This window comes from Manis pentadactyla, chromosome 16 (assembly GCF_030020395.1).
Source record: "Manis pentadactyla isolate mManPen7 chromosome 16, mManPen7.hap1, whole genome shotgun sequence".
In the NCBI taxonomy this organism is placed as follows: domain Eukaryota; kingdom Metazoa; phylum Chordata; class Mammalia; order Pholidota; family Manidae; genus Manis; species Manis pentadactyla.
Window position 1 is genome coordinate 18,221,496 of NC_080034.1, and position 144,179 is coordinate 18,365,674.

Sequence of the window (144,179 nt, forward strand, 5' to 3'; positions counted from 1 at the left end):
AAAATGATTTGCGGTTGTTTTCAAACCTGAGAGATAATTAGGAACACAGACGCTGTTTATATTGGGTATATCTCTTTCACTCCAGTCATACCTTTCTCAGAGGAATTTTTATTTTAAGGAGAAAACAATCACAACAGCAAACAACACAACAAAACCAGAGGTAAAACAGAAAGACCCTTCCAGAACAACACAAATTTACAGATGCTTCAATTTTTCTTTGAGCATGTTTGTTCTGAAAGACTGACTCTTGGACCTAGTCGATTTTCAAATTCCCTGGGTCACATTTTAGTGAGGGGAAGAGAAAAATGGACAGAAAGAAAGACAGAGGAGAAATACTTCTTACTTGGATTCAGTTGTCTCCATTCCCCACCAGAAGGTCACTTACATTAGTTCATACCCCAGGCAAACACTGTATTATGAGTGGTGGGTCTTCTTTCTGAAGGCTTCTCTTTAGGAACAATTTTTGAGATGTCCTGAATGTTTTTATTGTCTCAATGTCTTCCTTCTCAGCATATATTTTGTTCAGTATGTTCAGTGACTTCTACAACTTTTAAATACATTCTCAGAAGTTTGGAATGATTATACCATGCAGTTGCAAAATACTTTATCTTTCAAATTGCTCTCACATATTTAAATACAAATCTACCTGGGAATCTAAATGCTGTAGTGAAGGGCATTTACTTTTAATTGAAAATGAATCTGACTTTTCGTTCAGTGGTTAGCATTTCCCCTTTATTTTTGGCAGGTTTTTTTCTTCTCCTTCTTCTTTATTTTCTTTCTCTCATTGCACATGTTGATCCTTTTGAAAAATGAGTGTTTGCCAAACACTGTGAGTTGGAAGGGAAGGTGGGGGGAGGGTAGATACTAAAAATTCTAACTAAGAATACTGGCAACTGATTTCCAAATCAGAGGTAGGCTATATTCCTGGTTAAATAATTAAATTACAATTACACTGATTGATATTATACATCATGCTTTGGGAAAATGAGTTTTTTGAGGTTTGTGACACCTAGATCATTTTTGTTTTTCACTTGTATTTAGAAAAAACATTCAGAACATGTGGAAGATAATAGGAGTTATTTCTTCCTCTAATGTGGCCAATTTTTACTTGCCACTCTATGTTGTGCTCTGGAGACATGAAACAAATTCATAACCTTGATAATTTATTTTAATATGTAAAGACACTTTATCTGGCATATGTCTTCTAAATGCAGAGGCTTTTGGTCTCAAAGTACTTGATTTGAATCTGCACCAATGCCCCCAAAATTCTCCGTTTGGTTTGAATATGAAGTAGACAATTTCAAGAATTTTAGTGCTTTAAACCATTTCTTATTGAAGTCATATTCCTTCACTTCTGACCTAATGCTACTGCTATCCACGTGATATCTGTTTTTTAGAGGTTTTCCATGCCTGTTGTAATTGGGTCTCCTACTGTGGCATCCCACATGGCTGTTAATAAAGAATTTTCAGTGGAGCAAATATTTAACAGTGTCTTCCAGTTGTAGTACAGCGAGTTAATATAAGAAAAGTGATGCATACAGTCTAAGATTCTGCAAGCTCTTTCACTGTCTTGCCCTCACTAATAAACTGAAGACTTGTGAGAAATGGCTTTGCTTTAGACACTCAGAGAAAATATTTAAAAAAGAATTACACAAGAAACCAGGTGCCTCTAGGTAAAGGAAAAGCATTAAAATTTCATAATAGTTCTAGAATTTGCTCGATAAATCTATGCTGGTATCAGAATAGTATCCCAGACAATGAAAGTACTGTGAGCCCTAAGGTTAAGTGAGAGCTTGTAAGGAAAATTATAGCTGCACCAAAACATTGTAGACTTCCAAATTTTAAAGGCATTAAACATTAAGGATAAACACGTACTTTGCTCATTTCCGCAGATTTAGTATGGTATTTTGGAAAGGTGTGCACTTTCCCCATTATACCCATCAAATTTTAAAATCACAAATTTCAATCTGTATGTAGTCATGAATATTTGACTTGTGTTTATTTGCATGGGTTAAAACAAATCAAAGTACTGAGTACAACTTATGGGAAATACCTAATTTGTAAGTCTGTTTATATTTTAACTGAAATGACTTAAAAGTTAAGAATCATGACGCTACATCTTAGGATATTTGTATTTCAAGTGTACTGACTGACCTAAGAGAAGTATGCATGTACTTTTCTGCTTAAAATTTTGGTATTTAAAGACCATTAAAGCTGGGCTATCTAATTACCATTATTGAATTATTATAACTGCTGTTTTGGGATCTAGAATGTACTTACTGGTGATTAATTTTCTACTGTATTTTATTCTAAAAAGATCTGGCTGTCATTAAGAAACAACAAATTAACTGCAATTTATGACTCTTACTTTTATTTCTTAAGAAATAAACTTTAATAACTTACAAAAACTAGAAAAAAGCCTCAGATACAGAACTGAGACGTATCCTGTTAATTTAGCCACAAACCTGAGACTTAATATAGAAGTGTATTAAATGTGTACTACTAAAAGAAAGATCTAAAGGAGTACTATATAAAACTGGTGGCAAAATTTTCAATCTGCTGCTTGAAAACTGGCTTTTTTTGCCCCCTAGAACTTACATGCCCCACGCATCACTGTGCTCTGTTAGATACATGGCTATAAAATCGCGAAAATGGAGGCTTTTCTGGTAGCAAAAGGGTTAAGTGCTTTTTGCTTTACCAGTTTCAAATTACAATGAGAAGCCTCTTCTTTCCCAGCAGGGTTGTGCTTACATTACTCTTTAGATCTCCCTTGAAGAGGGCTGGTATATTTGTGCCTGCTGGAGGTGGAATTAACAGTAAGAAGGAGAAAGGGATTGAATGGACTTACAGGAAGGTTTTCAAGGAAATTCAGGGAAACACATTTACTTGAATAGTACAACCTTGAGTCTTATTTTACACCAAGACGACACAAAAGATGTTAAAGTTATCACCAAGCTGCCGGACAAATATATATCCCAACACCAAGGTGCAGATCAGCATAGATCTGTGATTCAGAAGTCAGCATTTGTCTTGGAAAGAACTCAAGGGTTGAGAAGAACTCAAGAACAAGTGAAGATAACTTTGGAAATACAGTTTATCAGAAGATCAACTCTCCTTAATTCAAATACCAAAGGCCTGATTATCATAAATTCTTATAGGAATGCATAGGTCATCTGATCAAATCATACTAGCCATCTTCTACACCAATGCAGCAAAAACTCTTAACAACTGTGGCTAATTGGAAATCTGAGTTTCAGCTTTCTTAGGAATAACTACTCTTCATATATTCTAAAATATTTAAAATAAGGCAGGAAAGTCAGTGAAGATGTTGTGTCCAGAGATGTCACTGTCATGAAGAATAGGTAAATTTGTTTTTTCAGCTACTGGGAAACTGTATCTCCTAGGAACTTTTTTTTTTTTAAGGAGAACAAGAAGGACTAAAAATACCAACTTTTGCTTTTGGACAAAAATGCATCTGACTGTATTTTTACTTAGGGGTATTGTGGGTTTCCTCTGGAGCTGCTGGGTTCTAATGGGTTGTGCAAAAGGAGGTCTGGGAGACAATCATGTTCACTCCAGTTTTATTTATAGAAGACTACGGAACCATGAAAGACGGGAAATACAGAGGGAAATTCTCTCTATCTTAGGTTTGCCTCACAGACCCAGACCATTTTCACCTGGAAAACAAGCTTCCTCTGCACCTCTCTTTATGCTGGACCTGTACAATGCTATGGCCAACGAAGAAAATCCTGAGGAGCTGGAATACTCAGTGAGGGCTTCCCTGTCAGGGGAGACCAGAACAGCAAGGAAGGGGTACCCAGCCTCTCCCAATGGCTATCCCCGTCGCATCCAGTTATCTCGAGCAGCTCCCCTGACCACGCAGAGCCCCCCTCTAGCCAGCCTACACGATACCAACTTTCTGAATGATGCTGACATGGTCATGAGCTTTGTCAATTTAGGTATGTTGTTCGTTTATTTGTTAATCTATGTTATTACAAAGTGGAAGTTTTCCTAATAGTAAAGTAGTTGCCTGGTAGGTGGTCATGTTTACATAAAGTCATTTTCTATAACTCTCCTCTCCAGCTTCTGTTTTTCTCCTTTCACTGATGCAGTGTTAAGATTTTGTCTTAGCAACAAAGTTATACACACACACACACACACACACACACATGCATGTATATATACATAAAATATTTTTAATATAAAAAGCTAAGATTAAACACAGTTTGGGTAGATTTTTTATTTTTTAGATCTTGTTGAAATTTCAAACTTGCTTAAATGTATGGATAAACAGGCAGTCTGAAAAAAAGAGAATTTATGAGGATAGCTAAGCTATGTGTAATAATAATAATTAATAATAATAATACAGAAATAAGCCTTTACAGATGGGAAAGTAGAAGTGACATTCTGAACCATATTTTTGTTAAGTATATGTTTATGTGCCACTTAAAACCACTTAAAAACCCTCATTTAAGGGAGACAACTACTGTGAAAATATTGATGTGAAATTAACAAAGATCAAATAATATTGTAAAAGATTAGTAGCAAAGATGGTCAGGGAGAGATTTTGAAATTCTGTGAAAAATATTTTGGAGCAGAAGTTTCAATCTAACATTTCTTAACTGTAATGATGAAGATATATCATACCTATTCGATTTTTTTCAGAAGCTAAGTAAATGTAAAACATGTTATTGCAGTCTTTACCTATACAAAATTTTCCTTTTTATATTTAAAGCAACAATTACTTGAAAAGTTCTCTATTTAGCATTAAGTAACTTTAAAAGTATGCTTTGCTCAATGCTGGTATTTTCATCATAGTTTTTAAATACTGATAATATCCAGTGGAAAATTTGTACCTAATAGTTCATCTCACAATAATATTAAAGAGTTACCAATTTAAAATATTTCAAGGGCTTTAATTTTCCTTAAACACTTAATAGAGACTGAAAAAAAAATTTACTACCTTCAGACATTCAAAAAATAACACAATATATTTATTTTAAGACAAACTTGTGTCAACAAATTTAATCACTTTGAAGGATGGAGAACATTTTAATATAGGTATTTTTAAAACTTTAAAAAATGCAATCTGCTTTGACTTAAAATTGACATGTTTTATTACATACTTAATTAAAACTTCCTCATATACTAACTCAAAATATCATTGAAAAGTCAAAAAGCAAAAAGTCCTAAAAACACATGGATGCTTCTATAACATGTGTTGCTTAATATGCTCTACTCGTTTGCTCTTAAGCAATCTTAGCATGAAGGATAAGGTGCTTAATAAATCATGTGTCATGTTACTAGAGACAAAGCTTTCATTATTAAATTTTAGGACGTCATCATTGGTTGCCCTAATCAGGTGTCATGGATGCCTTTTTATCTGCACATAATTAACAGGTTTCAGCTGGAACTTTCAAGCCATTAAAATACAGCATAATTCTCAATTACTTTAATACCTTTTTCCTACTATAAGTGGCATGCAAATGTGATGCATGGTGTATTTTTTTTTGTAGCAATTTCTAAGGCGTTATTCAAAAATTTAAAGTAGTTTCAATATTTTAATAGAAAAATTCCAATCTAGCATGATTACATGTTCATAAAATAAATCACTGAAAAAATTCAGTTCAGGTCACCTAAAAACAGACAGGGAAGAATGTGTTATGTACTTTAAAAAAACAACAGCTCAATATGAATGTGTCCTAATAATGCATTTATTATAATTGAATATTTTGATCATTCACAGAAGTGTATTTGTTTTTTTAGAAAGGAATTAAGTATGATTTTTGAACCTGTGTGACATTACTATTTATAAATCTACATAGAATAAGAAAGTGAAAAGCAATAATAAACCATTTTATTCAGTGATTTCTAGGACCATTTTTATCATTAAAGAATACTTATATTTTTAAACCAAAGTTTTGGTTATATTGTTTGGATTATAACAACAAAGCAGTTTATTAACTATAACATAATATATAATTATTCATTTTACCCTGGAAAAACAATATTGTATATAAGCTGAAGAATATATTTTTTATCATGCCTAAACTGCTGAGTAGCAATTTATCCTCTATAATAAACCATATTCTTTTCTTTATTTAATGATTCCAAACTAAATGTCTCACATGATGTTACTGACAAGTTGATTCTAGCAATAAGTGCATTTTTTCTCATAGTCTATGAGGAAAACTGAGCCACAGTTTTTATTATTATCCTTAAACCATGTATTCTAATATATCCAAAGCTTACAACCAATCACTGCTTAGTAAAAGGCTTTAACTTCCATAGTTCTTCCATAATGAAATAGGTCAAAGCATACTTAGAAAAGGTAAAAGTGTTATGTCATTATTAACTGTGCTAAGTCAGTGATTCTTAATATAACATTCATTAATAAATATTATCTGCAACTTCTTTCATGTTCTTATATGACTCAAGAGGATTTTTATTTATTTATTTTTTTAGTCTCTTAAAATATATGTATATAATGAGGACTAAGCAAATGCTCAAATTAACAATAGGCAAGGGATTTGTATTGAGGAAGTCACCTGGATATTTAAATATGTGATAAGAATCTGTAGACATTTCCCATAGTAAGTTGAATTATATAAAAAGGATCTAGTAGCATCCTTTTTATTAATGTTTGCATGTGTCATTTTCAAGTCAAATATTATAGTTTCTACAATTATCTTGTCATTTAGAAAGACATTTTTTTCCAACATAAGTTTGGTTCAAGAACAGTTAAACCTGATTCAGAATCTGAATCAGGTTTAACAAAATATTTTTAAAATTTCAAGTGATGTTTATGTTCAGAAGTGAAAAACAGATTAGACTTTAGTAAAAGGAAAAATAAAATGTGAATAAATTGCCTTAAGGCCAATGTAAACAACTAAATATGAAACCAAACACATTATTTTGACCTTTAAATTATCTTTAGTTATCTGTTCACTTTTAAGAAACAAATATTGATTTGTTCTTAGAGAAAAGTTCCACTCTATTGTATTCCTTATGCTTAGGCCAAATCTGTCAGCCTTAGAGTATCTAATTTTAAATGTTGACTTCTCTGCTTTGTCCCTAAACTGTTGAATATCAGTGAAATTTTTGCTTAGTCTGTAGCATTTTTTTTGTAACATAAGTATCTTTCTAGTAAACTTTTTTTTCTTTAACCATCCCTTGTTAAAAAATGCTAAAGGTTAGTTTATATATCAGATACCTATGCAAAAGAAAAGAATAATTAGGTAATTGATTTTAATATTTAAGTATATCTCCTGTTTACATAAAGAAAAACATGTAGTGCATTTCTAAGATCTTTTAGTCAGAAACTAATTGTTTTTGGTTATTTGGTGATAATCAAAATGACATAACATTGTACAAGTTTTAGAAGAAATTACAAAAACCAGTGAATACAGGGAATTTACTTTTATCTTCTTTGTCTACATGTATTTCTCTGATAAAGAAGAACTTTGGGTTTATAATGACTTTTGGTAAGTTGGCTTAGAATCAATTACTTCTTAGATATAATTCAAACATATATTTATTCTCAATCATGAAAGTATATAACGGTGCTTAAATTTTTTCCTGTTTTTTAAGAACATACACACCATGTTGAGACATGAAACAGAAAAAAATGCTTTCAAAACTTTAAATTAAACCCTGTATCCTTGTTTCCCCAAAACATTAAACTCTGAGTACTGGAAGAAAAAAAATGCTTATGTCTTCAGCTGACAGATTTGAAAGACATCATTGATATTTATTGCTGTTTTTGGCTGACTCAAGTGCCCTGTGGAGAGGAATTTATATACAGATCTACCTAAAGATGCCTACCCATATAGCCTCTCCAACAGGGTTATGAACACTTGTATAACATAAACACACCCATAAACACATGGAAGATAATTTTTTTTTTGAGGATGTGTGTGATGGGATGATGGGAGGAAAGATGATCTGAAATCATTATAGTACGTGTTCACAGGCCATGCTCGGAATAACAACTGCTAATATTGGGTAAAACAATCATTCTTTAAAACCTTAACTATCTAAGAGATAAGACACTGCTGTGGGGGGAGATCTTTTTCTCTTTTCTTCAATAACCCTTGGCTTGCATGAATGCGATCCAAGACTTTCTGCTTCTCCTTTCAAGCTGTTATCACTGACTGATGAGCATAGCTGCAGAGATGGTTACAGGCGTAATTGAATTGAAAGTTTTCTTGCATGTTTTAATGGTCATTCACAAATAGCCAGTTTTAAAAGTTGGAGAAGATGGTACAGCTGGAAATAGGAATGTCGGATAACATGCCCTCACCCATCATCTGCGGTTCCCACCCCTTCAATCTGCCGTTTTTCCAGCATCGCCTCCCCCTCCCCTCACCCACGCTCCCCTCACATTGTTTTGGCCTTTCCTCTTTTGGCTTGCGTTCTCTGCAGCCCCAGGCTTCCTTGGCACCCCTCTCCTAACTGCCCCCTGCCCTTCCCGGGGTCCGCCTTTGGTCCTGGTTTCTTCACAGCTGGAAGCTTAGATTAGCTGAAAATCAATTAGTTACAGCTTGATCATTCAGGTATAGACTCCTGGTTATATGTGCCCATCGCGGCCCCCGCCCAGGAGGAGAAAAGCTCCCCAGGGCACTGGAGCTGGGGGCTGCTGCCCTCCCCTCTAGTTGTTCCTGCGCCGTCCCATTCATCTTTGCCTCTTCGCCTCTCCCTGAGGATCCCACTGACAGGATTTAATTGTTTTTGCCTTTGCTATTTTATAACATAGTTAAAATTTAAAAGGGGACATTTAAGGGAAAGTAAAAAAAAAAAAAAAAGGAACAACCCACTGTTGAACAAAAATGACACTAACCAAAAATGCATGCTCTGTTTCTAAAACGCTTTTGCTTGTATTATTTTTATTTAATACTCATGCCGCGTCTATGAGGAGATTATTGCCTTTTTTAAAATCGAGGTGACATGAAGAGAGAGGATAAAGAGATCGTGAGTAACAGTTGGAGGCAGAGAACAATGAGGATGAGACAGAGAAAGACATAAAGTATTTTTTTAAAGCCCTTGAAAGAAAGAAAATGAATGAACTGAGTCATTAGAGGCTCATCTCCGGCCGGTGCAGGTGGGGCTGTACTGGGAAATCCTCAGGCCACCTCACACTGACTGACACAGCAGCTAATTCAACATCCCAACCACATCAGCTCCCGGGGAAAACCCTTTCATCCTTCCCCCCTAAAATACCGAGTGGGGAGAAAGGAGGGGGACTCTGTGTGTACAAGGAGCACACAGATGGGTTACTCACATTTACAGTCATAAATAATGTAGTAGCTCAGCTTGAACAAACCACAGGTTGAAGGAAGAGGCTTCCTTGACGCACAGAGAGGGGCTAAGATCAGAGGAGCCACTGAACGGGGTTGGAGCAAAACAATGAATCCTTGTTCTAAGTAATATTTATGAGCGCGGCTTTGCACCTTAGGTTCATATTTTATTGGCTGGGCTGTGGGGTTTCCCCATTTGCTCATCTCTTAAAATAATACCTTGGGCTAAGGTATCCTTTAAAATACTCCAGTCAGTCCTGACAACTGGCTCATTTATTTGGGGCAGGGAGGGATCTGTTGTGATTTTGATGTTAGATTGGGGTGGTTAAGATCCAGTTGTGGAAATTAAAGTTATGACAGTTGGATTCAAAATAATAGTGGGAGTATTCACCTGCTCGTTTGGGAGGCGTTTATAAGAATCCACATATCCAAGTAGTGACACCTAACTTGTATGAATTTTGTCTAAACAGTTGTGGCAAACTGTAATCTAAAAGAGGTAGAAACAAAATCTATTATAGTATATGGTGTTTAAAATAAGGGGAAAAATCATTTCTAGATTAATAAGAAGCATCTTCAGTAGTTTTGGAAGAAAGGAAAACAAAAACACGCCCCCTTAACCAAAAAGGGTGCATGTCCTCTACTTGGAAGGCAGTGAATTACATAGTCATCACATAAGACATAGAAACTGAGACCTTGTATAATTTTAAATAGTTTGACCAGTATAGAAATAGAACTAGAATATGTGCTAGTTTATAATTTCTGAAATGATGAAGATGCCTGTCTTCATAACAATGTATCCTTTCATTTTCTTTTCATAAACCATAGAGTATCAGTGCAAATAAACTATTTCAGAAATAAATTAATTAAATTATCTCTTGGATCTTGTGTTTATTTAACTTCTTTCTGGAAGTAAGTAGCAACTTTTTTTGTTCTTGTTGTGTAACAGTTTCCTGGAATTTTTAGGAATAAAGAAAGTAATTTTAAAAAGTACAGACTAACAGATGTAAATCTCATTTAGATTTTTATTTAGGATGATGAGACATGTCAAAATGAAAAGATTTATTGACATTTACAAACCCTTACAGCTATTCTTGCTGTTGTGACCTAAGAAATTCAATATTATTTATTATGCACTGATTTTTCTGCCCCTTATGTAACTTTGTGATTAGCCTTCCTATAGAGGTGACAGTCATTTCCAGAGTCTTAATTTCATGGCATATTACTGCTTAGATGGATTTAAGGCTTAATTACGGATTAAACCTAGTTGCTTTCTTTTCTGTGCTTCCATCACAGAAGCAGAGTAGCATAGAAGAAGCCAGAAAGCCTGAATCGGAATCCCATATTCTACACTTTCTAGCAGTGTGACCTTGGGCAAGTTACTTAAATTCTCTCTGAGCCTCTGCTTCCTTATATAAAAAGTGCTGATAAAATAACATCTTCACTGAATGTGGAGGGGATTAAGTGAGTTACTATGCATACAATTTTAAGAACAGTATTTGGAACCTCAGTAAATCTTCCTTGTTATTGGAGTTACATTTGTATCTAACATCTGTACCAGTTTGCAGTTGTGGCTAAATAATTTGTGGAGCCCAATGCAAAATGAAAATATGGGGCCCCTTGTTCAAAAATTATCAAGAATTCCAAGATGGTGGCAGCAGAATGTTAGACCCAGCTTTGGGCCCTAGTGAGTGCAGGGCCCTTTGCAACAGCACACACCCGTGAAACCCGTGAAACCAGCCCTGCGCATTTGAGTGCGTGTTGTGATGGCAGGAACCACATCCTATTCATCCTTTTTTATCCTCAGTGGTGTATCAGGGTTCCCGAAGGCAAGAGACCGCATTCACAAATGGAATCATTTGAGGAGAGTTTAAATGATGTTAAAAGGCCTATAATGTGAGCAGGCATTTTAGCAAACAGGATAATATGGCATAGAACCCGGGGCCTCTGGGGAGCCTTTCCTCCCTATTCCTGGGCAGAGAGCAGAAACGGTTACCATAAAACTCAGAGGAAGGTGTCCTGATAAGAAAGGTGGCCTGTGTGAGCCAGGTGCCAAGCAGCCAACCCCTAGATTCTCAGCAGGGAGGAAGACCGAGAATAAGTACCCTGACTATACGTTTCTGTCATGTTTCCATCAGCTGATCCTCATGGGAAGCCAAAGGGCCATGGAGCCCTCTGGTGCCACTCATGAAGGTTGGAGAGCGGAGGAGACCGGAGTGGAGGGCCGGCCTTGAGGCGCGATGGAGGGCATCTGGTGCAAGCAGATAAACGATTATTAGGGTCAGGATAAACGATTATTGGGGTCAACATGAGTTCTCGAATCACTTCGGTTTCACTGCAAGTTACCAATGCATACATTAACCTTTGTCCTGGTTAATTTATTTAAAAAGTCAAGATAGAATCAGAATTTAGTGTGAGAGTCAATTACTTCATGCCCTGGTGAAGTGACAAAAATAGGCTTGGCATGATGAAGAAAAATCTCAAATTGTATGTCGATCAGTCATTTCATGTGATATATTGAAACGATTTTAGATCAAACTGCGTTTGGAAACTAAAAACAAAAACCCAGAGAGAAGTAGCACTTTCAGATCACAACACAAACAGTAGACTGCAACTGCCAGTATGAAAAGTCAGTATGGAAAGCACGGAGCATACCCTAATATAAAGAGCAATATATGTTTTCAATCTTTAGGCCTATTTATTCTCAATCCTATGTCATTCCTCCTGAAATGACCCATGGCTGTGTGTTAAAGGTTTTTCAGCTCTAAGTGGAAACATATGATATTCTCCACAGTTAATGTTGCAGGCAGGAATAATGTTAGGAGGTAAATCGGGATTATTGTTTTTCTTCTTTGCCACCTTTACTGTCCTCTGGCAGAGTTCCTGTGACTCGCAGAGCAGAATTTAGTGGAGGAGCAGGTATGTCTGCTATTTAGCTCTCATAAATAACCAACTGCAAAGCCTCCAGGCCAGAGCTGGCCCCCCTGCCCTTTAATCACAGACAAGCATTGAATAGAACAGCTCCTTTCCAGAATAGTCTGTGTTCGCCTTCGAAGCCACTAAAGGTGGTAATTTAACCTGATTTTACTTCTATAATTATCAAAAGCAGAGGAAGAGAGGGTTCAGCTGAGCCTATGGGTAGGCTCCTCTCCAAATAACTTTGATGCAGGCATTGAAGACTTACTTAGTGGGGAAGCAGTAAAGGCCATCAGTTAAGTAGGCTTTGTGCTTAGTTTTTGCTTCGAGGGAGGAGGGACTACTTGGTTCCCTCACTGTGCCAGTAGGGTGAAGTGTAAGGGCTTTTGGGGTCAGACTGGTCTGATGCCAGCTTTGCATGAACAGCTGCATATCCTCAAGCAAACTATTTCACTTCACTGGAACCGTTTCCTTATCTCTCAAGTGACAATCATAATGCAGAATTGTACTTAAGACTTGAGAAGGTAAGGTTGTAGGCCTTGAGTCCACATGAGAAAAGAACTCAGTGAGTGGTCCCTACTGCCACCACAATTGCTACTCCTACTCGGGTGGAGTCTGTGGCATTCTAACGTTGGGGGGGCTACACCCAGTCCACCGGACTGTGGGACATCATGCATACGGCTTTTCCTTTATTCCCCCGTCCCCGAAAATAATGAACCCTTGAATTTCATTGGCTACCGCCTTCCAGTTGCACTGTCGATGGATTGTATTCCCTCACGAGGATGTCCTGGAAGAGGTCAGGCCAAGGCAGACCCATGACTGTAGGGCTTCCCTTTAGCACCCAAAGGCAACATTTTCTGTGACGTGCTGTGGAAAGCTGCTTTTCATATTACCTTTGGTCAGATTCCTAGAATGAACCCATGGTTTTCTTTAGTTCCAGATATTACCTGTTCCATTTCCTTGCTTGTTATGGAGAAGGGGAAACTGATTGCTGGCCAAAGTAATAATATACAATTAGAAAATATTTGGTTGTGAAGACATGGGCACTTTCTAAAAGGCCTTTTGAAAGAAGGGGAAAAAAAAACCTTGAAGAGTTTTAGTGCTTATTTTCATAGGCCACCTTATTTTTTTAGTTTTAATTTTTTTAAAAGTTGATTCATGATGAAAATCTCTGTGAATAAGGTCCTGAAGTCTAAATAGGAAAGTCACCCTGTTCAAATACTCATGCAACCTTGGAGCTTTTTGTATTGCATGCCTCAAATTATGTTTGAGGATATGATGATCTTCTGATTTGCAGCCATTCTCATGACTATGAGCATCATTATTTTAATTTTAGTTCTATTTGATACCATTCAGTTTTAAGTATTTTGACTTTCCTAGGCTGTTTGGGCAGGCACATTGTTTAGATGATAGATCTTTTTACTAATTTTCTTGAATTGCTTCCTGTTATAATATTTTGAAGCAGGGTGGGAATTTATGGGTTTGATTCAAAAATTTACACAAAGACCATACATGAACTGTGGACATCTGCTTAGAGTATCCACACTGTCAAGTCCTCACACTGACTTTTGGTATTTCCTAATATATTGAGTTGGAAAATATGGGTTTATTGGTTTGCATTATCTGATAAAATGCTGAAAGATGTCATTAGGATGATCTTTGCTAAATTTTTAATCGTGGTGAGTCAAGTTATAAATGTGGATTCCAACTACATATATTGACATATTCAAATCAATATTTAAGATTTTTCTTTTCTATACTACCATGTCAAAACATTTATCAGTTTACAGCTATTCATTTCAAGAAAGAGTTTACCAGAATTAAGTGAACTCTTTATCTTTTTTGTGTGTATATGGATGCATTTAAAGTATATGACATTGTCAGATATATATATGTAATTTTAAATCATAGCATAATTGTAGTAGTAATTAAAGCAACAATAACAGCAATAAATATAATTCCTGTGCCAATAACTGGAACTAAGAGATTTGCAGGCATTATTTCAATTCATCTGCACCTCAATTGTATGGCTAAAATATCTTTCTATTCTCATTTTATTGATCTGAAAACTGAGGTTTATCAGAGGCTAAATAACTGGTCCATCTGGCTGCAGGATTTTTTGTTCTTTACCACTACTCTGTAGCTTGGTAACCCACTTAAACACTATGAAAAACAGTTCAACTTTTAACAGCAGTAGCAACAACAGTTTATACTTTTTCAAAGCATATTTATGTTCATTATATAGTTTCATCTCCATTACTACAGTGTATAGCACTCAAAGCAGTCGGATACCATCCTACAGCATGCATCCGTGGAAACCTGAGTTCTGAAAGGTCATTCATTCAGTCATTTGACAAATGTAAGCTGATTACCTGCTGTTGGGCCAGGCACTGTGCAAACACCTCTTTTACTGCGCCAGGATCACCGGGCAAGAAGAGCCAGGTCTAGGCTCTGAATCCTTAATTTTTGTGCCAGGAGTGTTTGGCTCAGTGTCACATTCTTTAAAGAAATCACACAAAAATCCTAGCAGCAACTGAAATTAAAAGCCCTACAAAACATCATCTAAGATAATTAAACTGCTGCACATATAGAAAATATTTCTCAGACCTTAATCCCCTTAAAGTTAAAAAAAAAGCCTGTTACCAGCAAACCTTTGAGTGCAGGAGGCATAGAGCAAAGGTAGAACTAAGATGCAGGAAACTGAAGGGGCTCTTGTCAGAAACCTGCTTATGTAGCTGAAGGGCCTTATTAACAGGGGGGCTCCAGTGGTTGTAAAGGGAATACATTTAAAAAAAGGTTTACATTTTACACTGGATGCTTACTGTACATCCAGAGCAGATGTTTGCCTCAAACACTTGTTACTTCTTTGTGTTGTATTCAGGAAATAAGGGTAAGAGGTCATACAATTTTTCAAATTCAGTGTTTGATCTATCAAAACAAACCTTACTTTACTCCCCCAGTTGTGTGCTAACAAGGTTGTGTTCAGTGTTTACTTTGTTACTATGCACACCAAACATGATGTGGGTTCAGGTTATAATCAATCAATGGAGACACATTATATACTGTGGGAAATAATAAAAAAATTCCAACAATTAGTATGAAGAGCTCTTTGAAATATTGCTTTCAGTCTACTCTGGATGGGACATTAGGCAATTATGACGTCAAGTTGATTCTTGAGAAAAATTTACCAATGTTTTGTGACTGTTTTACTCCTTAACAACAATGACTGTGATTCTGAAACAAATATTGCAACAAAATGCTGATCTAAGTCTAGTGGTACATAATCAGTTACTGTTATTTGCCTATCAATTCATAACAACAGAACGCCAGATTGTTAAAATGAAACAAAGTAGAATTTAAGACTTACAATGATTTCTGCTCTACTGGAAATTCACTGTCTTCCACAGCTGGTATGTATGAAGTCTAAGACAGGGTGCTAATAGCAATTCAGGTGCTATCTTTTAATTCTCACAAAGTGACCCTATTTTACAGATGAGAAAAGTGAGATCCAGAGATGTTAAGTCATTTGTCCGAAGTCCTACATCTTGTAAAAGGAGGAACTGGATTCAAAGTCCAAGCCATTCACTGCTATACAGGGTTGTAAATGTTATTGGGAAGGCTGTCATTGGGACATGGTTTGAACTCTTTGTAAAGTTCTATATATTTTCCAACATTTTGTGTACTGGATTTTGAATATTTCACTGCATTAGTAATGCTTTATATAACAGAGTTTCCCAAGAGACTCATCCCGGAGTTGGGCCTTCTGAACCAGGGTGCTGTGGCCTTTTAAAGGAGGCAAATACTCATACTCCTAAGGCAGAGGGAAAGAAGCACTTTGCAGACACCAATGGTACTACTGGCCTTTATGTCATGCAACCTAACTGGTCAGTAATGAGGGATGGAAAGGGTATCTGGGTCGATTCTCACCTTTAGAAGGACAGACTTGGAGTGAACAGGAGCAACACTTGGCAAAATAGAAGAGGCCGGATTATTCAAGTTGCAAATGGTAAAAGGCCTGTAAAGCAGTGGTTGGAGATTGGAACAAACTAATAGTTCATTTGGATGCTGAAAAACCCAACCTGCTGCCTGGTGTAGAAGGCCACACAGCAGGGATGTGCTGTAACTAAGTATAAACCTTTGCCTCGGCTTCTCTGACCCAAACCTGGATTGGCCAGTGAATCTCAGGAAAACCGACTCTCGTAGAAACTTGGACTGCAGGCCATCTACAACCTATAATTTAGGAAATGCCTGCTTCTGTAGATTGAAACTCTGCAAGATAGCCTCTGCTTTATCCAGTTGAAGTCTCCTCCGTGTTCTAACAATGAGCACTGCACATCTAATACACATCTCTTGACTTATAGCAGCTACAGTGCTAATCTTTTGCATATGTAAAGTGAGTTCCTTTCACAGAGCTCATTCTTTGACCTTATATAACAGAAGCTAGATGTATTATTTCTGTACCTAGCTTATGAATTAAAGAATAAGGTTTATTACTTTTTGTTCAAAAGAAAATGTCTGGGGGATGACAACATTTCTCAAAGCAAATTACTAAAGTACTTGAGGACAATTTGGTGTTCGCTCACCTCAGCTCTTAGTACCAAGCAAGAGAAATCAAATGAGGAATTGTAAAGAGCAGGTATCATCGTTAATATGTCAACTTTTAGCTGAACTCCTGAGGACTAACCTGCTTTGAAAAGCAAGCCAAACGGTAGCTGTGGGGTAAAGATGAACATTTAGAATATCACCTGCTGCTTTTTAAAAATTCTGCCTTCTTTTTCTATCTTCTTCCCTTTATCCAACCACTCCTACCCAATCTTCCCACAGTCCAGTTGTAATATATGGAAAAATGTAAACAAACTCAATATCTGACTTCTAATTATTTAGGCTGAGATGTACTAAGGAAGTGAGATGATACAGTTACTGTTTATGAATAGGCCAAAAATCTTATTTAATTTTAATTCAACTTCATTGTCATATAATAACTAAAACACATGCTGCATCATAATCATTTAAATCTCTGGGGCACTTTCAATGATTTACTCTTTTTAATCAGATTTCTTTGTCTGTGTTTCCTGAAGTGTATTTTGAAAGCATTTCTGTGTCCTTTTAAGAGGTGTTATCTGAAATTTTGCAGTCACATAAATTTGAACATGCTGAGAAACAGTAATTAAATAGCCTTTGATATTTTCAAGATGAGATTTCTCAGTGTCTTTATTATACTGATGAGCATCGTGAATCTCTGCAAGTAGGATATAGGTTATATGGCTTCTTATACACATTGGATTCTGGAATTCTCCCAACAGAGCACCATGGATGCCTAGTGTTATGTGAAATCCACTCTGAGCATTCTTCCTTGTAGAAATACTCTTTTATGGGAGTCTTTTTTGAAATATGGCAGGCAGAGCATTATGATAATCTAATCTGTTGACACTGTGGTCACTTTACATCCAGAATTAAAAAGATGCAGGGAAAAGGTTTTAATTCCATTATCTCTAACCAACCATTGCTGATATTTTTATATATGTCCTCCCATAATTTTCAAACATATCCTTTTCTAGAGGTAAGCAATGTTTATGCAGTGTTATACCTTAGTTTATTCTTGAATTTTAGTATATGAGTTTTCTCATTTGTCCATTTGCTCCGTAGGATCACTTTCTCTTTGTATTGAAATACAGTTGAAATATAATATTATTTCAGTATGCAACATAGTGATTTTACAGTTATCTAGATTATTAAATGCTCACCCTAACTAGTGTCAACATAGAAAGATATTACAGTATTATTGACAATATTCTCTGTGCTGTACTTTCATCTCCATGACCAATTTATATTACATTTGAGATTTTGTGCATCTTTATTCCCTTCACCTACTTTACTCACTCATCCCACCCCCATCCCCATGGAAATCAGCAGTCTCTTCTCTGTGTCTGTGAGTTTATTTCTGTTTTCTTCATTTTTTCCTTTTTTTAGATTCCATATATTAGTAAAATCATATAGTATTTGTCTTTCTCTGCCTGGCTTATTTCACGGAGCATAATACTCTCTAGGTTCATCTATGTTGTTGCAAATGGCAAGATTTCTTTCATTTTTATGGCTAAATAATATTCCATCGTATATATGTGCCATGTCATCTTTATCAATTCATCTATTGATGGGCACTCTGGTTGCTTCCACACCTTGGCTATTGTAAATAATGTGGCAGTAAACATAGGAATGCATATATCTTTTCTAAGCAGGTTTTTGTTTTCTTCATGTATATTCCCATAAGAGGAATTGCTGGGTTGTATGGTATTTCTATTTTTAGTTTTTTGAGAAGCCTGCATGCTGCTCTCCACAATGGCTGCACCAATTTATATTCCCGCCAACAGTACAAGAGGGTTCCCTTTTTTCCACATCCTTACCAACACTTGTTATTTCTTGTCTTTTGGATAGTGGCCATTCTGACTGGTGTGAGGTAATATTTAATTGTGGCTTTGATTTGCTTTTCTCTGATGATTAGTGATGCACATTTTTAATGACAACATTTGAGCTGGATAATTCATCACTTACATAAACATTCTTCATTGTTGGCCATGCAATTTTTCCAGTTTTTACTATCATAAAAACTCTAGATATCTTTATACATAAGTGTTTGTAAACATATCTGACAATTTCTGGTCATTTCCTTAGAATATGTCCTTAGAAAATGAATTATTAAATGAAATACATGATTATTTTTTTTAATCTCCTGAAAAATATTACTAAATTGCTTTGCAGTAAATTTGTTTCAATTTCTATTTACACCAACAGTAAATGCTAGCACTATTGTATCAGACTGTATCCTAAATTAAATGATATATTTACATTCTTAATAATCTGAACCACATCTTTTTTTAAATTTGTACTTTTTCCTGAGATTGATTTTTTTATACCTGTATTGGCCATTTAATTTCTTTTTGGGAACTTTTCTTCATTTTTCTATTAGCCTTACTTCATTATTGTTTATGCTTAGAAATTTCTCCTGTGTAATTATTCACTTTTATTTTTTTTCATGTTTATGCTTTGATTTCTTTCCATCCATCTAACTTACCATTTCTACTTAAGAGTCACCTGAAAACAGTTCCAGATATTTTGGAGTTTGGAAAATATATCACCCACATTCCATTTTACAAATAACTGCTCAGAGGCATACTGTGGCTGATTGCGCAAATAAAAAATTAATAAGAGTGGGAAATTCATAGTCATCAAGGAGCCACAGTTTGATAGGTAAAATCAGCTGAACAAATGGATTTGGTCTAAATAAGCTTATCTCCAAATGACCTGTAATTTAATTATAAAGCATGCAGATACATAGGATCTAAGAACAAGTGAGCGGCAGAGGTGCAATAAGTCTCCCATTGATTATACTACTTAAAGGTGGCATTTTGGGATTGAAGGGCAGTAAAACTAAGTAAATGCACACATTATTTTTTAATTGATTAGCAGTTTCCAACATTTACCCACAAATTACATGCTTTCTAGTTTATATCAAGTTTGATTTTTGAGTCAGCCTTTTTCACAGAATTCCAAGATGTTTTGGAATCACTTTTTGCCATCAGCACTTATTTTAATGATCACGGTGATGTGGAATATTCACAACCCACTTTCATCACCTTGACCTCTTTAGCACCTTCTAGACTGATAGTTACATCTGAGGCTATGGGAAGAGTGCCAGGGTATGACTGTATTTTTGTTTTGGCTAAATCTGGTCTCTCAATCTTGTTTTTTTATTACACATGTTCATCATCTTGTCAACCTCTCTTAGGATTGAAAAGTTTTCATTTGTTTATAATAACTTTTTGAGTTTCAAAACTATATCATAGCATAGATTAGCAAAAGACATTTAAGCAACAGAAATCCAAATTTAAGTATGCTTAATTTGCAAAAATGCTAATATGATAGTATGCTAACTGCAAAAATGGCTCCACTAATATGCCAATCAAATAATTAGAAAAATTCTGAATCAAGGAAGAAGGTATATCAGGACTATACAAGCAGAGAAAATGGGATGAAATTTTTATTAGCAAGTCCAAGTTTTAAAGAAAATGAATGATAAGTCAGTATGATCATGAACTATATAAAACTCAACAAAGCTTCAGCACTGCCAAACCTTTATATAGAAAGTAGTAAGTCAGAATGTATAAAAGGAAAATAGGCAGAAGTGTTAAGTAAAAATTGGTAGAAATAAAATTGTAGTATGAAGTCTTACCATCCAGTTAAAACCACATGATAGCACACATACACACACAGACACAATGTACTTGAGTAATATATTAATAAAGCTAGGTTACTTGACAAATATCAAGGACTGTACCTTGAAATACATTGACATGTATCTAATAGTGTAGAGAATATACTTTTTTTTTGAGAATCTATGAAATGTTTAAATCACTTATCAGATGGCCCATAAATTTAAAAGTATAAAAATTTTGAATAGCCAATTGGCACAAAAACCCTGTTCCAACATCATCAGTCTTTAGGGAAATGCTAATTAAAACCACAATAAGATACCAACTACACATTATAAAATGGCTAAAATGGAAAAAGAAAAAAAACAAAAAACTCATAATACCAGTGCTGGCAAGGATATGAATCTGTCATAAATTGCTGGTAGGAATGCAAAATGATACAGCCACTTTGAAAAAATCTTGACAGTTTCTTATAATATTATACATTCACTTACATAACCCAGAAATCTTACCACTAGGTATTATCCCTAGAGAAATGAAGTCTTAGGTTTGCATAAAAACCTGTATATGAATGTTTGTAAACTTTTACTCATAATTGCCCCCAAATGGAAAGACCTTAAATGTCTTTTGGTGGCTAAATGGCTAAACAAACTGGTATGTCCATTCAATGGAATTCTCAGTGTAAAAAGGAGACAACTATTGATACATGCTAAAACATGGATAAATCTAAAGTATATTGTTCTAACTGAAAAATAACAGACCCCAAAGAATACATACTTTATGATTTCATTTATATGAAATCCTAGGAAAAGCTGAAATATAAAGATGGGGAACAGATGAATATTTGCTAGGGATTAAAGGTAGGCAAGGGATTAAGTACAAAGGAGCCTATTAGTGGCAATGGAACTATTTTGTATCATGATTGTGCTGGTGGTCACAGAACTCTTTATGTACCAGAAGCCATAGAACAGGTATTATTTGTGAAAGTAATTAACAGAGAAGCAGACATTTTATATGCCATATTGACAATTAAATATTCATAAAATATAGAATAACTCCATCTTAAAAAAAATCTCTTGACTAAATGAAGAGAAATTAAATGTTTAAGAAATAAGATTTAGAAAATACCATATGTGGAAACTCATCAAAACATCAGTGTTGTCAAGCTATACTCCACGATAAATTCATGCCTTTAGAACTTTCTTACTAAAAAAAACAATAGAAATAAATGTTGATAAATAAGTTAAGCATTCTATTAAACATGTCCTATTAAATCCGGAAAGGATGACATATAGAAATAAAAACAAAATTTACTGAATTAGAAATGAAATTGTAGACTTAATACATCTAAGAGCTACTGATTTGGAAGACCAAATAATCAATAAGCTTCAGGGAAATATTATCAAAATAGAAAAAAAAACAAAAGATAAATGATATGTAATTATAAATTATACATTTAACACTTTATAAATTACTAGAGTAACTCTATGCTAATAAGTTGAAAATTTTAATGAGATGGGTTAGATATCAGAAACATGAATAGGTAGTTGAAATTTTGATCAAAAGGCATTGTCCTTTGGGAGGGGGAAATAAAAAATAAACAGACAACCAAATGCTACATAAACTGGTCCAGAATACTAAAAAAAAAAAATGGCTACATAGTAGTTTTTCATAATTAGCAAGCTTGGATAGGAAAATATGAAAAAGCTTGCATGGCAGAAATCTTAGTTAAAATTACTTGCAAAGCAAAATGAAGATTCCTGTGGCGAAATCTTAATTAAAATACTTGCAGATTGAAATTAAGAGTAATTTTTTATAGTCAATATCTTTACCAATTGATTTGACCCTAGAAATAAAAGGATGATTTAGTATCAGGAAATCTGTCAATACAACAAATTACATAATCCTAATTAGTGGCATACTTAGAATATTAGACACCCAGATTATTTTAATACCTTGCTCTTCTTGTGACAAATTATTCTTAATAATAATCATGAAATGAATCAAGTAAAATAGGATAAAAAATAGTACAGTGAAATATATTGAATAGTTCAACATATACATATTACACATAATATGTATGTATGTATATCAATAAAATAATAAGTAAAAAATTACAGTAAAATAAGAAAAGAGATACTGGATTAACACATTTAAATTACATTAATGCATTTCTGAAATACAGGAAAATAAAGAAAAATAGTGACCAAAATCAACCTATTGGTCAAATTTATAAGAAATAACATTAGAGTTTCTGTTTCCAAGGTTTCTGTAAATTTGTCAATGATTTTGTTAAAATTATCTTTGTGTATTTATGTTCAGTAGCAGCATCGCTATCTTTGTCAATCTTTCACTCCTTGATCAAATAATAATTTATATCAATTTTAATTTTGAGAATTCCTTCTGTATACAGCAATGGATATACAAATAGTTAAGGAAACTCTTAAACATATAGATAAATATGAGATTCATAAAAATCCCATTTCAGTACTGAGATTGCAGGAATTACAATACTGTCTGTGTTTCTTTAGATGACTTCTAGTGGCTTTCAAATGTTTTCATGTTATTGAAAAAAATCTCTGCTGAAATATTTTTACTAGAAAATTCATAATAAAAATATGTTATGTTTGATAAAAACTTGGAGGTTCATAATGGTTCAGACTTGTTCAAGCTTTCTCTGGGTGTTAATAATGTGTTTTCAAGTCATGTGTTACTATATATTCCTGCATTTAAATAGTAGATTTGGTATAAATAATGATAGTACAGTGATTATAAAGAAAAAATGTAACTTAAATTCTTCTTCACCCATGTGTGTTGTGGTCAAGTGTATAATCAGCAGTTCTCCATGTTAACTTCCACAGAATACAATGTTTATTAAAAGATAAATAATAAAAATGTGTTAATATGAAGCTTACATAAATATTATGAAAATATAACAGTAACAATAGCAATTTTTTTTGAACTTCCATCAAAACAAAATGTTTTCTGGAAGAAGTATTTTTATCACGGACACCATTTAGAATTGCTGAGGCATGGTGATAATAAAATGCAGAATGACTTATAGCTGGTTTTATTATTGTCTTCAATGAATCTCTTTCCTAGACCCAGCATGGATTGCTCTAACCGCCTACTCTTGATACAACAACAATGATCTTAATGGAGAATTAATAGCATATAATAAAATTCAATTCCTGATCCTGCTGAGAGAGAGAGAGAGAGAGAGAATGAGCTAGGAATAAAAAGATACTTTACTCATACGGTAAAATCTATCATAAATCAACAGCAACCAATGTAACACTAAAAGCCTGTCTATTTAAAGATAAGACAACAGAATCAGAACAGCAAAAACAAACAGGTGTGTATCACCATCAGTAATTAACATAGGTCTGGAAGTTCTGAAAAAGGCAACAGTTAGTCTAATGACACACAACATTGTCGCTTACTTTAGGAATCAACCGAAAAGGTACTAAAACAAATTGGTTTGGCTAAATGAGCAGAAATGAAACTAAAAATAAAAACACAATAGACTTATTAGATATAAACACCAGTTAGAAACTGAAATGAAAAAATTACATCCCAATGACAATAGAAGTAAAACCAAACACTAGTATGATGGTGTACAAAGTTTAACTTAACAAGAATGTGTACAATCTTTATGACTAAAACTTTACCCAAATAAAAAAGATATAAATTCAGAAACAAGCCATGTCCTGAATGAGAGAAAAAATGTAAAATATTTTTTCTAAAAGCACATCAATTTGCTATTTTTTTCATTAATAGTGATTCAACAATTATATACATCATTAAATCCTCACCCCAACTAGTGTAGTTAGTATCTGTCAACATAGAAAGATGTTACAGATCTATTGACTGTGTTCTCTATGCTGTACTTTCATCCCCGTGACTAATTTGTATTATGATTGAGATTTTGTGCCTCTTTATCCCCCTGACCCTTCCCATCCACTCACCCTAACCCTTCCCCCATGGTAACTACCAGTCACTTCTCAGTGTCTATGAGTCTACTGCTGTTCATTCTGTTTTGCTCTGCTTTTATATTCCACAAATAAGTGAAATCATATGGTATTTGTCTTTCTCTGCCTGGCTTATTTCACTCAGCATAATACCTTCTAAGTCCATCCATGTTGCAGATGGCAGGATTGCTTTATTTTTTATGACTCTGAATAATAATCCATTGTATGTACCACATCTTTATCCATTCATCTACTGATGGACACTTTGGTTGCTTCCATATCTTGGCTAATGTAAATAATGTGGCAATAGATTTACTATTATTGCAATTAAAACTCTTAACTGAATCTTTCCTGGATCTTGACAAAATATACTAAAATTCATCTTAAAAGGAAAAATTTGCTAAGATCTAGTTAAACAGAAGTTTATGAATATTTCTTCCAAATCTGAATATACATTGTAAAGCCCTACCAAGTCTTACAATATAATGCTATAATAGTAGAAGCCATATGTATTTTTATCATCATAAATAAATCTTTAAGAAATACCTACACCAAAAATACTTTCTATATTTTATACAAGTTCCAGAGTTTTCTTCATACCTCCCTTCCTTTGTTTTCTTTGTACTGAGCACCTCTTATTTACAAAGCAAGATTTTATTTAGCATGCTACCTTAAGTGGGTCAATTTCAATATAGTGAGGGTAGATAGAAATATTAGCAAAGCAGTCTTCTAAGCTTACTACTGAGAAATGCTTGGCACATAGGAAATACTTATCTTTAAAAAAATTATTGGTAATGGGAGTCATGAAAATTTGGGTCAATGACATTTTTTTCTGAATTTACTGGAAAATTAATAGAATCTTCAAGGCTTTTGTAGACTCAGATACACAAGATAAATTTGCAGTGCAACATGCTTTTTAAAATCTGACATAGACCAAACTTAGATGAAAGAAGGCTTTCTATGCTTTGTGAGGAGTATTCCCCATGATTTACTGGAAGAAACTGAATTCTTATCAGATGCCTTCTGTGTCATCTGATCAGAATAATAACACTGTAGCCATGACTAACTAGCCTTTAAAATTGACAAGTACTTTTTAAATAATACTTAATACTTTTAGGTTGATTTTTATTTTTATCAAAATTATTCCTGACCATGTTTGAAATTGAATTCATGATGTGAAGTCTTGTTAAGAGAAATAATTGGTACTCTTTTTCAAGCACACAGATTCCTTTAAAATACAGTCACTACGCTGCCCACAGCTCTGTCCAGAAATATTCCTATCATATTCCCTAGGTTAGAAGCCTTTCCATACCGCTTCCAGCGTTACCACCACCTTTACCTCCAAGAAAGATCTGGTTATGGATCCCTTCATTAATCTTGGGAAATATTGCTGCTCCCACCTATTTCCCTTCAAAAGCATTAGCCTTTCTGTCTCCATCTCTGACATGCCTGGCATAATCCTGTCAGTGACATTAAGTTATAGGCTTAAAAAATGCCAGGAAGGGAGGTTGCCTACAGGCAACCTCTGTTTTCTGTCATAAAACACAATCAACCCCTGTAAGAAAAGGTACCATCAAGACTTAGTCTAGCTACTTGGGAACGGGGAGGGAAAATTAAGAGAAGAAAAATTTAAACAACTTTTCTTTTCCTTATTCTATTCAAATAATCAGACACAAAATACACTAAGAATCCAGGCCACTATGCGTTGTGCTCTCAGGAATATAAAGAAATATGGGATATATGACCTCTTTAAATAAGTTTATAGTCTGCTGGATAGATCAAAACAACTTTGGTAATAACCAGCGGCTACCATGCACCTGCTTTGCAATCCACAAAATGCTGGATGCTATACATACATTTTCTTGTTTAAACCATTCTACACCTTGTAAGGTAAGTCCGGTTTATTCCCCATTTGCTGATGAGGAAGTGAGGCTTGGAGAGGCTAAAAAAAACACACAAAGTTACACATCTAGTAAGTTAGAAAGATGAGATTGGAATTCATGTTACTAACCACCATTCTGGACAGCCTCCAGATATGTGTTCAGTAGATACGAAATAGATACTCAATGAAAGAATTTATGATAAATACATAGCTTCTAATATGTGACATTGCTGCTGTCAAAAAAGCATTGTTGTGAGGCTTTTGTTGGAAATGAGCATGTCCACCATGGGTAGAGAGAAGGGAGGGGGGAAACGAGAACAAAATAAGGCTCATGGAAGATGGAGGTTTGCTGTGGAGAGAATTTGGAAGAGCCGAGCTCTGTGCGACAGAGCAATGGCCTGAGTAGTGTGGAGATAAGAGAGCAAACAAGTCTAGTTGGGGTCCAGAACCCCTGGGTAGGGGTTTATGAGGAAGAATGTTGGGTATGCATGTACAAAAGCAGTAATGCACAAATGTATGTACTTCATGTTAGGTGAAAATAATGAACTTTTATATACTGCTTGCTACTCACCAGACATATGTTGAACATTTGTATCTATTATCTCATTTAACCCTCAACCAAAAATACTTATGCTATGAATACTATTATTCATCCCCACTTCACAAATAAATAAAATGAAATATTAAAAAGTGAAGTAATGGGTTAAGGTTATACAATGAGTAAATGGCAGCTGGGATTTGAATCCAGGTCATCCAAGAAAAGGTGATTTACTGGAGATAAACTTGAAGTTTTGCTCTAGATCAAAACCAAGAAGAAAAATGCAGCATTGACAGATCTTGACAATCATTATATGTGCTGCAAAAGATTCCAAAATGTTCTTTGACTCTAAGTTTAGGAGGAAATATATTAACAGGCCCACCAGGAAATGTAATGCAACTTCAGACTTTATTAATCAAGTAGATTATGAAGAGTAGGATGGAAATAGTCCTCTTTGAATGATTGATCAGACAACTCTAGCAATGTTTTCATTATTTTCTGGTCTCTATGATTTAACAGATGTAGAGAAAATTCAGTAAGTTTAGGGGAGGTGTGAATATAGGTTATGAAGGTATTGTCAGCCATTTAATTAGTTCAGGCACACTTGAAGGAAATCTACAATTTTTCCATCACACAGAATAAGATCCAAACTTCTTATTCCGTCCTAGAAGGACCTCAGTAATCTAGTTTCTGGCTAGCTCTCCTACACTTATTTCTTAAGTTTTGTGCAGCTCACTTGACTCTAGTCTTCTCATCTTGCTTGTTAAGCCAAACACCACCTTGCCTCAGGGCCTTTGCACTCGCCATCCTCACTGTGTAAGTGTTCTTCCCCAATATATGTATGTGGCATGTTCTTCCTCCACCATCTTCTGTAAAACAGCACCCAAATTACTCTGTATGTTCTTATCCTGACATGAATGGGTGCATGTATATATATATGTATGTATATTTGGAAGATGACCCTTACCACCCCCTGGCATTATTTATCTATTGATCAATTGTTAATTATTTTTATTAGCTTCCACCAGTAGAATATGAACTCTATAAGGACAGGGACTGTCAATTTTATCTATCCCTGTACACCCTATCTCCAGACCTGTGTCTGTCTGGCACATAGTAGGCTCACAATAAATCTGTATTAAAGGAATAGGTGACTGACCATGTAGCCTGGAGAAGGGAAAAATGCAGCGAGGCAAATCAGTACTCTAAATATTTGAATTTCTTTTGCATAGAGGTGGGATTAGACATTATCTGGAATAGCACCGGATTATTGGTAATCATGTCTGAGCTCAAACTGAGGAACGGTTTTGTAACAGTTCCAGCTGTCCGAAGATGAAGTGGACTGTGATAGGCGTGTTCATTCCCTGTTAACCAAGATACCCCAGCAGCATCTGCATAAATTCTTAGTTAAGATTTAAAGGGAACTTGCTCAGAAAGGATGAACCTTAAGAGCTGGTTTAACTCTGTGCGCTTATGATGGAAAGAAGAGAAAATGCCTCCTGTGGCTTCTTTTGTCCCACTTGGTGAGTGGTTTGTATTTAGAATCATTACATTTTAGGACTGATAAACACTAGAGATCTTAGAGAAAACGAAGTTGAAAACTCACCCTCGTGGCCATTCACAGACCACAGCATAAAGTCCAGCTCCTCAGTTATTCACAAATACTTTTTCAGCTCCAAGTATATACCCGGCAGTGTTTTCAACCCTGGAGTTAATGCAAGAAATGAGCTAAACAAGGGCTTTCTTCTCATTGTAATACCGCCTATCATCTGGTAGCTAGACTTACATATGTGTGTATAAATGTATGTATATATTGAATTTATGAATAGCATGAATATGTCGAATTATGGGTAATGTACTGATCAGCTAAACTTCGTGTTTTACTAAATGACAGAGATAGAGAATAAAATGTAGTGACTGGGACACAGTGTTTTGTCTGTTTAGAAATTTGCATTCTTTTGACCTTTGAATACTCATACCAAAGTGACAGCAATTGATCAACTAAAAACCAGGAGTCAGCGGAATTTTTGCAGGATATTTATTCGTACATTAGGGTGGTCTTCCAGGAAACAGAACAACAAACAGAACATTTTACAAGCAGTGTTATAGAAATATACACAAAGATACATTCCGGTGGAAATAGAAACTTGGCCTCAGGCAAGTCTTAATGTGACTTAAGCACACCAGCAGTTTTGACTAAAAAAGTAAATGGAAGTCTTTAAAAAGTTGTTTTAAAAAAAAAGTTGTTTTAAAAAAAAAAAAAATGGCTTTAGAGTCAGAGTGCATATGTTAAGATCATTTATTGTTCTAAGGAAAATTAACTGCGGTAGAATTAAAAGCACTCTTCACTGAGAATATTAATGATCTTTATGAAAAACACTATAGGACTGGTGGGATTTGCCCTGGAGGTCCCTTTTGAAATTTTGGAGTGTGGTTTCGTTTTCAAAATCTCGTTTCACTGAGATCTATCACTGATATTTTGTAAGTGGGGTGCTAGACACCCAATAGTAATGGACATTCCATGCAATGAAGACTTCCCTGTTTATACAAATTTCTAATCTCTATTAGATATTCCTATAGGTGAAAACCAAAACTGAGATTCTAAACCCATTTCATATAAAAATACAAAATACCTTGGCATTTTTACATACATTGATTTCTACATCGGTACGTTTATTTTGTAAGTCTAAAGGATGATTTTACTTCTCTGTTTTTGTCTTGAATTTTAAGAAACACCGCTTTCCATTTTTATAACTAATATGGCTGATGGCAGTGCGGCTGCATCCAGCCTACGTTTGGGTGATTGCTTTCCTGGTGATGTAAACTTCCGATTTTTCTACTGTTCATATAAGTGCTTTGTGATATTGACTTTATGTTGACGTTCCGGTAATGATGAGGGTAGGCAGGATATGTATCTAACAGTTTTATTTCAAGATAGAAAAGGACACATTATAAAGTAGTTAGCATGAAAGGGAATGTTGGTTCTGCCCGGGCTCAGAGTGATAGGGCGAGACGGGAAGTCAAACATATAGTAAGAATCACAGTGTGTTAATCCTGGGTTTAGTAAAGGTGACCAGACGGGCTCGGGTGTAGTTTAGAATGCACCGACTTTGAATCCTAGTTCCAGTACTTTCTAGCTGTTGCGAACTTGGGCTAATTTTCTTGGAACCTCAGATTCTTATCTGTGGGACCTCAGTTTCCACATCTATAGAACAGGGACTGTAATTCCCACATTTGTGATTATGGAATTCTGGGACAGGTTTAATCCACATTTAGCCCTTGGTGGTTATTTTCTTCTTCATTCCTGAGAGCAGTGATTTCATCTTGAAACTAACTTACTCATAAATATTTACTTCCCTGAAGTGAAAATCATCAAAAAGTATAATCTACCTACACATAATTAAAAAATGTCAGCTACTGCTTAAATGAAATATAGAGGGAAAATAAAAGGAAAGTAATTTACTCTTAAATATTATACATTTAAATGTATAAAGCCTTGGGTGTTAGTTCAGTAGATGAAACAATCAAATAGTTGTTGTACTTATAAGGAATTAAAATATTTCTAAATAAGAGATGTGATGCCAGAAGCCGTTTCATTCAAAAAGCACACTGAAATGAAAGAGCAGACATCCAGAGGGAGATATGAGATTAGTATTCGAGTAACTAATAAATAATTGGAATAAGCAATGTGCCATTTGCATGTGATAAGAGAAAGAGAATGGTAATAAGCATGTGGATGAGAGTTCAAGTTTAATTGAAGACAGGGACACAATAAAAGTATCCGGTGTTGAAGTGAAGAACATGAGGGACTATTATAATCTCTCAGGTAAGGATATAAATAATACTATCATGATCCCATCAGATTGCCATCTTTCCTAAACTACTTTGGGCAACATTTCTCACTAATAATGTAATGAGGACCATGGCAAACAATGACCATGCATCTTCAGGAACAGTTAGTAAAATATTGACAAAATGAAAATTACTCAATCAGTACTGGCATTTCCCTTTCCATTTTATTTACTGTGGGCACATCATATTAAAATTATACATTGGTTATAATACAGAGTACCAGGTAAATAATAATTTCAAGACAATTCCTTTATTCCACTCGACACTTTCCAGTGCATGTTGCACTTCATGTCATGTTGATATTTTCATGTCAGTTCTTTTAAAAACTCTTCAGTATTATTAGGTACTAAAGAATGATTAGTTTATATTTACAGAGGTTTAGTCTGGTGGCCATTTGAAGGCAGAGTGGGGTCTGAGACAGTTCTTCCCTGTGAGAGATTTGTGTTCTTCCTATTAAATGTCAAGGCTGTGTAAATTTCCAAAACTCTCCACAGCCAGCATTGCTTCCTCTGGGATTTTCTGTGTCTTAGAACACTGGGTGTGTGGGAAGGTGGGGACAGAGGGGGAGGGAATTAGATTTGGTGTCCTTCCCAAATACTTTGTTCTATAAAAGTATGGAAATGAAAAATGAAATAGCTGCCTAATAGCACAATATATGTTTTCCAAGAAGACTGACATGGGGAAACCTGATAAACTGAGCTCAGAGGGTTCATAGTATACACATCAGGGAGAGGCAGAAATACCACAGCTTCTCTCCCTGTGGGAGGGGAGGCCAGTTCTCACTTCTCTCTGTTTCTCTGAAAGGCTTCTTGCTGTGGTTTTATGACAGTTCAACTTTATATTTTAATCCAGGTAATTATACTGGCTCTAAAGTAATTTTAAAGTAACAGCACATTATTGCTCTCACTCAAAGATCTGCATAGTGAATAAAAGACATCTTAAAGCTAGTAGGAGACACTTATGTTGCAGTAAATGAAGTGTTACCTATTCACACATTTCACAGAAATCCCTCCACCTTCTTCTTATTTCACAATATCGAAGCATCCAGACCACAATTTTGTTTCAAGAGTTGCTCCACAGATTCACTTTAGATTTCAGGTGAATTTGCTACAGAGTGATTTAATTACTTGCAGATGTCTAGTCATTTGCATGGTAAAATCATAACTTGGAATAAATCATACATTTCCACATTTATTTTTCATTATCTTAGCATATCTGATTTGTTGTGAAACTCAGATTTCTTGGCAAAAATATAAATCTCATTATAAATGTCCATTGAAGTAAATATGACAGCTCTGTTTCTAATTATGTGCATGTGCAATGTAAAGATATTAGCCATAAAATTTGGTGGATGTCCTCTAGGGGATTTCAAATTTTAGTATGCTTCAAGTAACTTGCAGGATAGCATTTGTTTACGGTTTTTCATATGTATAGGAAATAATAAATACAACTGACAGTCATATACATGGTGAATGAAACTGAAGCTATGTGATATATACAAGGTGTCATTTTATTGCTTTTGAAATGACCTTAAAATGCATTTTGCGTGTCAAAGTCAATATTTCAAAATGTACTTTTTTAGCTAAACATCTAAATCTTTTAGAAAATATTTTGGTAGATCTTAGCTAGCAGTATGACTTTTTTCTTAGATTTTATATTTTAAATATTTCACTTGGTATGAAATCATAAGTACTTTTCTGTAGAATTTCAAAATTACTTATAGTAAGAATTACACTGCATATTTACTACATTTTAGATTTCTTGCCCTAAAGGGCAAGAGAAAATAAATTTTCAGTAAAGTATGTAATTTATAAAATTGTTAATAAAAAGTGTATTGGCATTCCATTTATTGAATACCCATTGAATTTTAACAATCTGCTGTGAGCTGTTTTGGAGTCTGAAGTTTGGGAAAAAATGTAATCTGCTCATTTGTAATGCCCGCAAATAACCCTCAAGGAAGAAGTCTGCTGAAAAAGGAAATTACTTCTAGTTTAACTACATAACATTAAAAATGATTTCACAAATATGCACAATATTGTAACTATAAAATTATATAACTTCATCATACTGTATCTTCCTCTCCTGATAGTTTTTATTTTTAATTTAGAAAAGGCTTACTGCCTATCGGCTCATGTTGTAGGAAAGAAACCTAACAATGCTTTTATTCAATTATCCTAATCAAATTTAGATTAATGATGCCCGTGAGTTAAAAAGAATTGATAAATTATCAGTGGAACATCTCTGAACTCTGCTTGTTTTTCCTCTTCTGAATGCAAAATCTTAGGGAATCGGGGGATGGCTTAATCAAGAAGACAGAACAATTAAGTCCTGAGCTGATGCATTAATGTGAAGCCTTACCTAAATGGTGTGTGGAAATGTCATAAAACTAAAAGCTACTCGTTCTGTAGCATGAATACTGATTCATACGCAGCATCTCTCTCAGTCCTTCTCCCTCAGACAGTATATACCTTCATGGAGATGTGAATGGAGCTTTTTATGGTCAAGTTTGACTTTTCATAAGAAACCTGGTGACTGATACCTAATTAAAAGTTAAGGATGATTTCCTTTTTACTTAAATGAAATTGCCATAATCTGAGTTTTTGAATTATTCAGCGAATTCAAGTTTCTTTGCAGGATATTAAGGCTGTTATTCAGGACAGAATGTCTAGAGTACCAGTTTTGGAGTCAGGCAAACCCACATTTCAATGTTGGCTCAGGCAGTACTGGAAAACTTTCTTAATTTATTCAATGTCTGTTTATTAAGTGAATAGCATATGTCAAAGATTACATTTGGTATGAGTGCCAGATAAATAATCCTGCTATTTCAGATTAGCTGTTTTCTTCTCTCTGAGTATCAGATTATGCCACTGTACAGTGTTAATTGTAACTCCTCCATTTTATTAAATAAGATAATTATATGAAACCTCACCTTAAAACTAGTACCTAATTTTTGTTATTATCAGAAAACAAAAATTCAACAAAAGTAGAAACTAGTCTATTATTCATGTCTGTTTTTCAGTATTAAAGTTAAATAATAAAATCTGAAAAACAAATGTTATATAACAACTCATCAGTGTACTTAAATTATGTTTAGATAACAACCTGATTTATTATAAACCCTTCTGTCTAAACTTACTTACAGCTGATTTGGCTTTCACTGTTCCTAAATGATTTTGCTGGCAGAACCCTCCAGTACTTTTATCTCTCCTAATCAATGGGAAATCCAGGGTCTATGTGTAAGAATAGTTCCGGAAAAATGTAATTCTGAATATGGGGAAAAAACATTACATTAAACTTAATCAAATGGTTAAGAAACATGCAAATTTTTGAAGTTTTTGCTCCAAATGTCATTATAGAGATGTACATTTATGATTTAGTTGGTTATATTTCTTGAATTCAGTAATGCATTAATTTATCTATAGTTTATAAAATACTTAGCTATTTAAAGAAAACTTTACAAAATTATATATTTGTGCCAAGCAATCTAATGAACTAGCCAGCCTTCTTTAAAAGCTTATTTATTGGTAGGTCTAAAAATCTTATATCCTAACTGGGAATACTTGGAGAGAAAATAAAAATGTTTTTCTTTTTTTAATATGTGTTTGAGTGTAGCTATGCAATTTACCTTTTTTTTTTTTCTTTTACATGATAAGCTCATGGTAAAAGAAAATTTGGAAAAGTCTTACTTTGTTTTTATTTTTTATTTTGGGTTTAATGTTTTCATATGCATCAGTATCAATGGTTGGGGAATAGATTTAATGACGTTTATTCTCAGGAGACTGCATCTATTTCAGGTAAGCAATTAGATTCTTTTTAGTCTCATAGCAAAGAAGAAGTAATTAGATTAGTGAGGGAAAATAATGCTTTAAAGTTGATATATGTTATTTTAGATGAAGCATTAAAACATACAAAAATAATATTTTCTCCTGTCAATGACAGACTAACTGGCCTTAGACTTATATCTTCAATGTTAAAAACCAATAAAACCCAAAGAAGTAGCCTATGAAAATGGAAAAAAAGTATGTGAGACAATTTTCTAGGCATTGAACAGCTGGCAGTGGAGCCTTATAACCTTCTATGGAGTGGGTCCCCACAAGCTGAGGCCCAGATTTTCTGTGTGGAGGCCTTTTGGGAGGCCGCAATGCGAGAAGGTAGAGCTTAAGCTGAAAGCAGCTGCCACTGAGCTGAGAAGTAGTGATTAACTGGAGTTGGGTGCTTCTGAGGCAGTTGGAATTTTCAGGGAAAGGGACTATAGCTGAGGGAGCTGTGTAGAGGCACCAAGACACGCTCCAGAACTTGGTCAATGGTTGAGCTCTGTAAGTGAAGGCTGTGCTCTCCGTGAGGCCTAGCAGAGAGCAGATGCTAGAGGCATGACTGTTGCACCAGAGGCCAAGTCGTGGGAAATAGGAAATGTAGCCCAACCAGAGTGCTTGACTGACTTCTTAGACCTGCAGTTAGGGCCCCAGAAATAAGGATACCTGGAGTGGGACTCACCCTAGAACTAAAGACAAACTAAAACAGATCTACTCCTGTTTTTCATACTTTCATACTTTCATAATAATGAAGACTGACAGGATTAAGAGGAGTCATCAGAAAATCAATGGTCTATCAAAACAAAACTCAACAGCTTTTAAAGAATGAAAACACAGACTCTGCAATGAATTATTCACAGTGATGGCTAAAATAATGACAGATTTTAGATGAATGAATGTGGAGATATTTCAAAGCAAGGTAACCTTCATTCTAAGAAATGCTAGAAGAAAATTTTTAAGGTCAGGTAAATGATGTCAGTATTACAATGGGAATCTACAGAAAATCTACCAAAAACAATTTACCAGAAGATGAAATACTGGGCAGTTTCATTTTAAAATAGAGAATAAGGGAACAATATCTATGCTTACCACGTCTATTCAACATTGTAGGTGTGTTCATAGCTAGGAAAATACAATATGGGAAATAAAAGGCATAAAGATTATAAAAGAAGAAGTAAAACACTCTTTATCTGCAAACCTGTGCATATACAAAATCCTTTCAAAAAGTTCTACACAATCACTAAGTGGATTTAGCAGAGTCATAGGACACAAAGTCAATATAAAATAATAATAATTAAAATACAAAGTCAATACAAATAATAATTTTTATATCCTGACATAAAACAATTGGAAGATAAAATTTTAAAACACTATTTACTAAATCATCAAAAGCAAATTTAACAAAAGACATATAAGACCTTACTATTAAAAACTATGGAATGTAGCTGGGATAAATTTTTTTTAATATTTAAAAATTAATAAACAAATGGAGGGATGGATTGACTTCATGGATTGGAAAGATAAATATTGTTAAGGTGACAATGTTCCCCAATTTGGTTTATATAATCAATGTTATGACAATTGAAATACCAATAGTCTTTTATTAAGTGTCTACATTGAAAAACTGCTTTCAAAGTGCACATGGAAATGCAATGCAGAAGACCTAGAATAGCCAAAATAATCTTGGACAAAGAAGAACAAAGACAGAAGACTCATAATATCTAATTTCAGGATTTAGTATAAAGTTACAATGATCAAGACAATGTGGTATTGGAGTAAGTACAGACAAATAGAGCAATGGAACAGAACAGAGTGCTGAAATAAACCCGCAGAATTATATTCAAAGAATTTTTGACAAAGGTGCCAAGTAGGAAAGGAAATTCAATGGAAAAGGAAAGCCTTTTCAACCAGTGGTGCTGAATCGACTGGATAAATGTATAGAAAAATGAACCTTAGCTCCTCCCTCACACTATATACGTGCTCATAGATCATTAGCGATGGATCATGTAATTAAATGAAAAGGTTAAAGTTATAATGTTTAGACAAAAATAGGACAATATCATTATGGCCCTGAAAGAACTAACTCCTCCTTCTCTTTCTCTCTAAATAGACAGATAGATTAGATAGAAAGATAATAGGTAGATAGATAGGACTTCATCAAAATGAAAAAATTCTGTGCATAATACACCATCTAAGCAAAATGAAAAGTAAAGTCATACCCCCAGACAAAACATTATTAATATGCATATCCAACCAAGGACTTAGATCAAAAATATATATTATATTCCTACAAATGGTTGATAATAAGGTAAACTATCCAATAATATATAGGTAAAATATTAAACAGGTACTTCAAAAAGAATGAATGACAAATATATGAAAATAGTTCTGAATATATATGAAATCTTTATGAAAATGTGTGATTAAAAAATATAAAAAGGTATTCAATATCATTTATCATTACCAAATGTTCATTAAAATTACACTGACTATAATACTAAAATTTAAAGATAGCACACTATGTTAGTAAAGATGTAGAGAAATTAGAATTCTCATGAATTGTTAGTGGGAGTGCAAAATGGTACAACTATTTTAAAACACTCTCTAGCAGTCTTTCAGAATATTGAGAATACATTTACCTTATGGTTCAGCTATTGTGCTCCTAGGTATTTATTCAAAAGACATTAAAAAAATCTATGTTTACAAAAAGACTTTTGCTAGAGTATTTAGAGGAGCTTTATTCATAAAACCCCTAAATTTAAAATGAACTAATGGCCATCAGTAGATTTATCCATTCTAGACATGTTATGGTTTATTCACAAAACTGAATGAATGAATAGCTTGCATACTTACAGAATGAACATTGATAGATACAAAAACATGAATGGATCTCCAAAATGTTTTGTTGAGTGAAAGAAGCCAAAGATTCAAGAACAGGCAAAACTAAGCTTATAATAAAAATGAAAACAGTTGTCTAGGGTGCTTGGGATTGACTGGAAAGGGACATGAGGGAATTTTACACTATGAACTTAAGTGTAAGTACTCAAGTACACTTAAAATATGTACAATTCACTGTATATCAATTTCATCTAGTTTAAGAAAAAATTCCATTAAAAGATTTAAGTATATGGATTTAGGCAATTAACTTGCCATTTTTTACATGAACGTGGAAATAACCTTTAATTGCAAAATGCTTTAGGGTAGGCCCAGTGTGCCAGAGCATACTTCGTAGGTGTTTATGGGAGGTGTTTGTATGTGTGTACATATATGCATACATACACACACACACACACACACACACACACAGAAAGCCCTTACTTTTGCACAGTGCTGTGTAAACTGAAACTCATGCATATCAGAACTGTGTCCTTGCTTTGCATGGTTCTGTGACTCCTGAGACCAGGAAAGAATAGTACAAAAGACACAGACCCAATATGCACAGAGTTTTGTTAACATGGTATCATGCAACGTGAGCCTACCTCTGTATATGTGTGTGTGTGTGTGAGAGAGAGAGAGAGACAGAGAGAAAGAGGTGTGTGTGGAGGGCGTAATTGGGTGTGGATGGCCCAAAGTAGCTTCTAGTAGATTCTCATCTTAGTATATTCTAAGTTGGCTGGGATATCAGCAACCTTTACCCAATATCACTCCTAGACTCCCAGCCCCTTCGCAGCCCCTTGCCAACATGTCAACTGATTATAAAGTGTTAGGAAGACGCTGCCACAAGGAATAAAAAAGTGAAGGCACCCCTTACACAATATGTGATATACGAAGTGTCCTAAAAGTCATCTAAGTGTTAGAATAGACAGAAAATTGAACACATATCAGTGATCACATATGAGAACAAGACATTATTATTTCATGACTTTATACTTCCCATATTTTTTACTGTAGGAAATACTTAAACAGTCTGATTCAGAAAACAAGTTAAAAGTTCAGATGAAATAATAATTCTTAAAGATCTCTCATGAACAGATTACCACTGGGAAAATTAGGCAAATTCCATTCTCATACATACCATGATATTAATAAGTTCTATTAAAAATGAGATAGTGTTATAATTCTGTTTAATATTTAAGAAATAATAAAGTCAGTGCTTTATTTGTGTTAAATCAAAGTGTTTTGAAAACATACCAAAAGTGGTACAAACTAAATGTCTATTCTTTCATTCTAACCCAGTGCTAACTTTAAATTCACCTCTCACTTTGGATTTAAATTTAAATTGAAAACTGTTTGTAATACCTGCCCCCAAATAGTTTCTGGCAGAAAATTCCTTTCTTAGTCCCTCGCTCCTGAAGTGTTTTTCAAGTGTTGCAAATCTGCTCTATCTGTTGCCTTTCCTCTTGAATACAATGAAGGCTATAGTTGGCATTCTAGAAAGGAAAAATGGATTACTGGAAATTGGACAGAATCCAAGCCTCAGACAGACGGAGATGGAAAAAATAGAACTATATACCCCTGAGCCTGAACAATATAGTTTAGTTTTAGGTACAAAAATTGTGTCTATTCTATGAATTCTGTTCCCCACTTTGCAACTTGAAGCTGAGCACCTTGTACAAAATAGATGCCAATAAATATGAATGGAACATGATTTGCAATTTGGGTTTATTTGCAAGATAATACGTAGTGCAAAAGGTAAAACAGCATTGCTTAACCAAGTCATAGTTTTCCTGCACATGTGCATTTTAAATCAAAGAAAAAATCCCTGCTCAGTTAAAAGTTTTGTCCCATCCATGTTATGCACTTGCTTTTGTAAGCTTTTGATGAAATCTTGGGTTTTCTTATCTTTTCATTGTTGGGAATTTGCAGGGGGAATTTGGGACAGGGTCTTTGTTCTCATACATTTATTTTTTAGGTGGTATATTGAATATAAAGTGAATGTTTCTCTGTAAACGGGGTTGTGTCAAAAGACTAAATAGGAACTGTTATTCACAAGAAAGTCTCAAGAAACTACACCTAGAATTTTGTACCATTTGTTTGGTATATACTGAGTACTTATAGAATCTGTTTCTGCAATCTCATCTCAGCTGTCAACTTAAATGTGTTCTTTTATTTATATTTAAAAATAAATCAATGAGGGTATATAGACTATGACTTTTACTTTTTTTGAAGGGTTGCATTCTCCATGACACATAGTACCATATCTGCCACATGCAAAGGTTCCATGAAATGAGAGTTGGTTGAATTTTTGTAGCCATCATCTAAAGGAATGGATATAGACCTGAAAAAAGAAATGCATAAACCAGATGAAGGCAAATTTTCCTTTGAGACAATTCAGAATCTTAAAAAAATAAAGGCAGCTTTCTCTGTTCAAGATAAGAGGCAAGTAATATTAAACACATGAGTATGTAGTTTTACTCATCAATCTAATGCAGATAACATTAATAATATTTACGTATTGAATTCTTTACTCAGATTATAACTGGGGGAACAATGAAAAGCAGGATTCAACGTAGAGGAAAGGAAATGCCTGTTCATAAAAATCTAACCCAAAGTGGCTTTAAGAGAAAAATGTCTAATTTCAACAAACAAGACATTAAACACAGATGGAAAAAAGTGCGCTAATTTAATTAACACCAATCTCATGTTATTTTTCATGATCTTAATTTTTTCTAGAGTCAAACTACTTCAAAGAATAGACAGTTGCCTGCAGAAAAATAACGTTCTGCTCTCTGCTTCCCCTCCCTCCCTTCTATTCCCCAACATTCTCCACCTAACATGGTGGCTGAATGATGAACTTTCAATAAACGTTAGCTGCATTTCTCTTTCCTCTCTCATTAAATATATATTCAATAAATAAGGTGATGTGCATAATGTCTCATAAATGTTATTTTATCATTTTTATATTATCATCATTATTATTATCGACTCTCTGAACATTGTAAGATTTTTAAATATGTATCTTAGCTTCAAAAATTCATTAGGATTCCCTGATTGAATATGGAATATCCCGTATGATTTTGAGTAAGAAGAAAAGAGACACTGTAGTTTAAATTTCTGCACCACCATTAATATAGTTAATGACACAGATTTTGCTTTATTCTCCAGAAGTTGCTGTCCTACTTATTCTATGACATCCTGTGCTTGAATTTGTTATGTAGTGAATATTAATGAGCTTCATTGACCCCTTACTGTCTCAGATGCACTCAATTTCTCCTTCAAATAAGTTCCCTTAACCATATCCATTACCATTGTCAGCTCTCTTCTGTGTAATGATTATTTACATCACTATTTTCAGCTTTAGTTGATTTCTTTCAAAAGCAATAAAGAAGAAAGCTGCTTACAACTGGAAGTATGTGAAATGACTTCTATTTTCACTATGTGTTAAGGACAGTGTAAAGTTGACTGCTTAGTGATGGTCATGTTATTTGGAGATTATGTCTGGTTTGCCCTATGAACATACATCAAGGGAGTAACAAAATAAAACAGAACTTCAGCTATCATCTACTTCTATACAAGAGCATTCTTGGTGTGCTTAGGCATGACTGCAGGAGTACCAAGTATTTTACAGAGCCTAAAGATACTGTACTGTGATTGATCAGTGCCATAGGGTTACTGAAAATGTTCCCTAGTGTTAGATATTCCTAATCACTCTATGATTTATTTATGAAGGAAAGACATCCAAAGTGAGAAACAGTAGAATTTTGGAATTAGTATAAACACTGAAGCAAAGCATAAAATTACAATTCAAAATGAATTTAGTAGCCTCTTGACATGTTTCGTAAAAGGCACTGTGGGCAAACCTAGGTTTGAAACCATGCTCCATGGATTATTATATATATATATATATATATATATATGAACTTGAATGAGTTATTTTTTCTACCTCAATTACATATTTTATATTTTATCAACTATATTTCTAACATATAAGTAAGTATAAAACCAATTATTATTACACGATTAGGAAGCACAAAACTAGATATTTAAGTAAAGGTGTTTAGGTGAGTGCTTACAGAAGATGAGCTAAAAATAGCTACCAAAGAAAATTATGCTTTAGTTTGCTTGACAATCTCTAAGGGCCCCTTCTAAGGAGGTAGTGCCCTGGGAATTTGGGGGGCTAAAGCAGGACAAGGCCAGGTCAGCTGAAATATGATGAGAGGGTAGGAGCTTTTCTGTAGCCTCAGCTTCTGGGCTCACCATGTAAACAGTCATCTCTAAAAAGTACAGCAAAAAAGAAAGAAACATTTCTGTGGGAACAAGTAAATATGCTCAGATGATTCACACAGCAAGACGTTGAGGAGAGAGCAGGAACTTCATACACATATCATCAGGAAGTCTACTTATAGGACATGTCTGGTTCAGGCTCACTTAGATTTTGTCAGGTTCAAAGGATGGTACAAATAGGAAGTAACATCTTCATGATATTGGCTTTAATGTAACGCTGCTCCAGAATGGACTGTTTGCCTTCTGTACCTGAAGCACAGCTGAGATCTCCCTTCAGAATCATTCTGAGAATTATTTTGTTCCTCTGTGTTAAATCTTCTCTTTCCTATAGCTAATGCCTTCATTTTCTTTCTCCTTCTTCTTTGTTCTGGTGGAATTCCTGAGAAATGTATTTGGGAATCAAATTTTTGATACTTGCTGTGTCTGAAATATCCTTATTATACCATCATATTTGATGGATAATTTAGTTGAGTAAGGAATTCTAGGGTGGAAATAATTTTTCATCATGATTTAAAGGCATCGTTCCCTGTCTTCTAGATTGCAGTGTTGTTTAGAGAAGTCTAAGTCCGTACCGTACTGATTCCTGATCCCTATGTACATGATTTGTATTGTATCTCTGGAAACTTGTAGAACCTTCTCCTTGTCTTCAAAGCAGACATTTTCCAAACTGAAATTTTGCAGTTTGGATCAATGAACTGAATTCTTTCTTTGATGACTTCCTTCCCTCCACCCCATGTCTCTATGCAACCACTATTATTAGGGATAATTCTGGACTAATCCTTTTCCATTATATTTTCTTTAGTCTTCCTTTCCTATTTTCTACTCCTTTGACTCCTTTGACTTTGCTTTCCTTTTTGAAAATTTCTTCAGCTTAACCTTTGACACTGATGAGATTGATTTTTCAGTTTTATTTCCAAGAGATGTCTTAGCATTGAATATTTGTTTTTTATAGCATTTTCTTCTTGTTTCATGGGTGCAATTGCTTCTCTTTGCTCTCAAAGGAGATTAAAGTAGTTTTTGAGTAGGTTCTCTTAAAGTTCCTTTTTAGAAAAATATACTTTTGTCTCTATATTTAGAGGTATGTAATTTTCTCAGCTATCTAGTCATCTTTACTTATTTGCTCTTATTTAATAGTGAGAGCTTAGAAAGCTGATTAGAATTTACAGATTATGGGTGGAATTTGTCAGTATCATTTTCCCTTTATATATTCTTGTTTTGCCATTGTGTGGAGGCAGTCTTTCTCATGAGGGGGTCTTTCTCTTGTCCGCAAAGTACAGAGCTGGCTGTCAATCCTTCTGGGAACCAAGTGGGGAAAGAGGCCTGGGACTCAGCATCTGGTATGCATGGGTTTGTCTGGTAGCTCTGTTTGCAGTGTGCCACCACAGTCTCAACTGTGTCTGGTGATGCCACCACTTCTCCCCTCCCCCCACAAAAGTTTCCACTTCTGCTTCTGTGGGAGGAGCCATCCCTCGGTGGCACGGATGTGGAGGGTAATCCAAGAGTCTGTCTGCTTCTTAAACATCTAATACTGAAGCATCCTTATTTATCCCCACACCATCTTCATACTCACTTCTGGAAGTACTAGATATCACCAGTTCCTGATGATTGTGAGGGATATATAGTTTAAATAAGGTTGGTGCTCAGCTTTTCCTATTGCTGAATGTCACTCTTTATGTAAGAGTACTTATGGGGTTAGTTGGTTAGATTATTAAATAATATTAAGAACAAGTCAAACTTTTAGCAACAAAAGCAACAGAAAACAGGCCATCTCATAATTAACATAAAATTGGATTGGACAAATTGGAATCTGAAAGGAGATTGTCTGGCCTGGATCACAGAAGGCTTATTGTACCTTCCGGGTGTGCATCTTAAGAAACTTGGGAGATTTGTATAGTTTGAATTCAAAACCAGATATTGTTCAATGATGAATTTTGCTCTGAGTTTTGTGGTTGATATGAAATCCCAAAACAAAGGAAAAACCCAGGAATGTGAAACCAGATCAACCAAAAAATGAGACTATTTGTATGAATACTCTCAGACCTGAGACCACTGAGGGTCCCTTGACTCTTATTACAGTGTGGTCTCATTCAATAAGTGTGGGAAGATCAGATGATTTCTTTATTGATTTGGGCACCTGTTACATCTTTTTTATATCTAGCACATGTTCCGAAGTTAGTCTCCAATTGCAGAAAACATCTTTAATACAAGGTATTGATTCATCTAACTCACCATTGTAATAATGTGCTCTGAAGAAATGTTGAGTAAGTTATGTACTATATGTAAATACATGGACAGATGGAATGAACTCCCACTTTCAAGAAAGATGGTACAAAAAACACACCAAGTAAAAACAGCTATAATAATTTTTTTCAAACAAAAAAGACACAAAAACAACATTTTTGAAGGGAGCAACTATTTTCAACATTTTAGGAAGACTAAAACATTATGAACATGTTACCAAAGGTTTGGTTATATTACATATTCATATTGTGGAGGAATGATAGCTTTAAGTATTTTTTTATGTAAAAAGAGAAAAATCAGTGAGCATATATGCATCATATTTAAAAACTGCATAAACATAATCTTCTATAATACATGATTCATTCTGCGAATTTTTGGAACACAATGTTATTAATAACCATAAAATAAGAGCAATGCTATTTAATTTTTCTAGTACCTTTTTCTCCTTCTCCAAGAGTAATATAAGGATCATAGAGATTCTATTAGTCTTAATATGTTTTTAAGTACCCACATAGCTCGTGGAAACTGAAAATAAATATATGACATAAATTGGTACTATGTCGAGTTATCATTATTTATTTGAATTCCTTTCAAAGAAGAAAGGAAAAGAATATATATATCATTAGGAATAATACTATTTTGTAACATGGGCAGGGATCATTTAAGAATAAATGGTTGAGGGATTCTGCTTTTGGCTCAGTTGGATGAATAGGGTCTGCATTTACTCTCCCTCCTGAAATGACCAAGAAAAAAAAAAAAGAGCCAGCACCGAATGGATGTTCCTATATTCATTCATTCCACACGTGCATTGAATACTTACTCCGTGCTGGAGACTGTGGGAGAGCTGAGTGTACAGGAATGAGCCAAGCAAAATTCTTGCCATTGTCAAGCTTAAAATCTTGTGGGGAGACAGAAAGCAAGGAAGTGCTTGTTAAGAAACAAATGTGGGACCACCAGTGGCCACTTGTGGTCTTTGCCTAAGCAGAGCAGATAAATCAGCTACCCTTTTATTAGTTATAGAGTATACATGCAATACATTCTTATACATCATTTTATTCCTCTTCTTAAAAACTTGTAAAACCGTGAAATTGTGTCTCTAATAACTTTACACGTCATTAATAATGATCACGGTTCTCTGTGATCTCCTTCCATGTAGCAAAATTCACTGATGCAACCCAGTTGGGAAAAAATCGAGAGTTTTCTTTTGTTTCAAATGACAGATTGAACCACAGATTGAACTTGAGTGAACTCTATAAAAGTTATACTGATTTTAAAATGCAAAGCAGTTAATTTGAGAAAGACATTTATTTGTTGGTTCAGTTACAAAAATTCTCCTATCCTTTAAACTATGAAAACTCTGCCTTAACTGTCTTCATTTTTTCCCCATAGAGAAATTCTGAAAAAATTTAGTGTAAAGTCTGGTTTTCTAGTTGTTCTTTCTTCCATTAAGTATAATTATTTTTTCTGTATAAAATGATCCTAAAATTCTCCAAAATGAGCATTAGATATGCTAAAAATGTGATATGAAAAAATCTTTATTACATAAATAAAAGTCTGTAAACACTAACTCTTGATACATGTAGGGTGAGTGGCTTCACTTTGACATCACGTGCATAATGGCATCAAGATCATCTCTTCATTAAAACCAAAGGAAGAGAGAATGGATTTTAGGCTTGGGGAAGAGCTATTAAGGGGGTAATACTTTTGATGTCTGTCTTTTCACAGTAGCACAATAGCTAATTCCTGGGACTCCTGACCTCTTGGTGTCTCCTAACCAAGTATTGGCATTAATCTGCTTATCTGTCACCCACCACATTGGATGGTCCCAGTCTCTGTTTTCAATTATCAGTCATTAGAGAAGGCATTGAGCATTTCAGAGGAAAACTCAGAAAACCTTTGACCTGTTTTTGTCAGATAACCACAAGTATTCACTGCAGATAAACTATCATTTAATTGTATTCAAGATGTAAAGGAAGGTTCTTTGCTGTGTATCGACTTACCATAACCTCTGTCACCTTCAGGTGGTTAAAAATGGACTGTTTTCTTTTACTGATGGAACTGAAGAACTCACTAGGTCATTCAGTGAAATCTGGTGAGATTAGAATGCCTGACCTCTAGCTGCCCAGCAATCTATAAAACCCACAGATTTTTCCCCTAAAGAAAACATGAGAACTAAATATTTATCAAAAGGTGATTATCCGAGTTGTGCTTTTACATTGACTTCTTATAGGCAAACACAAACTTTTCTCAAATATTTGTACACAGTGTGACTGAAATCCACTGTTTATATACAAAATATGTTCACTCATCATTAAACACTCATTTTTATGATACAAAATGAGTTACTCAGTTACCATCCTCTGTGAGTATTTATTCTAAACTAACTTGAAGTTTATTAATGTTCAACTCATACAAGACAAATATTTGTTCTAAATTCCAATGAATAATTTTCTATGTAAAATGCTTATAATGAAAACAATAAAAAAAATATTTTCTATGCATCAGGCTGCTTTGTCCTCAGGGATAAAATAGCTAAGTGGCTCTCAGACTCCTCTAAAGAGGAGGTGTGTCAAAACCAATGAATTGTATTGGACGAGTGAACAATATGTGTATGTCAGCATATGTGCAGCTGTGTTCTCTAACTTGTAGGTGTGAAGTATCTAAACAAAGGAACAAGCAGATACATTTTCTATCTATCCACTGTTGTGAAGATCCAGCTTGAAGATCTTTTTTTAACTTCACTATAACAAATTTAAAAATATATATATTAGTCCCCTTTATTTATAAACGTCTGTATTCCAGATAAAATGGACATTCTGATCATCTAAATGATTGTGTTTTAGACCAGGTAGCAATTTTATATAATTAAACTTAAAATAACCATTTGCTCTATAAAAAAGTCCTGTTTGGGGTATTTGCAGAAATGCAAAGTGAAGAAACAAAACCAAAGGAAAACATGGATATTTCTCTGAAGTATCTTAGTCATAGGGTGCAAACAAAGTTACGTGATACTTATAATGCAAGTGGAAAGTGATTAATATGATAGCTAATGCTTTTTGAGAACTTGCTATGTTCCAGGATTTTATGCCAAGATTCTATCTCTCATATGCCTCAACACAACTGTCTCATAATTGTACTTTTTCATGTCCGTTTTCCCATCCTGAGCTCCTATCTCTGCTTCTTATTATTAATCTCCTTTATTATTAAGGTTTGGCCCAGAGCAGTTATTCAATAATGCATAAGTAGCAAAGTAGCTCTTTATAGGATAATCAAGATGGGTATATATGGATGGTGAAGAGAAAAGCAGCCCCCTGACAGCCCGGAGATGGACTGGGTCAAATAAGGGAGAAGAAACAAAAATTCTAAATACATTAATTATATGAAATCAATAATTACTTAATTTATTGTTATTAAATGAATCAATTTTCATACAAATGCTTAATACATACAGCTGTTAACATTATAGTATTTAAATTAGCATTGGGGGCTGAGTGCTGGGCCCACCCAATCTAAGGAGGTAGGTAGACCATGAGACTAGCTTCATCTCAATTCTAAAGGTCTCTTTATACAAGGCTTAATTCTTTGTGTCCCTAAATTGCTTATGTTTTTTAAAGCAAAATAATACATAAATATTGGATCATTAATTAAAGTTTATAAATTTCAAAATTGTGTACACTGTGTTTTAAATTGATTCAGGAAACCACTTTGTTTAGCTCTCATAGTACAATATTTAAATTCATCCCACCTTTATTTTGAGATGTTTTTTCTGTATAAAACTGTATTCATGAAGCATTTACAAGTAAGAGTATCTTAATTATAGAACGTTTCAAAGTCAATTGAAATTGTTCTTTGAAACAAAACATTCAGGGCGACAATTTTCTCTCCGTCAGGTCACACATTGCTGTGGTGTTAAGAGGCTCTTAAGGTTTCTGGGATCTGGAGTTTTACCACATTCTCCCGGGTGTTTATCCATTCAAAGAAACATGTACATGTGCACTCACTGAGCAGTGAATAGGCCTTTATAGGACCAAGTTTACATTTCTCAGTGGGCTAGTCAATAAAGGATATCTTGTGAAGTGATACATCTTGGTAGTCACATGATATTGTTGCTTTTTAAAAAATTTTTAAATGCAACACAGATAAGTAATAATTCTATGAGTAATCTCTTAATGATTTTTTGCACTCAGCAGCAATGATCTGTATTCTTTCAACAGCTGGCTGGGCTCCTGGGAGAATGCTATCTTTGTCTTGCAGCTACCGATTCTATTTGTGTCTTCCAAGTTACAGCCCTTTGTGTGGGAGATGAAGACTGATTGCCCATGAATGCATCTCCTTAAGACTGCAGATAAATCACTAAAGAGATAAAACTGCAATCCTCTGTTAATTAATTCCACTCTTCAGATACCGGTAGACATGAGAATGGTCAGGACATTTCTATCCAATTTTTATTAATGACAGTCATTCTGAGAGGTGTCTGTTTGGAAAAAGAGAGACTGCAATCAATCATTAACTTCTGTTAAATTATATCTCAACAATAAAAGGTTTCAGTGTATATCTTTAAACACAAGAAGCTTAATCTTTGCAGAACTTTGGCATTTTAGAGCATTTAGAATGGAGTTGGGTGCTTATAAAAGGCAATCCTGTTTCTTTTCACTTTCAGCCCATTAATCATGAAATGTGAATCTTTCCACTCATTCTTACCTCTTATATGCTTTGATGTCCATACTTTAAATCCAAAAATTAATAATAAATTAATTATCTGGTTCTGTCAGTATAGGTGAGCTTTCAGTTGCTCTTAATAGTTCACACAGATAGAAATATTTGGAATAAACAAAAACCTGCTTCCTAGAAGCAGAAGGAAGTATCATTCATTACCATTAGTATGACTGTGTTTTGAGTGGTAAGTATAAATTTCACTAAATTTTTAACGGTTTATTTTCTCTGAGTTTTTGTGTATACATATATATATACATACATACATATATATATGCAGTAAAGCAACCCTCAGTTTTTGTAGGGAGTGTTGTTGGTAACCATCAGCTTAAATGAATAACCTATGTTGATAGGCTTATTTAATTTTTATGCTGATATTCATTGGATTACACGAGCAATCTTCAAAACAAGCATATATCATAAATGACAATGGGAGAACAGCATGTGGTCTTACCGTACTGTATGGCTGTTGGGTGAAATATAGCCCATTGGCCTAGTAAGATAGGTAAGTAAATAGGTAAGGAGGATCTGGGCAGGTCCCTGTGTCTTCTGTTTGAATACAATTTTCATAGGTGAATTATTATACAGGATATGTGTTTTAAATCTAGTTACATTTGTTCCTAAACTCTCTTTTCCACTTCACATGACAGGAACGGGGTGTACGGTATGGGATAAGGAACACCCTCATCTCTGCGTGTTTTAACACTTTTGTCATTCTATCCCCGTTGACAAGTCTGGGTCTGGCTTGCATAGGCTGACCCGTCTACTTTTTTGTTTGGTTTTGTTCGTGTTTCTTTGTTTTGTCCAATAATTAAAACAGTCTTATCTATCACCAAATAGGAATGTGATTATGGTTTTTATGGAGTCTTGTGTATTTTAATCAGATAATTCATATTTTATTAGAAATGATAAAGAAGATTTAAAAAATGTATGGCCCTTAGTTGATATAACATACAAATTAAAGAGTGAATTGAGAAGACTAAATATTTAATACAATATGAATCAGAATGTGGTAGCAAGCCAAGGAGACAAAGTTTCTGCTGAGGCTTCAGGAATGTAAAGGAATCTCAAGGTGATTGGATGCTTGAGATTGAAACAATGTAACAATATCCCCCGTCCTCCCCACCCTCCCCCCTCCAACACACCGGCCTCTGTGGTATGGAACAGCTTGCTGGTCATAGTCATGGGAGCCCATTAGTTTATGATAGGGTATCCGGATAACCCTTACAGAGATAGATTACAATATAACTAGCACCCTTAGTACACCTATAGTGATCTAATAGCTCCCACCGCACCGTTTCCTGGGTGTTGACTCCCCCTAACTTTGTAGAAAATGCATAAAAGGCACGGCCCTGCTGCCCTCGGGGCTCAGCCTTTGGAAAGGAATCCGCCGAGCCAGCGCCAGAACTAATAAATGCTGCTTCCTGTCGCGGTGTCCTGACTCCTTGCTGCAGTTCAGTGGTTACTGCAACAGAAAATCCAAACTACGGTATTTTTCTGTCTTATTGTCCTTGTTTACTTGTTTATCTTTTAAGCTTTCCAAGCCATTTGCAGTTGCAATGGTGTAGCACACTGTAATATATAGTGAAACGGAATGTTTAATATTTCCCCAAATCATCACAACACGAACAAGGCAAGGATATATCCTATAAAAAGCTTACATGTAAGGAATATAAAATATGCGTGTATATTCTTTTTCTTGGGAATGAGTCTGGTGGAGAAAAGCTGGAGTATGGAGGGATCCAACTAGTGAGTTACTATTATTTTAAAATATAGTTGTAGTAAAAGGATGGGCTTGCATATTAATATGATATGGTATTAATTCAATTTATGCATATAATAAATTATTTATTCATAAAAATTTCCTTAGATAGGAAATGGAATCAACATTAAATAAGTGAATATAATACAACATTGCCTAAGATAAAGATAGGAGGGAGTGCATTCTAGAATGAGCAGAGTCCGGAAAGTATGGCATCCTCTACAGCATAGGAGCTCTACTCTACAAGAGGAGAATGAAAGCATTAAAAGAAGATCAACTTTCCAGAGTGATAATTAGATCAAACAAAAGTAACTAAACTACATTTAGGAAAAACAAACACAATCTTGTGTTTTTAGGAGCTTGGGAGTTGAAAGCCTGAACCTGGGGTGTAATCTGTTCTCTCCCAAATATAAACTGGGGGCTCTTGGGTAAGTCATGGAAACATATGGACATAAGTAAGGTTATGAGAATTAAATTAAATATGTGGCAAATAAATGAGAGTTAAGTAAATTATCATGCGTTAGGTTAGTGGGAACTGCAGCAGGGTGATGCTGAGCGAAAAGATAGACCCAGACTTTGAGCCGTTTACACAGTCTTTATTCCACCAGTATGTATCAGAAGACTTCTTTGGAACCAGCATTATATTGTGAAATGCTGATTGCACTCGGTGGTCAATCCCCTGACTCTCCAACCTATTCTCTACCTTTTTGTGTTCTGCTGAGAAACATTGCTTAAATATACTATCTGTCAGAACAGAGCAGTAGGACATCATTACGTAGGTGGTAGGGACACTGAACAAAGATCTGTAATGAGCTTTAGGAGACAGACATCTGTTACCGCCTAACTGTCATCACCCAATTTCTTATTCTTCACTCAGGGATATTAATATTTGACACCTCTCTAGCATTACTCTGAGGTAACTGAGATTGCCTCGTGAATACTTGTGAGCATCTTTAGGAGTGCAAGGCTATATAAATACAAGTTTTATTCCATTACTCACTCCAACATGTCCCCTGGAATTTACTAGCGCAATTATAATTCAAAGCAGTAGGATATAGGATTTGAATCACTGGTCAAATGCAACTTTATTCTGTATGGTATATTTAATATAAAATTTTATTAAACTCTTTGAAAATTTGCCCCCTTAAGGGGTTAGGTTAAAAAGCCGTAGAAAACTGAAATTTTATAATAATGGCAATTCTAGCTTTCCACTTTATTATACTATCTCATCCCAGAACAGTAGATGACTTTACATAATATGAATTCAATACTTGCCTGCATCATGCAGGTGCATGCTTTTAGACTGGATCCTAACAAGCTCATGTCTCAGCCGTTATCTCCAGGACTATATTTTTTTGGTCTAAATTTCAAATGTAAATTGATTTTTAATGAAAAATTACATAATGATGGTTACCACTTAGAATTTTGAAAACTGACTTTTAAAAAAGAGAAAATATAGTTTTGAATGGAAGGGTCATGCATCTGTCACAAAGCATGTAGCTTCTCCAGCAGAGTCTCAGACACTGTCACCTAGTCAAACGTGAACATTTGCAGTAAAGCAAAAAATATTCATATAAAGCGGGATAAATAGAGACTTGAAATGGCCTCTATCTGTTAAGTTCCAGTTCTTCTGCCAAATGAACTCGAAGCCAAACTTTTGGTTTTCAGACCTTTTTGGATTTTGGACTTGTAAATGTGAGATTTTTAGATCTTTATTAAAGCCTAAATACTTAATAAATCAGAACAAACTAATAGTCTATAAACAGAAGCACTGTATCCTGGCATTTAAGAGCCATAGTTTTTGGTAGCATCAAATGCTTGAGGTCAAACTCTTTGGCAAGTTATTTATTCTCCATGCCCCCTCAGTTTCTTCTTCCTCAAAATGAGGATAATAATAGAACCTACCTCATAGGTTGTTATGAAGTATATATATATTTATGTTAATTTTAATAGAATCCTTAGAACAGTATCTGGCATATAATAAGTGCTATTTAAATACTATTTCATGATTTCATCTACTTCATTTAAATTAGGATCCAAAAAGGACAAGTTTACCATGATTTCAATTTCGTTCTCTGTAAACAAGAGTTGTGACTAGTTTTAATACTCAAATGGGCACTTCCGGTTATTAGACATCCGGTTTGTAGGTATTTCCTACCCTTACGCTTTCCCCCTCGCATATCAATCAGCAAAATGGGTCAGTGGGAAATAGAGACAAAGGAGAGCCGTTCGTAGGAGTCTGTACACTATGGGCAGCCAGTTCAGAAAGAAAAGAGGTTTAAATTATGGACCAAAATAGAATCCTAAAAATGGGGTTATCTTCCTTATTTAGGGAAAAAGTTGTTAGTGGCCTCCCTGGGAATGGACCTTCTCTTAGGACCAAGAGAATGATATTTTAAGAAAACAAATCTTCAGGGGTCTTGTGAGGTCGTGTCAGCATGAACCAGGCAGCCTGGGAGCACCCCCTTGCCAAGCTCCACAGGACAAAAATGCCCCCAGCTGTAGTAGCTTCTGTTTTCCTCTTTGCTGCCTTAGGTGTCTAAGGTATAGCTCTTTACTCTCCCTAAACCACCTCCTACTATCTCTGGGGAAAATAACCCAGACATTATTCTGGAGGCTGAAGGCAAGGAATTGTGCATTTCTTTGTCATCATGAGCCTCCTGGCAGACCTGGGCCCCATCTGGCCCCGGGGGACACAGAGGTCCAGCAGCCTCGGCTCCCACGGTTCCTGCCATGGTCATGACCCTCCTCTCTCTTCCTTAAACTTAACCCTTTCTCCAGGTTAGCATCCCAAGTTTATATATTGATAGCAGGGTTGACAAGACTTCAGTGAACCTCCTAAAGATATGTTTGTACCTTGATCCAATTTTTGAGCCTCATGAATTAATTTACACAACTTACACGTTTTCTGTCTTCTAACAAAATTTTAGCAATGAAACAGGTCATTGGAAACATTTAAAAAACAATACCATAGACTGTAATTGTGAGACACCTCACACACAGTGTTTTACATTAGAATTTTTGTGATTCTGTCCTATGTTTCCCTAGATAGCTGAGGTTTTGAGAAACCAATTCTGAGAAACAACTTCATCAAATATCACATCACTAAAACTTAGCCCTTTGGGTAGGTAGTTCCATTAGGAAGCCTTTGGTACCCAGTAGATTTAGGCTGTGTTAGATAATACACTATTTTACAAAGCCTGGTTATATAATAGTATACCTGACACTTACTGTCTTGAATTATTCAACATTGTGTTATATTCCCAAGAAGAAAAGTTTTCTGAGTTCGTTTGGTAGGAAGGTTGTTAAAGAGGGAAATGTGTTTCCCTCTCAGTTTTGAATAAGAACAGACTGAGGTCTTTGGGAGGCTTTATGCTACACCACGGGTAAGGAGGCTGTAATAAACAATCTATACGAATTCATGAAAATGCTTTTTTTTGTTTTAAAAACAGAAATATTTCATTTGTGAAGAGGAGAGAAAAAACCTTTACTGGGGAAGGCATTTTAGAAATAATCTTTCTTGTGAAACTAAGTTTGTTTTATTTACTTGACCTCTAAAATGTCATAAATACAGTCCTTATATGCCAGCAAGTCCTCCGTCCTCCCTTCTATTTTCTTCTCTTTGCTGTGCTAAATCTCATCACTGACTCCACCTGGAAATCTGGAAGTTTCTATAACATATTCTTAATTCCTGTGCGAACCTTCTGTGTTCTGGTATTTGATACATACTAGTAATCACTTTACAACCTTCATGTTTTAATACATTTTTGGAGAGCCTTTCCATTTAGGATCCAGGAATTTGTATAAAACCACAGAGGTTATATTGCTTTTGAACTAAAGGCTGTTGGTTTGTGGAATTTCCTTCAACTGGAAACATGTATGAGTCTGTGGTTTTAGTGTTTCCCCAGTTTCATAATATCCTGCTTGTTTGTTTTCATTTTCGAAGCTGGAGAATTTACCATTAATTTCCATATTCTTTAAAGGGCTAACTTTTTCGTTCCTTTTTTTTTTTTTTTCCAGTTGAAAGAGACAAGGATTTTTCCCACCAGCGAAGGCATTACAAAGAATTCCGGTTTGATCTCACTCAAATTCCTCATGGAGAAGCGGTGACAGCAGCTGAGTTCCGGATATACAAGGACCAGAGCAACAGTCGATTTGAAAATGAAACGATTAAGATTAGCATATATCAGATCATCAAGGAATACACGAATAGGTATCAACTTTCTATCTAACTTCTTACCCTAGCCAGCAAACGTTAATTGTAGTGAAATCCATTGATAACCCATGTGATTATCAAATTGTGTTTTCTTGGGTGTGTCATGACATTCAAGGCCACATAGACCCACTGAAAGTGAGAGAAATTGATCTGAAAAGTGCCTCCTACATTCCACAGCCTTTTTCTTAACTTCTGAAACCACTCTGTGTACTAAATGGTCTCACACTTCCCCACAGGTGTTTTCTAGGACCCTTGTCTCATTTTGTAAATGAAAAACCTTCCATTTTATTCTGCACACATGAAATTTGCAGTTAAGATGACTTAAATCATTTGGTGCTTTGTAAGGCAGAGAAGACCAACTTTATTTTTCACTGGCATTAGTGTAAATTGTATGTGTATTATGATAAGTATTTTGATGTAAGATAATTGTATTTGCAACAGGTTCTGTGACATTTAACAGGTAAGTCTGCTGTCTATAAAATGCTCAATACAAAGTGGTACAAAAATGGACAGATCATTTGCAATAACTAAATGTATGAAAACCTCAGGTCCTAGTTATTTCAAATAAACCATCAAATAGAAGAGTTACAAAGGGAGCATAGCCAAGGTCTTTGGCCTCTTACCCAAGGAAGAAATTACTTAGATAATACCTTTTATAGGTGATGAGTCTCCTTTGTTGAACAGTTTTCACATTAAAAAAAAAAGCTCTTATTGAAATGTTATACTGAGGTAAAATCTGTCTCTGGAAGCTTCCACTTATTAAATCTAGATTTTCCCTTTGGTAGATCTATGAAATACTATGTTTTTCTTTGATGAGACAAGTGTTTAAAGATAGTTGTCACATCCCCTCTAAAGCCCCTTTCTCTCCTTGTTGAATATTTCTAGTTGCTCATGTTAAGGTTTTTCCTGGTCTTTTGGAGTGCCAGTTTCCCAACTGGTGTTCCTTCACAATACTCAGTGAAGAAAAAGAATGAAGAAAATGCTTCAAAAGTCAAGTGCATTTGAAGAGTCTACTTGTTAGACCATCCTCTAGGAGATTCAGAATACATATCAGAATATGAGTCTTAGAAAGGTTTATAGTAAAGAAACGTAGCCTTCTTCAAAATTATTTGACTATGGAATATTTTTCTTTGGGTGTTTAATACTTAATATCTTATGAAACACTAATTCAGCAGGATATACTTTAAAAAGTACTGATCTACATAGAGTAGTGTTTTTTTTTAAATTTTATTTTGGTATCATTAATCTACAATTACATGAAGGACATTATGTTCACTAGGCTCCCCCCTCACCAAGTCCCCCCCACATACATGTTCACAGTCACTGTCCATCAACATAGTAAGATGCTGTAGAATCACTACTTGTCTTCTCTGTGTTGCACAGCCCTCCCCATGCCCCCCATGCACTATACATGCTAATCGTAATGCCCCCTTTCTTTTTCCCCACCCCCTTATCCCTCCCTTCCCACCCGTCCTCCCCAGTCCCTTTCCCTTTGGTAACTGTCAGTCCATTCTTGGGTTCTGTGCTTCGGCTGCAGTTTTGTTCCTTCAGTTTTCTTTTGTTCTTATACTCCACATATGAGTAAAATCATTTGGTACTTGTCTTTCTCTGCCTGGCTTATTTCACTGAGCATAATACCCTCTAGCTCCATCCATGTTGTTGTAAATGGTAGGATCTGTTTTTTTCTTATAGCTGAGTAATATTCCATTGTGTATATGTACCACATCTTCTTTATCCATTCATCTACTGATGGACATTTAGGTTGCTTCCATATCTTGGCTAATGTAAATAGTGCAGCGATAAACATAGGGGGGCATCTGTCTTTTTCAAACTGGAGTGCTGCATTCTTGGGGTAAATTTCTAGAAGTAGAATTCCTGGGTCAAATGGTATTTCTATTTTGAGCATTTTGAGGAACCTCCATATTGCTTTCCACAATGGTTGAACTAATTTACATTCCCACCAGCAGTGTAGGAGGGTTCCCCTTTCTCCACAACCTCGCCAACATTTGTTGTTGTTTGTCTTTTGGATGGTAGCCATCCTTACTGGTGTGAGGTGATACCTCATTGTAGTTTTAATTTGCATTTGTCTGATGACAAGCGATGTGGAGCATCTTCTCATGTGTCTGTTGGCCATCTGAATTTCTTGTTTAGAGAACTGTCTATTCAGCTCCTCTGCCCATTTTTTAATTGGATTATTTGCTTTTTGTTTGTTGAGGTGTGTGAGCTCTTTATATATTTTGGATGTCAACCCTTTATCGGATCTGTCATTTATGAATACATTCTCCCATACTGTAGGGTACCTTCTTGTTCTATTGATGGTGTCCTTTGCTGTACAGAAGCTTTTCAGCTTGATATAGTCCCACTTGTTCATTTTTGCTTTTGTTTCCCTTGCCCGGGGAGATATGTTCAAGAAGAGGTCACTCATGTTTATGTCTAAGAGATTTTTGCCTTACATAGAGTAGTATTTTAAGGACAGTAATTCCAAGGCAGAAAGATCAGTATTCCTTTCTTAGCTATAACTTACTATTTGTGTATGGATGAGATTTTGTTTGTTTCTTTATTTTAACTCTCAATTCAGTGGTTCCATGTATAAAACAAGTACACTAATTTGTTTTTTCCTCAAACAGAACCTGTTGTATTACATTCGCTTTTTTATTGAATTACGGTTGATATGCAATATTATCTTGGTTTCTGGTGTAGAACATAGTGATTTGACAATTACATACATTACTAAATGCTCACCATGATAAGTATAGTTGCCATCTATCAGCATACAAACATATTACAATATTATTGACTATATTCCCTATGCTGTACTTTTCATCCATTTGACTTACTTTACAGTTGGAAGTTTGTACGTCTTTATCCCCTTTACTTACTTTTCCCATCCCCTTACCCTCCCATATGGCAACCACCAGTTTGTTCTCTAAATTGATGAATCTATTTCTGTTTTGTTTGTTTGTTTATTCATTTGTTTTATTTAATTTTTTTAGATTTCACATATAAGTGAAATCATATGTTATTTGTCTTTCTTTGACTTATTTCACTGAGCATAATACCCTCTAGGTCCATTCATTGTCACAAATGGCAAGATTTAATTCTTTTTATGGCTGAGTAACATTCCATTGTATATCTGTACCACTTCTTTATCCATTCATCTATCAATAGACATTTAGGTTGTTTCCATATCTTGGTTATTGTAAAAAATGCTGCAGTGGACATAGGGGTGCATATATCTTTTTGAATTTGTGATTTTGTTTTCCTTGGGTAAATACCTAGAAGTGACTGGGTTCTATGGTATTTATATTTTCAACATTTTGAGGAACCTCTGCACTGTTTTCCATAGTGGCTACACCAATCTGCACTTCCATCAACAGTGTGCAAGGTTATCTTTTCTCCACATCCTTGACAACAACCTGTTGTTTCTTGTTTTGTTTCAATTTTGTTGCTAGCAATCAGTCTGTTCAGATTTTCTATTTCTTCTTAGTTCAGTCTTGGAATATTGCATTTATTCATTTCTTCTAGGTTGTCCAATTTGTTGGTATATAATTTTCAGTTGGTATATAATTTTCATAGCAATCTCTTATAATCCTTTGTATTTGTGTTGTTGATTCTAACTTCTATATCATTTCTGATTTTATTTTTTTCTCTTTTCTTCTTGTCTAGCTACAAGTATATCAATTTTGCTTATCTTCTCAAAGAATTAGCTCTTAGATTCACTGATCTTCTGTATATTTTTTTTTAGTTTCTACTTCATTTATTTCTGCTCAGGTATTTATTATTTCCTTCCTTCCACTAGCTTTGTGCTTTGTTTATTCTTTTCCTAGTTCCTTTAAGCCTAAGATTAGAGATTTGAGATTTCTCTTGTTTCTTGAGTTAGGCCTGTATACCTATAAACTTCTGTCTTAGAACTACTTTTTCTGTGTCCCAAAGATTTGGAACTGTCGTTTCTATTTTCATTTGTCTCCAGGGATTGTTAAAATTCCTCTTTGATTTTTATCATTGATGCATTGGTTGTTTAATAGCATGTTGTATAGCCTCAATGTGTTTGTGGGGTTTTTTTTCCAATTTTTTCTTGTAATTGATTTCCAGTTTCATACTGTTGTGGTCAGAAAACATGCTGAATATGACTTCAGTATTTATAAATTTAGTGACATTTGTTTTGTAGCCTGTGTGATCTATCTTGAAGAATGTTCTATGTGCACTTGAAAAGTGTTTTCTGCTGTTTTGGAATATAATGTTCTGTATGTTTATCTATGAAGTCCATTTGATCTAATGTGTCATTCAAAGCCACTGTTTCCTTATTGATTTTCTGCCTGGATTATCTATCCATTGATGTAAGTGGGGTGTTAAAATCCCCTACTATTTTTGTAGTACTATTATTTACCTCTTTATATTTGTTAATATTTTGCTTTATGTATCTAGGTGCTCCTCTGTTATGTGTATAGATATTTATAATTTTTATATCTTGTTGCTGGATTGAGCCCTTTATCATTATGCAATGTCGTTCTTTGTTTCTTGTTATGGTCTTTGTTTTAAAATCTATTTTGTCTGAAATAAGTATGGCTGTCCCAGTTTTCTTTTTTTTCACCATTATCTTTGTTTTTCCATCCCTTTACTTTCAATATATGTATATCTTTACATCTGCACTGAGTCTCTTGAAGGCAGCATATAGATGGGTTTTATTTTCTCATCCATTCAGTCACCCTATGTCTTTTGGTTGGAGAATAATCCATTTGCATTTAGTGTAATTATTGATAGTATGTATTTATTGCCATTTTGTTACATTTTCTGGTTCATTTTGTAGTTCCTCTCTGATCCTTTCTTCTTTTGCTCTTTTCCCTTGTGCATGATGACTTTCTTTAGTGTTATGCTTAGATTCCTTTTTCTTTATTTTTTGTGTATTATAAGTTTTTGGTTTGTGTTACCATGAGTTTCATATATGACATCCTGTATATAGCAGTCTGTGTTAAAAGTTGACGGTCTCTTAAGTGTGAATGCATTCTGACTCTACTACATTTTTATTCTCTGTTTTCTATGTTTTATATATGGAATGTCTTGTTTTTACACCTTTTTATTTAGTGATTCCCTTTTGTAATTTTTTAGATATAGTTGATTTTACTACTTTTGTCTTTTAAGCTTCCTACTAGCTTTTATATGATTGATCTACTACCTTTATTATGTGCTTGCTTAAACAAGGGAAATTTTTTCCTTTCATAATTTTCTTGCTTCTAGGTATGGTCTCTTTTTTCCACTTAAAGAAGTTCCTTTAACATTTCTTGTAAAGCCGGTTTTGTTGTGGTGAACTCCTTTAACTTATTAATCTGGGAAACTCTCTAACTCTTCTTCAGTTCTAAATAATAACCTTTCTAGGTAGAGTATTCTTCGTTGTAGTTTTTTTCCTTTCAGCACTTTGAATATATCTTGTTATTCCCTTTTGGCCTATAAACTTTCTGCTGAAAAATCAGCTAATAGCCTTATGTGGTTTCTCTTGTATGTAACTGATGGCTTTTCTGTTGATGTTGTTAAGGTTTTCTCTTTGTGTTTGAACTTTAACATTTTAATTATTATGTATCGTGGTTTGGACTTCCTTGGGTTCATCTAGTTTAGTACATTCTGTGCTTCCTAGAACTGGGTGTCTGTTTCCTTCTCTAGATTTAGGAGGTTTTTCAGTTATTATTTCTTCAAATAAAATGTTCCCTCCTTCTCTCTTCCTCATCTAGGACTTCTATAATGTGAATGTTAGTATAATGTCTTCCTAGAAATGCCTTTAGCTAACCTCAATTTTTAAATTCTTTTTTCTTTTAGCTGTTTATCTTGAGTGCTTTCCATTACCCTGTCTTCCAGTGACCGATCTATTCTTCTGCCTCCTCTAAAATGCTGTTGAGCACCTCTAGTGTTCTTTACATTTCATTTACTCTGTTCTTCAAGTCTGATTTGTTCTTTTTTATATAGTGTATTTGGTCGAAGTCCCCCCGGAATTCATCTACTCTTCTCTTAAGTCTGGCTAGTACTTTACAACCAATTTGAACTCATTATCAGGTAGATTTCTTAACTCTTATTCATTTAGTTCTTCTTCTGAAGTTTTGTCTTATTTTTTGTTTGGAGCATGTTCCTCTGTCTCCCAATTTTGTTTGACTTTCTGTGTTTGTTTCTATGAATTAGGCAAGCAGTTACCTCTCCCTATCTTCAAGGAATAGACTTTGGTAAGAATGTCCCTTGGGTAGATTACATGTTCCTGGTGGCTTTGGTTGGCTGGCTAGAGGCTGAGTGGCTGTGGACCAGGGTATCCTAGGATACTTTGTGCAGGATATGTTCTGGCAGGTGGGCATGTGGCTGGGTGGGCATAAGTGGAGGAGTCCTTGTGTGCCAGACCAGGCGCACCCTGGACGGGGGCCAGGGTCTGAATGGACAGGGACCAGGGGAATACCACTATATGCCATGCCACATGTATCTGGCCATTATTATTTTTTTAAATACTAAACAGTGAAGCTATCTTTTAAAATTAAGTGATTGAAATGCTACTACAAATGTTACTTAATTATATTGCCATAACTAACAAATTTTTTACTTATAATTCTCTTTTTTGTGTCTGTTTCCACATTTGGAGCGTGAACTCAATAAAGAAGGGATAGTGTCTTAACTAACTTTATTTTTATCCTTAGAACTACTAATTTTCTTGTATGAATTATAGTTTTGAAATCATTACTCCCCTTAATTGTGATAATCTTCTATGATATATCCTAAAGTGTTTGAATTACCTTTATTTTTGATCATTCACAATATATTTTTAAGCATATTGAATTTATAGTTGGTTATTTAATATTCCAAGTATTTTTTTTACAGGAACCATTGGCATGCCAGATCTCTATCTTCTGGAATATATTTAATGATTATTGGAATCTAACTATAGATTTTTACTTTGATCATAATTAAAGGCCTGACTTTTATTTAGGTCTTTTGTTCTGTCTGCTCAGGATATTTTTTAATGTCATCCATTGAACTAACTATCCCTTTTAGCTTTCTTTTATCTCTGTTTTCCAGTACATGACCTGTATAATTTAAGACATAACAAAAATGGTAAACTAAAAGACTAATAGAAGCATCTAATGATAATAACTTATAGATTTATTTCTGAGTGAACCCATACTGATTTTTATTAATTATGTACATTTTATAATATTTATGGGTGTTGATACTTAACTTACCAGACTTCATTGTCAAGAAATTTCATTTCTCTGGAAAAATGAGAGATTAATTTATTTTGAACTTTTGGTGTTTCAATATTTATACCTGATTTAAAGATATTACTCTCAATGCTTCAGTACTCCTGGGTATAATTTGGTTAAGTCTTAACTTATTTTAATACATGTTTAAATCTATTTCAAGGATTTCCTAGTATCCTTGCAAAAACAGCAAGGATGCTAGGAAACTTAACCAAAAAAAAAATAGGAAAAATACCTAAATCTTTGAAAAATGATTTCTGAACTCTCAAGTGCATGTATACATTTGATAGCTATTCCTGTGCTTTGCAATTCTAAACTCTAGAATGGTATAAATTGGATAGGTTGCTATCCAATTTACTGAATAGTATTTTCTAAAATTCAATTAAGTAAATTCAATTTAATATTAATTCAATTCTACCAAGTTTACATTTTTAATATCTATTAAGTATTGTTGCTGAATTACGATTTCCATCATGTAGGGTTATGTTATACTTTTTGTTTTCTGTGGTTTTGTTTTTACTAATGTATGTGGGATTTTCTTCCCAGTTATCTTTTTTCAATCTCTGAAACATATGAACTCACTCACACATGAATATTCTACATTTCAATTTATATACCATTGATCATGTGAAAGAATCTCTGGCAAAATGCCTTCCTTGTCTTTAAAATAGGCATTTGGCCATTGCCAGTGGTTCATTAATCTGCATTGTAAGAAAATGCAGTCTTGTGCCCTGTCATTGTCTATACAACCAGGATTTATTTTTTGTATACCACTTTCTCTTCCAAAGAAAATGTTTAAAGGACAAATGATATAGAAGCATCACTTATGCCTCTCATAATACTTCAAGTTTCTGTATAGAATCTCAGGCACTGTGGAAAATGGTAACACATAGCAATAATAGCATGAGCTTTGGAATTCCATATGGCAAAAGTGTTATATATCCCAGAGTCTCAGTTTATAAACAAAGTCTAAAAAGAACAAAAGCAAAAATAAGTATTTCAGAACAATAAAAATTTTTCAGGTGATTTGAGAAGGACTAGTGCCTGTCAAAGTGTCAAGACCATAATTAGTACTTAATAAATACATAGGTTAATATATATTCATACACCTTAATAAATGCATCTCTTTTACTAGGGTTTAGAGGATTGTATACACAGGGTAATTAAAAGTAGGTGGTTATTATAATAATACTAGGTATCATTTACCAACACCTACTTTTATGTTAAGATAAAATAAGTAATATGATGCTAGTTACCTTTACTTAATAAAAAAATTACCTAATCTTTATGTCATATAAAAAGAAATTAGTACATTTTTAAGTCTAGTAATGAAATTTCCACCAACTTAACAGCAATACCATTGGAACTATGCGTGAACTTGTCCCTGAAAACACAAGTTTTAGAAAAATAGTCACACTCTTCAAAATACAGTTGAAGAGGTATGTGGATGGGACACATCTTATTTATAAAAAGGTAGGGGAAAAATTGTACTCCTAGCCTTTTTCAAAGCTAGGATCACCTCTTAAAACTTCCAATTAAAATGTCTATCTTCAACTTCTGGATTTTATCTACTTAGTGTTTTTGATTTAAACTCAGAAGCAATTGAAAAGTCAGTGCAGGCTATATACTCTATACAGTGCACTTGACAATATATAATGTGTGTATATGTATATGTATGTATGTGTGTGTATATATATTTATGCATTATTTCACATATAAAGCTCACTCTTCCTGTGGTATTATCTACAAGGGTTGGGATGGGGATTTGCAGTAATATAGATGTTTTATAGATATGTTTTATGTTCAAGGCATTGTCTGATCTAGTAACCATCTAGTATATGAATTTTTTGACAGTCTTATGCAGAGTTTTTAAAAAGACCCATTATATCATCTTTTTTCACATGTATTTATCTTAGCAAAGCTAAAAACTCTTAAAATTATATATTTTGTTCCCACTATCTTCCACCTCCCCCATTTATCCCTGCTCATATTTAAATGTGTGCATTTGAAAGGAGTGTTCTGACATTTATCCAAATCTTTATTTTTCTTGGTAAAAATTTAACACACTGCATCATTTCACTTATTTAATCTTTTTGTATAAGGCTGACAGCCCCAAATTCTACATAGAAGGCAGTGCTCTTCAATCACACCTCATATATCTGACATTATTGGGAAATGAGGTTTCCACATGATTGAATTTTCCAGATAATTCAGCTGAGTTCAGCATGCTTTTGGTGAGCACCTACCATGTAGCAAGCACATGGGACATACGGCCAAGTAAATAAGATCTTAAAAGCCCATAGCCTGAGGGCCGGGGGCTGCGGTGGGCCTGCCGCACACAGACTTTAATAACTGTAATACAATGTGCTAAGCACTATGATGTAAGTATGTACTAAGTGTTGTGGAAATACAAATGAAGGGAAAATTAATTCTTCATGTGGGAGGCTGAGGGACCTTAGGGGAAGCCATTGCGAGGAGTTTGCCTGTAAGCTGGGCCTTTCAAGGTGAACGGGAACTTTCTATAGCCACAGAGAGAGTGATTGAGAGAAAAGGAGGGAGAAAGAGAGAGAGAGGGAGAGGAAGAGAGAGGTGTACCCTAGACGAACTATTCCTGAGCATTAAAATGTGTAAATGTGTAAAGAGGTAATAATACAGATAAAATTATCAGTGCCAGTATTACTACTAAGCATAGCGGCCAGCCCAGCCCTTACCCATTTAATGGACACTCAGTGTATGTCTGGCACGGTGCTAAGTGCTTTACTTGAATTAATTTTTTTCACAAATATATATATATATTCCCCAGAGAAAATGTGCTGTGTATAATTCAACCTTTTCCCAATGTTCTACTGTGAATGCAAATTTCTGTACTCCATTGTGAAAACATTTCAAGCCAGCCTGCTTGACGTCAGGAGCCACCCTCACTCTTGGGTATGTTTACTTAAGCTGTCGTCATTCCATCTCACAGTCAGCTTCCTATTTACATCAGCTCCCCTCGGCTGCTTCTCTTAAGACTTGTGGTTCTTCTGTGGACAGACCTCAGCACGTACTTTGACAGCTTCCATTCAGGAAGATTTCACGGGCTCTTGAGTGCCGTGTAGCAGAGCCAGGATGCTGGGATGGCCGAGGTTGTTTTCTGTAAGAATATAGGCCAGTACAGGAGCGTAGCTTGTATTTCTTCACCGTGCCGGCATCATGCTCTGTTTAAGTGATTCTCAACTGGGGCATTTTGGCCCCCAGGAAACATTTAGCAGTATCTGAAGACATTTCCGACTGTCACAGTTGGTAAGAGTTGGGGGGCGGCTTTTGGCATCTAGAGGGTAGAAATTCTGGTGTAGCGGGAGATGCTGCTACAACGGAAGGAGAGCTTTTGCCTAATAAAAAGCTCTGACCCAAAATGTCCGTAATGCTGAGGTTGAGAGATCCTGCTCTGTCTGAAGATTTAAGTTGTAAACCTGAAAAAGGGAATAATTTGTGCCATCAAGTCAATTTTTCTTTGACTGTTTATTTTCTGGATCATGCGAAGCATAGCATGGAAAGGCTCTTAGGAACTTGCAGCGGGTATTTTGTTCATTCATTAGGGGGCATTAAAAAGTGGTTGAACTATCTGTGTAAACAGTCTCACTTCCTCGTTTTGTTGAATGAAGGGACCTCCCCTCTCTCTGTATATGTATATACCTCCAGTAGCTCTGGAGTTATATATGTAGAGATGTAGATTTCTCTGCAGGAGAAAGATATGGGAGGAGGTAATTAATGCCAGGGAACTTGCTAGCCATTAGCAATATCTTGGCAATCAAAAAATTTTGCAGAGAAAAAAGTGATTTGAGTTTCCGTATTGGGAATTCAACTTGTTTCTCCGTTTTTTTGCCATGTTTGTCATTCAATTTCATCTAATATTACTATTTCACCAATTTGCACCCATACCTTTTAAATGTAAATACGGCATTGAATCAGATATTCTGAAAATGGATGCTCTGTGAGATTTAGATTTTACTGTTTCACATTTGTTTTGGGAGAAAAAATAAATACCATTTGAAAATATCAATCAGCTAACAAAGTCCAACCTAACACTTTTAAGCTAAAGCTGCTCATGAGAGAAACTTTTGACATTATAAACTCCATAAAATACCATGTCTAATATGTAGTCCCTTGTGTGTTGCATGCTAGAGCTGTACGTTGGGTTCCTTAAATGGTGTGACGTGTTTGTGTCAATGCCCAGAGAAAGACATAGGCTCTCTCCTTGGGTGACCATCATTACATTTTTGCTAGACTTGATATGCTATTCAAAGAAAAAAAGAGATGGAGGGAGGTGAAGTACTTATAACAGTAGAAATTTTGGGAAAAGTGGAGATGTCACTGTGGACTATAGGGTTCACATCTCATGGAAATAGGGATTTTTTCCTCTAAAATTTATCTGTGTATCTTCCAGAAAATATCTCAAAGCTTTTCTTGCCAGGCTTAGTGCTTCTTGGTTAGATAATAGAATGGTTGTAGTACTTCTCTTCTTTTTTCCTCTTTTTCTATATATATATGTGTTTACTTTATATATATATAAAACATTGACATTATACACACATGCACATTTATACATACATACATACAATTGAAATGATAATAATTCGAAGACTATTAATCTTTCATTACCTCATTGCTGGCTAAATAAATACTTTCACTTTCTTTTGATAAGTTTTCAACTTAATTTTTTCCCCCTAGTTGAGTTTAGGAAAAAAGGTTCATATACACAATGTATATCAATAAATGCCACTAAAGTTAAAGAAAATGAATGAATTACACTATCCAAAATTTTAATGTTATTGAAGAACCTTTGTAGTAATAACTGCATAAATCACTTTTGACCCTAATCATATCATCAACCATAATATATTCAACTTATTATATACACACTTACATGCCATAAATGTGTTTTGGTAAGAAAATATCAATTGTAGTAATTTACACAGCATTTTTATTTATGTATCCTTTTATCCCTGTCATAGATTTGAGGTAGATATTATTTTAATCTCCATTTAAAAAATAAATAGAACCTTAGAATGGTGGTTTAAAAGGTATAATTGTTTTTTCTAATATTAAGGAAAGCCTAAGCATAGCAAGTCATTGTCGAAACTAAGCAGATGCCAGCTCCACTTATAACTATGTTTCTCTGCTATATAAAGGTAGGCTTATAATGAGGCTCTTCAGAGGATCCGTGAGTTTTATACATTCTGCTCAAGTAATAAGATACCAATGAGAAATGTTATTAATCGTATTTAGAAACAAGCAAAAGAATTTGCTATAGGTCAGTGACACAATACTCTGATAAAACAGATCTCAGAAAAAGATGAGTATCTCATCCAAAAACTCATCTATAAAGTGTTAGTTTACCCAACTCCCCTTGCTAAGAAGTGATTTAACTTATAAAGTTTTACCTGTGAACTCCAACAATAGTATTACAGAAAGGTAACCAAGCACCTGCTTATTTTGGAAGATTTTCACTGTTGTCTATTCACAGTTCTACTTATGTTGAAGTACTGTGAGGAGTTCTGTTTTTTAATTATGAATTTATATGTGTCCTATAAGTATCCTCATTTTTTGCATTAACTAAAAATCCTTCTCCTTGATTCTGTTTGCTCCTACTGCCCCAAATTTCTCACTGTTGCTCTTCTCCACATCTTAGCCACATCTTCTCCACATCTTCTCTTCAGCCTGCCACCCACTGTAATTTCATTCCTATAACTACACTCTACTTATCATCCATGAACAGTTTCCTAGCCACCGAATCTTACGGACACTTTTTCATTCTTTCTATTCCTCTCAGTATTTAATATTGCTGACCACCTCCTATTTAGTAGTGAAATATCTCAGCTAGAGAAGTGTATTAGTTTCTCAGGGCTGCTGTAACAAATTACCAAAAACCTGGATGGGTTAATACACCAGAAATGTATTCTATCATAGTTTCAGATGCTAGGAGTCCAAATACCAAGGTATTGGTAGGGCCATCCTTCCTTCAAAGTCTCTTGGGGAGGATATTTTGTTGCCTCTTCCAGCTTCTAGTAGCCCCAGAAGTTCCTTGGCTTGTATCAGCATAATTGTCACCTCTGCCTTTGTCCTTATGTGGCTGTCTTTCCTCTGCATATCTTAACTTCTATGTGAAAGGAAGGGAGCGACACACAGCAGCAATTCACCGGAGAATTCCGCTTTATTAGGGAAAGGTGCTGGGTTATATAGGAAGGGGCATGGGGTGATTGTGGTGTCACTGCTATGGGGCTGGTGGCTATTGGCTAGGTGCTGGGATTAGGGGGGCGAGGGGTGATTGGGCTTCAGGTGGCACCGGCGGGAACCGAGGACTCAGAAGAGAAGCAGGAAGTTCGCCATCTTATGGGTGGGGGCCCTTCACTATGTTTCTTCTCCTCTTTTTACAAGGAAAACAGTCATATGGGGTTGGGATCCATTGTAATGACCTCATCTTAACTTGATTACAACTGTGAAGATCCTATTTCCAAATTCAACACATACCAGGGAGCATGCCAGTTATTGTTGAATAAGAGATGTAGAACCATTATGAATGGTAACGAATAAGGGACTTATTACAGTGATTTGACTTATATGAAATTCATAATGCAAATAAGTCCTTTATGCTGTATCACTCATAATGCAACTGTGGGACCTGTTCAAACAGTTCATGTAAGAGTCTTGTTTCTGCATCTGGTGATGGATCTGAAGTTTGGAGCCCAGGCAACTGGGAAGGAAAATGGATGTGGAGTAAGAATGAGAACTAAAACTTGGGAGGATAAGCTGGAACCCCAAGGACGAACTGTAACCCATTCTACCTCTCAGCAACCCCAATTTCAATGCTGTGGGTGACCTGCAGGGAAGCTGGTACACTTCACCATGAGCTCCACATGCCCCTCGCTCAGGATGTGGAGAAGCTGAAGGAGGTGATCTGGCAGGAGGAATTGTGGGTCAGGATTTGGAGAACCTCATGGAATGGAGATCCAGTGGAAGCTGGAAGAGCTGCAGGCCCAGCTGTTCCCAGCAAGGGGGCCAGCAGATCAGCGACATGTGCGCGAGCAGCAGGAAAGCCCGGCACTTTACCAACCTTCCAAGCATACACTTGGCTGCTGCTTTACTTCTGCTCCTGCACAAATTTCTTCTATGGCTAATCTGAACAAAGAACCAAACAGGGAAGAGAATTCTGGGATTTTTAGTTTCAGTTTAGCTAATTTGACAAAGTATAAAGCTGCAACAGTCCACCCTTGTCAACTTGGAACCAACACATACTTTTTATAACTGTTCATACTTTCCATAAAGTAAAATAGTAAAGTAATTCATCTGCCTTTTTATCCCTCTTTGGATGTCGTTCATTCCATTTCTAGCTGAGTCATATTCTCCCTTTGAGATCCTGTAATTTCAACACTGAAATATGAGGTTAGCTACTATCAAAACTACTTATACTAGATGGTAGGTAGATGGGGAAGAAAAAAGAATTGATTAATATGTATACAAATACCTTTCAAAATATCAAAATAAGGAAATAATATTCAAAACTATTACAATCCTCATTTTTGCAACCAGTCACATGGTTGTAGTTGGTATTTATAACTCCTTTCCCTGCTATGTAATCCATAGCCTCTTGGTTTTCAGCAAGCACCACAGTGGTTATTGTTCCTTACCTGGTGAGGTAAAATGAACATTCATCCTTGAAGTGTCTGGGCCATTAGCAGGGATGCCAGCATTTGAGCTGTAGTTTTCCCATTGGCTTTTGTCATATGACGCTGGAGTACCAAGAGGTGTTCCATGTGATCTCTTGTATTTCAGACATACTCCTCCTTTCTCATGTTGTGGTAGTATCAACCTGGTTTCCTCTTGATATTTAAGATCATTCATACCACATAATAAAGTAGTACTTTATTGGCTTGTTGATTCCCTGGTATGAAGAGCCCAAAGTGACCACGTGGATGTTTCAGCTTCTAATTTGATGGAACCATTGCTATAGCCACTAATGGCTGCACTTCATTACTGGGAACCAAACAGAGCCTGGTATCTTGGGCCCAGCAGCAAAAATTTTGCTAGTTGGATCAAGTAGATTGAGGAGAGGAGCTACTCCTCTTTCCATGCCTTGATTTCTAGACTCATGAGAGAGATGGCTGTGAAAAAATAGTCCTATATTGATTGCTTATTTAGATTCTATAAAGCTCCCCCAGGATATTAGTCCTTTTGTACAAGATACAACCAATTGGTGGCATGACTGAGTCTTCAAAGGCCATTCCATTGTCCTATCAAGCCAGCAGCTTCAAGGTGATGGGAAACATGGTAAAATCAGTGAATTCCGTGAGAATGAACCCATTCTGCACTTCACTTGCTGTTCATCAGGTTTTTTGATCAGAAGCAGTGCCAGGTGGGATGCCATGACAGTGAGTAAGGCATTCTGTAATTCCATGGATAGGGATTTTGGCAGAAACCCCATGGGCAGAGAGGAAAAATTCATATCTAGAGTGCCTGTTCCACTGAGAACAAAGTACTGTCCTTCCATGATATAAGTGCTCCAATGTAGTCCACCAAACATAAGATAGCTGTCTAATCCCTCTGTAAGGATTCACTGTAGGGATCTGACCTTATGCAATTATGGAAGGTAGTTGAACAGTTTGTGTAAGGCTGTTGCTCTGCATCTGATACTGAGCTAAGGTGCTCTGGGCAGACAGGAAGCAAAGGTGGATGTGAGCTGGGGAGACAAGGAGAAAGTAGAACCTGCAAGGATGATCTGGGCCCATAAGGACAAGCTGGAAGCTACCTTCAAGCCTCCAGCTTCAAGGATGCAGGTGATTTCTCAGCTACCAGATCGTTCCTCTCAGATGTGTCCACATGCCTGGCCCTAGATTCAGAGGGACTGAATGAAATTCACTGGGATCTGAAGGAGCTGCAGGCCCAGCTGCTGCCCCACACCAATAAGGTGGATCAGCAGACCCCAACAGTATTGCCTAAGCTGTGAAAACACTTGATCATACAGAAGTCTTCCAAACACAAATATGGCTACTTCTTCACTTCCACTTTTCAAAGGCCACCCAAATTTCTTTTGTAACCAACCCTTACCTGGAAACTTATAGTGTAGTTGCAGTTTAGTTAAACTGATATAGTGAAAAACCATCACGTGGAGTCAATAAAGAGAAAAAAATATTGAAAGAGTGAATAAATGAATGGATGGATGGATGGATTTCTGAAATGTCTCAGGTCACTCGTTGGCTCCATTTCTACCCCTCTTGTTTGAGGCTGCTGGCTCAGCTCAACCTTTTAGTTTTCCAATACAAAACCCAGTGACTTTCAGCACAGGGAGCAGTTAACATATGGTTTGAGATTAAAGGGAGTTTCCATGATCGGAGAGAGTGTGCTGAAAATGGACTATGGAAACCTGGGTTCTGGTGCTCCGACTGGCTGGTGACCATGGGAAATAATTTGATTTATTTTTAAATTTTCTCTTCAATGGAACAATAAGTTGGCTAAGTAATTTGTGTCCCACTTAGTTCTAGTATTCTGTGATTTATTTCGGTCACTTTCAGAAGTAGAATCCCAGATTAGCTGACTGTCATAATTCTTGGTCATAATTTTTATTTTAGCCTTATAATGAGAATGCTTCATTTATTCAGTTATATAGACAGTAGAGAAAGTTAAAGTTTCAAACATCCAAACCTACATGCATAGTGTGCCTGATTATAAGAAAAACATGTCATTATAATATGATTATATAAAAATGGTATCTGCTTTACCCAAATAAAGAATTTTAAAAAATTAGAGGGGAAAATTGAATATTTATTTCATGGATCTGTTTATAGACATAGATATATATTGAATGTAGTTAAGTAGCAAAAAATAGCTTACTGATATAATTATGTATACATATTTTAATCATGTTATATAAAATATTCATTAATAAAGTCATATCCTTTTTTCACTCTCAAAATTTGAAAGAAAACTTTCTTCAGACTTTTCACATCTATGGTTAAAAACATGTCTATCACTATAGCCTTATTTTGAATCACAGATAACCATGTTATAAGTTATATCATCTTCCATCTATGTTGTTTGAAAAATAGCATTTTTAAAATCTGTGTATGATGCCGTCATTTGAAATATAGTCATCAAAAGCACCAGGACCCACACGTGTCTTGCTGTTGTCTGTTTTTAGGCTTTTCTAGATGGATAAATGTTACGTCCACAATGCCACTTCTGACTAGGCTTATATAAGTGATTTTTAAGAGAGTGACTAACAAGATATGTTTTATACACATGGGAAAACTGAGACTGAGGAATTCCTAAATCAAGCTCTGTCTGATCTCTGATTCTTGTTTACTTCATTAAAATATACTGGTATCTGTATAAAAATGACAAAAATTGCTTTAGCTTTTCCAGTGTCATACTCAGATATATAGCCTCAAATTTTCCATTCCACCAACTGTATTCTCAGGTAAATTGTGAGCATGATAGCCAAATTTTGTGGTGTTTTGGCTGTGGATGCTTAATTTTTAGTGATGTACCTATTCTTCTGGTATTTTGGGACTTCCAGATCACATATTGTCAGTAAAATAAAAACCAAATCAGTATCTTCAAGCCCACCAATTTCCCATGACTAGACATGATCAAACCTGATCATGATGAAAGATCAGCTCAAATGTATTTGTGCTGAATTATTAATGTATACATGTTTACACACATATTTCTCACCTTTGACTAATTTTATTTAATATATCTAGATATTCCATATCCAGTAATTCTGTGTGCTGCAAATCTGTTAAATATGGCTCTGGATTTAATAACCATATGATGATTTCAGTTAGTGGTATAAGAAAATATGCTGATCTCTATTGTAGTCAAGACAAATGTTCAAATTCTATCTGAAAGAGAAAAATACAAATGTTAGTAATTATGAGTTATTTTCATCAATATAAATTTGCTTTGAAAACATTTCAATGTTGATAGCTGCTATAATCTCGATCACAGAACATTCTCTTCCAGGACCTTTCCTACCTTATCAAAAAAATTTTTTAAATAGAATTATGGGTTGATGTGATCCCTCCTCTTCCCCATTTCCTATGTTCAAGCCTAGACCTTATTTGGAGACAGGGCCTTTAAAGAGATCATTAAATTGAAATGAGGTCACTAGGATTAGCTTTAAGCCAATATGACTGGTGTCCTTATAAAAAGGAGAAATTTGGACACAGACACAGATTTAGAGGGAAGATGATAGGAAGACACAAGGAGAGGATGGCCATCTACAAGCCAAGGAGGAGACCTCGAACAGATCCTTCTTTCACAGCCTTCAAAGGAATCAACCCTGCCAGCACCTTGATCTTGGACTTCTAGTCTCCAGAACTGTGAGCCAATAAATTTCTGTTGTTTAAGCCACCCAGTCTGTGGTACTTTTTTACAGCAGCCTCAGGAAAGTAACACAGGACCATTTTGGAATGTTTGCTTATGTACATCCATGGAAATTGACTTTATTTCCTTTGCTAGAATGCAGATTTTATTTTAGTTTCATTATTATAACTGGACAGAATATACAGCAGATATATTATGGATTTCTTTCTGCTACAAATATATTTTTCTACATATTTTCTCAATATTGCATTCTTTTTAAGTGCTTTGATATTTAAAATCTCCTATTAGATATTGTAAGGCTATCTGTTAAAAAAAAATCAGCTAAAAATGGTAAGAGAGGGCAAATTTAACAGGTTTATTTTATTTTGTTCATAAGAGATATTTAGTATTTCTACTATTTCCAGTGTATAAGTGTCATTTTTTTAACAGAATAATTTTATAATTTCAAAATAAATCACATCTAACTTTCTGCAGAGTGGATGGGGATTTATCTTTATGATACTGTTATGAAAGTTGCTGTATTAGTGAAAATTACAGAATTGTTATCATTGTGCTTATTAGTAACAGGCTTGACTCTCCCAAAGCATATTCTTTTGTCTGTAGGTAATGCTGAAGAGGTTCCTATATAAAAGGAGAGAGGAGAAAATAAAAAAGAGGAGTTATCAGTCAGAAATAACATACCTTTGCTCAAGAACAGGAAATTGTGGAGCTTAGGAAAGTATAAAGAGTTATATAGCATTCATAACTTTTCATAGGTGAACTACAAATGTATGGATTTTTCAAACCATGCTATTCACCTATATTTACCTTCCAATGAACTGTGGTTTGTATCACTGAAAATCAGATTATTTAGGGTTTGCATGAATCCTTTGGCTTGTTCTTTTTCTAAATATACCCATTAGAATTGGAACATTTTCTTCACAGACAGGCTTGGAAGTCTGGGGGTGGTGGTGTTGAACATAGATAGTTTGGTGGAAATTCTGGAAAAATAGAACAATTTAAAAATAATAGAAAATATCACTTAAATAACTACCTAAAGATACTTGTTAACTAGTTGAAATGCTCTCAAAATTTACTTCTTTGTTCTTTCTTGTTTTTCACGTGTTTATTTGTAGTATGCCAAGGGATGGTATTATAAACAGAGTGTATTAGGACATTTTAGCCTATTTCAAATGAAAGCAGACTTGAAAGCAGGGTAGCATGTATTTCCCAAGCTACAGGGTGCCTCCTTCTATGTAAGAAGCTAATAATATGATTAAGATAATTCCAGGATCACAGTCACAAAAAATGTTTACCAAATATCTAAAAATTTTAAGGATAATCTATATTTTCTTGGATTCTATTTGTTTGGAGAGTTTTCCAAGTGTGAAAAAAAGAGCGATAATTGTATTGACTTTCCATCACACTGAATATAAGGGGTTCTTAAAATCCAAATGGGAACTAAATGAATCTTTTCATTGCATTGTAGTATATGCTCATCATATGTCTTAGGTATCTTAAACTGAGTCTTCTTTTGGATATTAAAAGTTGTTTTCAACCTTCCTTTGATAAATACCATGATTAAAAATTTGTGAAGGAGAATAAAAGTGGCATTGTTGCAAATAATAGTTGCACAGTTCAGAGCTGGATGATTTAATTGATCATGATACATTTATTTTAACCTCTTGAGTTAATGGAAGAATGGTGTAAATTGAGTTGAAATAAAGAAATGAAGATGTAGCTTCTAAAATGTTGGCTGAGATTCTTTGCTTCTGTTAAAAATTAGATTTCCAATTATTAATAGACTATTTTATCCAAAGAAATAATATATATGCATGATTTGGTTTTATCTGAAATTTGCTTTTTACTATTTGTAAGCCACCTTTGAAGTGACTTCTGTGAGGCAGACAGTATGGTGTGGTAGATCAAGTAGAAGAGTAATGTAGCTTAATAGGGCACAGATATGATTTTCCTTATATAAATAATATGTTCCTCAACAGATTCGGTAGTATAAAGGTCATAAAAATGCATAATAGTGTATTTCTGTTCTACTTTGGAGGAGTTCCAATGTTTTACCATTAACCTGAGCCTCAGTTTCATCAATATAAAAGAGCTGTTATAAAGATTAAATGTTAGAAATATATAATATTTAGCCCAGAGGCTATGGAAGGAAATGATAAGCATTTTTATTATAATTCAGCAAATATTCATACATTTGTCCATTTACTGCTGAAGTTGAAATTGATAAATGTTAGTAACAGTAGCACTGTGGAGACTATTCAGAAAGATATAAGTGCATATTTAAAGCCATTATTGTCCCCAGGGGACTGATACATGTAGATATTAGAGCAAGTCAGGGTAGATCTGCTGCTCAATTCATGGGATTTATCCTTTAATCCAATGGTGTACTCTGTGACCCTCCTTGGCCTTTGGTGTCCATAAAATAACTATACAATAAAAATGGAAAATGAAATTTAAATACAAATAATAAGAAAGGAAAAAATGGGAAACTATCTCTAAAACAGCTGCTTGCATTGTGTCTTGCCTGTGCACCATCCCTGTGAGAATCCAAACTGCGGCAGATATTTTCACTGTATTCAGCTTAATCCTTGCCAATGAACTTGCCAGTGAGGGCCACTTGGAGATAGTGGTTTTGGGGAACACTGATGATCAGAGACCAAATCCAGGCCACTAAGTCAGTTTGTAAAGGCCAGGCAGGAGCAGGAGAATGGAAATTACTTTCAGATATTACTAATCTGCACCAGGTTTGCCTTGGGAGCCTAGCAATAGAAGGTTCTGTATCTTATTACTCATCACTTGAGTCACTTGTTTCCCTTGTTCTTTAATTAACTCCTGTTACTTTAAAGAGCGCTTTTGGAATGGTTTCACTTAAGAGTAGGAAAAGATGATCTTCATTCAAATCTTTAACTTTTTTTTTGTTTTCTTTTTCTCCTTAGGGATGCAGATCTGTTCCTGTTAGACACAAGAAAGGCCCAAGCTTTAGATGTGGGCTGGCTTGTCTTTGATATTACTGTGACCAGCAATCACTGGGTAATTAATCCACAGAACAATTTGGGCTTACAGCTCTGTGCAGAAACAGGAGACGGTAAGCATGGAATTTCATATATTTTTTGTGGTCCTGGTCTTGATACATGGAGAGTTATAGCTTTTTGTGCAATTAAGCCAATATATGTTTTATACTTACAATGTGTGACATAGCATGTTCCATAATATACTATAACATATTAACTAGTTAATTGATTTATGAACAAATCTATTCAACACACATTGATTGTCAGGCTCTACTGTAGGGATGGAAGAGTAAAGAAGTAGGTATGTTCCTGCTCTCAAGGAATTTTTAGTCTAGTATTGAAGACCTGTATGCAAACAAGTAAAACTACTGTTTTATAACAATAAAGGAAGCTATATAAAGAGTGCTATGGGTCTATGTCTTGATTGTGTGGTGGTTACACAATTACATAATTTGTAAAAACTTCTAGAAGTGTACATTGAAAAATGGATATTACTATATGTAAGCTATACCTTAACACCAGACTGAAAAATAACAAAAAAGTAGACATAAAAAATCATGTTAGGGAGACAAAGCACTTCCTAATATACAGAGGGAATGGAGGAGGGCACAGGTGGAACAAAAGAGTCACAAAAAACACAGAAAATAATATCAAGATAGGTCTTAATAAATTGTAGTATTTGATCAAAGACAATAGGTCTAACCTGTGGGAGGGATCTTTAGGAAATTTTCCCTTTTTTTTTCATAAGAAGATCCAGAAGTTATTCTTATGGTCACAAGTAGTTGTTGAGCAGGTCTGTGCTGTGCGCTTGGCTAGATGCTAGAGATAAAATGGGGGGACATAAATGGGGGGCATATGCAGGGATGACTTCATGAGGGTTGCAGCTGAGCGAGGCACAAGGTAGTCATTGCAATAATATTATTTCACACATGTGACTATACACTGAGAAGAGTCCAGTGGACTGATGAGTATGGACCAGTGAGTGACTTTGAGCTACAGTCTTAAAGATCAGGCCGATGTGATTAGGGAAAGAAGCTGGGGGCAGGCATTCCAGACACCTGGAACAGAATATACAAAGACCATGGTGAGGGGGGTCCTCGCACATTCAGTCAGGAGGCTGGGGAAGCCCAGGCCATTTTATTCAGCGCCTTATTGTCTTTTGGGTCACTTAAGGAGTCTAAAATTTTTAAATTCAAATCTGGGCTTCCAGGTCATCTAAAATTATGTTTGTCATGATAGGAGGATAGAATACAATGTATTCAATGATTTGGTAGCTAGATTTGTACTTTTTAAATATTTAGAAGTATACCAAGTGGACCTACACTGTGTTCCTGTCCCATACTCTGCAAATGCCAGGGCCAGGCCTACCGACGGTGGTTTTTAAAGGAATGATTAATTAGAGAATGTGCCCTATTTAAATGTTACCACCGTTAGTGTTCTTCAGGATCAGACAATAGATACATTAGTCCTAGAGTCTGTCCCATCACTCCTCCTTGCCGTATTATATTAAAGCTTTGCTTAATAAACTATAGAGTTCAAAAAAAAATTGGGTCTGTCTTGGGTCTCTTTCAAGGGGTTCATTACTGTAAGCAATAGGGTTTTGTGGTGGCATTGTCGTACCTATAATCAGATTCACAGCCTAAGAATAATAGCATAACCAATGTTGTTACCCCAAGGATTATATATATGGAATGAGGCCGACAGACACAAATTAAATATACTCCAGTGTTGGTCTAATGAAGTTTTCATGTGCCTCAGATCTTGATCTAGAAAAAGAAGGTTTTAACTAAATGTGTCATAGACAAGTCTCAGAAATTGCCCTACCCAAGCCAGACTTTTCCATAGGTTTTAATGACAATGCTGACTTTAAAATTTTTCTATACACAATTCAAATATTTTGAATTATAGGTTGTTTTCCAATTATGACTTTGAGATTATCATTAAGGATTTTCAGAGTTAAAGCATTGTAATATAAACCTAGAAAAGCACATATTTAAATAATCTCCTAAGAATTCTTACAATGTTAAACTACTGTACATTTATGGTCAGAAATGTGACTGGGAAATCAGCACTGTGGGGTGAGCCAATTGTTTCTTCCTTGGCATGTGGTCCAAACAAGAAAAATTAAATTAGTGGTATGTGCTTTTCCCCAGTCTTCTCCTTAGGGATATGCCTGAAATGTCTAACTAAACAACTCAAGAGATCTGTGAAATATGATCAGCCTGTTTCCTTTTAATCTCCCCCAACCTCCACCATCCCATGTGAAAATTCAGAAATTTCTCTCTTGTATTGATTCTTCACTTGTATTAGTTCTGTTTCCTTTATTATTTATATAATTTAGCATCTATGCTGCTTTCAAGGTATCCTGCTCTAAGAACTACTTTATATTTTGAGTTTTTCCTTTCTCCTTTATTTTTTTCTCTTATATTTTAGGAGTAGGTAATTTAAATTATTCTTATTTACAGGATTTTCTTTTTGAGCCTAAAAGAAACTAACATTTCACTTTTTAGGTAAGGTTTCTAAAGTCTTTATTTGAGTGTTAGGTTTGAGATACACAGACTTCTGGTGCTTTTCTTCGTATATTTAATATTGTCGAATGTGAGAATATTAAAATGGTGTGTTAGGTAAGCTGGGGTTTGGGTTTTAAACATTTAAAACACAATCTAACCAGAGGTAGAGAATATATGGTCATGAGAAAACACATGACCCTCCCAGTACCTTAGATTCATTAACTGCAACCTCATGGAGAATGTACATGTGGCATCTCTCTATAAATATGGATAACCAGATGCTTCAGCTTATTGTTGCTTCATTCATTACTACTGCTGATGTTCTCATGATAGCGTAATATTGCTTCAAACAGAACAGTCAGGCCATCTTTTCTTTGCAGTAATAGATTCTGAGTATGTTTACTTCTCAGCAAAAGTAATTGGAAGTCATGAAAGGATTATACTTAGGAAAGTCTGCTTTCAAGTTCATTTGTTGATTATGCATTTCTTCATTTGTTTGACATAAAATTATTGAGTAACTATACATGTAAGACATCATGTTAAAGGGGACTATAGCCGGGGAGACAGACATATGTAGCTAATTTTAGAAAAAATAAAGTGTCCTAAATGCTAAAATGAGTGATATAATCAAGACACGATAGGAAAACAGAAGAGAGATGGTTAAATCCAAATGGGACAGAGCCAGCAGGGCCATAGAGCTTTTAAGCTAAGTTGGCTGAGTAAGATTCCAATCAACAGACAAAGAGGAAGGTAGTTGTGGGGGCATATGGAGTAGTGGTGAGAACAGCGGGAGAGAGCTCATTCCTGGGTGAGGAAACAATGCACAGAATGGCAACATGGCATGGTATGTTCTGGAAAAAGTCAATAGTCCAGAGTTGGCTAGGATAACATTCATGTATAAAATATGAGTGCAGATGCTATAGGAAAGTGGTTTGAAACAAATCATGGACAGAACGTGAAATCTCATTTGTGTATAATGTATTCTTGTAGCTTGACCATACCTCATAAAAGAACTAGACTTGCTACTTGCATCAATCACAGTAACACCATTGTGATTACCTGTTTAAGCAAATATCAGCTTCATGAGGTCATGGGATGCAAATTTCTTATTCACCAAGTTGTACCTTTGGTGCTTGGTATAAAGCAGGTTGTAGGTATTAAAAGCATGTCTTGAGATCATTGAATGAGTTTGTGATTTAAACAGCTCTTATAGACCACCTGTCACAGAGCATGTCACTCTTGTGAAGACATTCCAAACCATAAATTTTGGGTGATTTTTAACCAAACCACTTTGGTGTAACACAGGTGCAGAATTTTGTACCACAAACCACAGGATGGTAGTTAAGTTTCAGGCATAAGGTGAGGAGAAAGTCAGGGATGTATATTATTAAATTTTGTTTATCCTGCTTCTGCAAGGAAAAAATAGCACAGAGGCCTAAATATATCTTGGAAATCGAAAGTAGTATTTCTCCAAGGACCTGTGGAAAATATGTCAGCTTATGAAATGTCCTTTTTAGAAATTTGACAAATGCACCACCATGGATTTGGCAGGAGAGTTTAAGGATGTTGTGTTGACTTTTTTCATGCAGAATAGATACTTCTCTGAGCTCCGTGTGTTTGTTTTTAGCAAAATAAAGCAAACATAGAAGTAAGAATATAAAACAAAAAGCTTACTGCTTCTTCGTGGCCAAATCGAGCGATTCCAGACAAGCGGTAGTATCCCGTTGTGCGAAATCAGTTTTAAAGTTCCCAGGCCCTTTCTCCGGGTGGTTAATAAACCTCTGTGACAAGGTGGGTGCTCTTCTTGTAAAAGCAAATGGGTAGGCTTAGTTCGACTTTCAATTTATTATAAGATTTCCAGTTCCTAAATTATAAAGATACATTTATTATCTGACTGATTAGGTCTTAATTAAGAATGTTAGCAAATCTGTCATCATTATTCTTTATACACATGTGCACACAGAGTTTATTCTACAGATAGCAATTTAATCTCGCTTTTCTTTTAAGATTTGGGGTTTCCTCATCAAACACTATAATTTTCCACTGTTTGATGCTTTATATAGTTTAAACTTTCCAAGTAAATTCGTTCTTTCTTCAAATTTGGGTTTATAGAATAATTCAGAGATGGAAAAACACGGAGTCTTTTTGGATTCATTAGAATGTCTTTTTAAAAACCCTATGTTTTCAGACATTTTAGGTTTGGCAATCGTCAGGATGAATTTTGCCAATGACTTTTTTTCCCTTTCTATTCAGACCCACTTATATGTCAAGGAAAATTCAATACGCATGTTTTGATTCATTTGTATTCAAGTCATCAAAATGTTTTGTCAAAGTATTGTTTAACATCCAAGAAACATTATAAGGCTCCTTTTTCTTTTTTTTTTTGTAGATAATTATTTTTTATTGAAGGGTAGTTGACACACAGTATTCCATGATAATTCTAGGTACCAGCTATCACCATACCAAGTTGTTACAATATTTTGACTATATTCCTTATGCTATACATTACATCCCGGTTACTTATTTATTTTACCATTGGAAGTCTGTCCTTTTTTTTTTTTTTTTTTGTGAGGGCATCTCTCATATTTATTGATCAAATGGTTGTTAACAACAATAAAATTCTGTTTAGGGGGGTCAATGCTCAATGCACAATCATTAATCCACCCCAAGCCTAATTTTCGTCAGTCTCCAATCTTCTGAAGCATAACGAACAAGTTCTTACATGGAGAACAAATTCTTACATAGTGAATAAGTTACATGGTGAACAGTACAAGGGCAGTCATCACAGAAACTTTCGGTTTTGCTCATGCATTATGAACTATAAACAGTCAGTTCAAATATGAATACTCATTTGATTTTTATACTTGATTTATATGTGGATACCACATTTCTCTCTTTATTCTTATTATTTTTAATAAAATGCTGAAGTGGTAGGTAGATACAAGATAAAGGTAGAAAACATAGTTTAGTGTTGTAAGAGAGCAAATGTAGATGATCAGGTGTGTGCCTGTAGACTATGTGTTAATCCAAGCTAGACCAGGGCAATAAAACATCCACGTATGCAGAAGATTTCTCTCAGAACAGGGGGATGAGGTTCTAAGCCTCACCTCTGTTGATCCCCAATTTCTCACCTGATGACACCCCTGCGACTGTGCCTGTCTTAGGTTGTTCCTCCCTTGAGGAATCTTACCCGTCTCTGGCTAACCAGTCATCTTCCGGGGCCATACAGGGAAATGTAAAGTTGGTAAGTGAGAGAGGATCCTATAAGTCTCCTTTTTAAATAAGACTATAGTATCCATTTTTCTTCAAACGAACTTGTGGCATAATTTTCAAGTATATCAAGGTAAAAATTCAGATTTTAAAGTCAGAGATTTCAAAGTTTCACTAAATTTTATCAAGAAAACAGATATCAGAGGTATCCAACTATCAAATTAAATTCCAATATAATGAATGCTTTAAGTATACTATAAAGACATTTTCTGTAGTTCTTGGTACAGATAACTTAGAATTGAAAGTTTGAATGCTTGATTTAAATAAGAAGGCTAAATAAATAGAATAGTTAGCTCTATTCTGGAAATATAAATTCTAAAAAGAAATAATTGGGAAAACTAGATTCAAATCTTCACTCTGACACAATACTTCCTTTTTTATCCATGGCATCAATACAACGAATGTAAGAGTGATTCCCAGGGGAGTGTGAGTCTGTACAAGCTGATACTACCTGGCACATGGTAGGACACAAATAAAGATCCTTATGCTGAATTGGACTAGAGAATTTTTTCTTATTCTAGAGACTTTTCTCTTATTCCAGGTGGTACTCTTTTAATTTAGAATCTTCTATTGTGGAGATTGTACAGATGATTTAAGGGAGTTTTAGATAAATTCACAGATAAATAGTCCACCAGGAAAGGTAAGATGATTGAAATATCTTCTTAGACTTCGAGTTGGCAGGGCAGTGTACAGGTAGTATGGGTAGGCTTATGTCTATATGTCTTTATGTCCACCAGTAAAATAATTATTGGTAGGAAACTTCTAAATATATTCCAATCTAGGGTATAAATCCAATAGAAATGAACACTCAGAGATGTGTCATAATCAATTGATTATTTATATTAGTTAGGTACTCATAGACACCAGAGAATATCAAATTATTAGTACTTAATACAGTAGTTTTCCTTGGTCCCAACTATTCTTAGAGAAAAATAACATTTATTTTGGGGATAACTAATTTCATCAATGAATATATGGGAAGCAAGCTTCTGGTCACTTGATGGAGTTACATATACAGGGATAATTGATTTAAGCTGGCCTGCATTATCATCAGAAACATTCAACCCAGCAATGCCTCAGTATAAATTACTAGTATTTACTTAGTAAATCTACTAGCAAGTCTTATGTGTCAAGATAGCTGCTTACAAAACTTGTAGAATTGAAAGGACAATTCTAATATTCATAGAAAACATGGCTAAAGAAATACTGATAGTTTCTACTTAAGAATGGGGCCCAGTAGTCCCTAATATATGTTGTGCTGATATTTATAGCATATTACATAAATCCCCCACCATATAAATGACATTTCCTATAAACTAATCAGAAAATTGGAGCTACCTTATGAATTCATTTGGAAGAACATCAGAGAAGACCTCCTTGAAAGTGAAGGAAACAAATCATTTTAATTCAACTCTCCTTCTCAGTTTGTAACCATGCTGGTCCACAGCTCTGTCTCCCAGACATTATAAAGGGGTAAGGTTAAAGCTTTTGTTCTGCTTGTGATATGTTAGAGTCTCCTGTATTCCATTTTTAGAAATCATATAAAACAGAGTTTTCTAAAAGCACCAACAATTCAATCATCTGTTATCTACACCAACATTACTGTGCAAACTTAAAAACTAAGTCTTTGTTAACAGTACAATCAAATAGAAAGTGGGTATTTTTACTCAGAGTTTTGCCATGTTCTCTACTCTTCAACTTGTGGGATTTTGGTTCGGTCCTGGAAATTGACAGCTGCTACATGTATATTAAAAACAAGGAATGGGGTTTGTCAGTTTTTTCTACAACTTTGAGGGTTTTTTAAAATTGTTATTGTTCTTTACCATGGGCAGAGTATTTAACATACTGATAAAACTGTTTTTCAAAACTACAATATCCTGTATTATATCTTAAATCTGCTACGTTAAGAAAATCAGACTTAAAAAAATTCCATAACATCTTTTGAAATACAGAATATATGTTTCTATTAGATTTTCTAATATATAGTTTCTAGAACACATGAGGACTAATATATAAAGTTCTCGTGTCATTATATATTAAATAAACATATAAGTTGCTAACTTGATATTCATTTACCTTTATTAAATGTGTTTGTGTGAGACAGAAGAGTTCTTAGTGTAATATCTGCTATCTGCTTAAATTCTGAAGTCCTGGAATCTGCTGTTTTTAGGTGGAAGTGTCTGGTTAAATAAGTTGTGCTATCCTTAGGATCCCTAAGACAGTTGTTTTCACCCAAGGAAAAGGTCTTGAAATTAAGCCGCTATGTTGTCAGATGACTATTTATCCATGTCAAGGGTCAGATGGTCTATGTGGCTGGTTAATCTGAGTATCAGCTGACATAGTGCTAATAAGTAGCAGAAGAAATTCAGAGATCAAGGGTGATATTTTTCTTTCTGTCTTGCTGTTTTGACTACAGTTTCTCATCATTATTTATCTAAGTTCAAAAAGTTGAATTATGTGCACTTATCAGAGGATCTTTTAAACATTTTGAGATTTGATAATATTCTCTTCCCTTATCTAAACTTTATCTTACAAAGCAATTAAGTCATTTTTGATCATAAAACCACATGGCTCCCTTTTGCTGAATTTATGACAAAAATAATTGGTTTCAAATAAATAAATGAATGAGTCTCGACATCCAAGGAACTGTAAGAATCACATATCTTACTAAATGTTCTGAAAGGAAAAAGAATATATACTCCTATGATTTGTTCTAGGTAAATATTAGTAATAATGAAGTAGTTCTTTATGTACTGTTTAATGTTAAGGATAATTAGAACATACTTGTTTGGCTTTTGGATGAATATTTAAGAATAAATTAAGAGGATAGTTGAAGAATAGTTATCTTCAGATACTTAAATAAATAAAATGATTAAGTAAAATTGAACTTTCCCCCCATAGTCCAGAAATTAAATCAGTGTATAAAAAGGGCAGATTTAAGGCACAATAACAAAATTGCCAAATAAAAGGAAATTAATGGCTATGAAATTGTTTGTACTGTAAGGGAATGACCTGCCTGTGACTGGAAGAACTCACCATTTGTTTGATCATCTTTCTAGAGATCATTATATTGCATGAGATAGTTTCTTAGGCAATTGTAATTTATAAGCATATATTTGCACTTTAAGCATTGTACATCTATAAATATTATATTCAGGGAGGGTACAGTAAATAGAAATATACCATCTTAAAGGAGCCTGGTGTTAAACAGTTACATTCAAACCAAAACTTGAGATATTATCTAAAATCAGAGAGGGAGAAATTAGTAAAGGGAAGCAAGAACTGTTAGATATCTCTCGAACTTTCTTTTGGGGGAAATGTGTGTGCATGTGTGTGTATAGAGGGGGAATATCCAAGCATAAACACATTCTCAAGTAATCGTGTGAGGGATCAGATACAACTTCACAGTTGAAAATCATAATTACTAAGGTTTCTAGAGAGCTCTTATTATTAAGCTGACATTTAGTAGGATTATATTTAAGTGTCATGATGAGGTTTTCAGTATCATAACAAAACATAAAACGTAATCTAAATTTCTCTAGAACATTTGAGGGTGGCTTCTGTTTCTACCATATTTCTATGAAATTTCAAAAACTTTAAAATATAAATTAATCAATGGAAATGTATGAGTTTCTAAAAATCATTTTTTGTTATGAATCAAGTCATGGAAAGGCATTTAAAGGATGGTTAACTGAAACAAGTATGTTGGTCATTTTATGTGAGTGATTCACAGAAGTCTCCATTGAGAATTCCTGTATCTTTATGTAAAAATGACTAGATTTGTACTGAAAATAAATACGATGTAGATTTCCCTTGGGTTTAAAATCAGCATTTGTTAATTTTCTAAATCCATGTAAGCTGTGACCTATATGTCTTCTAACTCATGTAAATCTTCAAGTACATCAGAGAACATAAATATTCCCTGTATGCTTTAGATTTTTGCTATTTTCCCACTGCATAAAAATGATCAAAATCATTAATATGCCTTCCATGGCTAGAGTAACTAACTAAACATAAATATTGGGGCACTGTTAAATTTTTACTTTGTTCAACACAAAATTGTATTAATTCTATTGTTAGTTATATAAGATTTTCATAAACTATACCTTATGTATTTTCAGTCACTCTACTTATCAAAGCCTATTTCTGTCTGTAAAAATATCTGCTTTTTTAATATTCTGATTTTGGCAGTACTTTTTACCAAGATCAACTATTGCTCCATGCTAATATTTCATATTTTTTAGGTATTCATGATTAATCTAGGTTTTACTTCCTGGGTACATCTTTCATTCATTTTTTTAAAAGTATTCAAACCATGTATTTGCTGTGATGGTCAATTGAAATCATATTAATAATTAATGGATACTAACATATACTTAGAGCTTACTAAATGGCCAGACATTTTGCTAAGCTTTTTAAATGGAATATCTACTTTACCTTCACTATTATTTTCCCATTTTGTACATGCAGAAACTTAGCTTTAGAAAGTTTAAGAATCTGTCCATGAATCTAAAAATGATTTACTTTCAGAGCCATCTCTTATATGCTATGACTCTCAGAAATTATATGAATTTTGTACATATTTCAAAGTGAAGAGATAAATATATTTTTATAATTTCTAAATAAAACAATGCTATTGATATGATTGTTACAGGACAAAATTGCATTTCATGTTTGATTTGTTGGAAATTACCTTTGGGTTTTTATATTTTCTGTCTGGAATTGTTATATGGCCCACAAAAGGTAATAGCATTTTAGCTATGTTTTTTATTTCTAAATTTAACTACCTCAATATTTCTTTTAGTCTGTTACCCAATTATAATTAATTTGATAAATTTATAAATTGAAAAGAAGACAAAGTAACTTCTCCTCTGCCAGGGATTCACTTCAACATGTAATTAAATTTACCAAATTAAATTTCTTTTATTTGAATTTGATAATGAACTTCCCCCTTCCTTTGTGCCCTATGTCACTCACAGATGTATTTTGAGAGGTTCTCTTTCCCTGTTTTCTCTCATCTGGTTTACTCTCCCTTAATCCACAGTCCCCATCATGGAATCCTCGTATCTACTTCCCTCACTGCGCTTTTTAAGTGTGAATTGGTGCTGAGGTGTGTAGTTTAAACCAGGATACAGCAAACTCACCCAATGCCAGTCAAGCATGCAGTTTCCAAAATTTCTTACTTTGTGATTTTACAAAAAACCAGTATGAAATAAATTCTCTCATCTCACCAAACCACCCCCCAGCATCAAAGCTCATAGTGAGTAGGATATTGTTCCAAACCTAAAGAGGTCTTGGACTCCTTGAGTTGTGTTTTGAGCAGCGATACACTGGGGTAATTTTTTCCCCAAAAGATTGAAAGGAAAACTTGCTGGCAATTAAATGCATTTTAAATTTGTCGGTGTGCTTGGCTTCTTCCCCCCACTATAAGCAGAGCTTAGTTGGGTGAACCGTGACTGCTTGCTTTTCTAAAAAGCTCGCTTTGTTTGAACAAAGTGATTTGAATGTAATTTGCAGATCCCCTAGTTCTGTTGAAATGAAGAATCACAGTTCTGATTTCTTTTCATGTATCTATATCTTTTCTGATATCTATATCATGTTTTCGCCAAAGAAATGAGCTTCTCATAGACTAATTTAGTCTTGTATAATGATATGTAGGGAGAAAATGATTTTCCTTTATAAATAGATGTTGATTATAGATTATATTCAGTAATGAATTGAAAAACTTGAATTTGCAGTTTTACCATGCCCATTACATATACAATGTTTTAAGCTAGGTTAAAAAGGCAATTTTCTTTGTTTTAATTTACAGTTTGCTTATATTTGAATGAGAGCCACATGGCAAACATAATTTGCTTATCCAATTTTTAGCATCACAACTCAAAAACATATATGAAAAGGAGTTTTGAAATCAATGATTTAACGTAAGCAGAGACAAACAGGAGTTGGTCTTGCTTCATTATCTGGTGAAAGATGTATTTTACCATATTTTAGATTTCCCTTAATGAAAAGGGATATGGAAGTGTTTGGCTACATCTGTATTTCTGCTTTTGATTTTCCCTAATTCAGAACAGTAACCATGGAGCATCAATCTTGCCAAACAAATGCCAACGTCAGGCACATATGCCAGTTTTTGTTTTTCATTATATTCCCTGTTCTAGACTAACTCTGGTTTAACGATCTGAGGGATAAATGTTTTCATGGTAATATTGATTGAGGGCCATGAAGAATTTGAGATTCTCCATATTCTCATCACAGACTAATCTTAACTCTGTCTTTCCCACTGTTGTTTCCATGTAAGTTTAACTTCTTGCTGGTACATATTTCTTAAAGACATATTGCAAACTAACAGCAGTTGTGGTTTTGCATTGAGAGCAGAGAACACGACAGGAAGGAGAGAGAACCTTTGGTCCTATAAGGCACGAGCAGCCACTGTAGTTCTGCGCTGCTCAGTTAAGCTTTAGCACACCTGGTACAAGCTCACAGGGGATAGGGTGACACCACAGGAGGACCCAAAGCATCCAACAACCAAAGCCAAGAACGTGTATTGCTAGAGGTGATCAGAACGTAAAATTAGAGGGAAAGCATTTCCATAGGGAAACTACATAACCCAGCTCCTTAAAAATGCATACTAATTTCTCTGTGGTGTGGCAAGTTTCCATTTGAGTGGAATAGAAACTGGGGAGACCACCTGTCCGATGATGGCTGCTGGCAAGGAGTGTTGAGTCTTTCTCTTCCTACTTAACAAAACAAGGAGCTGTAACATTGTTCTTAACAATGTGTGTCTCAATGATAGGTTTATGAAACGGATGGTGTTCCTCCTGTCTTTTCAGCATGGAAAGCAGAGACCCAGTGCAGAAGCACCAGCCCTAACCAAGTCCTACCCAGGAGGAACCCTGTGGGTTTAGAGGAATAGCACAAAATTTTAGGGTTGTAGGGTGGAGTTAATCTGACTCTTCTCTGAGTATTCACTTAAAATGTAACCATTGCCTTGTTGTGAAGGGTAAAAAAGATGATGTATTAAATCAACTGGTAAAATATCTAGCTTCAATACATGGCGGCTGTTGCCTCTGTCTTAACTTCAGAAGTATTGAGTTTGCTAGCCTTCTCAATTCCCAGTTTCCCTGATCCTTTTGAGAGGCATACTTCTTATTACTTTTGGATACCAGCTACATGTATGTGTGGAGATATTCACATAATTTCTCTCTGAAGTAATGCAACTGATAGAAATATGAAAGTTCACTTATGCTGTGAGATCAGAGACTGCTGCTGACCCAGGTGACCCAGAGGTAATCACTCGTGGAATCCAGCCACTATTTTGCAGGTAGATGGCTCAGAAGGGTGCTTCTGCACTGGGGTCCACTATGGCGTCCTAGTGGTGTGAGATCTCACTAATAACTGGCTGGTTGTGGGGGCAGGGTAGGTGACATGCTTGCACCCCCAGAGACATGAGAAGCTGATGAAGAGAAGTTCAGCTTCTCTTTACTCAGAAGGATATTTTGTGATCCAACCTTCATAATGTGAAGGAAAGAATTAAGTCCCAAATGTCTTAACTCTATTTTCTTTTCTTTTTTTTTGGTAAAAATGGACACTTATCGTGGTATACACTGTAGGTATCTGAGTATCAGTTCTTCATCACATATTTTGGAAAATACCTCTTAATGCTCTTCACACTTTCTCTTCTGAGGTGTCAAAATAATTTATTTCTGTTCTATTTTGGTGGTATGGACTAGTCTGAAGATTCTGGAAGTAGCTTGTGATCATTTCACAGATTCATGTATCAAACTGAAAGGAAAGGTCAAACATTTAATGAACCATGCTTTTCTATATGATAAAAATTCACTTGAATAATATATCATATAAACTGGTTAAAAAAATGACTGTTTCCTTTAGACATTCATAAATTTCCCAAGTAACTGCATTAAGTTCATTTCAAAGACCACTTTCATCCACTATAGATAAAATGCTGAGGATGAAATTAAATTAATTTCATGGCTATCAAGCCAACCAAATGGAGTTTGAACTCTGAAAGCATTCTCCGTTGATATCTTAACACACAGAAATAATCTTAAAGACATTTTGGTTGATTTCTGCTGAAACTCTGCTTCATTATAGTTTTATTTAAATCTCCTATGACTATAAAGGTAAGAAGTGTGTGTGTGTGTTTAAAAATTTTTATTTTAAGAAGTCACATAGTAACTGGAAAAAGGCTAAAAATAATTCACCCTTCCCATGGTTTTGTGAAAAGAATGTTTCTGCTTTCTTAAAATAAATGAAGACTCTCTAAGGCCGACTTCTAACCAATCTTTTTGGGGCATGTGACAGTTGATGTCTGTACAGCTCGTAGGGTCTCTGGGGAAAAGCGCTATAAATAAAGAGAAGAGCTATTAAAAGTAAGTGTTTATGTGAAGGTAAACTATGATTCTTAGTTTGAGAGTCCTATTTCCACCCGCTGAAAACAGGGCCTGAGTAAAAAGCATTTGTTGGGTTCATCATGCTGAGACCGGAAGCCTTCTCATTTCGGACCAGTGCCCCATGGAAGGAGACTCGTTTACCAGCGCCTGAGTCCCACCCTCAGTGCAATAAAACACGGAGCCTTCAGGACAGCTTCCACACAAGGCACAGACCTCTGGCCCTGCTTCCTTAGGATTCTCGGCCTTTCCTTCCCCAGGCCTCCTTCCTGGACTTCTCAACTGTTCGCATTCCTGCCCCCCCCCACCAATGCCTTGAGTCATCATATCAATGTTTCTGACTAAATATCCCATTTTCTTTCCTAATCCTCACCACTTTTTCAAACTCTAGGGTACTTACCCCATGCAACATTTTTAGAAAGAGTTTCAACTCCTTTAAAAAATCTCTTCTTCTTCAAACTCCTCTACCCGTCAGACGCTCCAGTCACATAGGAAAATAGAATTTCTTCTGCTGCCATGTTACCAGGAACTGTAACCACATTTTTTTGCCTGCAGATAACTCTCAACCCACAGGTCATGTGAGTGTGTCAGAATACGGTTCCCAGTGTTCCTCAGTGGATTTCATACTGTGTGTGTCTTTCTACTTTATCATCAGCTACAAAATCCTATCCCTATTCACATATATTATTACACTTGTCCCTTCTTTTGTGTTTGACACTTTTTAATGATGAATATATAATTGCAAATATATAATATTTAACATTAAATAAAGTGGTTCTTTTAAATATCAGTATAAAGAAAAGAGTACAAAGATCTAGCAAAGGAACTGCATGAAGAGCCTGTCTTGTTAAACAGAACCCCACAAGGACTATGAGGAATCAGTCAAAATTCTTACTTCTGTGAACTCTAAAGTTCATTTTCTCAAATACCACTTAACTGTGATTTCCAGTATCATTGAAATAGCTTAAAATATCAGCTATTCCTTGTTTTTGTTTGAGATTATAAGGCAATGTAAACCATCTCAAAAGCAAGAAAGTTCCAAACACAAATGTAAAGTTCTATTTGTGATACTCAAATCCATGCACTTATATTTGGCAATAGTTCTGCCCTTTTACTATAAAACTAGAAGCTATGCAAATTTTCCATCAAAGTATAGCATCAAATTATAAGAGTTGAAATTCTTAGCTAGATTACAGTAAGCTTAATTTAAAGGTACCCTGAGTTAAAATGTATATAGAATTTAAGTACACAAAATTCTGTCTTCCCTACAGTCCTTAAGATCTGATATAAAAATGATTTGGTGTATATGCTGGGTAGAGAATTCTGCACATTTTTAAATCATCTGTTTCTAAAAAGGGTAAAATTCCAGTATAATTTAGAGTCACAGAAACTATAATTTAAGAGCTGCAGAATCAAATGTAATCACATATTGAAAATAAGCAAAGATTAAGAGGGTATGTGAATGAGAAACGATGCACAGATTTGTTTTTTATGAAATAGTCCATAAAGGACGCTGCAAGAGTCTTTGTTGAAATGAAGGACAGGTAAGTCATGCACTGGCTCCATCACAGGTGTGTGGGGTTAAGCAGTCAATTACTGTGGGTTTAGAGGAGAAAGAAACCAAACTAGAATTTATGCTAACATCTTAGAGTGATATCAACATTTAGACTCTGACAAACCCTCAAATGAATGTTTTTCAAACCGTGTATTCAGAAGGAAAACTAAATGTTCATATTTGGAACCACTTATCCTCATAACAGGAACATGGCTCTGAAGAGCTGTTTTATGTCAGCGTCTCCTTTAATAACTCTGTTTTTAAAGAAATAAACATTTTGAAAGTCACATTTTCCAAAAAGTATGGTCTGAAATTCAAAACCAGTGAGTTTGGGATGAATCTTTGGTTTGCCAGCCTACCTTCCCTATGAGTCAAAATTTGAAGTAGTTAATTGCATCCTTAGGCAGATGTGAATACAATACCCTGGCCCCAAGTCAGAGCATCAGGTCTGGAAGTCTTGAATCTCCAGCTTCATTACAGCAAAATTTCATAGGCTTGAGCCCAGTTTCACATATTTCCTTCTTGATTCTTGTGTGAACAGAATAATCATTTCTTTAGAAACTATTCTAACCCCATCTTTATTCACTCTAGTTAATCAAACTGAGAAATAATATGCCCATAACCTTGCTGCTCAAATTGTTTTCTTCACTCAGTACACGTGCAATAATTTTGAGATGGAAACTAGATGGCTGTGGTATGACTAGTTCTAAAAGACTTTCACATGCAAAGATGTAAAAGGTGTTATTTTTTATAAATATGAAAGACAACATCTCTGCCCACAAACTCTGGACTCCCGTATTTGTTCTCGTTGTCCCTTTCATTTTGTAATCCAAGAACTCTATGAAGCACGAACCTGGGATAACTGGACGCAAAGAGTCTTTCTTTGGGTCTAGTTAACATCAGTGAAATCACTGGCATGCTCATATGTCCTTCAAAGAACCTTTCCTATCTCCTCTCCCCTCGCAATTGTGTGGGAGAACGCATGTGTGTTTAAGCCTGAACAACTCCCAGCCACCCAGTTCTTCTCCCTCTTGTTCTCTCCTCACCATCTAGCCAATCACATCCCTTTCCGAAGGTACCGCAGCCCAGTGTACAACTTTAGGACATGGACGTTACGCAAGGGAAGTGTCCTCTTGCTCTAACAGCCACCTCATCCCACCACCAGCCTTGCCTCTCACTTTGGTACGGTTGTGGTCCACCTTTCAACTCCCAAGGCCATCAGACTGCTGCTCTGCCTACCTTCGAGCTGCTACCATTCTCTGAACCTAATGTTGATGCTCATGCTGATGCTGACACAGGAGATCATCTCCGCCCTACATTCTGCTGCAGCCATGCCAGTACCGATGTAGAGCTGCTTGGAAACCACTCTTCTGATGTAGGGATTTCTTTTCACTGCTTGGGTCACATTGTCACATTGTTGACCACACTCTCATCTATATTAGGGGTTCACTTCTTCCTGAGAATGTGTTCTTTCCCATGAGTTTGCTCCATCCTGGTCCAAATACATGCCTGGTGAATTAAGCCTTCCGACGTCTAGCTATGCCTACACATGTGCAAATCTTAGGGTGACTAATCATGGGCTCAAACTGGTGTCCTTATCACTCTTTTTTTTTTAATACTCTTTCCATTTTTCCACCCCATTTTCATTTCTACAGTACAGTCAATCCTTAACCTTTATATATTACCTATCTATATATTTTAAACTAGAAATCCAAACTTGGGATCATCATGGAAAAATAGAACCATGGTGATATACACCTACATATAGTTTTCCTGAATTAAGACGTTTTAGGTAGGCTTCATTACTAATATATTTGCAATGTCTGAAACATATTGTAAATTCAATAATTAAATTCAACATATCAAAATATTTTATAAAAGATTCAGTATTTTTAATACATGTAACAACATCTGGATTCTCACTAGCACTTCTAACAGAAAACAAAAAACTGTCAAGCCATTCAAAAGTTTTGGTCAACAGTATCAGTGTAGGTATATTGTGTCTGAAGGCATAGGTCGAATAGTTAACGCTTCTATGGTGTAGCTTCAGACCAAGGGTAACTAAGCAAGCATTAACTTATGGAATCTTAATAGTCACCTTATTGCTGAAGTAAAAAGGAAACCAAGAGGAAACTTAATAATATCAAAAGTTATTTTAAAGGGAGTTCCCATTGGTTTGAAGGGGTACTTTGCTTCACACACAATATCCACCTTTGTAAAGCCCAAGAAACCCACATTTGTAACATACACACATCTTTACAGTTTTCAGAACATAAATCTTTTCAAGCAGTATTATTTCTCCACAGATAAAAATTAAAATATTGAAAGTCTTTAGAATAATAATAAAAGAAACCCTCTTGCAAACCAAAGGGAACTTGGAACTTTGTGTTAAGTGCTTGTTTAACTATAAAAGGGTCAGTGTGTGTTGTAATGAATGGAAAACCGATTTTACTGTATTCCATTTGTGAACATTGTGTGGCAACCTATTTTAGTATTAGAAAGATCGTATATTAGAAATGATGTCTGCAGTCATCAATGTAGACAAGTAAAAATTTAGTTCCTGTTAAATTAACACTTCATTAAAAAATCAAAATAAAAGCTCAACAAATGCTTTTTATGTTGTACTCCAAGAAAGAAAAAAAAAATTTTTTTTTGAAGAACAGATTGCCAGTTATTCTATTCCATAACAGTTAAGTTTCTCAGCTCTTTTTTTTTTTCCTTGTGCTGAGCTCTCTGTCACTGGAAACATCTTAAACCAATTTCAAGTGCTACACCTGAATAAACATGTTGTAAAAGTGTTTATGTATTGAAGTGGGTCAGTTCAAGGTATGGTATTTGGCTGGAACTTCTAATTTCTCTTTTTACAGCAAGAGGGCTGCCAGAAGGAGGAAGTCTGAGCTGAATTAATACATTCGTTGCAGTGGAAGTAGAATGGAAACTGCCCTGACCACAAATCAAACTGCCTCTTTCATTTATGCCAGTGATAGAGTTTTTCTAAGAACTATAGACTCTGGCATAGAGCCACTGTAAGTTTGCATTTAAAAGAGAAAACTATATGCTTATTTGTGTAAGGTTTACTGCTTCGATTATTTGTAAGCTCTTTCTTTGGCAGGACTGAGGGTAGTGGCATTTGTGAGGCAGATAGCCATTTTAATGCTTACAGGAACTGAACAAGTTTCTCCAATACATTGTAGATCAATTGTTGAGGACTCTGATTCGGCCTGAATTGGTGTACTCTCTCTTTCTTTTTTTTTTAAACCAATACCTCCACATTTAAAGGACCTCTGTGTCCCTCCCAACAGCTGTACAGCCTCACATGACACAGTCTCATTTTCTGACGGTAGAAGGTCTCTGCACAATACAAGTATACACAAAAGTGTTTATGCAGCCAAAATAAATTCTGTTAAGAGCAAGAGTTTATTTGCTAAAATGCCATTGATGCTGTTTCAGGGACTTATTTTCCTTTCCTTTCTTTTAAGGTAGGTCAAGTCTTATAATGGACTGAGGTTGCTCCACAGTCTTCACTGAATAAATATTTTAAGAAAACATGCACATCTCTCAGGGGGCAAGACAGAGTCAATCTAGCACCTATTTCAAACCATTATATATTACTTTAAAAAGATGGGTAAGCTCTGTATCCAGAATAGAAACTTTGCAAGAATTTTGAGTAATTCACAACTAAAGTTACAACGAAGGTTTGAGTAGTTTTAAATATGGAACTATTTAGTAATCACCTCTGTGAGTGATTTTCATAGAACTAGATATCAGCCAACTATTTTATATTACATATACATATATAATATTCAGTGATAACTACTTTAAATTAAAAGAGCATAACCAGAAAGAATTAGAGAAAGGGGAAAATGGTGAAAATGGTATTATCTAACTCCTAGGGTATTTGTAGAATCAAAGTAAATAATGCATGTAAAACCCTTAGAAAAATGTGCAGCACACACACAGTAGGCCTCCAAGTATATTTGCCATGATTAAACTATTACTATTACCACCCCAATGGGAGAGGTACTTTACCAACATCCACTTCTAGTCTTTAGGGCCCCTTGACTTCTCACGTAACTCCTGTTCAGGCCCTGGGTGTATTCCTTCTTCTCTGACACACAACCATACCAGCAGGCTCCGAAGGGTGTGGGATACAAGCTGGTTCAAAGGCAAAGGTGAGTCTCCAAGCTCACCTGGAATTTTCACCTTTCTGAGAGTCTCCAGGCTTGGTTTGCATCCTCTGAAATCCTGTCAGTAAACATTCAGATGTGTCAAAACTCAGGCGGGGAGGAATTCTGACATTTCAATGTTTATTTCAAAGTACCTCACGTTGAGAAAGAACTAGAGCTTCAAACAAACCTCCGCCCCTGGCAGGGGCTTCTAGAATGTACCTGTGAAGGGCTTTAAGTAGAGCATAGCTTTGTCAAGTTTGCTGGTCATAGGCCAGAGGTGACAGGGGGGAAGGCTATCAGCACTAATTTACACTTAAAAGGCTTGAAATAAGCTGGAGAAAGTAGAAACGCCCAGCCAGCCATTCGGCTTTTATCACTCAGAGGAAAACTGTAGGGCATGTGATACCGAAGAGCCCATAGCTAATACTTTTGAAATTGTTATTTATGGTGGACATTTCCAGGCTGATGGTGGTCAAGCCTTTCCATTTATAATATTGCTGACTTCCAGGTTTGAGAATTTTCAGTTAGCGAAGGAGCCTGAGGGTGCTCTGTGGTAGAAGAATGATGCAAAATGAAAAACCTAGAATGGACAGTTGTCTGTAATAGTAAACTGTTAATGTGTGTAAGAATCATTGGCCTGCAAAGAAAACGTTCCGATAGTGCTCTAAAGCTTTTCTCTTTTTCGAGTACCCTCGGAATTCATTCACGCCAGGGAAACTTTCTCTGTTTTTCATAAACCAAGTGCTTGCGTATTCTGTTCTAGGACGTAGTATCAACGTAAAAGCTGCCGGTCTTGTGGGAAGACATGGGCCTCAGTCAAAACAGCCATTCATGGTGGCCTTCTTCAAGGCAAGTGAGGTACTTCTCCGATCTGTGAGAGCAGCCAACAAACGGAAAAATCCAAACCGTAATAAATCCAGCTCTCATCAGGACCCCTCCCGAGTGTCCAGTGTTGGAGGTAAGATAAAACCAGAGCAGCAGTTGTGCACAGAGAGTTATGGGGTCATATGTTGCAAATCAAGTAGCCACAGTCAATTTACCCTCTGGATATACCTTCGTTTGGTCATTTAAATCATCTGGCCATGTTTCTGGCATCCCCAGAATGTTTCATCAGTGAATCACCCAGTAATTCATTTTAAAATAAGTATGACTTGACTTCGTATGTTGAAAGATTCAGTTCAAATTAAAATCAAGCTGGCAGCAATAAAATTATGAAATGACTACATCAACAAAGTCTTGCCAAAACTGAACTACAAAACTTGCTGAGCTGACCCCTCCCCCCTCCCCAGGGCCTCTCAAATATGGATGGACAACCAGGTAAATACAACATACAAATATTTCTTTAGTACTTAAGACAATACATGTGAATCATGAAGTTAAAATATTTTCTGATAATAAAAGCAGGCTGGATGGTATGGGAATTAAGATAGTATTCGTATTTCCCTTAAATATCTGGAGGGATGTTCCATAGATAATCTGCTTTAAGTGTGCATGTGTACACACACACACACACACTTTAACAACAAATATTACAAAGGTACCATTGATCCCAGTGTGTTTGAAGTTTAATCTGTTCGTTGGTAGAAAAGGAGATAAAAGAACACTTGGTCTGAACGCATCTAACCGCCAAAATCTGAAGCGATTGAACATACTATTTATACCAGCCTGCAAACAGATTTTCTTACTATTTATACCAGCCTGCAAACAGATTTTCATAAGCTGTTTCTAGATGAAGACAATGGTTATCTTATTTCAAGAAGTTATATCTATGTATAAAAAATAAATCTATTTGAAGGGGAAAACTTATCCTAGAGCATCCCAACTTACTACAACCTTTGTTCATTTGTAAAATATGTATTCGTCTATGTTAATGGTCACCATATGCACAGTTCTTGCCAGGCACAATGGATGAGCTGGTGAATAAAACAGACATGATCTGTGCATATGGTATTTCAGCAAATTAGAATGCTTCACTCTTCCAAAAAGACACAGACAGTGTTTGCCATTATTTCTGAAATCTTTCTTTTTTTTCCCCAACTCACTTAAAACTGACAAGTCATGCTGCAATTTTTGTTACTCAAACATACATGAGTGTTAGATATGAATTATAATAAAACATAAAATATATGTATTTTCTGCACCTGGAACTCTCAACAAAAATACTGTCTGGAATTCACTGGAACCCTCCTAAGGTATGGCATCAGGAGAATCATGTTAGAAAGAAATCTGTTTCATGTATCAAGCAACAGACACAGGGAAAGATTTCTATATAGAATTCCATTATACTGAATTACATGCTATGTATAGAGCAAGGTTTTAAAATAATTTTCCAACAAATAAGTTTATCCGTCTTTTTCACTTGAAAGTAAAACATGATATTAGTGGCTTATTACAAAGCTATCTTTTAAAGATCTTCACAAGTTATTTAGTTTGGCAAAAATTGTAATTGCCTAATAGGAATGATGGAGAAAAATAACTTTCTAAGACCTTTTCTCCCTTGTAAATACTAGCCTGTCAAAATTGTATATTTTTCTTTTCATGTAGAATGGTTCTGAAATTGGTTGAAATGTTTTTAATTTAATGTAGCAGGCTGCATTAAGGAAAAGGTTTGTTAAACCTTGAGTAGAATAGTAAATAAGTTTTGAGGAAATTACAAAGGGAAAAGTCTAAGTCACATACTTATTGCTAGAGCTCATAACAACTCTGGAAGAGGCATCTCAGAGACTGAAATCATCAAAGCCCTTTTTCCTATTGATGAGCCCTTATTTATCTTCTCTTCCCGACCATAAATAACAAATGTACTTCTGTAACTAGAGATGAATAAAACACATGGAGCAAAAAATCACACAGCTTTTCAGTAGTTGCTTTACACCATTTAGAGCACAAAATTATTCTAATATAGACCAATATTTTCTTTTCACAGAGTTTATCATTGGCAACCATTTCTGTGAAATATGTGGTAGATGGTTTTGGAGCATGTTCATATTTTGATAATAAGGAGAAAGAAAGTAGCTGGTTTGTGTCTATGAGACATAACCTTTCAATAGTTAGTAATCAAGCAGACAGGAAAAGGTCTCAAAGGGTTTTACCTAAAAGGCCAAAATTTTAAGGACAGTTTAAAAAAATGGAATGATAATATAAACACAAAATTTGATACTTAGGAGACTTGAAATGCTAAGGAAACTTAGAAATTATCCAAATGCATATAATCAGTGTTGTAATAGTACTAGGCCATTACAATAAAATATTGTTTGAAGATTACCCAATCAAGAAACTGGCCAGTGAGGAAAGGGGAGAGAGTTGTGTTAGATTTTTGCTTGATGGCTTTTTTCTGCAAAGCACACCATCAAATGTTGGAAGTCTCAGTGCAGAAGAACTAAAACCCAGGCCGTTCTTGCTGCCTTTAGCCTATTTCTTTCCTGTTTCCTATGCCCCTTCATTCTCCATATTCCTATGGAAAGGTCTAGAACAGTGTCTTGCATAAAATAGGTTATCCACAATACTTGTTGAATGAATGAGTGTGTAGATTGTATGGAAAATACTAATGTCCTCAGGTGCATATATGTAGAAACACTGCTCCCAGACTCTCTGCAGAAACTGTCCTCCCTGTTCCTCTTCAGGTTTTTGGCAAGAAGGTTGAGCAGACATGTGGGAGATGATGCCTCTTTCATGATGAGGCAACACAATGGATGTTTATTGGAATGAGGATGTAGGGGAAGGAAATGGAGGCAATAGCTAAATTTTAAGTTAGCTTAAAATGACTATAGGCACTAGGGTGATAAGATTTTAAAGAACTTACAGCAAGATGCTATTATAAGGACAATGTCAGTGCTCAGTGCTGACAAGAACAGGGTATTAAGAATTTGGAAGAACTGATAGGGCAAATGGCAAGTCCTAGTTCACTGCAGAATTGCTTGAGAAGATGGCGTACTGTGTCTCGATACTAGTCATCTTTGAAGGTGAATCCGATTGTGGTGACTGCCTGAAATCATGATGGTTTCTTAAAACAAGTTTTTCAGAGTCATTAAAGTGGAAACATTGTGCGTTTATACTCAACTCTGATAATCAGACCCTAGGTCTTGTGTGATCATGTAAACTCATGCCTCTTAGACAAACAGATATTAATCAAAATCAGAAAGAACAATTAATTGTAATTACTTCTTTAGATTATTGTAACTCTGGGGTGGGGGTTGGGGGGATATTTTCCCAGCCCAGGGCAAAATACCTTTGAAACTGCAATCAGTCAAAGGGAGAAATAAACTGGGAGAAATCTGTTTATTGCTTACAAGCAGTCATCCACTTCTGCTTGCGAGTCTCTAGTCTCTCGTGGTGACCCTGCTGCAAAAAGGGACCCCACCCACCCTCTGCTCCCTATTGTAATCACCTATTAATATGGAGATGGACTACTTCTCTCCACCCCTTGGAAACACTATAGATATGGAGATGCACCAAGGCCAGGCTAGAGATTCTGGAAATATTGCAATTTTATCCACAAATATATTATATTGTATAATTAATAAGCTTTTCCACTGTTTAAAAGTAATCAAATTATAAATAAAGCTAAAGTTCTCTCTTGATCACCTAATCCTTTTGAGATAAATCACTCTGATATACATATCAACATGGTACCTGCACACCCAAATCTTTTTCTCTTTATATACATCTATTTTGGAGAATATATTTTTGTTATGTGCTTTTCATTACATGAATGACATATCTTGCGTATTTTTAAAGACTTTTAAGAGCAGCTTTAAGTTTACAACAAAACTGAGAGGAAGACAGAGATTTCCCCTCTGCCCCAGCCCTGTACATGCCTTGCCTCCCCCATTATCAACATCCCCAACCAGAATGTGCATTTCTTACCCAAGATGAATCTATATTGACACATCATAATTGCCCAAAGTCTATAGTTTACCTCAGGGTTCACTCCTGGTGTTGTATATTTTATGCATTTGGATGAATGTATAGGCCTGTATCCATCATTATGTTATCTGATACAGGGTATTTTCACTGCTCTAAAAAATCCTCCTTTTTCTGTCCGTTTATTCCTCCCTTCCCCTAGCAACCACTGATCTTTTTATTGTCTCCATGGTTTTGGCTTTTCCAGAATGTCATAGAGTTGGCTTGATGTATTATTTTTAACCATATGTCTCAGCCATCTTTCAAATTGTGTGACCTCATTGTTTTTAACCGCTGCAATATATTCAACGGTGTTTGTAGCAGAGTTTATTTACTCAAGTCACTCTTAAAAGACGTTTTGGTTGTTTCCAAATTGGGGCTCCCAATGAATGCTGCAGGGAAAATTCTGCAAGGCTGCATGGGTGAGAATATTTCTAGTCTACTTGATTTCTACAAGAATTAACATTAAAAGCTGACTGTTGTGCCCTGAATCGTGTAAAATTTTGGAGATCCCTCTTAAAACAACCGTTATTTTGGTGCATATAATATCTAGCTCTGTGTATGTTTCTGTCTGCATATATTTGTCTATCATCTATCTCTCTATTTTTTAGTCCTATGTCCATCACATACTGGTTGTATAATTTTGGACAAGATATGTCACCTCTCTTTACCTAGTTCTTCATCTATGAAGTGGGAATGTTAACAGTATCAGTTTCATAGGGTAAGATTACATGAGTTGTAAGGGTCAAGTGAATAAATGCATGTAAAGAACTGAGAACAGTGGTATGTACTTATTTCCATGTTAGCCATTAACATTGATATTTTTTGAAACAATGTCAAATGGTTTTTTTTTTTAAAACAGATGCATAAAAAGTTCAGACTCTTATCAGAGAAAACTAGAAGTTCTCTCTTTCTCTAATAAATACCCTGGTCTCTTACTGGGATTTCTCGGTCTTTGTAACTTTGGAAGCAAGAGAGATTTTAAAGTCTTTAACTAATTTGGACAATCTATCTGAGGAATTAACTATATGCTATAAAAATTTGTCAGTGGACATTAATGCCTTATGTCTGTTGTCATGTCTGTCTAGAGAGAATACACAGAGTACAAATAGGCATGATTTACTGTAAACCATGTATTCTATATGCAATAAGCACTCATATGACAAAGACAGTATTAACTGTACGCTGATAACAAGATGGATAGCATAAGAACCTGGCTTCTTAAAAAGCATTCTCACAGGCAATGGGAAAGACATACACATTAGTAATTATTAGGAGGTCCATTTTATCAGCATAGATATAAGGTAGTGTGCGAGTAGGAGGATAGAGCACCTAAAGTGTACCTAAGTATGGCCCAGAAGACTTCATGAAGGACTTAGATGAGAAAGTACAGACATTTTCCAGAAATGGAAGGATAGATGAAGCCTTTTCAGACTGATGTGCAATTCTAGAGCCATGTACCAGTGTCAAATGACTGTCTATGCAAGTATTCTTGTGTGAGAGGTATGAGAACAGCTAGAAAATTATGCAGGGACCAAATCATAAAGAGTAAGGTATGCGATGATAAGGAACTATGGTGTCTTTGTGTAGGGAATTGGAAAAAGGAATGTCCTATGCAGCAGACATGCATTTTAAAAAGTTAAATTTGGCATCACAGTGAAAGATGGGATGCCAAGGAAGGAAACTGAAACCTCAAATAATAATTAGGAGTCTAGCACCACACTCCAACACTCCAAGCAATGAGGATTATAGATCGAGAGAGTGGAAGTAGAAACCAAACCACGTGGGATGAGGCCAGCACGGATGGTATGGGTGCAATAGGGCTCTTGAGAATTGGTAGCCAGTGTTAGAAAAGATACAGATATGAGTCCGCATTGTTAGATGAAGCACGGTCAAGAAAACAAAGAGAAAAACATCAAGGATGGAGCCTCCTGTAGGAACATTAGCTTCTGTAGGAACAGGAGAAAGCAATTCCGTAAGAGACAAAACAGAGATGTAAGAGAACAGGAAGGAACTGTTATCCTAGGAGAAAGTTCCTAGAAGAGGATGTGGAGGAAGTATGAGATAGTCAAGAGGGCAAAGGCCTTCTAAATGGTTAACTAGACTAGAAATGGGCCCGATGGAGGGATTTAATGTAGGATATGAAGGAGAAAGAAAGAAAATCAAGAAACTTGCTAAATTTTCTTGCTTATGCTGCTAGATGACGAGTGATCCTGTTAACCAAAATAGTGAGCTTCAAAGGTATATGAGGTCAGAAGTAAAAATAGTGAGTAGGAGGCATCTGGGAAACTCTTTCATTTAGAGATGTCTGACAGGCAATTGGGAATTCAGGTTTGTGGACAGGTTCTTATGTCAACGAACTCTGAGGGGGATGTTAGTTGGATCATCCACATAGATGTTTTGCTAAGCAGAGTTAAGCAAACATACCAGATAGTTATTATTTTGTGGTGTCTGTTCTGTGTCACACATTTGTACATAGACAAACAACATTATCCCTACACAAATAAAGAGCAGCAATTTCTACTGGGTCATGCATAAATACAAGTGAGGAATTCACTGGATATGGAAGATGGCGATTAAACTAGAGAAGCAAAAGCCTTTTGAAATTCCTCATCTTTGAAGAGGGCTGCTATTTGGGGTTTATCATGAATTTCTTTAATCCCAAGGCCCTATAAAAATTTACATTATTGAATAGTCGACTGTGCACCATTCCTGCTCCTTTACCTCTTATACCTTCATTCATTTGTCATTTCCATTTTCTGCAAACTGATTAAAATCCTGATGTGTAGGTGCTGACATCCTTTATCTCATTTTCCCTTGGATAACAGCAGGAGAAGACAAACATCTCCTTTGCTTTGAAACACAGTATTTCATTATTTGGTTTATTTAAGCTGTTGACAGCCTTAAATGTTAAACTCTACTTTGGATTTTTAAATTTTCTCTTAAATATATATTATATTTCATCCCTTAAAGAAGCTAATACTGGATTTTAAAGAAAAAGAAACCCGTATGGATTTCTGGAGTTGTTTGGACTTGATTTTCTTTTGCCCCCTTCATAGCTAGGCTAGCCCATGTCTATTTATTTGGGTTTTTTTTTCAGGGACTAGAGGACAATTGAAGCCCTATGGAGAGTTCAGGATTTTTTAAAACTATTTTTGAACTCCGTGCTCACAGTTTTTTTTCTAAGACAGAATAATTTTTTTTTAAAATGAAGACAAAGATGAAAGTTGCACAGTTCCCAGAAATAGACCCTTGGAAATTTGCATAAAATGTTTAACAGTACTTTCAATATTTTGGCACTGGTTTCTCCATGTTATTACCATTAAGAGACAAAACAAAGAAATGTTGCATTTACAATACCTGCATTGTGTTGAGGAATGTTAGCATGCTTTTCCAGCGTTGGCTGTGGCACCGGAACATTTTAGTAATTTCTGGAATGACTCTTCATTTATATGCTGGTTTATCAATAGTAGTCCTATGTCCATTTTCATTTGACTATCAGAAGGGCTGCCCATCAATATTTTTCAAAGATATAAGTCTTATTTCTAGGTCCTTCCTCCCATAGTTTATTCTGCCAACCATTTATAGTAAACCTGACTGCAGACTTTTGCTTTTAGTTTGGACACAACATTTACTTTGCTTAGTATCCATTAATTTTTATTTCTGACAGAAAAAGCATATGGTCCTAATGCTCTATGAAATCAGAGTCTTGGAACCAGATTCTGTTATAAATTTCATTGCTCGTTACCCTTATGTGATGGTACATTATATACATCACTTAGTCTGCATGAAAAGCTGCATAGACGGAACCGATCTATTTGACTTTTAAATTTTACTTTCTTTTTTTATAAACATGGAATTCAAATAACCATATATGTAGTTTATGGCTTTTCACATATTCCTGTATATGTTATTAGCTACAATGTCTTTATTCATATTTCACATTTTTAATTAAGACAGGGATGAGTGAAAATATATTCCCATTATTGTCTAGTGCAGGGGTTGGTAAAGCAAGACCCTTTGCCTTCGTTTGTATGATCCAGTTGTTAAGGATGTTTTTTACTTTAATGTTTGACAAAGACTCAAAAGAAGAATCATATTATGCTTCATGTAGAAATCTTGTGAAATTCAAATTTTAGCATCCAAAATATAGTTTTATAGGAATCTAGCCACATCCATCCCTTTACATATTGTATAAAGCTTCTTTCATGCTACAATGGCAAAATTGAGTTGTTGCAAGGGAGACCCCATACCTAAACATATTTCCTATCTGTGTTCTTAAAGAAAAAGTTTCCTGATACTGACATAGCTAGTATTTTTTTTAATTCTAAATATCAAGAAGTTTATGCCATCAAACTAATATCAGAGTCAATTATTCCTTTTCCCTAAAAAATGATATGGGGAACTTACTGCTTTCATGTTATGACACTATGTTATGCCTTAACATTCTCATACACTTGCCCGGTGCCTGGACAGAGTTAACTCCCTGGGCTGTTCTGGTTAAGGGAGAACTTTACCCAAAGAATATTGCTGAGTTTCAAATAAATTCTCTTTCCTCCTTTCTCTGTCATTATGCACATACTTAATTTGTTTTAATGAAGGTAACTATGCAGTAAGAATAACTGATGTAGAAGGAAAAATTCTCCAAGTTCAAAATGTAATCGTCATCTTGTTTTCTAGACAGACATTAAATAAATAACTAGTTGAAGGAACTGTGAAAAGCAGGTGACAGGGCTGCTAAGACAGGTCCCTTGGATCTTTGGTCTGCCTATATTTTCAGTAAAGTTGAGGATAATTAAACTGGAGGGTGACACTTTAAGTCAGACTGTCTGCATAATAAGCTGCTACACTATTTGCCAGAGACAACAGAGTGAATGCAGCATTTATCCCAGAAGAAAAAATTAGCTGTCTTCTTTGAAAACAAATTATTTTGCTGGCTCCCTTGCCCTAAAATTTTCCCTTTTTCATCTTTCATATTGAAAATAATCAAAATGGGTTAGCTTTCAGATTGCTACTGGTATAAAGTGTCATAAACTTCAAGGAAGACAACATAGAATTATTTTCTATTTTAGTCCAGGTACAAGGTTATAGGTCTCTATTTATCCTTAATTCTTTGAAACAGGGTTATGGGTTTTTCAGATTATACTCCAAAATATGTAATGGATATAATGTGCTTTCTTTGCTTCAAATCATTCGTGGAACACTCTGAGGAACTGATTTATTGAGTACCTACTATGTACCAGTCATTGTTCCTGACACTTGGGATATATCAGTGAATCAAACAGAACAAAGCAAGATTTTTGATCTGTGAAGCTGACTTTTTAGTGGGAAGAAACAGACAAGAATATATAATATTCTTATAAATTGTATTATTTATATAATAAATAAATAATATGTAATTTATATAATAAGTGAGGCAATGGCCTATCATATTAAAAGATAACAAGTGAAATGGAAATAAAATGATTAAAGTGAGGGAGATCAGGAATATTGCGGTGGGAGTTGCAATCTTCAGGGTAATCTTAAGTAGGAGATCTTGAGTCGGTATGATAGTGGCTTGGGATATGACTAGTCATGGAGCTGGGGAGGGCCGTTAATTTCAGACCTACTTGAAGGTAGAATGTGTAGGACTTGACAGATTGGATGTAGGAGGAAGAAAAAAAAAGGAGAATGTTTTCACTCTCTCTCTCTCCTTTTTTGGCTGATGAAACTGCCATCAGTCCAGAATGGAGATGTCTACGGGTGGGGCAGGTTTGGGGGGATAATCAAAAGATCAATTTCGAGTATCCCGAGCTTACGATATTTATTCAAATAAAATCAGGTCAGTAAGATTCCAGTATCTGCCTCATGGGACATGTTAAAAATGTCATATGAATATTTAATATATGTAAGTATATTAAGTACCACTATCGTGTGAATGAATCAAAGAATGAGCATTCATTGACTAGCTAGCATGTGATGACAGGCAAGCATCAGGCTATGCACCATCACACAGGGGTCTAACTGAATCACTGTTAGAACCTTACAAGGTAGATGATAATGTCTATATTTTACAGAAGAAAAACTCAGGACAAATGATTTGCCTGAAGTTCACACAGTTAGTAAGTAGCTCCAGCTTTAAGATTCAGACTCCTATTTTACAGTTTCAAACACAGCCTCTTTTTTATTTTATCAGTGATCTCACATAAAAATATTAGTATATGTATCTGATAAGCTGCCATGTGTTTAAAATCTGATTTTTATCTTCAGATTATAATACAAGTGAACAAAAACAAGCCTGTAAGAAGCATGAACTCTATGTGAGTTTCCGGGATCTGGGATGGCAGGTAAGAATAGTCAATCAACTTAGGAGTTTTTTTCTGTTTCATCATAAATCCTGAGTGATTACAATCTTTGTCAGTATTTTTTCCAATACCGCAACCAGTTATTTTTGACACGAATATTCAGTATATAAATGATCCATCTCATTTTTATTTCTCTGTTATCTTTTCACCATTGAAACATAATTATTAGGGTTTACAGTAAAAAACAACTATGCTGAAGGAGAAATGTAACCCTATGAAATTTAGAAAGTAAAAAAAGTTGATGTTTAAATATCTCAAACTTTTAATTCTAATACCGATTTTTCAGATTAATTTGAGTGGTTCTATTTGTCCCTTGTGATCCTATATTATAGGAAAGAGAATTCTTGACTGTAATGTCTGTCATCAGCTAGAACTACAAAATAAGTTTTTTCTTGCATTCAAAAACCTTATTGCTGTATTTTACGTACGCTTCACAAACAGGGTGAAGAGGATTTAACCAAAATAGTTTTTAATGATAGTAATAGTTTAAATTGAAATTTTTAGATTACATTACCCCTTTACAATAGATTCTCAGAATATGAACTGTTGTACTGAGAATATTACAATGTAAACATTTTCAATCTTTAGGATAAATCTTCAATATGATCCATTCAAAATTTTATATTTGGACCAAATTTTACTTCTTGGGGGAAAAAAATTCGAGGCAACCATTCCATGTGCCAATTTCTTAGCTTCATAAATATTTTCATGGAACTTGCTTTAATTCATTTCTTCTAAAAAGACTATAAAGCTAATGCATGAGTGGAAAGAAAAACAGCACAAGGAACAAATACTGAACTTTTAGAAGTTTGTCAAGCTTCTAAAACCAGGAATGAGTTATTACAAAGTAATGAGAATTATCTCAATTAAGTTTAGACTTCTTTTCCTTTCTGCTTTACTTGAACTTTCCAAAGTTCATCATTTCCTGTTTAAACAATACTTAGAATGCTATTTCATGATTATCTTTTTATTCATGAATACATGGATTAATACCTACTATGAATATCCTCCAGATCAACCTCTTGGGAGAAATTACAGAGCACAATTTCTTGTGAAAATATTTATGCTTTTATTGTAAACTTCGACTTAAAAATAAATTAAGGGCTTGGGGGAGGCTGTCCTACTAGAATAATTGTTGGACCAAGAAGGGAAACCTATCCAGATTAAATGTATTTGAGTATTCTTTAAGAATTATTCTCCCCTATTTTTATTTTGGTGATACTATTTTCTTCTTTTTTGTGTGTGTGCATTTTAGGATTGGATTATAGCACCGGAAGGATATGCTGCATTTTACTGTGATGGAGAATGTTCTTTTCCACTCAATGCCCATATGAATGCCACCAACCATGCCATAGTTCAGACACTGGTATGCTTTGTTTTTGTAGGACTGAAAATGGTTCCTGATGCAAACATCAGACAAAGTTATTTTACAAGAAAGCATCTATTTATCGTTGCCAATGCATTATCTTCTCAAACTCCTTTGGTACTTCTTAAAGCCCAAATAACAATTGTGGGTAGAGTCAGGAAATTTAGCCCAGTAAAAAAAATAATCCTGATTCCAGGATGAGGAAGGGTTTAGCTAAGAAAATTGGAGTGATCACATTAAGTGGTCATTCTGCCCTGATTTCTTCACTAGGCGATAGAACTAACCATCCAGGTTTCCAGGGGCTTTTTCTGACCTAGTAATTCCTTAGTAATCATCACAAAAACCTTGAATAATAGCTGTACTGAATTTCAGTGGAGGACTTTTACTCTAATTTTTTAACAATGTTCCATGACATGCTTTGGTATTATGAAAGTTCTTCAATGTAGAATACAAGTAGAAGACTCATTTCTATTTCTTGATACCTTTTTCTGGTGGGAATTAATCTTCATTTTTTTTCCTTCCACATTCATGAATTTAGCAGTGATTTTATCTCTAATAAATTCAGCTTGTTTTTGTGAAAAGACAATGAAATGTTGATTTCATGGTCTCTAAATGATTGTGCTGCATCTAATGTGCTCATGAAACCTTGAGAGTTTGATGTATCTGCCTTATGATGTGTGACTTATTGATGTGGCAAGGGACAACCTCTAGAAAATCGAGAGGCTCCTAGCAGGTGCAATAGACTATGTGATAAAACTCCAAATTAATATTTGGGTTGATATAAACATTTTAACTATATGTAATAGGGAGAAAAGGAAGGGACCAAGTAAGGTCAGACTCCAGACCTGATGATGGGAGTGGAGTCATCTGATGGGTGGCCACAGGAGAGCGGTAGCCATTAGGAAAAGTATCTATCTCTGTGCGTGAGGCTTGTTTGTGACCAACACAAAGAGTAACTATTAGAATTGGCAAGGAAGTGACTCTCCAGAAGGTTACTTTTTTTTCAAAATTAACTTAAAATTTAAAGCTGATGAAAAGAGTACCTCAGTGCCCTTCTGAATAAAGAATAGTGTATATAAATGGACGGATTCCATCTTTGAATGACTTGATGTTCTGCCGGCATCTCCACTGCCTTCAGAGGTACTGCAGAAGAGCCAGACACCTAGGGCAACTGGAGCGTGGGCATTGCCAAAAATTCTGGAAACAGTCTCGGAGTAAAGAGACACAGAGCCAAAACAAATAGACAGTTTGAAAGGTACTCATTTTTACTGACTCTTGCTTGATCCATGAGATTGCCTACTTCTGTGCCATACGCAGAGTATATAGTAAACTCCAGGGGGAATTTTAAGGTCTGATATGCCTTCATATTTGCTATTTATAAATATGAGCTCTTCTTGATACAGAATATTATTTATGGGTGATGGGAGCAGATATGCTGTACAAGGATGGGCTTGTTGTATTCAAACTTCCTTCGGCAAAAAAGACTATGAAGTCTAGCCTTCTGTCCGGGTTGACTGGAAAGCCCATCCCAGAGGGGAGGGCCGCTGTTTCACGCCTTGTAGCAACAGCCGTGATCACCCTCGTTCTGCAGGGTCACAGAGGAACTGCCACGATTCGCTTTCAGAGAAATGCCACTTAATTTCTTAGAAAATTCTTTGCCCTTGATAACTCTCCTCTCGATGACTCAGAAAGCAGGCTTCTGCTTTGTTAGATATGTATATGATGTATCAACAATTCCCTTAGACTACGCAATACTTACTGAAAAAAAAACTCTTGGTCAAATACTCCCTCTTTCTCTCATTTTTCTTTTCTTCTTGTTTTCTTATAACTACATAGTTACATATCATCAGTTCTTAGGGCTGCAGTCTAGAAGGCACTGTCAAAGCACAAACACTTTTTTAAAAACCTGACATGCACTTGGCCCGAGACCCTGCTGTGCATCTCTGTCCTGGGATGTAGGACATAAGTCATCACTAAACTTGAAGCATACATGGGAGGTTTGAGGGTTTTTTTTCCTGGCACTGTGCACGCTCCACGTCTCTTCTGTGAAGGACATGAAACAAGAAGACAGGCATGTTTGTTGTTAAAAGAAAGCATGTTTGTGACTAATACTTGAGTAACCATTCAAGAACAATTCACTTTTCCGGAGCAGTTGCTCCGTGAGGCTGCCAAGGCCACTGAAGCAGGGGGTTATCAATCATGTATGTGTGGGTTACGGAAGATAAAGCTGATGAGGGACATAAGCTGCATCTGAAATTTGTAAAAACTATCCAACTTTTTAGTTTTGTGAGGTCTTAGGAAATTTCAAGTTTATGTCAGATCACCTCATTTTTCCTGCTGTTTCTGTCCACATGCAGGGCTCCTATATCATTTCAGCCTGGACACTGTGCAGCCAAAACTCTAAGAGGCTGTATTTGCTTTCTGTAGATCCCTTGGGACTCATCAATGGGACTTGCCATAAACTCCTGAGGAGGAATGGCCAGGGTAGGTGGTTGGAAAAGGGGGAACCGTATTCTGGCTCCTTGCTCATTATTGCAAATCATAGGCAGACTGCCAGTCTGATCAAGATGAGAATAACCTTTTACTTAAGCATTTCACTTTTCATGTTTAGCCATGTTTTTAGGATTTGGGGGAAGATGGATATTCAGTTTGCCAAGTATCGAGGCTCTTTGCTTCTGATTTAGCTTAGCCTGCTTCTTTGGCACTTGTCTAGGGGAGAAAGAAAGTTCTAGGCTATTCAGCTGCAGCCAATCTGGTAAAAAGTTCTATGGAGAAGAGTTAAAATCATTGTTTTAAAACAAGTTTTGGATTATACCTGGAGTTTCTTTTGCTGTGAGTTTTATGCTTCTTTCATCATGGAAAATGAAGAGTTGTTCTATGATTTATTGTTTATCCTTTTACAAAATAATTCTTAGCTCCAAATCTTTCTTCAGACCAATAGTGTAGCTTCATTGATGAGTGTTTACCACATCTGTATTTCTCCTGAAGTAAATGAAAGTAGTCATTTTGATTAAAAAAACTCAGTGCTAGTTGCCATTTTCTTTTCCCCAGGAAAATTTCCACTGAATATTCCAGAGACTGAGTTTTCCTTACTTGGTAGAATATTTTTCAAGGCCCCAACACATAATTAGAACTGGTGGGTTAATTCTAGGTGTTAATGCTTAAGAATACATCCTTCACTACCAGCCACCTATACCCAGTCTAGCCAGGAGCATAAATAGGAGAAGGGTTGGAGCTTAAGGGTGTGCCTGGGTCTCAGTGATGAAAGGAGCATATCATTTTAAAGCTGTAGAGAAAATATCTACCTTATTTCTTTAAAAACCGAAACATTTTTTTCTTTCCCAGGTTCATCTGATGTTTCCTGACCACGTACCAAAGCCTTGTTGTGCTCCAACCAAATTAAATGCCATCTCTGTGCTGTACTTTGATGACAGTTCCAATGTTATTTTGAAAAAATACAGAAATATGGTAGTGCGCTCATGTGGTTGCCATTAATATTGAATAATAATGATGATAAGGAAAAGATCTGTATTAAGGTTTATGACTACAATAAAAGTTACTTTCAGACAAAAGGGGAATTTCATAAAATTAGTCTGACTCATTTCATCTCTCTACTTATGTACAATATCATGTATATAGTCCCTTTTATTTATTTAAAGGCATTATATTCTTTTTTGTGGATGCCTTATCAATAAAATCTATTTTATGGTCAGTACATTATACAATAGATCACCCAGCCTAACTTTCAATGGGATATGCTAAGTCCAATTCAATTCCATTTCACCATTTTTCTTTAATACACATCTTCTTTAATATTCTGAAATTAGAACTCTGATGTTAAATATGGTTAAAGGAAATGAATGCATTTGGTTATGTTGTGCCAATGAAAACCGATAGGATATTTGTTTAGAAATAAAACTTACAAAAAATAACAACCCAAACAAGAATGCTTGGATAAACATAATTTTTCTTTTAGAGTCTCTGCTTCATTAGATAAAGTGAACTGTGGAACTGGATTTGAATAAATAAACAGCAGGCAGAACATGGAAGCTGAAAGATTGCACATAATTGTTATAACTGTTTGCTTTAACAGAACTGGTGTAAGTGTAGGAGCTTGCTCCTTCTTGGCTTGCGGACTGTAGATTTTGCAAAGAGCACAAAGCTTCAGGAATTCTGTGAAGACAGGCTTGAGCCTGTGTCCATAACTTTCCAAGTTAACACTAAAAAATGGTAGTACAACCTTCTTACCTCAAATAAATCATGTCTGCCTATTATCTAGAACACTACTGCTGCAGATTTTTTTTTCAGATTTTAAAACAGTCCAAAATAAAGAAACATTTACATGCGCTCCACTTGCCTCCCCACAGACCCTGCATGCATAAAAGACACCAGAGCAAGGATGCCGACACAGCCATTTTCTTTAGCTCTTCTTTATGTAGCTGAGGTTGCTGATTGATGGGATGCAAGGGACTTTATTTAGGGTGAAAGCACTGAAACTGAACTGGAGGAAATTACCAAAAATCCCAGAATGGCTTTGACAGAATTGCCATTTCGGAAGAACAGCTGAAATCCATTTTTCATATCTTTGAGAATGAGCTCAAGGAAAACCCTATTTTGTAAGGGGATTTTGTAAACTTTCCTCCAAGCACAAATAACTCGAAAAGAGAAGGTTTTGTTGTATGTATGTGCATGTGTGTTCTTCCCTCTGAAATTAATTTATTTTCTCTGTTTCTCTCCATGTCTTTTAAGGCTGTTCTTTAACACACACTGACTTTTGGGAAAATGCCATTTAGATGGGTAACTTGCTGCAAGCACACCTCATTTTATTGCGCTTAGCTGTGTTGTGCTTGTAGATACTGCTTTCTTTACAAATGGAAGGTTTGTGGCAACCCTGCATGGAGCAAGTCGATGGCCCCCGTTGTTCTAACAACATTTGCTCACTTCCTGTCTCTGTGCGTCATGTTTTGTTAATTCTCACAGTAGTTCAAACCTTGTCATTATTATATTTGTTATGGTGATGTGTGATTGGTGATTACAACCACCAGATGATGGTTATCATTTTTTAGGAATAAAGTGTTTTTTAATTAAGGCGTATACATTATTTTTTAGACACAATCCTATTGCACACGTAATTGACTACAGTATAGTGCAAACATAACTCTTATATGCACTGGGAAGCCAAACATTTCATTTGGCTCGCTTTATTGTGATATTAACTTTGTTGTCATGGCCTGAAACTGAAACTGCAGTATTTCTGAACTAGGCTTGTATTTATGGTGACTCTGCGGTTAGGCTTATTTACGGTTGATCTAAAATAGTCATAAAGCACCACTTACTAATTACTCTTTTGGGCCTTTAAAATAAAATATATACCATAAATAGCTTCAAAAATATTATGGGTTTGTTTGTAATTCAGGTATAAAGCAATGTTGTTTTAAAATACAGTTTATCTTAAAGAAAATTTGATAATAACTATATCGGGGTGCATTAAGTAATATATTTTTTAATTAATGGTGTACCATTGTAAGAGTAAGAAATGGAAGTCTATTATATTATTCTTTAAATGTGCTGTTTAAATATGTTTCTATATTTTAAAATATATTAAACTCGTGATGCTAGTTTCAACTGTGCTTTTTCATTTGGCTCTTTATTTACGAGGGACACAAAATACAATGTCACAAACTGATATGTCATAAACAGACTGTAAGAATATCAGGTATAAAATGTTTGTGGACTACGTGATGCTTTATTTTGCTTTTAATCGCCTAAACTAGTTTTAGTGTTGTTAATAAATAACTCACTATTCAATGGACAAAGTAACAATCCATGAATTAAATATTTTCTTAATCTGTTCAGATGACAAAGACATTTTTAAAATAGCAAAAATTACTAGGATGGGAAAGTACCTCACTTGCTATGTTTCATTTAAGAAGGGAGATAATTGGCATCAACATTTTCACATTTTTCAAATTTTATATATATATATATATATATATATATATACCTATATGGAAATATGCTCATTTCCATTCTCAAATAGTTATTATAGTAAAGTCTTCTTTTTTGAATACTCAAGCTATTACCAGAAATCAGAATAATTTGGCCTCTTTTAATAGGATCCAAACTACTCAGGTCTTTTTAGCTAGTTATATATTGGCTTTTATGTTTGTTCTTAATTTTTCTGCCTTATATGTATTTTGCTTTGTAAAGTTACCTTAATCCTTTTTGAAAATAGGATATAAATCTCAAATACTCAAATTCCTTAAAACTAAGGCAAAACTAAGTAGTCCACGTTGAACTGCAGAAATAAGAGAAACACAAAGAAAATCCAAAATTATTTTTTCTCAAAAACTGTCATTTTATAATCCCTGTATCACCATCATTGAATCTGAGCCAGAGTTTACTGGCTACTACACAGTCTGGCAAATATCATCTCCCAAGACATTTACAATGAATAATTAGCTTCTACTACGGTTTCATTCAAAGCAGAAGAAATCCTCATTCCCAAATCCAACTGACCATTCTCATAACTATTCAGTCAAGTGCTCCATCTATCATCCAGTTTCCATCTCAGATTACCTGCTTTTCTCTGTTTTCTCTTTTGCAATTTTTTTTTTTTTTTTTGGCCTGGAACATTTAAAGTTGGAAGTGAAGATGCCTTTGCTGATAAAGCATATACATTGCTAAGTATACATCTATACATCTGTATTTTATCAAGTTTTGTTAAGATCATAATTGAGAGAAAGTAAGAAAAGTAACAATCAATGCCAGTATTTATTCTTATTTAGGCAGAAAAGTGACGTTATCCAAGTTAGCAATTTAAAAAGAGCAAAAGTTCTGCAAAATTACTTCAAAGTCTGTTGTAGTATTTATTAAAGTCTGTTTGAACGGTGGGGATTTCAGACAGGAAACTTGAATCAGATATATTTACAAATAAGCTTCTGAAATTTTAAGGCATGCACCTTAACCTTTGCGTTTTATTTTCAGCTTTACAGAATCAGGTAACCTCAAATCATTCCTGAAAGGTCAATGTCTGCACACAATGGGGAGAGATGGGTAGCTGCACTACAGCCTCAAATTCTGCAACTTATCTATAGGAGGAAGAGAGAGGAAATCTTGTATAACCAGCCTCAAGAGTCGGCCAATCTGGAAACAGAACCAGGGGTGCTAGGAGCAACTTTTCCCCCAGTTCATCGTGGCTACTACTTTATGGTAAGGCATAATAGAACCTACATAAAAAGTTGAACTGTGTTTATTTTCCTGCAGATATCTATAGATAAATCCCAAACTAGGAAAATAATTCCCTTCTTTGAGCCACAAGGCCAATATGATGTCTTAGATTATGTATCTTTATACTTTCTTCAATAAAACACACTTACATACTTATAAATACACATTTTTTATGTGTTTTAGAGAAAAGAGAATAAAAACACGAATGCCAAATATTTTAAATGAACCAATAGAACTTCTGGGAAGGAAAAATATAATAGTTAATTTAAACTTTATAGGATGTGTTAAACAGTGGCTTAGCTGCCACTGGTAGAAAAATAGTGAGATGAAAGACAGATCTGATGAAATTATCCAGAAGGCAGCCATGAGTCAGAAAAAACAATGGAAAATCTGAAAGAACTTAAAGTACATTGATCCATGGATCAAAGGGAATTTTAACATCGATTTAACCAGTGTTCCAGAGAACTGGGGACACTTTTTGGGCTAACATCCCACCTCTCAATCAGAGCCGGCTTCTCAACTTGGAAGTCAGTCAAAAGGTAATTAGTCATTTGGAATTCGTTAGCCAGCAAAACTATTCCAAAAATTAAAGAAAAATAAAAACATTCGTAGGCAAATAAAACTGAGAGAGAATTTACCATCAACAGCAAAACCACTGCTCAAGGTTTTACTTCAGGAAGAGATAAAATTAATCCCCAAAGGAAATATATACAAAAATGATAAGCAAAACAATGATAAACATAGGAGTAGACTAAAATAAATAATAATGTCTAACAGTGGTTGTTTAAAAAAACAATAGCATTAAATAGCACTAAATAGGATTAATGTAGTAAAATACAGTACAAGTATAGAACACATGAATGGTGTATGGTTGGAAATACAGGCTTTGCAGTTTCCTCAATGATGAGGATTAAATTAGACTCATTAACCTCAGAGATTGAAATAGTATGTGTACTTTAAACTGGCATTGGCAAACTTTTCCTGTAAAAAAGTAATAGTAAATATTTCAGGTTTTGTTTTTCTGTCACAAGTATCCTGCTGCTGTCATGTGAAAGCAGCCATCAACAATATGTACACTAATATGTACATAGTCCAATAAAGCTACTTATAAAAATAGGTGGTAGGTGGGATTTGCCCCATAGGCTGTAGTTTGCTGGCCCCAATTCTAAGTTGGTAGAAGGAAAAATTGCACTGTAGTAAAATGCAGTGAATTTAACAGGATGAAAAAGAAGGAAAAAATAAAAGAAACAGAGCAAATGGGAAATACTGCCTATAGTATGATAGAACTATATCCAGACACAGTCATATGATATTAAATGTAAATGGAATGAAAAGAATCACCATTGGCAGATTGGATTTAAAACAATAACTTTAAGCAACTAACTACCTTCTGTTGAACTGAGACACATCTAAAATTTAAAAACACAGGAAGGTTGAAAGTAAAATGAAGGTAAAATAGGTACCAGAACAATATCCACCACAGGAAAACTGGGTTAATCATATTAATAAAGTGTATTTATACTTTAATACAAAAAAGAGCTATTACTAAAGAAATGATCAAAACAGATCAATCAAGCTTTTAATCACTATTCTCCTTTTATGTAAGACTTAGTAGGCTATATCTTCAAATTACATAATGTAAAAATGCAAAGAACTACAAGGAGAAATTAAGAGTGTACCTTTTTAATGAGAGATGTCAGCAAACTGCCCATTAACTGAAAGATTAAGATAAAAAAAATAGCAGTGAGGATAGAGCATATATGCAACATAACTTAATGGACATGTATAGAACATTGAAGAATATATATTATTTTCCAGCAAATATGGAAAAATGTATGAAAATTGATCATTTTTAACCAATTTCAAAAAATAAATTTTCTAACAAAAATCACTGTTGTGACAAGAATATGTGAGCATATTGGAACAATGTATTTCTTTGTCTTTCTTCTTTAAGATGTGTAAGTAAGTGAAAAGCATATGTCCTGTAGAAAGATTGCATCTGTGAATACAGGGTATGCATCTTTTGAAAATGAGGACATACTGCCATTGTCTGTTCAATTTTTTGGCATGTCTTCTCATAAAAAAGTTTCCAGAGTGGCTTTTAAAATTACCTGTTTAAAATTAATAAATAAAAAAAAGGATTTTATCTTGGTACATAATGTCATTGTCCCTTAAGGTTATAAAGATTCTGGTAATTTGGAAACGACTTGTCTTTAAGATGACAAGTCCACAATGTTGGACTCAAGGATACATGTTGTCAGTAAGCATTTCTAATATGTTCAACTTAGGAGATGAAATAAAGCCTGTATGAGAGATCAGGCACCTCCCCAAAGATGTTATACTGAATAGGAGGAATGTTTGAAAGTCTTGGCTATTGAATATAATGAGTCCAGTGACTCTCATTTCATAGTAATCTCACAGGGCTATTATTAAATGACAAAAAAAAAAATTACTTTCCTTATCTTCAAAACACTTAACCAGTTTCTGGGCCTTGAGAACATCTTACCATTCTCCTTGAGTGCTGCCTGCTGATATGTTCCTGATTCCTGGGGGCCCTTCTCTTTTGCTACTTCCTTCGAAAGTCCAAATACACCAAACCAGATGTGTTTGATCCTTTTCATAAAATCACTGCAGCACTTTTCCTTCTGGGACATACATCACATTATGCCAGCTACTATAGTTATTTGGAAAAATCGTATACTCCTTCTATATTGTATGATGAAGAATTCCTACCATGGTCACTCACTGAATTAGTGCCTTAAAAGCCTTATTATAAAGATATTCTCAGAGTTGATGTTCATGTTCTATAAACGATTTGGAAATAAATAGAAAGTGGCTTGATTTATTATATTCATGGAAAATTAACAGTGACATAGAAAGAATACTGCCAAACTGAGATAGTGAGGGGATTAACTACTTTAAAATGAACATCCCCATGGCATCTCTTTTTTATGGCATTCTGATCTGCGTTTCATTAAGGTTTTTTTTTTTTCCTGAGGTTTAATCTTGATCTTTCATTTGGAACATATTTCTGTTTCTCTCTCTTTTTTTTTTTTTTTTTGCTTGACTCTTGTGTTGGTTGCATTAGGTGACAGCCACATCCTGTCTTAAAGGGTTAGCTGGCCTTGTGTAGTTGATGAACCTTATTGTTCATCCTTGCCCTAGCTCTTGCGTGTCTCAAACCTTCCTGATTTCCAAGCAGCCTAGTTTATTTTTAGTAGCTTCCAGTAGTTGAGGGCGTGCCAAGACCTGTCAGTGTCCCAGAGGGGAGGATCTCAGTCTGTACCGAGGTTCAGGCCACCAGGAAGCCAGACCCCCAGGCAGCAGCTTTTAAAGAATGCAAATATATGCAATCCTGTGGGACTGCGAGGGTAAACTGCTGGCCACTGAGTCAGGTGATTTGGAGGTGTCTGCGGGAGGGGGCGCCAGTCTCAAAAATCAGGGCCCCAGACAGTGTATAAGCTCCCCCGTAGGAGGCAGAGGGAGAGGGCAAGCATGGTACCCCAGCCTGAGTCCCAGATGGCTCCCGCGCAGCCTGCAGATGCCGGGCAAACCTGAGGCTGCCCGCAGGGCCCAAGCTCCGGGAGCGGCCCGTAGACCTCTCTCCCTGGGAGGCCGTGGGCTTCAGTCGGCTGGTCGTGCAGCGCCCGATGTGGGGAAGCCTGCCAGGCAATCAAGGGGCATCCATTGGGTGGCAACCCCAAAACTGGGTTACCCGGGGTAGAACCGGAGCACCAGCAACGCTAGAGGCTGTGCCCGGGAGCTCCCGGCCCAGGGCGAGCCTGGAGCCAGTGACACCGGCTGCAGCCGGGCAGAGGGGACTCAGGGTCGGCACCCGCCGGAAAACACCAAGGCAAGGAGATGAAGTAAAAAGAAAAAAAAGAAAGAAAGAAAGGAGAAAAGAGAGAGCGAGAGATGGTGCCCTCCGGCTTCAGCAAGGCAGAGGGCGGGCAGGAAACTGGCACCTGCCAGCCGCCGTCCGGGGGCGCTTCCCGCAGGCCCCGCCCCTCAGGCCGTGCTTTAAAATGAACAAATGCGCCTCTTTCACCTGAAGTCCGGCCGCACTTCAGAGCTGCCTCTGCGCCGGGCCCTGGGCAGGTGAGTCTGCGTGCCAGCCCGCCAAGAGGCCGCTTCTCAGTTCTCCATGGACCCGCGGGGCCCCTGGGGGCGAGCCCACTTGGGCGTCAAAGCCAAAGGCTTGGTGGGCCCATCTTTCAGGAGCTGGTCCCAAAAGTTGGGGGGCCTGCTGTGGGTAACACACATTTTGCTCCTCAGGGAGAAGTTCTGACTTTTGAGCTCCCTCCCGTCGGTGGGTCCCCGTGCCAGGGTGGGGTTATGGAGAGGTTGGGTCTCAGCCTTTCTTACCTGCTGCAGGTGGTTCCTCTGTCATTTGTGCCGTGCGGAGGGATGCGCCACCAGTTTTCAGGGTTTGTTTTTTTCCAGGGGAAATTGTTCCATATATAGCTGTAGACTTGGTGTGTCTGTGGGAAGAGATGACGCAGGGTTGTGTTGACATCCTGAATCAGACCCTCTAAGGCATTCTCATCTGATTAAAACAAGGAGCGCACTCAGGGGCCCACAGTCTGATTTAGTATTTATAAGTTACAGGAGGAAAGGAAGGCGTCTGTGAAGGTCGACAGGGCTGCGTCGTTCATACAGTGATGATACAGAATTGAACAAAGATGGGAGTGGTCATGTAGTTTTCTGTGGGAAGAGCATTGCAGGCAAAGGTTGCAGTTGCCAAAGTGTGGCTGGGGTTTCGGAGAGACACAGAAGGGAGGCCGGTGTGGCCATGGCAGGGAGAGTGACAGGGCCACAGAGAGAGCAACGGTCAGGCTGGGAGCAGGCAGGCAGACCCCGTGGGGTCTCACAGACCACCTGAAGGACTTTGAACTTTTACTCTGGATGTAGAGGCATTCCGGGCTTTTGAGGAGTAGAGTTCAGGGCTCATGTTTTAAAAGGAACACTGGCCTTTGTGAGGAGGCAGAGGTAGGATAGCAAAAGCTGAAACAGAGAGGACAGTTTAGGGATATTGAAATAATCCAGTCCCCGAACTGGGTGTGGTAACTGTAGAAATGGTGACGAGTACTTAGAATCTGGAAATATTTCGAGGGTAGAGTTGCTAGGATGTGCTAATGGGATGTGAGAGAGGAGTGAGTAAAGACTCCCGTGAAAAGGCCTGTGTAAATGAAAGGAAGAATCATTGACAGAGCTTCAGCACAGGGTGGGGAGAGATTGCCCCAAGGAGTTGAGAGTTTGCTTTGGGGCCTGTTAACATCTGAGTGAAATGACCAGAAAATGGTTAGGAATACGAGTCCTGAGATTACAGAAGAGGTTCTGGCTGGACCTCTAACCTGTCAGCTAACATGGCATTTAAAGCCAGGAATCAGTGAGGGCACCACTGCAGATACTAGCAGTAAATGAGAACCCTTCTCCAGCTTTTCTCATCCACAGCTTCATCATGCTCAAGGTCTACCTGTGCGAAAAATACTGATGTGTAGACTATCAACTTAGTTTGGCTTCTGTTTGCCATAGGGCTTTATGAATCAGGTGATCTCTGTTGGCTGAGAAAGGTAAATCGAAACTACCTGTAAGTTTTGCATAAAACGAAATTTAGGTATTAGTTTGATAAACATCTTTTATGTAATTTTGCAATAATAATACTTGCTGTGCATTTGAAAGAGTCCAGGGAGTTTTGGAAAGTGGATATGGCAGTGAGAAAAAGACGGGTGGAGCTAAATATCTAGGAACATTTGTATAAAACGTCATTGACATAAATGCTATATGCTATGAATTCTTAATGAAAAACAAATTAAAAAATACATTATTTTCCATTGATTCTATATATGTAATGGTGGTGGTGGGGTTTTAATGGTAGCATAAAATGTTTAGGAGAGACATAAGGAAAGCATCTTACAATACTACTGACCATTGAAATGGCTGTCCAACCAAAGACTTTGGAATACCCCTCATAGAAGTGCTATTGATTTTTGATCAGTCCTCTCTCTCAGCATTGACAAGGCACAATTCCGCCTTGAGCCTTTTGACTGTGAGTTCCTTTGTATGTTATTAAAATTTCTTTCATTTGCATGGCTTTATTTTGAACTAAATTTATAGTTATTTTCTGTTTGTAAAACTGAAACTCATTTTGCATTAGGACCTGCTTAGTAAGAAAGTTTGTTTTCTAGAGAACTGTATATACTAATACGAAATAATTTATATCACAAGGAAACAAGGTGAATATTAGTCCAAAATCCTTGAGATGTTGTAGTATTATTATAAATATTCTGTAAGTGGATAATATTATCACAGGGTTAAGATGCTTTATGTATCATTAGACATAATCATGTATCATGGCTACCAATTCCAAAACAGACTATGTGGATATTTTTTTTGATCCCTTTCCTTAATCTGTGCTGGTTGCCCTTATTTCCGTTTTACCAGCTTTAAATATTAGTGACTCAGATTTTGTCTCTGTAGCCTGAAGAAGTCTTTTAAGTATGCTCTGCATTTAGTTTGTTTTATTATTCAAGGTTTCTAACAGCTCTCTTAGGGAGTGCTATATCCGAGATGATGTTGTGGGAGTTCATTTAGATGAGTTTAGCGAAGTCTGTTGCATGTTTTACTAGGATGAACATTTTGAAGAAATCTGTTTTCTTACTTTTCCTTTCAAGCATCTCCTCACAAGGATGTGGAGAGTGCCAAACTATCAAATCAGGAAGACAGATGCTTGATCTGTTTTGAAATAAGCATACCAAACCGGTTCACTCTATTTTCTGTGAAAAAGAAAAGGAAGTTAGAAAGATACTTGTCATAAGGAAGTTATGTAAATTGTCTTTAAAAGTGGCTTTCCTTGATGAAAAGTTTGAGTTCCCACTTAGTAACTAAACTTATATGAGAATGTACTCTGAAGATAAGAAGACAGAAAACAATGAAAAGAATGGATGAGAAAAGGCCTGGGAACAATCCAATAGAAAAGTGTGAGTCAAAATTTAAATAGGCCTTTCCCAAAAAAAGTAAAGTGTGTGGCCAAGTCATATATGAAACAATGTTTAACCTCATTAGCATTTATTCAAAGTAAAGATAACAATGAGCTAATATTTCACATCAGATTGGCAAATAGTTTTTATTAAAGACTGTTTTAATATTCACTGTTGGAGAGACTGTGGATCATTATGCTGCTAACAGGACTATGTATTGATAAAATAATTTTGAAAGCAGTTTGGCCTAATCACATAAAGAATATTCACATACTCTACCGCCTAATGATTCCTTTTCTAAATATTAACCATGGAAACACTTGTGGAGGTCAGAACTAGAAAATTACACAAGATTTTTATGTATGTTACAACTAAAAACTCAGACATCACACAAATGTTCATTACAGAATTTGGACCAATATATTATATAGCAATGGAAATGAATAAGCCACAACTCTATAGATAAATCTCACAAACATAATGTTGAAAAAATAAGTATAATCATAGAAGATTATATATGGTATGCTGTAACTTTTATTCATATTTTAGTGAAGATATATAAAACTATGTATTTGTAGGCTGATATACGTGTGTGTACATTAAAGAATAGCAAGGGAATGATTAATAAAATCAAAATTCAAGGGATGAGAAAGTGATTTGAAATGGGGATGGGGCTATTTGTAATGCTATTTTTTAATATGAATGGTGTATAAATGGCTGAGTTTATTAATATTTTAAAAAGTGTTTTTTATGTACATTGTGTCTTAATTAGCTTTTGCGGTGTATAAGAATATCTTCACATTTTAGTGGGTTACAACAGTGATTTATTCACTCACAATTCTGTGGATCAGCAATTTGGACTAGTCTCAGCTACGCCTGTGGCACTACGGATCTTGCTTGAACTCAGTCCTGCAGCTGTAGGCAGTTTACGCAACTGCTGGGACTTGGTGGTCTGAGATGGCCTCCTTCCTGTCTGGCAGCTGGTGCAGCTCTTGGTCGGTGTTAGCTGTCAAGGGCAATGGGGTAGCTTGGCCACATGTCTCCAGTAGGCAAGCCCAGGCTTATTTCTATACTATGGTCACAGGATTCCTAGAAGTTAGAAAGCACAGCCTGATGGGCAAGCCCTTTTCAGGGTCTTTTATCACATTTGCTATTGCCCCATGAACCAAAGCAAGTCATGTGACTAAGCCTAGCATCCATGTGGAATGTAAATGAGGATACATAGGCAGAAACAAATTGGGGGTTTTTACTGCAACGATCTATCATATTCAATTTTATATATGACTTTGTATATATTCAATATTATGTAATAAAATTCTTAAATAAAAAATGTGATTAGCACATACAGAGAAATAAAGGTAAAGAGTTCTGGATGTTTAATGGAGGAAGGGTTATTCTGGCTGAAGCACTCAAGTGAAGCTCTCTAGGAGAGGAAGCATTTGACATAAAACAATATGTAGCCTTAAGGTTTGGGGAAGTAGGAATGCATTAACAATCTGACAGAGTATATAAGCTTGAAGCAAGAAGGGGGAAGACTAAAGAGCGATTTTTTATTGTTCAATTTGTTTTGAAAACAGTAAGGTTTTAAATGGCAGCCTTGGAAATAATAACCTAAGGTAGGAAGGCATCAGATAGCATAGGGACTTGAATGATAGGACAAAGCATGTGAAACTCATTTTTGGGGGTTAATTAAAATAATTGAAAAAATATTTAAGGAAATGCTACAAAAAAAACTTAAGAATTTTGTGTCTCCCCCAAATCCCTTCTCCTCTCCATCTTGGATGCATAACTGCCCGGGTGGAAACCATATCTCCCAGTCCAACTTGCAGCTAGTTCTGGCCTCGTAAAGAAGTTTTCACCGAGGAATGGGAGTGGGGGAGATGTGCGTAACATTTTCCTCATTTGGATCAAGGAAGTTGATTGCTCTGAACTCCTCCTTCCCTACCCTTCAACTGGAATGCTGGCGTGTGGGGTTTTTCAGCAGGAATCCAGAGAGAGGTAGGAGGGACTGTATTTGGAGTTCTCTTTTTTACAGAACTTAGCCATTATTTTCACTACTATAAGCTATCAGGCAGCAGCGACAAAGAAAGTATGGAGGGAAACCCATCTAGAAGCTAATAAAAAAATCAGGGAGAAAGAATATCAGAGTATTTGATATGCATATCAATTCTCATATATTGGTGAAGGCTGCCTGGGAGACTACTTGTTGAGAAAGGTTTTATGGTGAGTTTATACACAGTTTAAAAAAAAAGGAGCTGAAATCCGTTAGCAATGCCACTGCTTTAGTTCCAGCCCTTATTATTTCTCATTACTCTTGTGAATACTTCCTAACAAGCCTCCATCTTCATTCTTGCGTGTGAAAAATCAACTAAGGATTAGGTAAGTTTTGTCAGCAGAATAACTTATCCAAAATATAACTCTGATGATGTCATCCTGTTGCTTAAAACTGTTGAATTATTCCCCATCTCCTAGAGAATAAAATCCTAGGTTCTTAACATGCCATACAAAGAGCCCTAAATGTTGTGGAGTCTGTTTCCTTGTTTTTAATTAGGAATAATAAGTTATCTAATGCCTCTTGTGATATTGGTAATAATATTTTCAAATAATATAATGTAGACTTGGCACAAAGAGAGAAATTAGTAAGGGGTAGCGATAATTCTTGTGACAAAAGAGTCCTGAGCAAACTGTCAAAAATTACCATGGAGTATGAGTGTAGGAAGCAAGAAGTTACAAAGGCGAATGGGCTAGCTCGTTGAGTTCACTGCATACAAACTGGCCTTACACAAAACTATTTTAGCCGTGGACAACAAAATAAAATCTATTTTAAATAGCACAATATCTTTAAGATGATTTCTAAGTCAAGAATCTGATCAAATTTCCTAAGTTTCTGCATTTATCAGCATATAATGGTACTCTGAAGATAAATATTCCTCTGGCATCCTGTGCATGTTCTTAGAACTCTCCTTCTATGTCCTTGAGAGCCCAAGTCCATGTTAAACTGTTCAGTGAAAAGAACATACAGATGATCCTTTAGTTCCTTCCCATGAACCTACCTGATACTTGAGATATAAAAATTATTTGGCGATAGACTTGTGCTTTGCCAGACATTCCACAAAAAGATGTGTGAAGTGGTAGGAAATCAGAAAAGTCTGATGTAATTTTATTCATGATTATTATTAGGATTAAAAATTATAAGCTGATTATAAAAACTCTGACGTTGGAATCTAAACAATTTCAAGGAGAAGGGCTTATTATTCAGATAATGGTGGATAAATATCCAAATGTGTTCAAACTGAAAGTGCTGAAACTGATGAGTTTTGCTCATCCTCATTGTTTTCCTCTGTCATATCAGGTGTATATGGCTCATAACAAAGAATTTAGGAACAAATGGGGTGATAACAATAAAGAGAATGATTTAGAAAGAAGAGATTAAATAAAAAGTTCACTGTAGCTGCAATTTAGAGAATGGGTGGGAGTCAGGAAGGAAGCCCAGGTAGGAGAGCGACCATTCCCCACATTCCTTATCTCCTGCTACCTGATGACCACATTCGCGCTGCTGACACAGCGCTACTAGGGCGCTCCGTTACAAGAAGGGCTCAAGGGCTGGCCTGCTGCCCTTGGAAGGTGTGGGGTCAGAGCCAGGGCCGCGCCACCCGTGTTCTTCATGGCGGTGGTGGTGGTGGCTGTTGCACACCCACCTTATTTCAGGTCCTGGGAGAGGCTGAGCCAAGGGAAGGGTGAAGGGTGCGGCGGGAGTGTTCCCACAGGTTTTTGTAAGCAGTGATCTAGTTTCACTAAAAATAGTAAACAATAAACATAGCCAACAACTTTTTTTCTTTAAGAATGAACCTCAGATACCACATTCCCCTGTCTCTTTTCTGAATAGGCAGTTTGGAAGAGGTGTTTTCTGGGTGGTGTCTTGATGGATCAAGAAAGGTTTGATTATATTAAAATTATTTGTGACTGGCCAAGTGGTACATAATATTATATATGTTTAAAAGCAAATGAAAACCACTAATAACAATGTGATGGCTCTTGGGACCCGGTAAAGAAAGAAGCCATCAGAGATGCTGAGGCGGACTCGTGTGTGCTGGGCAGTGGGCATTGTGGAGGTGGGGGGGGGGCAGTGCTGTGGTTGGCTGTATTTATAGATCCAGTTATTCAGCCTTCCCTGCGTCCACATCCTTTGTCACTGGACTTTGAAGCACCTCTCACTCGAAGGGTGAAGTGTATTTCTCTATTCCTTGCCTATGAACATGACCGTGTAACTTACTTTGCCTAATGGAAGATGGGTGGGTGTGATATGAAAACGCATTGGAAAGTGCTTGTATGATTGGGCTTTCTCTATTGCACCTCTCCCAGTTCCCTGAGGGTATGTTGAAGCTAGCGTGCTGTTCCAGAGGAAGGATGAGAGCTAAGGACCCCAGTCACATGAAAGGACCCAGTCAAGATCAGCAGGGCTGCTAAATTTTACCCAGCTTAGATTAGCTGACCCACAGGAACCCTGAAGACTTGGGAGTAAATCCATGCTTATTCCTGTATGCTGCTGAGACTTTGGTCTTCCGTCGGTGTACAGCATCATGTGGACTTAACTTACTGATACCGAGGGTAAACATATGTGGAATTTTGTTCCAAGGGCTCTCTTCTCTTTTTTCAGTGGTGAAAGACACTTGGTTGACCCAACAAAAGCCTTGAGTATGGGTGTCATTATGCTCTTTTTCTTAGAAATGTTAGTTCTGAGTAGGGGCAGAAATCTGCTTTATGCAGCTTATTTCTAGAATGAATATAAATGCCCAGTATCTCTCATGTATTTGTTATTTTTCCATGGGAATTTAACTCAAGACCTTCTCTTAGGATCACTTCCCATATCACATTATGATAAGAACCAAAGAATCTGGTTAATTTTCACCGTACATGTCAAATAATTTTTAATATGGTTACCAAATCATGAAGGTAATTACTGTTATATTCTTTAAACAAACAGTTCTTACTTACAGTTGGAATTATTTTCACAATTTCTTTTCCTTTAATTTTGTAGACAGTAAATATGTATAGTACATCATATGCTTTACTTCCCACTAGTCATGTTTTCAGTTAAGAACAACTGATATATTTTTTTTTGGAAGTTTCATAATCGTCACTGTGGGAAGCTGAAGGTCAAGTTATATCCAAAAAGTAATAATAAAATTTTCCTCTTATTTTGCATCAAGAAAATAATTACTGAGCGATGATCTCAAAAAAAAAAAAAAAAAAGGATATTTCACAGTTTAATTACAGGGTAGAGGCGTCCTGATACTTATTGTCTCCCACCAGCTGATATATTCTGTTTTATGATCATCTGTTTAGCCGTTGGTTTTGTTTCTTATATGTTCCAATTAACACAAAGTTATTTTTTGACACAAATTGTTAATCATTTATCCTCCAGTGGGACACATATGGTTTAAAAAATCATTTTGTAAATGTTTACAACTGGAAACTTTTCCAAAGGAGCATACTATGGTGAGTAAAATACATCAGAAAATATTCACTGTGTTATGTCATTCAAGGCTGATCTTGAGAAATATGATAGAGTAGAAACACTACATTGCTCTTCACCTGCCCCTATCCCCCTTCCTCAATATGTCCTCCTTGGAATACTGTACCGATTCTAGTAACTTCTCTCCCTGGGGTTTGGAAGGCTCATTTCCATCAAGAGTCCAGTTTAGACAGGGCTGCATGGGTTCTTGATGCCAGAAACATTTTTGTCTCTTCCCTGCTCTACTTAAACAACCAAATACCGTACACTACTGGGTACCATTTCGTTTGGTCCTGTTCTCATTATATTTAATGTCTGGGAAGTGATAAGGATGCTGTCACTCTTAATGTCTCATTATAACTCAAGCAATATATTTCAGTTTCAGCAGATTAAAGTCTTCCTCTGTAGATACAAACTGCAGTTATAATGTTAAAGGGAATCATTTGGTAACAGGGATTACAGAAACTATTCAGTGAGGAAGGTGCTTTTGCATAGGAAGGTCATTTGGTGCCACTTACCATCCTTTCCTTGTCCAGGGTTCAGCTCTCAAGGACTTAATCTCTCTAACATTGGCCTTGGACTTCTGGCTATATTGTCCCTCACAAAAGTCCAAGAAATGGCATTTTGTCTGACATTTCTATGACAAAAACATTAGCGACAATAACAATGAATAATCTCTAAAACAGCAGCAGCAATGATAAACTGTTGAGACTTGGTTTAAAATTCTGTATTCCATATAAAACTAGTGAAAAGGAGTTCAGCAAAAATCAGTTCTTAGCAGCCTTTATATTAGCAGAGGAAAAAATACTGCATATGCTGAACAGAAGGTGTTAAAAACAATGCAAGAAGAACAATAAAATATTGACAACTGGTCCATGTATCTACTTTACCAAGCATCTCAGTTTAATTTAGGTGAAGATTTTTTACAAATAATGTGCTAAGATTTAAAATTTTGATTGGAGTAGTTCTGCCTTAAGAAAGGGATCAACCTAATTATAATCACAGTTTCTCACCTGGATTTCAGCATATCTAACTGAATTGATAAACCAGCGTTCTAGAGCTGATTTATAAACATTTTGTTAGGACACTAAAACCTCTATGTTACCCTAAAATATTTGGATACAATTTCAACTCCAGGGAAATTAAGTGTAAGTGCTTTGGATTTAAGGTTTAACCTTGAATATCTTTAAAGAAAATGCTTATAATCAAAGAAATATAAATTTTAAGTACTCAGTCACACTAAAAAGATATAATCTGAGCTTTGGTTAATTGGCATATAAGTGGGTATAGTTTATAAGGTTGAGAAATAGCTTTGGTTACTCAATGGGATCCTTATCAACAATTATACATCTGGGATTGTATAAAGCCTTAATATGAAAAATCAGTTTCAAACCTCATCTCCTGTACTAAAGGGTGTTTTGAATTCTCATGATTCAATCATCCGAGTTCTATATTAACTTAATATGAGTAAAATGAAAGATGGGTGAAATAATAAACAGCTGGTTAAATCTATACACATTTAAGTACCACATTGATCTGATGAAATAGGCAATTACTTTTTCATATGGTGAAGATGATGCATAACATACTTTTCTGCAAAAGCTGACGGATACCTCTTGGTGGGATCAGGAAGGGTGTGCTAGTGGGAGCGAATCTGTTTCCTAGATTGGATATTTTACTGTCCCATATGTTGAAGGTAATTATTTAGCCAAACACAGTATCCCTTGAGCCACTTTATCTTTAATGATCTAATTGCCAGAACTGTAGTTTTATCAGCTTTAGCCTAGTGAAGGTTGAAGCATTTAATATATTTAATGTATTAAATATTTTATATTCATTAAATGTATGTCTATCTTCTATTTAGCATTTTATATCTGTCCTATAGTATAAGATTATGAGTTTCCTGAGTTCCCTGAAGGCAAAGATTGTATATTTGTTTATATTTGTTTAGTATTATCCCTGTTATTTCTAGCAAGTATCCATGGGCCAATATATCATAGACATTATTCAAACATTAATGAGTAGATCAAAGAAAGGAAGAATGAAACAATCCAGTTTTGGTTTTTTTCACTTATTAGGTAAAAGGCACAGGTTTAGACTTCAGGATGTGTGTTACTGGAATTATTCTTTGAGCTTATTATTTAGTATTTAAATCTGTGGGATTTTTTTCCTGCAAACTTTCCAAATCCAGAATTAATATTTCACTGCTGAGTCTCATTTCTTGATGCCATTTATACTGTTCCCTGGCATCACTCACAATTCTCCAGATCTTCGCCTCCAAAGAGCAACTGATGACTCATGACCTTGGATAATACCTTCAATCAGGTGCCATCACTTCATGTTGAGAGCTGCTTGATTCCCATCTTAATATTAATATTAATGAAACTTTCAATGTCTTCCACCCTATTTCAGTCAGGTGGAACATTTTTCTGAAAGCCCTTTCCTGCAATCCATTTGCTATGTTGTCCAAACCTTAATGTAGCAAGTAAGAGAAACTGAATATATCTTAATTGGAAAAGGACTTCTATAGATAGAAGTCTAGAATTAGGGTCATAGAGAATCAATTGATTGCTGGAGATCTAGGCTTGGAAAACAGTTAGAAAGGTATGACCTCTCAGGAATCCTGAACACGTGGCAGAGTTTCTAACAAGGAGGTCAGGTGAAAAGAAGCACAGTGAACAATGTCAGTGTTGGTCCAAGAACCGTTTTCTACAGTTTTGTGTTTTCCTCATCCTAGCAGAGCCAGAAATACCTGAGAGTTTAACTGCATCTACATCAGCAGGGGCCCATATCTCGGTGTGCAAGCTTCAGAACCCCTGCCACAGAGGGGTGCCTCGGAGATGCTTCTTGCTCTCCTGCGTGCCCCTGTGGGACCAGGAGGTGCCCTCGGTCGGGTTTGGATGGAGACTTTACTCCTCCTGCTTGACGTTAGTTTTCTATGGCAGCTGTAACAAACCACCACAGTCTCAGGGGCTTAAACCCACACAAACTACCCAAAATCGATTCCTTTGAGCTAGTGCAGTGCTGGAGGCTCTAAGAGAGAATTGGTTCCTTGTCTGTTGTAGATTCTAGGATCTGCCTTCATTTCTTAGCTTGTGGGCCCTTCCTTCATCTTCAAAGCCAGTGAGGTTGAATTTTCAAATCTCTGTCTCTGAACTGCCTTTCTCTTTTATATGTAAGGGTTCTTGTGATTACTTCTGGGCCACCTGGATAATCCAAGATAATCTCTGTCATGAGATCCTTAACTTAATCAATGAGTAAGGTTCCTTTCACCATTTAAGATAATGTATTCCTAGGTTTGGAGATTAGGGTGTAAAAGGTCTTCTTTACTGGGTACAGAGTGGTGTTATTTTGCCTATGTATTGGCATCTCTCCCTTCTGTCCTTCCTACTTGCGTACTAGTTTCCCCTAGAAGCATTTCTTCAATAAATCACTTGCACAGGAATCATTGCCTAAGGATATGTTTCTGACAAGATGATCAAATACAGGGCATTTGACAACAAAAATTTCCAAATATCTATCAAAGCGAAGGTCTGTAATTGACTCAGGGAAGCTTCTTCTAGTTTACATGTTTACCTTTCCTTCTACCTATGGTTTCATTGAAATTATTGGGACCGACATTTTAAATAAAGAATCAAAGCACAATAGCATTGGAAAACAGGAAATAGAGCTACCAGTTGAACAGAAAGTTTAAACAAATGCTGGAAGCTAAAAAGCAGGTGGGATGGAATTAATGGAGAAAACAGAGCTGAAGAATCTAAGACAAGATTCCAGAAGTGAGAGCAATCAATCCTAATGGAGCCCATGAGAAACTCTAAGATCAGTGACAATACAAAGACTAGGAGAGGGTCCTGGGAATCATCAGGGAAATCAATTAATTAAATAACTGCTTTAGTAATAGCTGGGTCTGGAGAAACTGATTCCCTCTCCCTCCTCCTCTGCCACATATGCAGATGATATGAATGACAGGAGTAGTATTTGCCTCCAGGCTAGAACCTAGCAGTTGTCTGGGGAGGTATTCTAGAATCAGTTTGGGTCTGTGAGTAAAGAAGGACTGGAAGTAACTCCAGACTTTTTGCATCAGACACTGAGAAAATATTAAAGAGAGACAGAAAAGAAGAAAACAAAGTTCCAGCAGGTAGTGAAATACAGTAAATTACTTCATCTCCATTGCAAAAGTCTCTTTAACTCCATAATTGAAGGGATCTCTAGCCTGCCTGTTCCATATCCAAGCATTCTACAATGGTATCGATCCGTTGACACAACCTCACTAATAGAAACCCATAGTTACCTCCCTCATTCAAGGGAGAAGCTCTTGGGAAAAGAGACAACCAGAGAGAATATCCATAAATCTACTTTGTACTTTTTGTATAAATGTGAACTAAGAAACCATGATCAACAGATACTTGGAAAACACACACCCACACAAACATAAATAGAAGGAAGAAAATGCATCGATTAACTCAAGAGGAATCAAGAATGATATGGGGAACTAAGATTAGTGACAATACAAAGACTACAAGAGGGTCCTGGGAATCATTAGGGAAATCAGTTAATTAAATAACTGTTTTAGTAATAGCTGTCTCTGGAGAGACCTATTCCCTCTCGCTCCTCCTCTCTGCCACATGTGCAGATGAAAATGACTAGTTTTCTAAAAATTAGAAATTTTAAATTTCTAACAGTTATATTCCCAGGTTTCTCAACTTTTTTACTGTTGACATTTTGAGCCAGATAATTCTTCTAGGGGATATTTTAGGATATATTGTAACATCCCTGACCTATGCCCAGTCACTCTCAGTAGCAGCACTCATAACTATGACAAGCAAAAGTATCTCCAGATACTGTCAGTTGTCCTCTGGGAGGCTAGTTCACTTAAGAAACTCTGGGAGTATTCAGAGAGATTTGAGAGATTATAATATAAAAATAAAAATAGATTTTTACTAAAGAATGAACAATTAGAAATCAGGACAGAAAATATAAGAAATAAGTATTTAGAACCAGGAGAAAGCTGTGTTGTCTTTTATGACCTACCCTTGACATTCAGGTAGCACTTCTGTTTTCATAGGCATGTGAGATTCAAAGGGAGGGGGCAAGCCTTCCACATCTTAATGAGACAATGTCAAGGTCACATTGTAAAATGAGGGGTGAGAGATCATATCTTGGAAAATACACTCTGCCCTGTTAGCAGTGTACCTGGGATGTAAGGGGAGGAGAGTAATGGAGTGCAATTTTGTACATTCCTCATCTTTTATAGTAGCTAAGCTATAGTTACATTCTTCATCAAAATGCAGGAGCATATTATTTAAAGTCACAACTGTAGTATTGGATGATATAAACAGTGGAATCTGCCAGTTCTGGGAGCGCATCTGGAGTTAGGGGATGAGGCAATGGAGTTTTTCTTTTTTCTTTAACTTGACCAACATTACTCTTTTAAAATGTTATATGAATTTTTATCTAGGTATAGAATAGAATAGATTATATGAACTTTCATTAACATAGTTTTATAAAATAGAACAAAAATTATGCTCAGTGAAATAAGCCAGGCGGAGAGAGACAAATACCAAATGATTTCACTCATATGTGGAGTATAAAAACAAAGAAGAACTGAAGGAACAAAACAGCAGCACAATCACAGAACCCAAGAATGGACTAACAGTTACCAAAAGGAAAGGGACTGGAGAGGATGGGTTGGAAGGGAGGGATAAGGGTGGGGAACAAGAAAGGGGGCATTACAATTAGCATGTGTAATGTTGGGGGGGGGCACGGGGAGGGCTGTTCAACACAGAGAAGACGAATAGGGATTCTGCAGCATCTTAAGCATCTTACTATGCTGATGGACAGTGACTGTAATGGGGTTTGTGGGGGGGACTTGGCGAAGGGGGGAGCCTAGTAAACATAATGTTCTTCATGTAATTGTAGATTACTGATACCAAAATAAAAAAAAATAATAAGACAAGGTCCATATTTAAAAATTACAGCCATTTATTTCATCCCAAACAACAAATATTCATTGGTCTCTAACTGAATGCTTGTATGTGCTAAGGTCAGGATATTTTAGATACAGTCACAGAGCTGGGCCAAAGGTTAGCATTTATTTGGCCTAATTGCTTCATTTTTGCAGTGGGAAGCTGTGTGCAAGGAAAGGTGCCTGCTTTGTCCAGCACCCACAAATTTTGGTAGTAAAATTGTTGTAAGTGCAGTTTTAAAGGTGCCCCCCAAGCTTCCCTTCTCTGAGTTATTTAATCAAACCCTAATGTAGACACTACTGTTAAGGGACTTTGCAGGTGGAATTAAGGTTGCTAGTCAGGTGACTTCAAAATAGGGAGCTTATCCTGGATCATCTGGGAGGGCCTGGTTTAATTACACAAACTCTTTAAGCAGAAGAGGAAGACAGAAGAGCCAGACAGAGAGGTACAGCAGAAGAGGGAGGCTGGAGCGATGAGGCAGGCAGGCGGGTAGCGTTGTGAAGGACTTGACCTGTGTTGCTGGCTTTGAAGATGGAGGAAGGGGGGCAGGAGCCAGAGGATATGACTGGCCTCTTGAAGCTGAGGTGACCACCAGCAAGAAAATAAGGAACCTCAGTCCTACAACCAGAAGGAACAACCTGAGTGAGCCTGGAAACAGATTCTTCCCCAGAACTTCCTGGCAGAAGCCTATCCTGCTGACACTTTATTATAGCCTGAACTCAGAGGAACCAGCCAATCCATTCTAGACTTCTGACTTACAGATCTTGAAGGTAAAACATTTTTGTCACTTTAATCTGCTTACTTCATGTTACATAATTTGTTACGGTAATAATAGCAAAGGAATATGGCCTCTAAAACTGGAACCAGGTTCTTCTGATGCTTCATTTTGTTCTCCTTTCAATGGACAAAACTTTGAAGAGACAGTTGTCACTCACAGAGTTTACAATGTAGTTTGGTGGAAAAAAATCCCACATATATATCTGAAAAGAAAATACCAAATGTGAAACCAGTAGTCCTTTACATGCCAGGCTTTCTCTAGGTCACATCTCAAAAGACTTTCCCTAGGTCACCCCAAAGCCAGCCTTGGACAGCAGTACCCTATGGATGACCACTCACACTCCCTCTCTGCTTTGCTTTTATATCTGCTTTTCCCACTCTAGTTTTTATGCATCTATGTTGTAATATGTCTCCTATTCCCCTGATGTTGACTGACTTCTAGAACTTAGTAAATTTCTTGACTCTTAAACTTCCCTTATTTCAGTATCTCCTCCAGCCCTTGGTGAAGACTTGCTCTCTCTGCTGGTCCTCTGGGACCCAATTCCCTCCCAAGTGTGAATATTTGGTCAGTGCAACAAGTTTGATTAAAGCTTCCCTTTTACAATTATGGCCAGCATTCTTCAAAACGGGAATGGCTGGATTACAGAATGAGATTTTAAGTAAATCGAATATTTCTCAGACAAGTTAGGTTTTCATTTGTGCAACTGGCATTTTTTAAACAGAGTCACACTGTATAGATCATAGACACTGCAGTATATGCTTCAGGGCAATCTATTTTGGCATGATTTATAGTCATGTCTACATTTTAGTACTGTGACTGTGTGTAAATGTGCAAAAGTAAATATATCATGTGATTTAAAGTCATCAGTCTTCCAAGTTTAAAAGTGAAAAACTAACTTTTTGACTGAAGTGAAAATCTGTGCATTGTTCAAATTCTCACAATGATAATGCTGTGTATATAGAAATAGGAAGTTGCTATGGGTTTTATTAAAAACTAGAATAAATACCATTAATAAATAACTCCAAAAAGCTAAGGAAAAAGATATTAAATGTGTGGGACTCTGCTATGTTTGAAAAGAATGCTGCGTCTCCCAGCTTTTAGAAATAACTTTATGCCTCCCTTTCTCCACTAATAAGCTTCACTTTGTTAAGTATCCTACCCTTGTCCCAGTCTATATTTATATTAGTAATATAGATGTATTATTAATAACACATGCACAGGAAAGAAGGCTGTGTGGAAAGCAGTTTTTAAAAAGTGCAAGTGTGTGGTCCAAAAATGTGTACAACATTAGTTATTTTTCTCTCTCTTATCCCATTTCTCCCCCCACCCCCCCACCCCCTTCCTCCTTCTCCTGTTACAGAATTCCTTAGAGGAAGTTCAAAGGTAAAGGAGTGTCTGGCCCTTCCTCCTAACTCTTGGTGATTTCATAGTCATTTATATGTTACACCTGCATTAATTTCAAGTAATTTAATCATTTAGAAGGGGAGCAAAATGTCATTCATTCCTTATTATTAGAGACATTTTCCTTGGTTCTGATGCTTCTTTAGATGGAAATAGACTTCTTCCTTCGACCTCTTTTCCCAAGGAACAAAATAAGATATACAGAAAACCGAAAATTACTTCCTCCCTTTGTAATGTGAAAGAGTTCCATGAGAATAAGGAGTTAGGATTTTGCAGAATTTATATTAATGCATTTGGACTGGGTCCCAATCAATAGCATAAAGATTCCAAAGCATTATGGTCTGATTCTTTGTTTTTGTGTTTATTTCTCCCCCCACCACTCCGCCCCAGTAAATCACATGGTTGAGACAGAATGAAATAACTCATTGTTTTTCCATGTGAAATTGCACCCATCAAAAATTTTCTGGTATTTAAAAAACTTTAAGGTGGTTTGCTATCCATACTAAGAAGTAATATTTCACTGATATCCATTCTGGTTAGTTATATAGATAACTGATAATTTTTGAAGAAATAAAGATGATCCATTATTTATAATTTGTTACAGGATTTTATTCACCTAAAAGGTTATTTTAACTAATCTCTTTGGGTTAATAAAGTACATGATCTTAGGAATATTGCAGGTAATTAACATTTTCATTGCTAAATTCATATAGAAGCAACCTTGCTAGAAGCATGGCAACTATATAAAAGAATGAGACTGATATGTAAATGTCAAATTATATTTGGAATGAATATTACCAATCAAAAATTATATTATTTCAGTAACTTCAGCAGTAAAAAATGAATACTCTTTAAGACTGTATTTTCTTTAGAATAGTAGACTAAGAGAACTAGAATCCAAATTTGGAGCATAAAATTGATGGTCAAATTTATAATGCTGTTTGAGATAAAATTAAGAGATGAGAATGATTTTGTTTTGTGATTGGTGAACTATCCCTAGAGATATTTAACACCATGATTTTAAATATAAAGATTCTTAAGACTGACACTACAGAGGGCAACATACAATTGTGTAGGGTCTATGAATTCTTTTGATATGATTAACTTAAGGCAACATTTATAGTTTTTTATATTATAGTCATTTTTAGACAAGTCAAACTATAAAACCTTTTCCTTCCTCTAAAAATGCACATGGAATAGAATTTACCTCTCAATTTAGAACATATGTTTTTAATATAAACAAATGACCTAGTTCTACATGGGTAAATAATTTAACTATTTAGAACTCATTTCCTTTACTTTAGCTGCAAACAGCTCACTGAATTACATAGGTACAATTATAGCTCTTCGCATTGATTCCTTTCTCTGCATGCACATTTAACAACAGAAATGTTGTAATATAGCATTTCCTAGAGTATTATTGCAAAGAAAACCACTTCCATAGGACATTAATGTGTGTTCGAGAAAAAAAAGCTTTAACTTCTATATTTGAGAAAAACTGAAAGAAATTTAAATAGGTTTATTTACTGTAGGAATTCTGAGAGCCTTTTAATGGGCTGATGTGCACTTTGGATTTCTAGTAAGGAAATGTATTATACATCACAGAAGAATATTTGGCAGTGTATCTTTTACCACAGAGACTTTCAAGGTAAACACATAAATACTTAAAAATCATTGTGGTAAAAATAACGGTACTTAAAAATTGAATGAAACATATAAGAAAGAGAGAGAGACCAAGAGAAAGAAGGCCTGAGTCGGCCTGAGGAAGATGGGAAATTTTATTCAATGAGTGACGTATCTGCTGATTTGGCAGAGAAAAGAAAGAAGACTTTTCACATAGACAAATGTAAGTGTTTTTGCAAAGTTTGGAACAACAAAGGGCCTACTTCCTTAGTTACAAAGTTCATGTATTAGGAAGTATTCACCCGTCTAAATTCATTTCCCTTCTGTTTAGAAATTGAACCACTCATATAGTCAGTGTAATATACTATTTAATAACTGTAATGTCAAATACTGAGAAACCAGTTAACATTTGCAAGCTCCATGCAAGTGATTAGAAACTCACGGTTAAGAAAGAACCACATTATGTGAACATTCAGAACAATTACCTAACAAAGCTGATATAAGAGCACACATTTGTATAATTAAAGACGTGGAACTTCAATACTTGTGTAGGTAGCCTGATGACCGATATTGGTCTTCTTGCCATATGTTTAAGGCTAAGGGCAAGAAATCCAAATTTAGTATTTCATGTGATAGCAGGAAGATTTTTAGACCATTGATCTCCAAGATTTAAAAAATCATGCACTCTTCCCATTTAAATTTTGAAACATGAACATATAATGTATGTATATTTATGTATAAATGATATACATAAATTAGAAGAGCAAACAATAAACATGTAGTGCACAAAACACACAATTAAAAATGAAATAAATTAATGTTTAAAATAATTAAATACACATTTAAAAAATACATTAGTATGTTTACAATTTTGAATAAATTGATGAACTTACTTGAATAAATTGAAGTAATATTTTTATGAATTTTTAGTTTATGAACTTTAATGAGAAACCATTTTATTCAAAATTAATATTATAGTAAGTATAATGTAATTTATTTTATTTTTAGATTAAAAAAAATTATGTGTGAAACAGCAATTTGAAGGTCTGTTCTGATTTTAAGTGTTTTTTTTTTCCAAGCTTGGTTGTGAACCTGTCAGCTAGAAGAAATAACTCTCAGTGATATATAGATCCAAAATCCTTGGTCTAATTTGGCTAGTCAATTTCCGTTTTCTTTGGTGTCAATTGATTTGTCTTGCAAACCATTTTGAAGTTGTATCATTTTAACAATTTAAGTGAATTGGTTAAGTACCCACTGAAAGTCTTCATTTCGAATGTTTTAAAAAGAGTCAATAAATACCTTTTTAACAAGTGTTTTTTATATATGCATATATAGCTTTGTAAGTAACACATTATTTTTTATGCTTTATTATTTTCCCTTTGTTAGGACCTTTTTTTTAAATTGAAATTTAGTTGATATGCAGTATTGTATTTGTTTCAGGTGTACAACATAGTGATTCAACAATTATATATATTACTAAATGTTCACCATAAGTATAGTTACCGTTTTTCATCGTACAAAGATACTACTATTTTCCCTATGCTGAATTTCATCTCCATGACTAATTTATCTTATAATTGGAATTTTATACCTCTCTATCCCCTTCCCCTATATGGCACATCCCCTATCCCCTCTCCTATGGCAACCAGCAGCCTATTCTCCGTGTTTATGAGTCTTTCAGTTTCATTTGTTAGTTCTTTTTTTTTTAATTCTACATGTAAGTAGTGAAATGATATGGTATTTGTCTTTCTCTGTCTGACTTATTTCACTTAACATAATACCCTCTGGGTCCATCCATGTCACAAAGGCAAGATTTCATTCTTTTTTTATGGCTGAGTAATATTCTATTGTGTATATCTGTACAACATCTTCTGTATCCAGTCATAATTTGATGTACACTGGTTGCTTCTATGTCTTGGTTATTTTAAATAATGCTGCCCAAAACACAGGAGTGCATGTATCTTTTTGAATTTGTGATTATGCTTTCTTTGCGTACATTCACTAAAGTAGAATTGCTGAGTCATATGGCATTTCTATTTTTAGTTTTTTGAGAAACGTCCATACTGCTTTCCATAGTGACTGCACCAATTTACATGTTCATCAGCAATGTATGAGAGTCCCCTTTTCTCCACATCCTTGCCAACCCTTGTTATTTCTTGTCTTTTTGCTAATAGCCATTCTAATAGCTGTGAGGTGATGTCTCATTGTGGTTTTGATTTGCATTTCCCTGATAATCAGTGATATTAAGCATCTTTTCATGTGTCTGTTGGCCATCTGTATGTCTTTTTTGGAGAAATGTCTATTAAGATCCTCTGCCCATTTTTTAATAGTATTACTTGTTTTAATTAGGTGTCGAGCTGTATGAGTTTTTAAAATATATTTTGGATATTAGTCCCTTATTCAATATGTAATTTGCAAATGTCTTCTTCCATTCAGTAGGTTGTCTTTTCATTTTTCTGGTGTTTCCTTTGCTGAGCAGAAGCTTTTTAGTTTGATGTAGTCCCACTTGTTCATTTTTGTTTTTGTTTCCCTTGCTGGGAGACGTATCCAGAAAGAAATTACTGATGCCCATATTCAAGAGTTTACAGGCTATGTTTTCTGCTAGAAGCCTTATGGTATCAGGCCTTATATTTAGTTCTTTAATGCATTTTGAATTTGTTTTTGATGTACATTATTTTTTACCACATCTTATAATGATAAAAACATTTTCTAACATGAATTTTTAAAATTCTCTCTCACTTTTTTTTATAAACATTATCTTGAAGGTCACATAAAAACATTTTCTTAATCTTGAAGATCCCCACTACCCACTCCACATGTCTTTGACATATAGATACTGACCAGTTATCATTACAGAAAAGGTCAGCAAATTTAGAATACTTGTCTTTTTTGTAAAAAATGAAAAGAAAGGAAAACTTAGTTCATTCTTATATTCTTTTTCTTTTTCTCTCTCTCTCCCCCCCACATTTTTTTACTTGTTTGTGGGGGATAATTTTTTTAAATTATGAAATATACATACGAAAAAAAAAATATGTATAAATATATCATGTATAAAAACATATATACAAAAGTAAATGAAAATATATACGTATAATTTGAAAATAATAAAAAAGTATATATCCATATCGCTGCTATCAAAATGAACTAATAGACTGTTATCTAGAAGCTAGAAGCTCGTTATCTACTACTTTGCTAGCCCTCTTAATGCCATTTCTCATACCAGTTAAGCATTGCACTGAGTGCACTTGCTTTCCTTACAGATTATTTATGTTTACATTCTCTTGGGCACTTAGTATGACAAATGGCAGGTGTTAAATGGTATTTCTTTGTGGTTTTAATTTTCACTTTCCTGATTAGTATGAGATTGGGAATCTAATAGGTTTAGAACCATTTCTATATCCTATACTGTGAAATTCCTGTTAATTTATTTTAGGTGTTGTGGGGGAGTATTTTATGCTTTCTTACTGATTTTGGGAATCCTAAATATACATCCAGAATACGAATTCTTAGTTATCTGAGTTGTAAATGTCTTTTTGCAGATTGTTGCTTGCTTTTTCACTCTTTTTGTGGTATGGATGAATATAAATTGTTTTAACATAGAAAAACATATTTTCCTTTTCTTTATACTTTTTCTTATTTTTTAAATTCTTTTTTGGCGGTGGGTCCAATTCATATTCATCATTTCTTTTAAATATTGTGCCACACAAGAACTGATGAATCAACATGAAATACAAAAGATTTTTCATGATTGCCCTATATTTTATACCAAATAATTATAAAGAGTCTGTTATTTATTGTAGTAGGAGCCAAAAATTCACATAAGCAAGTATGAGTGATCACTCTGTTGCAATTTTGCCAAAAACAGTAAGCAAATGTGATCTCAAATCTTAACCACTCAGCTTTGTGGCTCTCTTCCCTGTGACCTACTCTAATGCTAGATATTAGAGGTCTCAGTGTCAATGTGCATATTGCATATTGTAAAAAAAAAAAAGGATTTCCTTTCAGGTTTGATCAAACTATAAATATATTACTACTTTATTCCTGCACCTCAGTGGATGCAGGTGGTCTTGTACATCTTGTTCAGGTTCAAGCACCTAGCTTTGGAGACATCTGTTCAAGACCAGTCACCTTAAAACTGGGGCACTCAGAACTCTGTGCCTGGGCTTATGCAGAGCCAAAAGTTTTAAAGGAATAGGCACCTATATCCTCAAATTACATTTATATTATTGTAAAAACTAGTCTGCCTGGAGAACACATATTGTTCTTTTCCAATTTTCCAACTACCGTTCCAACTACCACTTCCACATCTGCCCTTGGCCCACGTTGTAAAAGAAAGACATCCCTCTCACACATGAATCTTACTATGATACATTGCTTTCAAGGGCAAAACCTCTCTCCAGGCGCCAACTTAAGGGACGCTTATACCTAGGGGTTAGTAACTAAAAATACAACGATTCTTATGATTGGATAAAACCCTTTTTGCAATTCAGGCAGCTTATTTTCTTGCAACAAAATTTAAAAAAATTTAAATGAGTTGTAATGTGGCACAATTTTATGATTATTGCACTGGTAACTTTCATATAAACCTTGAGAGAATACAGAAAAAAAATTAGGTGATATTGCCATAGCTAGACTTTTTATTTCTATGTGTAAATTTATGAACAACCAAAGTGGTTAATGTAATTTACATCTTCAATATGAAAACTAGTTTTATAATTTATGCTGATTTCTGTCTCATTCCAGCAAAACAAAAATATTCATCAGTGTATATGTTAACTTTGGAATCACACCAATTTTATTAAGCTACTTCCAATAAAATTTTATTTGTATGTTTAATATTTACATATTAAACATTAGGTATATAATTACATATTAATAATAATCTCCATAATTGAGTCCAGAAGAAAACTTTCACAGCTAAAGAGTTCTAGTCATAGAAAATATTATTTAGATTTTAAATTAAGAGTTCTAGTCATAGAAAGTAATATTATTTAGATTTAAATGATATATATATCATATAATTATGATAGGGTATTCTGTATTTTCATATTTAGATAATATTATTCTATCCAAATAATATTGTTTGGGGGAATTAAAAGAAAGTATGATTCCAAGGACAAAATGGATGATGTAAGATTTCTAATTGTCTTTTCATGTGTTTTTAAAATGATTACTTTGTGTGCTAAGTAGAATGATACTTTGCTTTGAGTTAGTTACAGTTAAACCAATGATTTAGCAACTTAAATTTAAAATGTCAGTATTTGCAAACACCAAATCCTACCTTTATTGCAACTACTTAAGCTGTTGATAAAAAAAATCAAAGATGTCAAGTTAGAAATACGTGAAGATTTTTTTTCATACATATTATGGCTTATGCGAACAAAATGTTAGAACAAGTAAAAAAACTGCATGGTATAATTCAGTCTATATTTAGTAGCAAGGTGTTTGGAAGTATCTCATTTTTAGGGACCTTATAGTAAGTAGGCATCTGAGTTATTGAAATATATCTGAAAAAGGCTGACTTAATACTTCTGAGATTTCTTTCAGTCAAAGGAAATTAGAAATTTGTAACAAAATGTCATTAATTTATTCATCTGGCCTTTATTTCTACTACACTCCACAAAACCTACACTTTTCTAGAAAAAAGGAAAAATTTGTTACTAGTGCTTATTAAAGGAAAATGTGTCTAGGCCTCCACAGTTTTTTTCACTATACTTTTACAGTTTCTCTAGAATGTTCAAGCTTTTCATGGATAAACCAACTGAAAAAGTTCTCTAGGAACATATACTTAAACTTCTTTCATATATAATTTTGTATTCACTAGTATGACAAATATGGATTGTACTAAATACATTATCTCATTTTCATTCATGCATCCCCAAGTATTCTGGGAAATGTAACTTTCAAATCTAGTTCCATCTTTGTTCCATATGGCTTGCTCAAATCAGACAATTTATAACCTGGTGCTTTTTCCCAACTATACTTGATTGGTAC

The 144,179-nt window shown here is 35.4% G+C and overlaps 1 protein-coding gene across 2 annotated transcripts; it reads left to right on the plus strand.

The window, feature by feature from the left end:
• Nucleotides 1-2,667: 2,667 nt before the first annotated feature.
• BMP5 (bone morphogenetic protein 5) lies at nt 2,668-114,343 on the plus strand. 2 transcript variants are annotated; one of them, XM_036916318.2, is made up of 7 exons: nt 2,680-3,959; nt 54,372-54,564; nt 76,094-76,242; nt 96,847-97,041; nt 107,232-107,308; nt 108,582-108,692; nt 112,038-114,338. In XM_036916318.2, exons 1-7 carry the CDS (start codon nt 3,470-3,472, stop codon nt 112,185-112,187), a joined length of 1,365 nt encoding a protein of 454 aa, XP_036772213.1. In that variant the 5' UTR covers nt 2,680-3,469; the 3' UTR covers nt 112,188-114,338. The 2 variants fall into 2 exon arrangements, with proteins under 2 accessions (XP_036772214.1, XP_036772213.1); XM_036916319.2 differs by lacking the exon at nt 96,847-97,041 and having other exon boundaries at nt 2,668-3,959; nt 112,038-114,343.
• Nucleotides 114,344-144,179: the final 29,836 nt, after the last annotated feature.

Bases quoted from the DNA above. Each gene is read 5' to 3' on its own strand.
- BMP5 (XM_036916318.2), top strand. From the start codon at position 3,470: ATGCATCTGACTGTATTTTTACTTAGGGGTATTGTGGGTTTCCTCTGG. The intron at 3,960-54,371 runs GTATGTTGTTCG...TTTTTTTTCCAG, and splicing joins CATGAGCTTTGTCAATTTAG to TTGAAAGAGACAAGGATTTT. The intron at 54,565-76,093 runs GTATCAACTTTC...TTTTCTCCTTAG, and splicing joins ATCAAGGAATACACGAATAG to GGATGCAGATCTGTTCCTGT.